The 103,299-nt window shown below is 46.3% G+C and overlaps 2 protein-coding genes across 6 annotated transcripts; both read right to left on the bottom strand.

Annotated features, from left to right (window-relative positions):
• Nucleotides 1–10,858: 10,858 nt before the first annotated feature.
• On the bottom strand, nucleotides 10,859–28,666 carry GBGT1 (globoside alpha-1,3-N-acetylgalactosaminyltransferase 1 (FORS blood group)). Of its 5 annotated transcripts, none has more exons than XM_075015380.1 (8): nucleotides 28,422–28,644; nucleotides 26,864–27,047; nucleotides 21,423–21,495; nucleotides 20,039–20,101; nucleotides 19,362–19,412; nucleotides 19,227–19,262; nucleotides 14,745–14,879; nucleotides 10,860–11,957 (listed from the first exon to the last, which is right to left on the bottom strand). In XM_075015380.1, exons 3-8 carry the CDS (start codon nucleotides 21,488–21,490, stop codon nucleotides 11,273–11,275), a joined length of 1,038 nt encoding a protein of 345 aa, XP_074871481.1. In that variant the 5' UTR covers nucleotides 21,491–21,495; nucleotides 26,864–27,047; nucleotides 28,422–28,644; the 3' UTR covers nucleotides 10,860–11,272. The 5 variants fall into 5 exon arrangements, with proteins under 5 accessions (XP_074871483.1, XP_074871481.1, XP_074871482.1 ...); XM_075015381.1 differs by lacking the exon at nucleotides 28,422–28,644 and adding an exon at nucleotides 28,062–28,250; XM_075015382.1 differs by lacking the exon at nucleotides 26,864–27,047 and having other exon boundaries at nucleotides 10,859–11,957; nucleotides 28,422–28,666.
• Nucleotides 28,667–37,857: 9,191 nt separating this feature from the next.
• Nucleotides 37,858–100,022, bottom strand: CCDC180 (coiled-coil domain containing 180). Its single transcript, XM_075015330.1, has 38 exons — nucleotides 99,979–100,022; nucleotides 99,302–99,438; nucleotides 98,220–98,413; nucleotides 96,051–96,133; nucleotides 93,272–93,381; nucleotides 93,060–93,188; nucleotides 92,783–92,893; nucleotides 90,343–90,438; nucleotides 88,246–88,409; nucleotides 87,875–87,994; nucleotides 86,994–87,073; nucleotides 85,946–86,034; nucleotides 84,975–85,097; nucleotides 82,794–82,967; nucleotides 81,374–81,489; nucleotides 80,322–80,448; nucleotides 79,829–79,868; nucleotides 79,370–79,740; nucleotides 76,851–77,068; nucleotides 75,010–75,185; nucleotides 73,037–73,217; nucleotides 71,058–71,204; nucleotides 70,595–70,739; nucleotides 69,611–69,727; nucleotides 68,977–69,075; nucleotides 66,848–66,934; nucleotides 65,710–65,900; nucleotides 63,764–63,834; nucleotides 57,975–58,116; nucleotides 57,087–57,161; nucleotides 55,706–55,772; nucleotides 53,848–53,989; nucleotides 53,119–53,279; nucleotides 51,511–51,648; nucleotides 50,437–50,548; nucleotides 42,584–42,689; nucleotides 40,379–40,517; nucleotides 37,858–38,062 (listed from the first exon to the last, which is right to left on the bottom strand). The coding sequence occupies exons 2-38, from the start codon at nucleotides 99,368–99,370 to the stop codon at nucleotides 37,931–37,933; spliced, it is 4,842 nt and encodes a 1,613-aa protein (XP_074871431.1). The 5' UTR covers nucleotides 99,371–99,438; nucleotides 99,979–100,022; the 3' UTR covers nucleotides 37,858–37,930.
• Nucleotides 100,023–103,299: the final 3,277 nt, after the last annotated feature.

A 103,299-nucleotide genomic window follows, 5' to 3' on the forward strand; every position in this document is an offset into this window, starting at 1 on the left:
GCGCGTGTGTGCCGCGGGGGTGGAAGGGGCGGGACGGAGTCAGGCAGCGGGTTTAAAGGGAGCTCCGGGCGCGGCTGCGGCTGCTGGAGCCCTCTGCGGGGCAGGAAGTCTCCCAGCCCGAGGAGCAGGAGCAGGAGCAGGAGCAGGAGCAGGAGCAGGAGCAGGAGCAGGAGCAGGAGCAGGAGCAGGAGCAACAACGCGCTGCAAAGGAAGCGGCCAGGAATCCAAGCGCCCAGGGGAGCGGGGGCGGGTGTGGGTGCGGGTGTGGGTGTGGGTGTGTCTAGGCTGGAAGTTGCTGGCTTGTGGCGCAGGGGAAAGGCAGGGGCTGGTTGTCTCTGGCAGCTTGGATCCCTCCCACAGAAAACGGGGCGATAGAAGACTTCCCAGGGGACCAGGGGAAGGGATCGCTCAGTGATTGCAGCTTCGGCCTTGTAACCAGGGCGGGGAGTTCAGGCCTTGAGGGGCCTGGGGGGAAAGAGATCTAACAAGAAAGAGAAAACCTTCCAGGGATGGTGGTGGGGTTTACTGGGGGGAGGGGCCTGGACTCCATGACCTCCCGAGGTCCCTTCCAGTTCTATGACATACGTATATCTCCATATTATTACGAGTGAGATCACCCCCACCCCCGTGACCCACAGCCCCTGGGAGCTGTTGGGTCTTATCCTGCAGGCTCCCAAACAAATGGGTGCATAGGAATTGGGCTAAGCACAGTATTTTAATGAGCCTCTACTCAAGCACCACTGAGCATAAACAAAGACCCCTGGAGTGCAAAGCCACTACCCGAGCCTAGTTCAGTCCCACAATCATGCAGTCACACACACCACCACCACCACCACAGCACATGGTTACACTCAGCACCCAGGTGGAGTCCATCTCAGGTGCACCATCTGACACCTCCAGTCACTCACTGACACCCAGCTGTCACTCAAGCATGCTCCATGCCTTTCTCCTGGCCCTGCGCCCCGACGGCATTGTGCACACCAGCAGAAAGAGGATGAGCATATTATGACACTGCGGTGTCCCCGGCTGTCTCTATCTGTCACAGCTCCAGCGGGGAAAGGGGATGCTCATTGCCAGAGGCCTCCAAGCAAACTGCAAAGGGCTGTAGACCTGGCCTGGCCCTGTACTACCCATTTGCTGGCTGTCACTTTAGCACCGCCCTATAAAATGGCTCTACCTTCCCAGTCCCCTGTGCCTGGCAGATGCCGCTGTTCTGTTAGCTCCATCTGGGGCTCAGCTGAGATCCACAGAGAGGGGCTGATGTCAGAGGGAGGTAGGGCCTGTAACTGGCTGGTGTGTCATCTAGAGTGACCCGCTGGGTACCCCTTCCACGCCTGGGCCAGACCCACGGATCAGCTCTGAATTGGGTTGGTGAGGGAGGTTAGCCCAGTTCTGCTCCACCTGAGAGCAGGGCCTGGATTTTATCTGATCTGGTTTCCATGTCTGGGCTGGAACAGAACGCAGTTGCCACTTGCTGGGGGACCTGCTGTGTTCAGTCGCTGCTCCTCAAATGTGCCAGAGGTGCAGAACTTCTCTGCTCACACACACCAAGCAGCCTGACACAGCTGGGGAGGCCAAACACACGGGTTTGCACAACACGGGGGTGTGTCAGGGTTGTCCCTAGAAAGGGAGCCTTCCAAAGGAGCAGGATGGGCCCTCTGGGACCCCCGTTTTTCTCCCTTTCTGCACCTTTTCCCAAAACGTCTACCTGCAACTGTATCCTCCTCACAGGCAGTTCCCGTCAGAGACGGCTGGCATGGGTTGGCCCAGCATTTCCTCCCTGAGGGCCCAAGCAGGGCTCCCTTGACATTGTGAGGGGCTCCATATAAGAGACGACTCCAAGTGCTCGCTGAGTCCTCCGCTGCCTGTAGCCAGTCCCCTGCCCCACCTGGCTCCCATCTGCCTCCTTCACCACCCTCCTGGCTCGTGCCAATGCTGGGAGCTCAGTGCTAAGCCTGCCACTGGAAGTGGGCGCCCCTGCCCCAGGCCCAGCCCGAGGAGGGGAGACCTTCAGCAGTGACTCCTACAGGGAGCTATTTTATAAGGCCATCGGTGCGGGGAGGGCAGTGGGCGGCTGAGGAGGCAGGAGAAGCCTCCTGAGATGACTACAGCCAGCCACGTCCCAGCAGGCCCCAGCTAATTAGCCAAGTGAGCGCCATGTGGTAGCGTGATGGTGGAGTCGCTGCACAAATGACATCCACCCCCAGCCGTTTCATCTCTATTCCAACCGGCACCTGAAATGGAAGCGCGGGGGGGAACGAGGGAGGGAAAAGCTGCTGGAAATCTCCACGCACGATCAATTTGCTGAAGTGCCGGGCTTCTGAGAGGGAAGAGGGCTGCTTGGCCCGGGGTTGCCGTGGAAACGGAGAGGCTGCTGTTTAAAGGAGACTTGTCGTTCATATTTCTGAAGGCGGTGACGTGTGCCATTTCAGAGTGATGGAGCGGGAGGGGAGAGAGGCAGCCGCCCACACACGTGGGTGGAGTGTGGGACCAGCCAGATTCCCAGGCAGTAGAACTACAGAGCCAGGCTGTCTGGTTTCCCCAGCACCTTTTGGAGCAGTTGCAATGAAGTCCCAAGCAAGGGGCCCCCTAACTGTTTTCATCTGTGTGTGGAACAAATTTTGTTGTGTGCACTGAGGCATGTGCAGACGTGCACCACCAGTAGAAACGTTGCTGGCTGTGGGCACTGTGGGTGCTTTGCAGATCAGCTGGGAAGCATATGAATCTCTCCTCGGTGGCTGCTGAGGCGCTCAGCTTATCGTGAATGCTGGTCTCCATTACTAAGTTCAGTGCTAATAGCACCAGCCTAGCAGCCCTGTAGTCCTCAGAAATACTCACAAGTTTCATCTCCGGTGGTGCAGGAGCTGTTCCTTGACTTGAGATGTCCCCTTCAGTCTCTGGCCAAGAAGAGATCCAATTGGCAGCATGTGGTGAGATGGCGTGGGCTGAGAACTACAAGTCACTGGGCTGCCAGCTTTCTAATTCCTGAAAACCGAACACCAGTGCCCCATGTGCACACCTTTCCCTCCTCCCCACCCCTCACGGTCACTCCTCCCTCTCCCAGGACTCACCCACTGCCTGCAGAGCCAGGCTGGGAGGAGCTGGCATGGCGTGGGCCCAATGGACCACACCACAAGGGGTGATCCCCAAGCAAGGGGGCAAGGCAGGAAGGGATTAGGCCCAAGTCATTTGGGGCAGAAGGAGGAGCGGACTGGATCCCTCCGCCAGGCAGTGGCACCTATGTCTTGCACCCCAGTCCAGAAGCCAGCCGCTGCTCTGGCAGGTGTCTGCAGCTGCGGTTGCTGCAGGTCTCGCACCCCATGACAGAGGCTGGCTCCTGCAGCCAGCTGGACTTTAAGCATCCAGACAACTGTGCTGGCTGTCACTGCCAGGTTCCCTCTTCCACCGGACGGTCCGGTCAGACACCAGACACCTGGCAACCAGCGAGATCCTGGCACAGCTTTGAGAATGGTTCTGGGTTCCTGCCAAGCTAGGCCTCAGACAAGCCAGCAAGCAGGTACGTTGACGGGCAATATTGTTAGCTCACTCAAAAAGGCCAGAGAAGAGTGTGTGATGTCCTGAGGCCCATTATCATGTCTGCGAGATCACTTTCAGCAGGCACCAGAGACTATTAACTGCAGGGGCTTGCAGTGTGAGCAGGAACGCCTGCCTTTTAAATCCAGTGCTGCCACTGACTCCTTCTAGGCAAGTCCCTTAACTTGGTAGCTTCAGTCCTCCAGATGTACCAGGAGGTGATAATCCTGAGCTCCCTGAGGTGCAGCAAGGATGATGTTTGTACATAAAAAGCTCTCGTATTATGATTCCACTTATCACTGCTGAGAACACCCTTCCCTCCAGGCCAGAGTTCTGGCTTTACGTCTTTGACTGGGACTTGGCTCTGTTAATACCCAGAACTCACACTGCTGCCTATGGGTACAACTGGATTGTTTAACTCTGTCTGTACTAGGTGGCTGGCTGCTTGCAAAAGCTGCAAATCCTTCAGATGAGACATACTGATTCTTGGCAGGTGATGCTATGTAGACATAGAAGCTTGATCTTAAGTTTTTAAAACCAATAAGGAGCTTTTTCCTGGTTTCCTGGCTTATAAAATAAACCTTAGCATTTACGTCTTTCCAACATCCAGGTGAGACAAGGAAAGATTATCCCCATAATACAGTTGGGGAAACTGAGGCAGGAAGGTGCAGTGAATTGCCGAAGACCACAGGCAAATCAGCTGCACAGCTAGCAGTGAATTTCAACTATAACCCACTGTGTCGGTGTCTCTCGTATTCTCCTTTGCCTTCAACAGCACAAAGGCATCCTGCCTCAGTGTGAACAGAACAGAACCTCAACAGAAGCTGAGTATCATGGATAAAGAAGGTTGCTCTCACTTACTCTGAGTGGCACTAGATGTCACTACACAGCAAGCCTCTAATTATAGTAACGGCCACAGCTGCACAGTGGAGAAAATATAGGTTTGAAAGAATTTGGACCTTGAAGGTAAAATTTGGTCATGGTAAAAATGTTACTATAAAGCAGGGGTGGCCAACCTACTGCTCTTGAGCCACATGTGGCTCTTTGAGCAATTAAATGCAGCTCCTGCTCGGAGTCGCACGCCAGGAGTGCACGCACGCCCCAACGCTTGATGGGAGAAGCACATGGCAGTGGTGGTGGCAGCAGCTCCGGCGAGTCGCCAGCATTGATGTAGAGTGTGGGCTGGGAGTGCCTGGCTCTGGGGCAGAAGAAGGGGAATTGGATTAGATTGGGGGGCTGGGAGTGCCTACCTCTGGGGGGAGGAGTGGGATTGGGTTAGAGTGGGGGCTGGGGGAAGGGGTGGGTGCATTGGGTTAGAGCAGGGTGGTTGGGGGGGCTGGTTCTGGTGTCGGGGAGGGCATTCAGCCTCATATATATTGACTTTTATTTATCTATATTTATCTCTCTCTGTAGATAGATATATTTATTATGTATTTATTATCATCTATCTAGATAAAATGAATATATGCTACACGGCTCTTTGCACTCTGTCCACAGCTACTTTGGCTTTTGGCCCCTAACTGGTTGGCCATCCCTGCAATAAAGGCTCAGAATAAAATCCGCAAAAAAATGGCTGCTGCAGCGCGATAGGAATTCAGAGATCCCCACACTTGCGGCTGTCTTCTTTCCATATTTGCCACATTGTATAACACTTCATAGAGCCAGGTACTCCCACCCCCCACTCTAAATAAATACCTTCCTCCTCCCCTAGAGCCAGGCACCTCCTGCCCCCAGTTCCAATTCAATGCCGGCGAGTCACCAGGGCCACAGGGGGCCACCGCTGGGACCACCACGTGCTTCTCCCACCAAGTGGCGGGGCACGTATGCTGAGCAGGTGGGTGGCACTCCCTGCGTGCAGCTCTCAGGAGGAGCCGCATTTAAAGGCTCCAAGAGCCACAGACTGGCCAGCCCCGTATTTGCCACAATGCAGCGTCCTAGTCACCACGTGGTGAGTGGCGAACATACTGGAGACACTGGGGCTCCTGGCACTCATGTAACTCTTACTGTATCTCTCTCAAACACAGAGAGAAAAAGGGAAGGGGGGTTTACATTCAGCACTGAGGGGGTTTTACATTCAGAGAGCCGTATGCCCGTTCTGTTGCAAACTATCTCGGGGAAGCTGTTAGTAAGTCTGGGAAAGGTGAACTGAACTATCTATGTAGGGGAGGTAATGGGGGAGACTTCAACCCTCTGCTGTGCGAGTCACAGGGGTGACTGCAGGCCTTTGGTTTGGCTAGAAGGCGCAACGTTGGCAGCAGACTGGGAAGCAAAGCTGCAACCTCCCTCAAACAATTGGTTATGGACCAGGGGCGAAAGTAGCTTAACATTTCTTACAGGTACTCTCCTATAGCAACCTGCATCCCTGCCAGCTCGTTCAATAGCTCCCTGCTGGCTTTTCTGCAGCTCAGCCAGCTCTTACTGTGGCTGCGCACCAGGGCATGCCCACTTCCTTTCAGCTCGGACACAAATACCTTTAACGGAGGCCCCATAAGCCACTGTCATGCAAGCATGTAGTACTTCCTGCCTGGTTCTGGGCCAGTGGCTGCTTCTTGCTGTGTGTGGCAAGGATGCAGAAGTGATATGGTTGTGGTCTATAAACCTATGCTTGGAGGTGTCTGATAATGAAGGGCGTTTTAATGGAACAGACAGAATGAGAGCCGGGGCTAGCAACTGACACTGGACAAACTCAAATGGGCAATAAGATGCATTTTTAACTGATGAAACCACCCGACCTAGGAAAGTGGTGGATTCTCTATCCATCACTAAGTTTTTAAGTCAAAACCAGGTGCCCTGCTAATGAGACACCCTCTAGCTTCACCCCAATTCTTAGGCTTGACATAGGTCTCACCGAGTGAAATGTGATGGCTTGTTGTATTCCCACACAATGCACAGCCAACCCACGGAACTCCTTGCCGGAGGATATTGTGAAGGCCAAGGCTATAGCAGGGTTCTAAAAGAGCAAGATACATTCATGGAGGACAGGTCCATCAATGGCTATTAGCTGGGATGGAGTCCCTAGCCTCTGTCTGAAGCGGGGAATGAGTGACAGGGGAGGCAGCACTTGATGATTACCTGTTCTGTTCACTCCCTCCGGGGCACCTGGCGTTGACATGTTAGAAGACAGGATACTGGGCTAGATGGACATTTGGTCTGACCAAGTGTGGCCGTTTTTATATGCAGAAGATCAGAGTAGTTGAGGCCGGTTGTCCCTTTTGGCCTGGTGACCCATGCATCCACATACATCCAGCACCCAGCACAATGGGGGTGTGGGATCTCCAAGCCCTACTGCAATACAAACAACAGCCATAGCTTTTGAGTGGAGAGGCAGATGGATAAGGTGTGAAATGGGATGGGGCTTTTCCCTTGGCCTCCTGCTCCATGCAGGGCTTGGTTCTATGGAAGGGACAAGGAGCACAGCAGCGCTGTAATGAGGGTGGGGCAGCACAATCAGGGGCGAGGCTCCAGTAAATTTTAAGGGCCCTCCCCCTCTCTCTCCAGATTGTCTGTGCTTGGCCCTGCCCATGCCCCGGCCAGGCAGCTTCCTAGAGCTAAGGCCTTAATCCCCTTTTCCATGCTGCAGGGTTCTGCCCCTGCTCCAGGAGAGGGCACGGCTGGGGCTTCTGGGTCCCACGCTACCACTGCCCCATGTGCATGGGGCCAGCCCCAGCCCTTGGGTAGTTTGGTGTCTATTCTCCCAGGGAAAATACACTCTCTGGCGATTTTTTTAAAGCTCATTATTTTATGAGTTTGCTGCTCTAACTTGCATAAAGTAACTGTGTAATAAGAATTGTTTGGTCATTTATTATATGCTCCTTCATATCATTGTTAAGAATGCTTTTATTTATTACTTGTTATTTTTTAATTATCTACGTAAACTATGTTCCTAATATTATTGGAAATATAGTTTTGTTAAAAACAACAAGCAGCCCCGTGGCATCTTATAGACTAACAGATATTTTGGAGCATAAGCTTTCGTGGGCAGAGGCCCGCTTTGTCATCTGACGAAGCTGGTCTTTGCCCAGAAAAGCCTATGCTCCGAAATATCTGTTAGTCTATAAGGTACCACAGGACTTCTTGTTGTTTTTGAAGGTACAGACTAACACGGCGACCTCTCTCATAGTTTTGTTATTTTATTACCCTAATTAACAATTTTTGGTGGATTTTTCCTGAAGTACAGATAAATACAAATTAGCAAAGTAGAGACATTTTCAAATTTGGAGGAGAGGAGGTGCATAAATAATATTTTGTCCCAGGCACAAAAATACCCAGCAATGCTTCTATTGCACAGGTCCCCAAGATGGACACTTTAATAAAGGCTCCCAATATGTGTCCCAGGTGTCTCCCCTCAGCATCCACGTACTAATGAAGAAAGTGTAACGGGGCAGCCCAGTGTGTCCAGCTAGTGAGGATTTGTGGGCAGGGGGCATTGTTTTCATTGTTATGCACTGCATGGGCATGCCGAGCAGCTTTCTAACAGGAAAACGTCCCCCTGACATAGCTGAGTGTTGGAGCCTGCGGACATGAAACTGGCACAGCCTCGTGAGCCACTCACATTGGGAAAGTCGCTGGCGGCTTGATTCACTGCTATTTAGTGATTATCTGATGCAAGAGCTGCCAGCTGCCTGTTCTTTTCCCCAATGGTTTCCTTGGAAACAGACAGCTTAGCCCTGTCACCTCTGCCCCTCCCCTTCTTGCTTTCTGTGCTCCAGCACTGTCCACCATTCCCTGTGGTCTCTTTTCCGGCTCACCTTACACGAATGTGGCAAAGATGCGCATTGTTCTTTGGTCGCATGCCTCAGGTGCTCTTTGGAAGATGCTTATGGTACATGGGCTTCAGCAGGGTGGGTAGCATCAGAGCCCGAGTTAGGTAGACACAGTTGCATGTGATTGCTGTTTTCCTGTATTTGCATTTCTGGTCTCAAGAAGGAAGAAGAAGAGTCAGATCTGAAGGCTCCATGGTAACAAGATGGGCTTCTCCTTGTTCCCATATCAAACAAATAGGGACCTCAGCCACCTCTCCCCCTGACTGTCCTGGGAAGGTTATACAGCTGGAGGAGGGAGCCTTGCACTTTCATTATAGTATCTCATTAAGAAGATGAAATGAAATCAATCAGCTGGCTACCATAAGAACATAAGAATGGCCATTGCTGGGTCAGACCAAAGGTCCATATAGCTCAGCATCCTGTCTGCCGACAGTGACCAGGGTCTGGTGCCCCAGGTGGGGGGAGCGGGGGAACCGAAGGCAACGATCAAGCAACTTGTCTCCTGCCATCCATCTCCAGCTTCTGACAAACAGAGGCCAGGGACACTATTCCTACCCCCTGGCCCCCTAATTTATACTGATAACAACACATCAGGTGTTAATTGGTTATTTCCAGCAAACTGGCAGGAGCTACTGGCCAGTTTGTTCAAGGAATGCTGGAATGGACTGAACAGTGGGCTATCTGCTTGGACACCTCAATACCATGTTTTTGTGATCAGAAAAGCCTGCATGATCCACAGACACAGAACTGTTGAAACACCCTTGGTTAAGATGTTCAGATGCTGGCCTGAGCTGTATCAGATCTGTTGGGCTCTCTGGGGTCTGCAAAACTGGGCTGGATGTGAGGATGTGAGGAAATGCCAGAGAGGGTAACATCACCTTTCCATCCAGTTGAGTATCCTGTCTCTGACCATGTCTGCAACCAGCTCCATCAGGGGAAGGTGTGATAAAGGCTGTGGCAGGCAGCTAGAGAAAAACCTGCTCCCAGAAAAAGCTTCCTCAGAATCCCAACATTTGAGTTTGGTTTCTGCTCTGCACTACGAGGGTTTATGTTTATTCTTGTACTTTTTTTACCACCATTGCAGATGTTCTCCTTAGCCTGACTAATATCCATATTTTTTGCATCCTGCTTAAGTCTTGCTCTTAACAATGTCTTGCGGCAATGAGTTCTCCAGACGACTTATGAGTTGAGCCTTGATCAGGGCATTAAAATCATGGAATACTAAAACTGGAAGGGACCTCAAGAGGCCACCAAGTCCAGTTCCCACTCTCAAGGAAGCACCAAGCACTGTCTAGACCAGGGTTGTCCAACCTTTTTTCATCAAGGACCTCATGGCAATTTTTTACGTGTTCTAGGGGCCAAACACAAATAGCTCCATACTACCCCCTCACAGGCTCAACCCCAAACTGCCCCCACCCTTAACTACCTCCCCGGCAGCCCCAAAGCCACCTCCCCAATCCCAAGGTTCACTCACCTTGCACAGGAACTCACCCTCTACTGCTCCTTCACTGTCTCCTCTTCACTGCAGCTGTGCGGCTCCCCCAGCCCTCTGGCTCCCCCCACATAGAGCACAGCAGGGATAGCTCTCAGCTCCCTGTGGTGCTGAAACAATGGACTTCATTTAGTTGGTTTAATGGCCATTAAACCAATTAAATCAAGTGCTACTTTCAGCACAGCAGGCAGGAGGGGGCAGCAGTGTGAGCCACAAATGGCTCCTTAAAGAACCACATGTGGCTCAGAGCAGCTCAGCTGCCTTTTAAAAATGGCACCACTGCTGGCTCCGCAGGACAAATAAAAAGGCTCTGAGGGCTGAAATTTGGCCCACAGGCCACATGATGGAAAGCCCTGTGCTACATCATACCTGACAGATGTTTATCCAACTGGTTCTTAAATTATCTCCAATGATGGAGATTCTACAATCACTCCAGGCAATTTATTTCAGTGCTTAACCATCCTGACAGGAAGTTTTTCCTTATGTCCAGTCTGACCCTCCCTTACTGCAATTTAAGCCCATTGCTCTTGTCCTACCCTAAAGGTTAAAGGGAACAATTTTTCTCCCTCTTTCTTGTAACACCCTCTTAGGTACTTGAAAACTTATGTCCCCTCTCAGTCTTCTTTTTACCCAACTAAACAAACTTAATTCTTTCAACCATCTCTCATAGGTTGTGTTCTCTAGACCTTTAATCGTTGTTGGTTTTCTCTGGACCTTCTCCAATTTCTCCACATCTCTCCTGAATGTGATGCCCATAAATGGACACAATATTCCAGGGGAAGCCTAATGAGCGCAGAGTCCAGCAAAAGAATTACATCTCATGTCTTGCTCACCACACTCCTCTTAATACATCCCAGAATGATGTTTGATTTTTTTCTAACAGTGTCACACTATTGACTCATTTCACTTATGGTCCACTATGACCCTAGATCCCTTTCTGCAGAACTCCCTCCTCAACAGCCGTTGTGAGCTGAGCCTGGCTTAGGGCATTAGACACATAGAATGCCGTAAAATCATAGACTGTCATTTGTGGCACGTGAAAAACGCTATGAAAGTTAATTGCATTTTATCATTTAGGGCAGAGACTTCTCAGGGATGGCATTCCTTTTATTATCCAGTCTCAGACCAAATCACAGTTTGGGTATTTTTCTTTTAAACCAGCACACGGTGGATTCTAAGCTTTGGTATCACTTGGCCAGGCAACAGCAGCACTCAGATTTAAAGGGAAAAGCAATCAAGTAGATCTGTTCAAGCAGCCCAAGAAGTCACCATTGCTGTGGCCTCATGACATCATTCTCAAGTACTTTACCTCATCCCTGAGCAGCAAGAACCATCTGTCTGAATCAGGGCCAGCTCCACAATCCATTCACAGAGAGGAGCCAAAAAATACTCACTGGGCCACTTCCTGCGCGAGCAGCAAATCAAGATCCTGGTTGCCTGGTAACACAAAGAGGGCTAGACACCTCCAAGAGGGCCAGACACATCAATCCCGGAGCTCACGGTAGTCCTTATTCACCGTGGAGAAGCGTATCAGGCGCACCTCGGGAGGCTTGGGCTTGGTATCATCCCACAGGTACTCCGGGGAGAGGAGTTTTGAGGGCTTGTGGGTAAAGAAGTGCTTGTTGAGGTGACTCTCCTCCTGCCAGGCTGCCATGATCCCATTGGCCTTGTCTGCTAGGATGGTCATGTGGCAGGCTCTGGTGAACTCGTACACCCGCTTAACCAGCCCTCCGAAGACGGCCCCACCATAGTAGAAGTCCCCCTGGCTGTCAGGGATAAAGGCCGCAGAAGAGCTCCTTCTCTCATATGGGAACTGGCTGCGAGGGACATTGTAGTACCCAGGGTGTATGGCTGCTACCATCTGCCCCAGGGTCTCCACACCCCAGGGGTTGTGGAACACCATGTCAATGTCCAGGCAGAAGAGATAGTTCACCTCCCGGTGGCTCACATCTGCAATGTGCCTGTTTATCGCCTCCATCCTGCGCATGGAAATCTCCTGCCAGTGGGAGTATTTTTTGATGGGGATGATCCTGACACTCCGGCCGGGCTGCAGCTCAGCTGTCGGGATCGCCTGGGGGTCATTGGTGAAGATGTAGTAGTTCACCTGGTAGCCCTTCATGAAGTGCTTCTCTGCCGACTCGATGAAGCGGCCCACGAAGGTGGTGTACCTGTGCAGACACAAAGGCACTGATGGACAGGAGGGGCTGCGTCCCACGTTATGGGGGTCTTTCATATACTGGCGTGGTAGGAAACGTTTTGCCTAGGTACTGTTATAAGGGTGGGTGCATTGCAAGTGCAATGGGTTGGAAAAGCACTTGATTAGATGAGGCTAGAGCGGACATGCCTTGGTCAATTAGCTACCTGAACTGAACTAACAGTCCCACCACATGCCCCAGCCCTGGTGATTCTCACAGCAAACCTGGGGTGGACTTGCAAAATTGCTAACTGTGTTTCTCTGTTCCCCTACAGCTCATGGGGCCATTTAGGTCTTGTCTACGCTGCCATGAGTGTGACTGCAGCATGCACAGAGGTGCTCCAGCAAGCTTTGATCCAGCCAGGTCCTAACAGCAGTGAAGTGGCAATAGCACCAGCTGTGGCACAAACTAGCCAGCCAAGAAGGTGGGCTACTTGGGGGGCCTGCAATCAACCCCTGCTCTCATCCACAGCTTCACCACTACTAGCACTTGGCACGGTGCTGGGAGGGTGATGGTCTGAGAGGCCAGCCAGGACTCTGGGGGAAAGTACCTCCTATCTCTGACCATCCTGTTGCCAGGTCAAGAAGCTTACGTAGCTTCCACCTTTCTGGATTGGACTTAGGAGCATTCAGTATCGCCTTCCACACTGTGTGCTCTCCTCGGTGAGTTTGCCTTGCTGCGATGTGTGGGGAAGCCAAAGGGCCCTGCACCCCGGCTCTGCTGTCAGCAGACTAACTCTCAGCCACCGTGTGGAGCAGAAGGGTGTATTATTCAGCAAGGACACAGTGTAGAAGAGATGTTGTTAACACAGGAAACAGTATTCACGGGAGTCCCTCGAAGGAGGAAGGGAGCCCAGGGCCAAACAGGGGAACCCAGAGCCTGCCCCGAGTCCCAGCCAGCTAAGGCTGACCCACTTGCAGCTGCCTGGTCCTCAGTCCCCTCCTTGCTCCTCCTCCAGCCTCAATCCTGCTACTTGGGCCAAGAGACACTGGTCACATCCCCCTCCTGGAGCTCAAGTTACAAAGGGGCCAGCCAGAGCGTAAGCGGTGGCAGCCGGAGCAGCTCCTGCAGAAGGCGCACACACTTATTCTCACCACCTAGGCAGATTAGTGCGCTACACAGGGAAAGAGGCACGTGGTATTCACGCAACACTGTAAGATTCACACGCAAAATAACCAGGGACAATCCCTACGTTGTCATAGCACCCACGAAGCCAGCCTGATTAAAGCTAGTTCGAGTGTGTCTACACATGCTGCAATTGCACCTCCACTGCACTGTGCCTTGGGGGAGTAACAGTATCACCACTCTGATCTGCATGGATGCCACGGGGCTGAGGTGACTCTCGCTGCTGGCCCCGAGGATGCTCTTCACAGATTGCCTAATGCTCTCCCATGTCCTTCCAGTTTGTCCGATTGCGGAAGTCACTGCAGGCTCACTTGCGATTAAGGCTGATGTAACTTTTAAGCCTAGACCAGACCTGACAGACCTGTGCCGGCCTTCGCTTCTCTCCTGAGGATGCGTGGTACGGGACTAGCACAGGTGTCAGGCAACATCGCAAGGCCGGCAGGCTGCAATAGGACTTTACCACTTGAGGTACTGGGAGGCAGTGTGGTCTGGGGCAACGGGTCTCAACTAAGATCTGGGGTTCAGGGGGCCACAAGCAGGCAGGGCAGACAAGAGCAATCCCGGGTGCCAGGGTAGAACTGTCAATGGGCCCCCTCATGCATGCAAAAGCCAGGCCCACACGCCGCCCTCCACCTGGCATTTGGGGAGAGCTGTGCCTCCCCTGCCTGGTGACCAGTGAGCTGCCAGCTGGGCTGCTGGGCTCACTCTTCCAGCATGGCCAGGGCTTCCCTAGGCCCACCCAGTAGGGTTGTCAATTGTCTAATTAAGATGCTTGTCCTGCCTCCTTTCCCACATCAGCCCTGTGGCCACATCCTGTCCTGCCCCGTCTCTGATGCCCTGCTCCTGCACTCTCCATCCACCCTTCTGCAGTCACTCATTTTCATGGGGCTGGGGCAGGGGTGCAGAAGGGGACCAGGTGGTCAGCACTTACCTCAGCTGGCTCCCAAAAGGGACCAGCATATCCTTCTGGCAGTGGCTCCCAGGCCAGTGGAAGCTGTGGAGTTGGCACTCCGGACAGGGCAGCATGTGGAGATTCCCCTTCCCCTGCAATGGCCACTGGCACTCGCTGACCATTGACAGTGGGTCATGGAGCTTTTACTGGACTTGGGGAGAGGAGGGACAAACCAGGAGTTGAGACCCTTTGGTCAAGTGGCTAGTGCACGGGATGAGTACTCAGAAGACTTCGGTTTTACTCCTGGTTCTGTCACTAGCCTGCTGGGTGACCTTGGACTAGTCATTTCCCCACTCCATGCCTCAATTTACCCATCTTTAAAATGGGGCTAACAGTATGAAAAGCATGAAGTCTGCTGTGCTCTACTGATGACAAAAGCTATAGAAGAGCTAGGTATTATGAAGAGGCTATTTCTGATTCAACCACTGCAATTGCTACCAGGCCCTTACCTTTAACAAAGGGGAAACTTGGGCTTGCGTAAAAGGTTGTGCCTGACCCCAGAGCTCTAGCCTGTGCTCATCCGCTCCCTCTTCCCTGAGCACCTCCTTTAATCCCACCCTCACGGCCACACACCCAAAGGACATTAATCAGTGGCAGGATCATCACTGGGGACAAAGCTGGCTGGGGAGCTATTAGGGGAGGGGGCCTTTTGCCTCACGAACCAGAGCTGCCAGGTGACTCACTTTCCAACGGCAAATGCCGTCACCCCTATGGTAAGGTTCAGTGGCTTGTAGGCCCTGTCCAGCAGTTTGGCGTTGAAAGTTCCTTCCCAAACAATGGGGGCCAGCCATGGAGTGAGCGTCAGCACATCCTGGCGCCTGAAGGAAGATGAAAAGGACGGTGAACAAAACAAAACAGTTCCCTTCAGCCAGAGCCCATTGTCGCTGAGACACGCTGGACGATGCAGGCATGAAGATAATTGTTAACCCTTTAAGTTCCACTGTACATGAAATGTGTCAGTCCCCCCACTCTTAAATTTCCTCTCACAGCAGCCTGGAGACTTCATAACTATCTGATTTTCTCCAGCTACTTCCATCACCTCACTGCATGAGGCTTCAGAGCAAGATACACCAGGTCCGGACTTGCCACGCCTTGGGCCCCTCTGAAAAAATCCAAGCCATTATGTCCTACGTAAGCCCACAGGATCTCTGCACAGGGCCACTGAATTCCACAAAGGGTGGGCGACCACATACACCCTCCTTATATTCCTTGTGGGCCTGATACAGATGGCAGCATATGGATTTCAAATGGATGCAAAACTGCAAGAAAACTGCTCTGTTGCCATGGTTATTAAAAGACACTCTGTCTGAGGGACTGTATTATCCCAGCTCGGAAATGTAGTTTTCATAGGTTGGATCATAATTAGCATTTTTATAGCTAGTCCAGCATTCGGACACATAATAAACCTATGGGAAATCCAGACCCCACCTGGGCAGCATGCAAGCACATGCAGCAGAGAGCTGCTATGCCAGACTGCAGGCGTGCACTTACATTTTGGCCTTCTTCCTATGCTATGGGCTGTCTGCCAGGGCTCGGGAGTGTATTGTGAAATCAGTTTTATGAGGCTTGCTTGGCAGGGGGCTGCCCGGAATCTTCTCCAGACTTCGGCCCACAGCAATTTGGTCCTGAGACCACACAGAACCTTGTCTGGCCAAGTTTTAAGACTCTGCCAGCCTGCAGCTGTCTCCCTGCCTCCATCTTCTAGTCAAGACCGCCTAAGATTTTTGAGGGCCATGTGAGCTATTTTCAAGGAACGCAGAAAAAACTGAGTGGCCGATGCTGTGTACATCGTAGACCAGCTGCAGGAGACACGATGTTTGAGGAGCCTGGAGTGTGACCTTCTTGTATGTTGTGAGAGTCTAATGATACCCAGATAGAATAGATTTTGGAACTGATACGGGAGAAGGAACAGCACTTGGTTTTGTATGTAGAAAACACATTCATTTAAGCAGGGACTTCTCTTTCTAGATCAGATACCTGAGGTCTTGTTTTTGGATGCCCTGGAGCTGTTTATCCCTTTTATCAGATATCGGAGGGGTAGCTGTGTTAGTCTGGATCTGTGACAGCAACGAAGGGTCCTGTGGCACCTTATAGACTAACAGAAAAGTTTTGAGCATGAGCTTTCGTGAAGTGAGTCTGTGCTCACGAAAGCTCATGCTCAAAACTCTTCTGTTAGTCTACAAGGTGCCACAGGACCCTTCGTTGCTTTTATCAGATACTCCTTCATTTCAAAGGGCATTGCTGGATCTCTCTGGGTGACTCACTCCCCATGGTATTTATATGCCAGGGAAACATGTGCAACCGATAAATGCTCCCCCACAACCCCTGGAACCATTTCACACCAAAAGCTGCTATAACATACAACACGATGGGTCTGATTCACCTCTTCCTTATACCAATATAGCTCCATTGCCTTCACTGCAATTACAAAAGACTCTTATGTAAGGCAGCAGTAACACTCCTAGAAAACCACATGCTAAATAAAAACGTGTTATATAAACTGAAGAGTAAATGGAAAAATAGGGTGACAGCCCCAGCATGAGGAAGTTATTCATGCTGGGAGCACAGGAGAGGGTGCAGGGCACACAGTCTCTGGGAGAGAGTTTGGGTGCAGGAGAATGATTAGGACAGGAGGTTCGGGGCATGGGAGGGGCCTCAAGTTGCAGGGCCTGGGGCAGTGTTCTCTGTAAGCTGAGCACTCGAGCCGTCAAGAATGAATACCTCTAAAGGGTTAAACTCAGAGGGGCTGGTGGGAGGGTGGCATATCTCTGAGGGCAGCCAGGGAAGCCAATGGAAGAAAGAGAAATTCTTTTAAACTGAAAACAACTGCAGTCTGAGGAGTCTTTGTCTGTGCGGCCGATGCAGAGAAGACACAGACAAGATGCTTAAGCAAGGTGAATAAATCCAGTAAAGATGCTGGCCATCTCATAATCAGTAAGTAGAAAGGAAATATTTAGTTAAACGCGATCAGGTTATTTTTATTTTGGACTTTCTAGGCTGGTTGATGTATTTTCCCCTGGTACTCTAACTTGTAAACTGTATCCCAGGGAAGTAATTCTCTGGGCTCCAATCAAATTGTTTTGAGTTGTTTTGCTATATCCAACAATGAAGTATGGGTGTTTACTTTCTTGGCATTTTTCCATCTTTTGTTTTGTAAATAAATTACTTTTTTGAAGGCAGTGATTTGATTCCTGCATCCTAGAGGAGTATCTGTGTGTTTTTTTTCCCCATGCCTAGACCAAAGGGTCAGCTATCAGATTACAGCTCTTTGTTTCCAAGTTTATCTCCTAAGGAAAGGGTGAGGCTCGGAAGCTACCCCACAGGAGATATACAAGTGCGTCTTCCTTGGTTTTAAGGACAGACTTTTCCACTTGGTGGTGGCAGCAATTACCTCTCAGGGTCAGGGAATCTGTGACCTTGGGGAGGTTTCTTTTAAGCAGAGCCCATGGAGGCAGGATATTTGTAAAGGTTTTTTCAGGCCTCCACTTTCTGCACTCAGAGTGTCAGAGTGGGGAGGCAGCCCTGACACTCTCTGGGAGGGAGTTTGGGTACAGGAGGTGATTAGGTACGGGGCTGGGGCATGGGACGGGCCTTGGGTTGCAGGGTCCAGGGCAGCGCTCCCTGTAAGCTGAACGCTTGGGCAGCTGCCCATGAGAGATTCAGGTGCCACCCTGCTGCTTAGCAGAGCACCAACAGCCAGCAGTGTGTTTCTATTGGTGGTACCTTATTTGCCTTCGTGCAAATAAAATTTATTTCACCCATGGATGGAAAAGATTAGAGGGAATGCTGGTCTGGGGGTGCTCACCTCAGGGGGTTCCCCTCCCCTGCTGTTCCTAATGGAGGTGTGGCCAGGCAGCTTTGTACACTGCCTTCACCCGCACACAGCATATGAAGCCTCCTAGCTGTGCTCCACCAGGAACAGCAGGCACAAGATGCTGCCTGGCGTGAGTGCCCCCTGGATCCAGCGACCTGAGCCCCCTCCCATGCTCCAACCCCAAGCACCTGCCTGCACCCAACCTCCCTCCTGTGATTGTGGTGCATAAAACCAGTGCGTGCAGTGTAAAAACGGGTCACAGAAGGAAAACAGCATGATGTGAAAGCCCGCTGTATGAACGTGCATCACATAAGGGTTTCCTGGACTCTTGATTTACACCAGTGTCTGCGAGAGGAGACTTATGCCCAGTGTGTCCCAGCAAACAGCCACAGGGACACAGACATGGACACATGCACACCCAGTCTCTGGGCTAAAATGATGCCTAACAACGCACAGCTCATGTTGGGACCACTCCTGCAGAGGCACTGAGCATGCTCAGTGTGCCACTGTAGCCAGGGAAGGATTAGTGGCTGCATTTCTCTCTTGGGTAAGTGATCATGATGGAAAAGCCTTGTAAGGATCCTTCCAAAGCCGCAGGATGTACCCAAGGGAGCTGAAGCTTTCTCTCCTGGGGTTTTAGACTCTTTTCCATCACCAGGCCTGGCAACGGGGGTGGGGGGCGGGCAGCTGCCCGAGGGACTGGTGTTTCCAAGTGGCCCGGAGCTCCATCTGCCACCTCTGCTAATTTGGCAGTAGCAGTGGCCAGAGCTCCAGGCCCCTTTGAAGCGCCAGCAGCGCTGCTCTGGCTGCGCATGGCTATGAAGGAAGTGGTGGTGGGGGCAGTGTTGTGGTCCAGGCAGCACCGAGCGCTAACTGCCCTTGGCTCTGCCCCTCCTGCTCTCGACTCCACCCCTTCCAGGGTACAAAGCTGGGCCCCCCTCCCGCCTTGCCCTGGAGCCCTCAGCGGCTGTAGGCACTATGGCCCATCACTGTAGCCTCTGAGCACCTGACTAGTCATTCCTCTTTGGCTCAGGAGGGAGGATTAAAAGAGAACGAGGTCAAACACACCAACGCCCTGGAAGATGATGCATTAGCCTGGGGATAAGAGACATCCATCCATTCACCACCTGGAGGCTGTAATCTGTCACATTACTCAAGCTGAGCAGTACCTGCTCCATGAGTACTCAGGGGAAGGTACCATGCACTGCAATAAAGGGTATTGCATCCTGACCCTTCATCTTAAAAGATCCTGAGACACACCGGACACCCTGAAGGGAAGTCAGTGGTGCTCGGGGGTAGGGAGAATCACCAAATCAGGCAGGACTGGGACTGGAACTGGGAGGAGACTTACTTCTGATCCAGTGCTCTTGGCTGAGGATAATCCAGCCTGCAAAAGAGAACAAACACCCACTGAATAATAGATGCCCAGGCCCAGGGGAGGGAACAGGGATTTCAAAGGGGAGAAATGAAAACGATGGGCACATACGGAGGAAAAAACTGCACTGTCGTCTCTTTGGCGTACTGGAGCTTCATAGAGCTGCACAAGAAAGAAGAGGGACAGGTCTGTACAAACTCCTTGAAACGAGGTGGGTAAGTCAATTTCAGGATTGATGCTTGCACCGAATACTCCTCAGAGCACAAGCCCTGGTCGCTGCAAGCCCCCACGCTGCATTGCCTGGTCGGGGGCTGTGTGCATTGCCTCCCTAGGTGATGCTTCAAGAGCAGACAGAGATGCAATTCTTTCTAATGGCACCTCCTTATGCAGTGCCATGGGGTGGGAGAGACGTGGGGGGCTTTCAGAGAGCCCTTTACTGCTCTTCCCGGATTATCCAGGGGATTGAGAGGAGACAAGACTCTCCAGGCAATAAGCCCAGGGGATATAAGATGGCCAGGCATGCTAGTGTGCACTGCCTATCAGCTGCAACCCCCTCCCAGCACAACCTGCTCCCCATAGAGGGGCTGGCTAGCCTGGCTCTGGACCCACTGCAAGACTAGGACTCCTGGGCCCCGCAGCAATACAGATAATAATTCGTAAATATTAGTATTATTAATACAGACAGCTGGAAAAGGAACAGAGTCCTCAGAGCTATCCCCACCCTCTGCCAAGACTCTGTCTGACTTCAAGCTAGTCACCATTTCAGCTGTCTCACACTGCATACTTACAAGATTTCTGGGCAAGGGAGGTGGTATGGGAGGTAGTGGACAGGCCTATTCCAGACAGTCATCCTGCAAGCAACAGGAGAAACCATTAAAATTAGGAAGCCATTTTCCAAATTCTTCTTCTGAATCCTGCCCGGAGTTTAAGATCTGCTAGGACTGTGGTTCCCAACCTTTTCACAAGTGCAGACCCCCTATTGCCCCCCAAACCATTCGCAGACCCCCATCAAAGCCAATTCTAGCCACTCAGAACACTTCATTAAATGAAAATGGAACACACACCATAGCCTTTCAGACAGCCATTCATAACATCACTAGAAGATATCCAATCTAAAAATAATAATTGATTGTAACTTTGCAGTTTAGTTAAAACTTATTTTCTATGATCATTTTATTTATTGTTTATTTTTTTCACACACCGCCTGCAGTGCCCCCATGGACCCTCAGGGGTCCACAGAGCCCAGGCTGGGAACTACTGGGCTAGGAGGTTATCCGGCCAACTCACCAGTGGATGAAGAATGCAGCAGTACACCCTTCTGTCAAGGGGTCTGCACTACAATTTACCGCTGTTCAGGTGTAAAAGGGCTTCTGTGAATGGCTGGTGTCCTGCTGGGCCCAGTTTTAAAGTACAGGATAAGTATTATTGTTATTTATATTCAAGTGTTTTACGGAACAGCAAATCATTGGACTATATAAGGATCACTTCATGGCTGGGGCATTACAGCCACCTGCGCTCACTCCAACCTCACTCAGTTTCACCAGGCTGGGGGAGACGACTGGAGTCTGGGGATGGTGAGGGAAGAATCTGGCCAGGTCACATTACAGCCATTATAACAGAGCCAGAACTACATGCAAAGTGTATGATTAATAACATATCTAGTGTGGCAGGGTACCCCCAGATCTTGCCAGGGTCCCACGCCTCTCCCTTCTTGCTGGAGGGATTAGGCTACACCCACCTCTGCCCATCTGGGCCTGCTGGTCAGTCCTTTCCCTCTTTTCAAGTCTTCTTTCATCTTTTGTAAACGCTGCTTACTCTCCTTAGCTCTCCTCTTAGCACAACCTCCTTGCCTTGCCCACTTACTCTGTCTCCCTCTCCCCTGACTAGAATGGCTTTTTAAAATCCCTGCCAGCACGTGGGCAGTGCGATCAGCTGGCCCCCACTGATTACTTGCCACAACGTCATGTTGCCTGCGCCTGCTTCTCTTCTTCCCCTACTCAGGCTGCATCCTGAGCTGCCTTTCACCCTTCCAACTGAGGTCTGCTGGCCTGCCCGTTAGTCGAGTCTTAGTCTCCCTCCAAGGGGTTTGTGATGCATGAATAGCAGCGTTTGTCCCTGAGCGCTGCTAGAGCAGGAGTCAGTCTGAGGAGTAAGGCCAGAGGAGACACTCACCAGATAAACACAGGGAGGAGGATTAGGCAGAGTACGAGGACTGATCTCACCACTGTCCTGCAAGTCATTTCTCCTACAGTGGAGCAAAAACACACACAGATCTCAGTGGGCCATGGAGAAAAGGTGAGGTGCTGCTCTTCAAACCAGGCACAAAGATCCCACAGCCAGGGGCACACTCAGGGAAGCATGAAATGCAGCACAGCTCATTTTGTCTCACGGTCCTAATCCCTCTGTGCCGCCTGGAATCCTGGAGGGGTTGGACTGCATCAGACTGAGGGTCCAAGGTCCTATCACTGCAGCAAACTCCCCAGAGAGGCCACAGAACTATAAACCTTCAATTTAATGAGCTGCGGGGGGGAGGGGTGTCTGTTAATACTGAAAATCCATCAAATCTGCAGGCACCTCGCAAGGTGCGCTGGGGAGTGCGTGGACCAAGACCCCGGAGGAACGCAGCGGGCTTGGGAGAGAGAGGTCAGCAGTGGGCTCTTTGTGCTGATTACAGAGCGGAGCCACTGGACTTGCCTGCCATGAGCCGCTCATCATCCACCCCAGGCCAGGCACTCCCACGGAAACTAAGTGTCCCTGGAGCAGGATACCTCTGCCCAGGGCTCCGGCTGGGCCAGCTGTCTGGTCTGGGCACCCACCCGGCCGGGAGGAACCTGAGTGGCAACTCCAGCAGCGGCGGTGGCTGTGGCAGCCTCAGCAGTGGCTCCTCTCGTGGCCCCAGCTGCTGCGATGACTCCAGTGGCTCTGGTGAGTCACCGGTATTTGTTTGGCAGGGAGGGACTGGCAGACAGCGCCCATTATTTCTGACGTCTGTTAAGTCAGGGTCCATTCAATCAGAGTTTGCTGTACAGCCACAGTACCCTGGCTAGTTATACGTAACCGACGAACTGCAGAGGAATCCTACATCTTCCTGCTCACAGGCTCTGTGTCCCTGACCCAACCCTGAGTCACTCCTGAACCAGCTGGACGGTCTGATCTGGGGGAACACGCTCTGCCACGCTCCTTGGCAGGCCAGCATGCTGCTCCCAGCTGGGGCAGATCACCAGGGGCTTCTCCAGATAACCAATGGGCTCCCAGCCCCCGCCTGAGAATAAGGACAGTTGGACATGCCTCAGCAGGAGGTGTTAGTTGGTCACCTCCCCGTATGGAAAGTGGGGGAAGGTCTGTGAGACTGACAGCCCCCAGGAACAATGGGAAGAGGCCAGCCCTCTAGGTCAGCCGGATTGCCAGGGCGGGCACACCAATGAGGGAGTGAGGAATCTGGGACAGTCCCCTCCTCCACGTCAGCCAAATTTCCTGGGTCAGACTGAGTGGCACATAGCTAAGGAGACAGCTATGCCTGAGCTGGGAGCAGAGCCATGCTGGCGGGAGACAGCCAGAGACACAGCCTAGCAGCAGAGCCATGCAGGGGTGGGGGAGCTGCAGCCAGAGATCCTGAGCCACAGTGCAGAGAACAGAGCCCTGCTGGGAGCAGGGCTGTACCCACAGAGCCAGAGGGGCTAGGGAAGCAGCCCAGGAGCTAGAGGCAGAGCAGCAGACAGAGGAGCTGGAGCTGGGTGTGGTGAGTGGCACAGGCAACCCAGGGTAGAAGCCCAGCACAGAGGGACTCCTCCAGCCAAGAGGCCTTGCAGGCCAGACTGGGGAGGGGGCTGATGCTGGGGAGAAGGGTCCTGGCACCCCAAACAAGTGTCTGACCTGCAGAATCCCTGCAGCACAGCCAGGGCTTGAAAAGGAGCAGATAGAATAGATAGAAAGCTGGCTAGAAGGTCAGGCCCAGCAGGTAGTGATCAACGCTCGATGTCGGGAGGGCGGTCGGTTTCTAGTGGAGTGCCCCAAGCTTCAGTTCTGGGTCCTGTTCTGTTCAACGTATTTATCAATGACCTGGATGAGTGGTTGGATTGCACCCTCAGCAAGTTTGTGGATGACATTAAGCTAGGGGGAGAGGTAGATATGCTCAAGGGTAGGGAGAGGGTTCAGACTGACTTAGACAAATTGGAAGACTGGGCTGCAAGAAATCTGATGAGGTTCAATAAGGACAAGTGCAGAGTCCTGCACTTGGGCCGGAAGAATCCCAAGCATTGTTACAGGCTGGGGTCCAACTGGCTCAGTAGTAGTTCTGCAGAAAAGGACCTGAGAGTTGTAGCGGACGAGAAGCTGGACATGAGTCAGCAGTGTGCCATTGCAGCCAAGAAGGCAAATGGCATATTAGGTTGCATCAAGAGGAGCATTGCCAGTAGGTCCAGAGAAGTGATTATTCCTCTTTATTCGGCTTTGGTGAGGCCACATCTGGAGTACTGTGTCCAGTTCTGGGCCCCCAATTATAGGAAGGATGTGGATACACTGGAGAGGGTCCAGCGGAGGGCAACCAAAATAATTAGGGGGCTGGAGCATATGACCTATGAAGAAAGGTTGAGGGAACTGGGACTGTTTAGTCTGCAGAAGAGAAGACTGAGGGGGGACTTGATAACAGCCTTCAACTTACTGAAGGGAGGTTGCAAAGAGGCTGGAGAGAGGCTGTTCACAGTGCTCATGGATGGCAGAACACGGAACAATGGTCTCAAGTTGCAGTTGGGAAGGTCCAAGTTGAACATTAGGAAAAACTTTTTCACTAGGAGGGTGGTGAAGCATTGGAATGGTCTAACCAGGGAAGCAGTGGAGTCTCCATCCCTGGAGGTGTTTAAGTCTCAACAAAGCCCTGGCTGGGCTGATCTGATGGGTTTGGTTCTGCCTAGGGCAGGGGGCTGGACTTGATGGATTTTTTAGGTCCCTTCCAGCTCTATTGGTCTATGATTCTAGGAGGCCTGGGACCAACAAGGAACAGATGGTGACCTGCCCTGATATTCCAGAGATGCTGTTTGTGAGGTCTCTGACTCAGAGCACAGTAATGTGCTTTCCATTAACTCTTCCCATTTTTTCTTATCCTCTTTTTTTAACTGACTGTTGTTTAATGAATTGTATTTGCTTTGAACCATCTGTAATCATCAGTGGGCCCAGGAAGTGTTCAGTGTGAAGGGAAGACCCCAGAGTGGACACTAGACCCTGCCCTAGGTGATGGCAAGGTTGTGGGGGTCAAACCCCAAGAAATCCTGGGCCCAGCCTTGTTGGGGCCACATGGGCACTGCCGCACAGGAGAGAGGAAGTGGAGCCCTGGGGGTCAGGGAGGCCTCTGGGTAAAGGAAGTGGGAATGGGGACTCAGATCCTTTTGCTGGCCCATTTTCACCGGGGTAGCGTAGAAGCCAGGAAGGTTCCCCACAATAGGGTAACTCTTCCCCCCACTTACATCAGCCTTGCTGCCAGGTTTATAAAATTGTATGGGAAGCCCCTGAGGTCAGGGGATCTAGACCCCAGCAGGGGTGCAAGGGGAAGAGTCCCTGCAAGTCTGGTCCATACAAACTGCATTGAACTGTGGTACTGAACCTGGCTGCAGTCCTGGCCTGGTGGATAAGTGACCCACCTGCCTCCCAACTGGGCTCTGGTAGAAAGGTGGGTGGGGACCTAAGTGAGTCCTTTAGAGCACGCCACCTTCCAGTGAGGCTGCCTCACACACATAGGAATGAATCCTACAGCTCCCTCGCCCTGCCCCACTCACTTCCCTTTCAGGGCTTCCCCAAGAGGATCTTGGCTGGGGCCTCCAAGGAGCCCATAGCCCTGCTCAGTCCAACATAACTGATCTACTCCCAAGAGCACCATGTGCTGGGACTCTCAGCCCTTCGCTCCATCTGCCTCACCCTCTCCAGCTGGCCTCTGGCATCCCCATCGCAGCCCCCAAGACATCCCTCTGCATGTATAGCCAAAAGGCACCCAAAGTGCAGATGAAGTTACACCAAGCCACAGGGTGGGGAGCCCCCAGCACGCAGTTGGAAGTAGCTGGGGATGCAAGACATGGGAACAATGGGGGGAATAATACACAGGGACTAGAATCTGAACATGGTGTACGGCCAGGACTGGGGCAGATGGGGATACAGGGGACAGATGGGGTGGGGTGCAGGATGCAGCAAGGGACAAAGGGAGCAGAGGAATACTAGGACATGGAGGGTAGGAAGACAGGGTACAGGGCAGATGGTGGGTGGGGGGCTAGGACAGAGTGGGTAGCTGGGGCAGGACACTAGAGAAGGTGGCCAGGGGCCTGGAAGGGGCCGAAGGGACCATCTCCAAGTGCCATAATGAATTGTTCAGGAGTGTGCAGACACTTACATGGGTCCTCCTCTCCCAACCTGCCAATGATTCAGACAGCTGCCAAACTTGCCTATGCCGAGAGCAGCCCCTGCTGGGGACGGAGCATGGCACCGCATTGATATCCCCTGCCCCTGCAGCCCTGGAGGATGCACCACGGGGAGCCGTCCTGCACAGGCCCTGGGGACGGCAGGGAAGGCACTAGATCCCTGGTGTCCAACCAGTTCTGAAAAGTAGCCACTCTAGTGGCCACAGCTGGAGCGAACTAGCCAGGTTATTCTGAAAACATGTTCATTGTTCAAGCCACCTGTGGCTAGCATGTTGGACACTGTGGCACTAGGTGGACTCCTTGGTCTTCCCCACTTCTAAGTTCACTCCTACAAGCTGGAGAGCAGCAAGCAGTTGATGTTCCTTTAACATCACATGCACATTTCTACAGGTCCCACCTCATACTCCCTTGGCAACTCATCTAGGAGGGATTAGCTCTTGCCAAAAAAAGGGCCCCAGATCTCAATAAAGAAAAATCAAGGGTTTAAAATCCTAACAGGCTCACACTTGGCAATTCCTGACTCTCACCTGAGCGTGCTGCAGCTCCTCAATAAGAATGAATTTCTAACACCCTTTCTTGCTATTCCCTGTGCTCTGTCTCCGACCTGCCTCTCCAGGTAACAGTGGTAAGTGCTGCTGCACTGAAGCCACGCCTGTTTCAAGGGACTGCACTGCAGCCCAGGTGTCTAATGGGGGAATAACAACTACCTGCCACAGGTAAACACTCAAACCAGGATGAATCTCAGCATATGATGTTTTGTCTCCAGAGCCACAATTTTCATCTTGTCTCATGTTTTAATGCCGAGCTGGGAAGTGATGACAGCCTGACAGCCCTGAAGAATGACATACTATATTTATCCAGGGCTGGCTTGTGTGAGGATTTTTCCATTGCCCATTAAGCTATAATACAATGGGAGCTGAGGTGGGGTGGCAAAGACAGGCAGCAGGCAGTCAGAGAATATATGCAAAGGTGCTGGAGGCACAGAGCTTGAATACACCGCTTTTAACTTGCTACAGCGCTGGGGTTTTGGCTGGCTCTTACACAGCCAGGCAGAGGAGCAACGGGAGCATGGCTGGGTTACAGCTGCATAGATTGTAGCTCCAGGTATGCTGATGGGAAGCTCAGGAGCACAAAGGGAAGCAAGGACTGTGTTCTCTCTCTCTCCCACAAAAAACAGGCAGGTGCGCATGCAGGGGAAGAACAAAACCATACCTGCCCAGGCTGAGTCACAGAGCTATCTGCAATTAGGTGCTGGAGATGTTGGAGCAGAGTTTGTTTCCCAGCCAACCCGGGGATTTGTGCCAAACACAGGTAGCTCTGAAGCTTTGTCCTGAGTAGTACAGCTTGCTTGCTTGCCCTTGCTCAGGCCAGCACGTAATAATAGCCAGGGCCCATCCTGCAACCATGACAGAGTATTGTGTTCAGGAGTCCAATTCAAGTCAAGGGCAGACCTGGCAACACCTGCAATTTTATGACCCATCTTCTAGTCTTCTTAAAGCCCCAGCTTCCCGAGGCCTGTGACGTGAGAAATTCAGCCTTCTTTTTTTTTTTAAAAAAAAGGTAATTTGGCTGTCTTGATTGCAAAGGAAGGTTGAAAACATGACCTGAAGGACACCCATATCAGAAGGCAACTCAGAAGCCCCCCAGGTGTTATTTTTCAGCCACTCTCATGATTTTGAGGGTGTCTCCAAGTCAGGATTTTTGAACACACATGGTGGGGAAGGAAGCCTGTGTACATACTTCTCAGGCTAATCAGGCTCTTTGACAGTACCACTGAATGACTTCCTTTTACTGGAGCTACTCTGCTGAAAACACCCTCCCAAAACTGTGTGCTGCATAAAATCATCCCCCTACATCCCCTGGCTGAACCAGAGATGCCTTTCTGCCCAGCCACTCCAAAGCCCTAAAAGGAGTCCTAAGGAGATGGTGCTTTCGATTAGAAAAAGGATGATAACAAAATAAATGACCTCTCCACCCCCACAGGTGACCCTACAGAAATCAGCTTTCAAGTCGGGGGGGGAGGGGGGGGCAAGGCTGTCCACCTGACCTCAGCAGGTAGCGTCTAGCCAGGTGGCATGAAAGAGGGAGCCCATGCCGGAGCAGGAAGGCACTTTGAGGCTGGTTTTGAGCTCAGGCCCGGATTAACCGGCTGCCTGGGTGCACAGAGATGGCTGGCTGCCGTAGACCCACCCCGCCCAGGCCCTACCTATACAGATACACAGTGCCCTGAACATCACAGCGTGCCCCCGCAACTGCCCAGTACCCCACACAGCCCCTCCCACTGCCCACCACGCACAGATCTCCTACAACGCTCCCCGCCCCATCGCCTCCCTTCCCAGCATCCCCGCACAGACCCCCTCCCCGGCCCTGCTGAGCCGGCAGCGCAGGAATCCCCCTCCCCGTTCCTCACGTCATCACGGGACTCCGGGAGCGGAGGCTTTGAGAAAACACACAAGGCGGCTCCTGCACCCGACCGCTCCCGCGGGAGATCAGCCCGGGGCCGCTGCAGCCCCGCGGGGGGAGCCACCCCCGGCCAGGCGCCTTCGGCCTCTCCCGGGCTGGGGAGCGAGCGGTGCTCCCGCGCCAGGCAGGCCGGGCAGCCGCCGCACAGCCACGCCCGCCAGCACCGGTGCTGCAGACACCGCCCGTCCCACCCTCAGCGCCGCCTGGCGCTGTCCCCGCTCCCGGCCCGGCCCGGCCCGGCCCGGCCGCCCAGCCCCCGCGCCGCTGAGCAGCGGGTAGCCTTTGCGGCGGGGCGGGCGTTGCAAACCTGGGGAGCCCCAGAAGAGCGGGAGGGTGGGGAAGCCCAAGGCTGGGCGCTCGGAGCAGCGGCGGCCGGCGAGCCCCGGCCCGGGCGCAAGCAGCTGTCGGGGGCGGGGAGGAGCCCTGGCCGGCAGGGAGAGGGGAGCCAAGGGGTGGGGAGAAGCAGCGTGGAGAGAACCGGCGGCGGTGATGTCACAGAGGCAGCATCCCGGCCTTAGCGGGCTGCAGCCTCCCCCGCCAGCCTGGGGCTCCGCCCGCTGATTCTTCACTGGGTGGGGGTGGCAAGGCCGGAGGGCTCCAGCAAGGCCCCCCCCCCCCCCCCCCCCCCCCCCGAGGCTGGGCTCTCACTCCTCCAGGCTGCAACTCTGGACAGTCGCCCCCTGGCTCCGCCGCCAGGAGTGACTCAGGGTGCTCAGCTGACTGTGGTGTAAACTAAGCTCCTGAGCCCCCTGAGATCAGTAGCAAAGATCAACATAGTAGGGTTGGCACCTGCCTCCTGTGCGCCTTTCTCTCTGGCTGATAGTGCTTGTGTAGTGGCTACAGGAGGTTTGTGGAGCAGCGCTCAGAGAGCCACACCTGGGCCAATTGCTTTAAACTCGGACATTTCACTTACAGCCCAGACAGGGGTTTCCTCACACAAGGCAAACCAAACCAGTTACAAGGAACTCTGCTGCTGCCTCTAGGGCCAGCCACCGGCTATACGGGCAAATCCCACAGGCTCTCTGGCTGCTCTTGCGTCCCAAACTGATATCCCTCCTCACTCATATGGGAAGTTATGAAAACCAATCTCACCTAAATCTTCACAGGTTCTTCCAGGCCCCAGAGGGACCAGCCACAGCCCCAGGTCAATAGATACTTAGATCTTACCCAAAACAGCATGCTGGGCCAATCCTTTAGAATCTAAAATCTAGAGATTTGTTAAAAAAAAAAAAAAGAAAGAAAAAAAAATAGGGTGACAGAGAAAAAGTTAAAGTGGTTAAATTACATACATCAGTTATCTCAATGCAGACGGCAGCTGGTGGTAAAGGCTGCTATCTTAAAAGTCTCCAAAAATGCAACCTTTATGGGAGGGGTCCCCAGTCCATTCAAGCTTAGTTCATAATAGAGATGTTGCTGTAAACTGCTGACAAGATGGTGACTGTCAGGGTCCTACTTTTATAGACTCTTACCCATGTGGTGGGAAGTTCCTGCTTCTGGTCTCATACTCAGTGGTGAACCACCTGATGACATCACCTGTCCTTCCCTTTTTGGGGGATTCTGCCATTGGCAGACTCCCAGCTGATGCGTCTCAGCCACATGCCTGAGATGCAGATTGGAATCTGAATGGGCCATTCCTTTATTGAGACCATTATCACCTGGCTGGAAGGTGACGACACCTTCTGTGAATCCCAGCAATAAAACATTTCTCATACAAGTGCAGAGTCAATATTCATAACTTAATTCCACGAGCAATAGCACCTGTTCTGAAATAGGGGTGGTTAAGAAAGAGAACATTGTGTGTAGAAAAGATCACTGTACACAGGCTGAGTCCATGGGACTTACCTATTTCAAAATAAGCCAACTGCTATTTCAAAATCATTAGTTGCGTTTTGTAGACACTAGCAAAGTTATTTCAAAATAACAGAAAATAACTTTACTTTGTAGACATACCCTTAGGCTATGTCTAGATTACAGCGATTTGTCGGCAGATGTTTTTGTCAGAAGATACCTTCTGAAAAAACTTCTGTCAACTGATCATGGCCAAATTGCCAAGCGAATCTCAGGAGCGATCTGCTCTGTCGACAGAGAGTGGCTGGGTTGCCTGGCTGCTCTCTTGACAAAGCATCCAACTGGAAGCACAGCAGACAGAGGGCTGTGGTGACAGAATGCCTTAGGAATCTGGATGGTTCCCAGGATTTGTCAACAAAACACCAGTTTTGTCAACAAAACCCTCTGGTATAGACACAGCCTTAGTGTATTAATCTTAGATTGCATGTTTTCTTTCCCATTTTGTTTAGTAGCCTATATTGTTCCATCTTCTACCTCTTATGACAATTTAAATCCTATTTTTATACTTAATAAAATCATTTTTGTTTATTAATAAAACCAGTGTGAATAAGTGTTACTGGGGCAGGGGGAAACAACTGTGCATATTGCTCATTCATTGTTAAAGGGTGTGCACGTTATGAATTTGTTTCTTTATACACTTTACACAGATTAAAGTGGATTTATCTGAGGTTCTGGTCCCACTGAGGCTGTGCACCTGGGTGCTCTGTCAAGTCCTTTTGACTGAGCTTTCCCAAAGCTGATCTGGTCTCAGTGCTGGTATCACTCTGCTATGGGCTGTGACCCCCAAGTCTGTACCCATTCTGGAGGAGATTAGAGGGTCTGGGTTAGCGGGACAGCGTTGTGGGGCACCCTAGAGGGCAGGTGGGCAGGGTCAGTAGTATATCAGCACATCAAGTCACAGTTCCAAGGGGATCTCTGTGACCAAACCTGCCTCAAAGGCATCTCCACCCTCTCCCGGATCATTCTAGGGAAGAGAATTCTGTCTCTGTGGCCCACGCTGCTTTGGCCTCTCTGCTGGGAGAGGGTAGGGCGGTGGGAGGAAGTATTTCACCACAAAATAAGCAAATACAACTTGATGGGGCCAGTATAAGGTGGGTGCATCGGGGCTGGAAAACCCTTCTCAGAGAGTAGTCATTAATGGTTCACAGTCACGCTGGAAGGGCATAACAAGTAGAGTTCTGCAGGGGTCTGTTTTGGGACTGGTTCTATTCAATATCTTCATCAACGATTTAGATATTAGCACAGAGAGTACGCTTATTAAGTTTGCAGATGATACCAAACTGGGAGGGGTTGCACCTGCTTTGAAAGATAGGCTCATAATTCAGAATGATCTGGACAAACTGGAGAAATGGTCTGAGGTAGACAGAAGGAAGTTTAATAACAAATGCAAAGTACTCCACTTAGGAAGAAACAATCAACTTCATACAAATAGAACAGGAAGCGACTGTCTAGGAATGAGTACTGCGAAAAGGGACTTAGGGATCATAGTGGACCACAAGCTTAATATGAGTCAACAGTGCGATGCTGTTGCAAAATAAGTAAACATTCTGGGATGCATTAACAGGAGTGTCATAAGCAAGACATGAGAAGTAATTCTTCTGCTCTACTGAGTGCTCATTAGGCTTCAGTTGGAGTATTGTCTCCAGTTCTGGGCATCACATTTCAAGAAAGATGTGGAGAATTTGGAAAAGGTCCAGAGAAGAGCAACAGGAAGGATTAAAGGTCTAGAGAACATGAGCTATGAGGGAAGACTGAAAGAACTGGGCTTGTTTAGTTTAGATAAGAGAAGACTTAGGGCAGACATGATAGCAGTTTTCATGTACCTCAAAGAGGATTACAAGGAGGAGGGAGAAAAATTGTCCTCCTTGGCCTCTGAAGATAGGACAAGGAGCAATGGGCTTAAACTGCAGCAAAGGAGGTTTAGATTAGACATTAGGAAAAACTTCCTGTCAAGGTGGTTAAACATTGGAATAAGTTACCTAGGGAGGTTGTGGAATCTCCATTGCTGGAGATATTTAAGAGCAGGTTAAATAGACACCTATCAGGTATGTTCTAGATGGTGTTGGGTCCTGCAAGAGGTCCCTTCCAGTTCTATGCTTGTGGTTTTTTTTTCTCAGGTGTCCACTGCCACCTGGGAATTAGATTGACAGCCCTCCAAACTAAACAGCTAACCTGTGGAGGGTCTGAACCAGTAATCTCAAGAGTGAAGTCTCCATAGCACATGCACATTCCACTCAGTCATCCACTTCTTCCCAGCCTCTGTTTAGTTCATTGCCAGACAAGCCTAGGTAGTCTCTGCTCGGGTGACTCAATTGCAATTTTAGGTGGAAAATTTCACTTAGAAAGTAAAGGAATGCTATTTCTACTGTGCCCCTCACCATGGCATCTAGAGGGGAAATAACTGCCGTATGTCTGACTAGCTGAGTTAATGTACTGCAAAAAATACATGTAATTATATGTGCTGTGAATACCACACACCTCTAAAATACCTCTTTACGCAATACCTGACCGTTCTGTTTTCCTTGAAAGGGCATACTACTATATTAGGCAAGAATCAAACGCAGGTCAACTGCTCAGAAAGCAGTTACACTCACCACTATACCACCCATGCTTCTATTACACCCTTGTGACACAATCACATCATCAGACAAGATTACTCAAGATTTGGCATAATTGAGCCAGGTTCTCATTCAGTGGAGTTTGTTCCAATTTACACTAGAGGAAGCAGAGTTTGGAATCTGGCCCACTGGGGCTATGTCTACACTAGCCAAAAACTTTGAAATGGCCATGAAAATGGCCATTTTGAAGTTTACTAATGAAGCACTGAAATGCACATTCAGTGACTCATTAGCATGCGGGTGGCCGCGGCACTTCGAAATTGACGCACCTCGCCGCCATGCAGCTCATCCAGACGGGGCTCCTTTTCGAAAGGACCCTGCTTACTTCGAAGTCCCCTTATTCCTATGAGCAGATAGGAATAAGGGGACTTTGAAGTAGGCAGGGTCCTTTCGAAAAGGAGCCCTGTGTGCACGAGCCGCGCGGCAGCGAGGCGCATCAATTTTGAAGTGCCGCAGCCGCCCGCATGCTAATGAGGCGCTGAATATGTATTTCAGTGCTTCATTAGTAAACTTTGAACTGGCCCATTTGCACGGCAATTTCGAAGTTTTTGGCTAGTGTAGACACGGCCTGGGTGCGAAACATTCACCATCCTTGTAATCTACTCATTCATACTGCTAGGGCAAAAAAGCAGCAAAACTCAGTATCAGAGAAAGTGAAAACAAATTCAGAGAAGTTATAAGTAAAGCACTATTCTATAGCAGCCTCCGAAAAGACAAAAATAGCTATGCTATGGGTCAGCCTGTTTAGTTGTTAACTGAAAGGATGGTGGTTTGAGCCCACCCAGAAACAGTGATGTTAAGACTGTGCTCCTGTGAACTCTTTCATGGTTACTTTGGTTACACAAGTGCCTTGCTTCAAGTGAATACTGCAGTGCTTTACTTTTCTCCTGGTAAATTAACTTGCATGAATATCCAGATCAAAATGATTCCTGCATCCTCCCTGCACCCCCTATCTGGAAAGGATGTTCTGGTCTCAGATAAATACCTGGGTTTGATATTTTTCCATGAAAGCTTTTCTTTGCTGAACAAAGCCTTCAGGCTTCTGAGAGCTGTGAGTAAATAAAGTTCAAGTTACATCATCTGGTAAACAACGAAGATTGGCTATCGTGATCATTTTCACTTAGTTTCCTCACTGGACTCTCTCCTTTAAATAAATTCCCATCGTGGGCAGTGCATGTAAAAGACGAAAGGAGGCAATGCTGCTGCTGGGGTCATAGTGCTCAACCGCTTACCTCTTTCTATTCCTGGTCTGACCACTTCTGAAGGCTCCTACCACAGGCTGTTGCTGCTTACAGATTAGTGATTCTTCCCCAGAAGTGGATCTGTTAACTTAGGCTGTGTCTCGACTGCATACTTTTACAACAATACTTTTTTCGAAATCTCAAGATCGAAATAAGTCGAAAAATCACCAGCCACTACACAAGCAGATCCTAATGCAGTGTGAAATTCACCTGGTGCATAGGGCTAACGTCAGGCAAATTGAACACTAAGGACTCCTTTGAGTCAGTTTTAAATACCATCTAATCCAGGGGCAGACAAGGTATGGTTCTCAGGCCAGATCCAGCTCACCAAACCCTTTAATCCAGCCCACGGCTGGCTCCTAGAGCTGCGAGGGGTAAGAAATTCAGCCAATGGGAGCTAAGAGATTTTGCTGGGGATGAGGGAAATGCAGCACAATTTCTGAGCTCCCATTGGCTGGTTTCCAGCCAATAGGAGCTGAGAGATTTTTGCTGGGGTGGGGGCAGCACCCAAAGCCCCGTCCCACAGTGCAGAGAGCCACATGCAATAGCTAGTGGGCTGGGCAGCTGGCACTCAGGGAGGCTTGCCTCAGAGTGCTGCTGGCCAGGAGCTGCTTTGGTAGGCACCTCTGAGCCTGAGCTTACCTCTGGCTCTGCACCCCAACTCCCTCCCAAACTCTGCAACCACTCCTACACTTCTCCCCAGGTCAGAACCCGCCTGCACACATGCCACCTCCCAGACTCTGCACCCAGTACCCTGCCCCAGCTCACAGCCCACTCCTCCAACCAAACTCTGTCTCATATCCAACACCCTATCCTGCACCCAAGCCCCCTAGCCCAAGCTCCCTTCTGCATGCAACCTCCACCCCCGGACCCTGTACCTCCTCCATAGATAAATGTGGCCCTTCATCACTTATCAAAATTTTGGAGTCACCCCTCCTCTATCAAAAATGATTGGCTACTCCTGTCTAATCGTTGTGCTGGCTCTCAGCACCAGAGTGATTTTCAACCCTAATTCCTGCTATTGGAAAATTGCCCCAAAGGAATAAATTTACTGTACATGATCCTTTGGAAAAGATACCAGCAAAAAGAATGATCTCCAAAGCAACTCTAAACCAATGTTTAAGGACTGTTGGGTCACTAAAAAAATAACTCCTAAAGACTAGAAGTCAATGTTAGATATCATTAAACCCTCTGGGTTATGTCGAAACCAATCTTCCCTCTTAATCGTTTCCATCCATGTGCAGATTTTTTCCATCAATGTGTGGAATACATTTTTTTGTGCACCAAGGCATGTGGGCATGTACAGCACCAACAGAACCAAAACAACTTGTTTGGTTACCTAACAGTGTGGGCAGGCAGAGACTCAGCCTAGCCACCTGAGCTCAGACATAGTGTTTTGGATCAGAGTGTCCGCTCATTTTTAGCACGCTAGCTTGCTGAGTTAGTCCAAATCTGTCTACCCAGGCTGGTTGCCAGCTGCAGTGTATAAATACCATTGGAAAGTATACTTGGGAGTGACCAACCATGAAAAAATGGTCTGCAATTCAAACCTCTCCATTAGCCAAGGTATATATGAGCAACAACCATTGCATGTGATATGCTGAATGTCCCCAGAGGATGAGGAAATCAACAGCATCTGCTACTGCCAGAGAGCCCATTTTATAATAACTTCAGTGCTGCCAGTGTAGCATCTAACAATGGCAGCCTCCTCAATCTTGGATCAAGTGGGGAAAAATCCTCAGAGGGTAGAGTTGTAAAACCAAAGGAATGATGCTCCTGCAAAGTGCAGGCCGAAACTCATTTGCCCGCTTTACAGCCATGAGCACCTAAAAATTCAGGCATAAGGGCTGGCGACACAGGGGCTTTTTGCTGTCAGGGGCAGTCTGCACAGCCTCTTTACTGCTGGCACCCCCCTCTGCCAAGAGCAAGATCTCGTGTGGCTATGCTAATGAGCCACGGAACCATGCTAATGAGCAGCCATTTTCAATGGCAAGGCTGCTCATGGGCATGGAGCTTCCAGGAGAGTGGCTCCATGTAGCCCCAGCTGAACTGAAGGAGAGAGGTGAGGAGTGGGGGATATTAAGGGTCTTGCCTGAGATCATCACGAAAGTCAAAGGAAGGGAAGCAGTCCTTGTAATGCGCCAGATCATTGCCGTCTTTGTTCATACCAAGTGTTAATGTGTCAAATTTGAAGCCCAGTTCACATTCAAATATTCATTTTCAAATTTGACATATTAACACATGGTATGAACAAAGACAGCAGTTATCTCATGCATTACAAGGACTGCTTCCCTTCTTTTGATGTTCACAATGATCTCAGGCAAGACACTGAACATTCCCCACCACTCACCCTCCTGCTTCAGTCCATGTACTCGATTTGTCAGTTTTTACTGCAATTTTTTGGGACCTCTGTGCTATATATCTGGGTCTGGACTGGAGACTCTATAGATGTGAAGTGGGTCTGTCCCATGAAAGCTCACCACCAAATAAATCAATTCGTTAGTCTTTAAAGTACTGCATGGCTGCTGGTCTGTTTTGTTAGAACACAGACTAACATGGTGACCTCTATGTTAATATTTCGCTTGTGGTCCACTACAACCCCTAGATTCCTTTCTGCAGTATTCCTTCCTAGAAAGTCATTTCCCATTTTGTATGCACTAAACTGATGGTTCCTTCCTAAGTGGAGTATGTTGCCCTTTCCTTGTTGACTTTCATCCTATTTACCTCAAACCATTTCTCCAAAGCACTTGCAACCCCTCCCCACCCACAAATTTTTAAGTGAACTCTCTGTGCTATGATCAAATTGTTGAGGATATTGAACAGAACCTGTCTCAAAACTGATCCCTGTGGAACCCTACTTGTTATGTTCCAGAATGTCTGTGAGCCACTGATAACTACAGTAAAAGCCGTTATCCGGGGTGTGGATAACAGGCATGCTAAATTAATTGTCACCCATTCCACCAGTGGCCATGGAGCAGGGGCAGTTGCTGGTGCTAGGATGGCTAGCCACCCAGCTGTGCTCAGTGGCTGGCTGGCCAGTGCTGGTGGCAGCAAAGCTTGGGGCCAGCTGCCCAGATGGGGCCGGAGGCTACGGGGCTGGCTGTTCAGCAGGCACTGGCAGCTGTGGGGCTGTGGTCTGGCAGCATCAGGACTGGGCAGCAGCTGCCTGGCTGGGGCTGCTGTCTAACACATTGTATTATCCAGAACCCACAGTTTCCCAGCAGTTCTGGGTAACAGAACTTCTACTGTACTATCTGGGAACAGTTATCCAACCAGTTATGCATTCACCCAATAGTTCCCCCATCTAGGTTGCATTTCCCTAGCTTATTTATAGGAAGGTTATGCAAGACTATCAAATGCTTTAATAAAGTCTAGGTATACCACATCTATTGCTTCTACCTTACCTACAAGGTTTGTTATCCTATCAAAGAAAGCTATCAGGTTGGTTTGACATGATTTGTTCTTTACAAATCCATGCTTTTACTTATCACCTTATTATCTTCCAGGTGTTTGCAAATGGAATCCTTAATTATTTGCTCCATTATCTTTTCTGGAACAGAAGTTAAGTAAACGGAACTATAGTTTCCAGGGCTGTCCTTATTTCCCTTTTTTATAGATGGGCACTACATGTATTCTTTTACAGTCTTCTGGAATCTCTCCTGTCTTCCGACTTTTCAAAATTATCGACAATGGGTCAGATACCGCCTCAATCACCTCCTTGAGTATTCTAGCATGCATTTCATCTGGCCTTGGTGACTTGAAGACATCTAACTTTTCTAAGTAATCTTTAACTTGTTCTTTTCCTATTTTAACTTGTGAACTTACCTAATTTTCTCCAGAATACACTATAGTAAGGCATCCAATCATCACTAATCTTCATGGTGAAAACCAAAACAAAGATGTCATTAAGGACCGATGTCATTTCCATATTTTCTGTTGCTTTTCCTTCTTCATTGAATAACAGCCCTACCCTGTTCTTGGTCTTCCTCTTCCTTCTAATGTATTTGTAGAATGTAGAATCACTTTTTCCTCCAATAAAGTATAAAGTTTTATTTGCAGAACAAAGACACTGACATATTATTAATACAGATTTACATGTAACAAGAGGTTCATGCATACAGCTGCTTTATCTTCTGAACAGATTGTTTCCACCACCCCTCCCAGCGCTGAGCCTTCATTAGCTGCGCTGTGTTTTCCTCCTTAATCTGGGCAAACTCCGCTTCCAGATTCTGCTTATATTTCTGAACAAAGAAGCAAAAAAGAAAAAACTGATTAAAATCTGATATACCTTTTATCACTGGCCACCTACTTCTCTTGTTTGACAATAGAGCTATACAGACAATTAATTATTCATCCCCTTCTTTCCTTTTCCTTTATTTCCTTTATTGAAATAAAAAAGTAAAACTTAAATGTTTATTTTGTAAGTATAAACTGGATAAAAATGTACAATTTTCTCTCCCACCTCAGTGGGTTCATATAATTAAAGATCTGCCTGTTCTAGAAGGGTGAAAGGTGCTAAGTCTCAAATTTGTTTTTGTCCTAGAAGGCAGAGAGAGACAAATTAAACTGTGTGAGGAAGCTGCTCTGAGTACATCCCGGATGTGGAAATTGTGAACTTTCTACCATCATTACAATCTCTAGACCAATAAATAAGTTCTTGTTCTAAAAAGGAAAAGTGTTGAATTTACACTTCACTATCTCATTTTGCCATAACCAAATACATTTTGGCTACGTCTACACTAGCACACTACGTCGAAGTAGCCTATTTTGAAGTAAGAACATCGAAATAGGCTACTTCGATGCATATCTCCTACACATGCTCCGGGGCTGGTGCCGTCGATGTTCAACATCAAAGTAGTGACAGGGAAAGTCAAAAGGAGCCGCTCCGGAAGGAAATGCGGAGCATCCACACACACAAGTGCTCCCCGTTGAAATAAGGGGCCAGCAAAGCCTGTGGACAGGGTCACAGGCTGGATTAGCCCTTCTGGGGCAACAGCAAGCAGCTCCCGTAAAGCGCCCCTCCCAGACACACTCAGCCTGCACAGCACAAGGTCTGCAGAGCCGACAACAAGTTGCAGACCCTGTGTACACAGCATGGACCCCTCACCTGCAGCAGCAACAGCAGCATCAGAAGCCAGAAGCCCTGGGCTAAGGGCTGCTGCACGCGGCGACCATAGAGTCCCACAGGAGTGGGAGAGAGCGTCTCAACCCCTCAGCTGATGGCCGCCATGGAGGACCCCGCTATTTCGATGTAGCGGGATGTGGATCGTCTACACACGCCCTACTTCAACGTTGAATGGTCGAAGTAGGGCGCTATTCCCATCTTTGGATAGGAATAGCAATTTCGACGTCTCACCACCTAACGTTGATTTCAACGTCGAAATAGTGCATGGTGCGTGTAGATGCGACATGTGCTATTTTGACGTTGTGCCAGCTACTTTGAAGTAGCCGGCTAGTGTAGACGCACTCTTTATGTGTTATGCTCTTGGTACCTCTGTCGTGTGTGTATGTATGTATGCGTGTAGCTAGCTAGCTAGCCAGATAGATTTCTCCATACAAAATGAATTACAATGAATTGCTGAAAATAATCACTTGGGGTAGAGTCCCTTCCGGAACTGGCCCAGCAATGCTTTTATTCCCATGAGGATTTAACAGAGCACCTTTCCCCAGCTGCTGATTTTGCTGTTTTTTTAGCTATAAGAAATGTGAGATGGACGGCTTAGACAGAAGCAGACTAGAGTGGAATGTGTTCGCTTTTTCTACTGGCCAAAGTGATGAGAAGGTGACCTTGATAGTGGGGGAAAGAGAAATCTGAGGCTAGGTCTATACTACTGAGGAAGATCGATCCACTCAGGATGAATCTTCCAGGGTTTTGTTTCACACGTGCAAAATAGTGATTTCTGGGGTCAAGGTCGACCCCAGAACTCCTTGTGATGGTGAGAACTAAGGATGGTCAATGGGAGAAATGCTCCCATCCACCTTCTTCCATATAGACAGCTGTTGAAATCGACCACTGACAAATTGATTTTAGCTATGCAACTGGCGTAACTAAAATTGCATATTGGTGGTCAGCTTCTATGTCTAGTATAGACAGAGCCTGAGATGTTTTAGGATAGAAGTGGGAGTAGATTTTACCACCCATTCCACTCCAAGGGAGAACTAGCCTTGTGATCTGAAACTGAAAGTGCAGAATTTAGGAAGAGAAACAAGTACTGTATTGAAACAGCATGAGGGTAAAATCCTGACATTGCTGTCCTGTACAGACTATGCTGTACTGACATTTATCAGTCATAATTTGTTTTGGCACCATTCATTGTTTTGTTCTATTGAAAAGTGCGGAAATGCCTGATGGAAGACATTCAGTAAAAAATCACTCAAGCACTTTCTACTGTAGTCACCATCACAGAGAAATGGAATGGAAATGAGAGGGGACTTCTAGTCACGCTTATTTCACCTATATTCTCTGAAAAGCCTTGCAGTGTGCCCTTGCTTTATGAGCAAGTGCATTTTCTCTTAAATGATAGCCCTTTGAAATCAAACCCGTCTCCCACACAAACCACATAGGCTGCATCTCTTGCTTCTGCTGCTGAAACATGTCCTAGAGTAGTTTTGGCTGTTGTCACAGAGGCAGTTTCTCTGCAGAAAATACGGTCTGGAACATCGGTGAGTGTGGTCTTGGGTATTCCTGGCCAGGTCCTTAAAACCACAAACAAGAAATTCTTTTAACGAATTTTTGGTGGAGAAGGATGAAGTGGGTAGAAAAATGTTATTGATAGTTATACCTAAACAGGAAATACAGTTTGTTTGCTAGTTTGTTTGTTTAAAAAAAATCACCACAAAAGCAGGATCTGAACCAGGGGTGGGCAATAATTTTTGCTAAGAGGCCACTCCAAGTATTTTGTAAATGGTCAAGGGCTGCACTTTGCTATTATATTAATGGAGGAGATGCGGGGGTCTGGGATGGAGGTTGGGTGCTGAAGGGAGCTCAGGTAGGGGACTGGGATGTAGGAGGGAGTGTGGGGTCTGGGAGGTAGTTTGGGTGAAGGAGGGGTCATGACCTGGGGGGACTGGATTGTACGAGTGGATGGAGGGTCCGGGGAAGGGGTACGGGTGCAGGAGAGGATTCTGACCTACAGAAGGGGTATAGGAGGGGGTGCAGATTCTGAAAGGGGATTGTGACCCAGGGCAGGGATGCAGGTGTGTGTAGAAGGTTTAGTTTGTGACCTGGGGCAGGAAGTTGGGATGTGGGACAAAGTTTCCTCCACTTTTTATCATCCATGTGTGAAATACATTTTGTTATGTGCACCAAGGCAGGTGTGGACGTGCACCACTAGTGAAAACAAATGCTGCCAGCTATGGCCACTGTGGGCACTCTGCAAATCAGCTGGGCAGCATCTGAATCTCTTCAGGTGGCTGCTCAGACACTCAGCTCACATGGAACACTGGACTGGGATGGGGTTGGGAGCCAGGTTCAGGGTCTGACTGGGAGGTACTTGCCTTAAGTTGCTTCCAGCCAGCAGCCCAGCAGGACTCCCAGGCACGTTCTGTCTCTGGCTGCCATGTCCCCACATGCTATTCAAAGCAGCTGGCTGCTGGGGCCATGTGAGTCTCTGCATGCCCACTGAGGGGGACCTCCACATGCTGCCTGTGGCAAAATTATGTCCCATGGAAGCTGCAGATCTGCAGGGGGAGGGACTCCGTGCACGTGTACAGAAAGCACATGGACCCTGCAGCCAGCTGCTTTGAGTGGTACGTGGGGCACAGCAGACAGGGAGCCCGCCCTAGGCTCCCACTAGGCTGTAGGATGGCAGTGGGCCAGATCCAGCCCATGAGCCATATTTTGCCTGACTGTGATCTGGACTAATACTTGCCTTTGATATTCTTAACCAGGAGTGAGGAATTTATCAAAACGAGAACAAGAGTTATTTATCAAAACAAGAACAAAAATACTTTATTTTTTGTTATATGAAAATCCCATTGATTAATATGTGGTCAAAACAGGTAGGGTTTGTTCCAGGAAGGCATTCTCCCCATCTCAGAAGCAGACAAGTTGCTAGAGCAGTTGTGTCCAACAGAAATTTCAAGATTGCTACAACCCCCCGCACTGTAGAGACAGCCCCCACAGCCAGACACCTACCCTGGTGCTCCCCACAGAGTTAACCCCTCCCCACAGGCAGATGCCCTCCCCCCACAGAACCAGGTACCCCCCTCCAATTACAGTCCATATAGTTTTCTATTACACGTCTTCATGTGAAACTCCCTAAATTCTACCCACAACAATTAGGGTGTTGTTTCTCTAGCACAGCGGAATCCAATAAGCTTCCTGGTGGTGAACAGGACAGTGAGATGCGGTGAATGGAGCGCTGCCCTCTGCCCGCTGGCGACACTGGAGCAGCGGCGGGCCCGGTGGCTGGAGCTGCACGAGCTGTGCCAAGCTCCACGGCTGAAACAGCGTTAGCCACTCTGGGCCATGGCTGGAGCCACAGCTGTCGCCAAGTGGCTGTCCCACCAATTGTTGGGGTGCATGCATGGAGCAGGTGCAGGGTGGCATGCCATTTGCCACATCTTGCTGTCCCATTTGTCACATGTGGCAAAGAGGAAGCATATTGGACACCACTGTGCTACAGAAACAACACCCTAATTGTTGTGGGTAGAATTTAGGGAGTTTAACATGAACAAGTGCTATAGAAAACTATATGAACAGCGATTGGAGCATTTTTGACAGAAAATATACACAGAAATGTCATATATACTAATGATACCTGCTGCCACGTTCAGTTAACGGCTTAATGTCATGGATCTCTAAAGACTGCCCAGCTCGTTTGCGACGGATTAAAGTGGAGGTCTTCTCTTTTGGCATTTCAATTTCTGGGACATAGCAAAGAGCAGACTTAGTAACAGCAAGACAAGATCAGTTACGTATAATTTCTCTAAAGCAACTGTGCAAAACTGGATACAGAGAAGTTACTCACGTGTGTAGTAACGATGGTTCTTCGAGATGTGTCTCCATGGGTGCTCCACAGTAGGCGTCGGGCGAGCCCGATGCCGCAGATCGGAAATTTCCAGCAGTCTCCGTTGGGTTGTGCATGTGCCGATGCACGTCGGTCCTTCGCGCACTTTCGGTCCCATGCACAATCCGGTCCCTGCCAGTTCCTTGACCAACCGCCCCGGATGCCTCTGAAAAACACAAAACAGAGCTCCGAAGTGGGGAGGAACGGGTGGGTAGTGGAGCACCCACGGGGACACATCTTGAAGAACCATCGTTACTACACAGGTGAGTAACTTCTCTTTCTTCTTCCAGTGGTCCCCATGGGTGCTCCACAGTAGGTGACTACCCATCAGTGACCCCAAAAAAGGAGGTGGGTACCTGATTTATGTGCAGCTTGCCCTTGAAAGGGCTGCTGTCGACAGGCGCGTATCCTCATCAAACACCCGGTGCATGGCATAAAGCTTGGCGAAGGTGTCGTAAGATGACCACGTCGCCACTCTGCAGATGTCTCTTAGCGCGATTCCCTTGAAGAAGGCCGTCGATGCTGCCATCACTCTGGTGGAGTGAGCCCTGGGCGGAACTAGCAGAGGGGTCTTACGAAGCTCATAACACAGTTTTATGCAGGATACGATGTGGTTTGAAATCCTTTGTGAGGATAGGCCTTCCCCTTTCGACCTGGGTGCGAGGGACACCAGGAGTCTGTCCATTTTCCTGAGGGACTTAGTTCTGTCTATGTAAAAGGCCAACACCCTCCTCACATCAAGTAGGTGCAGCTGCACCTCCTTGCTGGAGTTGTGCGGCTTAGGATAAAATGAGGGCAATACTATTGGTTCATTAATGTGGAACTCCGAGGAAACCTTTGGAAGGAAGGCTGGGTGTAGTCATAAGATCACTGCTTCCTTTGAGAACACTGTGCAGGGCGGCATTGCCATTATTGCTGCAAGTTTGCTCACCCTACGGGCTGACGTAATCGCAAGAAGGAAGGTTGTCTTCATGGTAAGTAACCGGAGGGGTACCGTGGCCAATGGCTCAAAGGGTGGTCCTGACAGTGTGTGGAGGACCAAGTCCAAGCTCCATGACGGTGGTAGTGGCTTCTGAGGGGGGTACAGATTTGCCAGCCCCTTTAGGAACCGAGTGACAATAGGATGGGCGAATATGGTTGGCCCTTCCTCTTTGTGTTGAAACGCTAATATAGCTGCGAGATGGACCTTTAGTGAGGATATGGAGAGCCCGTCTCGTTTTAGCTCCAGCAGGTACTCTAGAATTACAGTTATAGGGATGTCCAAAGGAGCTAACTGCTTAGAAGAGCACCAGGAGATAAAGAGTTTCCACTTCTGCGCGTAAGTCCTTCTAATGGAATCCCTTTGACTGAACTCCAAGACTTGTTTCACTCCTTCCGAACACGTGCTCTCTAAGGCGCTGAGCCATGGATTAGCCACACCTGTAGGTGGAGTCCTTGAGGATGTGGGTGCACTATGGACCCCTGAGCCTGCGTGAGAAGGCCCGGCACTACCAGTAGGGGGAGTGGCGGGCGGCATGACATGCACAGAAGCAGAGGGAACCATGGCTGTCGGTCCCAGGTTGGGACTATGAGAATCATGTGCGCTCTCTCCCTTTTGGCTTTCTCTAAAACCTTGTGGATGAGTGTTGTGTGAGGGAACGCATAGAGTAGAGGGCCCTTCCATGGCACCATGAAGGCGTCCCCCAAGGACCCCTGTCCTATGCCTGCTCTGGAGCAGTACTGAGGGCATTTCTTGTTGTTGTGAGTGGCAAACAAATCGATTTGGGGAAACCTCCATTTGTGAAACACTTCTCGGAGCAGGTTGGAACGGATCTGCCACTCGTGCGTGAGCACAAAGCGTCTGCTGAGTTGGTCCGCCTTTACATTGTGGACACCTGGTAAGTATGAGGCTTTTAGGGTTATATTGTTGACAATGCACCAGTTCCACAACCGGACCACCTCCGCAGAGAGCGCACGAGATCTGGCCCCTCCTTGTCGGTTGATATGAAACATGGTGGAGGTGTTGTCAGTATTTATCCCGACTACCTTGCTGTGCAGGTATTTCCAAAAATGTCTGCCCGCATTGAACACTGCTCTGAGCTCTAGTATGTTTATGTGCAGTGCTTTCTCCACGGGGGACCATAACCCTTAAGTTACTTTGTTGCCGATGTGCGCTCCCCATCCCATGTGGGATGCGTCTGTCATGAGAAAAGTGGTAATTTGTGGTTGGCAGAAGAGCACCCCTCCTAGCAAGTTCTTGGGATCTGCCCACTATGCCAGTGACCTTCGTACCTCCGATGTGGGTGATACTGCCCTGTGGATGGTATGGCTTATTGGTTTGTAGACGCTCGCCAACCAATGCTGCAGGCCTTGCATATCTAGCCTGGCATTCTGTACCACGAACGTGGTAGTTTCCATGTGTCCCAACAGTTGTAGGCATGTTAGGATTGGCACTGTGGGGCTGTACGTCATTACTTGTACCAGGGATTTGATGGAGCGGAAACGGGCATTGGGCAGGTATACTCTTGATGTAACAGAGTCTATGCGTGCCCCTATAAACACTATATTTTGTGTGGGCTCGGTCTTTGATTTCGAAAGGTTGATAACTAGGCCTAACGAGGCAAATGTGTTTGTAGTGATACGTATCATGCATAGGACTTCTGCCTTCGAAGCCCCCTTCAGTAGCCAGTCGTCTAGATATGGAAAAATGAAGACACCCTGCCTGTGTAGGTAAGCTGATACTACCGCCAGCATTTTGGTAAAAACTCTGGGTGCCGAAGAGAGACCGAACGGAAGAATTCTGTATTGGAAATGCTCCCTGCCTACTGTGAACCAGAGAAAACGTCTGTGTGCTGGGTGAATTGTTATATGAAAATACGCGTCCTGTAAGTCGAGGGCTGCAAACCAGTCTCCATCGTCCAGTGCCGTGATTATGGAGGCAATTGTAGTCATCCTGAAACGCTGTTTGTGCAAATGCTGGTTGAGGGCCCGTAAATCCAGGATTGGCCTCCAGGCTCCTGTCTTCTTCTCTGTTAGGAAGTATCATGAGTAGAAGCCTTTCCCTTGGAATTGTTCCGGTACTCTCTCCACTGCCCTTATAAACATAAGATGGTCTACCTCCTGTTTTAACCTTGTCTCGTGAGAGGGGTCCTTGAAAAAGGACCTGGTGGGAGGTTTCGGTGGTGGTAGTGATTGGAAGGGGATGGCGTATCCCGTGGCTATAATCTCCAATACCGTTTTGTCTGTAGTGATGTTTCGCCATTGAGAGTAGAACGGTTTGAGGCGATGGTGAAACGTGCTGAGATTGGCACTGAGAGATGGTCTCCATCTTGCAGTCCTCGACCCACCCGTCAAACTTGCTGTCTCAGGGCTTGCCTGGAGGGTGCATGACCCTGCTGGGGGCGACGTCTAGGGGCCCTATACTGCTGCTGCTGTTGGTGGCGCCCCTGGTCATAACCCCGTTGGTATTGTGTACACTGTGGTTGATAAGCGTAACGCCTTTGCTGAGGGTAAAACTTCTTCCTCCTGTATGTGGGGGTGTATATACCCAGGGTCCTAAGTGTGGCTCTCGAGTCCTTGCTGGAGTGTAGGACCGAGTCGGTTGAATCTGCAAATAACCTTTGTCTATCAAATGGAAGATCTACGATTTTCATTTGCAGATCTCTGGGAATACCGGACGTCTGGAGCCACGATTCCCTATGTGTTACCACTCCTGTGGCTGTGGAACATGCTGCCATGTCCGCCACATCCAGGGCAATCTGAACTCCTGCTCGTGAGGCCACATAGCCCTCCTGGACGATCGCTTTGAGGACCGGTTTCTTGTCCTCTGGGAGGAAGTCCATGAGGGAGGTCAGTCTGGAATAATTGTCGAAGTTGTGGTTCGACAGGTGTGCGGCATAATTTGCCATGCGCAGTAGTAAGGTAGAGGAGGAATTGACCTTCCTGCCGAATAGGTCTAATTTCCTCGCATCTTTATCTGACCCTCCTGACTTATATTGGGGTGTCTTGGCTCTATGCTGTGATGATTCGACCACCAGGGAATTCGGCTGGGGATGGCTAAACAGGAATTCCATGCCTTTGGCTGGAACGAAGTATTTCTTACCTGCCCTCTTATTCGTGGGTGGGATGGATGCCGGAGTCTGCCATATATTGGTGGCTGATTCCATAATCGCTTCATCTAGTGGAATGGCGATCTTGGATGAAGCTGGGGGTCTCAAATTTTTCAGGAGTTTACGATGTTTTTCCTGCACCTCCGCTATTTGAATGTCCTGTGTTTGTGCTACCCTCTTGAACAACTCCTGGAATTGCTTAACGTCGTCCCGGGGAGAGATGTCCCCAGGGACAACCGCCTCATGTGGTGAGGACGAGGAGGCATTGCTATGATATACCTCCTCTAATTCCTCAGGTTCCTGACTCTGCTCGTATGCTTGCTCTTTTGAGGGTTCTGGAGGGGAGTCCAAGGCCTTTTTACCAATTTCCGGACGGGAAAACTGCGATCTTCCCCCAGGATGAGACTGTATGAAGGAGTGTTGGGGAGGTGTGGATGGGGATCTACCCCTGGATCTAGACCCCCTGTGCCGGTGTCCCGTATCGTAAGGACGGCCATAACAGCAAGGGCAAGGGCCCGGTGATGGAGATCTGGACCATGACTGGAATGTGTACATATGGTGCCTTGAACGGCGTGACCTCCGAGATGATGTTGACAGTGGTAGAGATATTCGGTGATAGTATTCATAGGGATCCCTGCTGGAGGCTGGTGAAAGCTGTCTGAGCCAGGGGGATGGTGGTTGAAGGAACGGGGATGGTGGTCTGAAGCAGGCTGTTGGAACTGCTGCCCGGTGTATCGCGGGGGAAGAGCTAGGCGATAACTACAACGCGATGACGTCCGGAGATGGGCTGCAGTGCCAGGTTTTGGCCTTTGCTTTTCCCCATTCCTGAAGAGCAGGTGCCGCCCCCTCCGGTGCCGGGGACCTTGGCACCGCAGTCGGTGCCGTGCTTGGTGCCACTGCGCACGGTGCCGCATGGGTAGTTTCCTCCGGCACCGTTGGGCCCCGTGCCGGGTGCCCTCGTTCCAGTGCCGTCGCTGCCGCGCTGCTTGGTGCCGTGGGAGCTGGTGCCTGCGAAGCCCTCGGTGCCGACTGCTTAATGGTCGGAGGCCCTTGCACAGCTGCGTGTGCGGCGGTCTTTCCGCTATGAACAGCCAACAGGTCAGGGCCCTGTGCTCCGCTCATCCCGCTCGCAGATGTTACTGGCAGGGACTGAGCTGGGGAGAGCTTCTTCTTCTTTTGCACAGAGGAGGTTAGGGAAGCCGCCTTCCTCTTGTGCAACTCCGAGGGCCCTTCTTTGTGGGGCTTCTCTGATGGTCCAGGCTGGAGGGCCTTATCAAATAAAATCATTTTCAGCCTCATTTCCTTGTCCTTTCGGGCTCTAGCTGTAAGCTTAGAGCAATGAGGACATTTTTGTGGAACGTGGGTCTCCCTGAGGCAACGAATACACTTGCTATGCCCATCTGAGGCAGGCATGGCCTCACGGCATGACTCACATTTCTTAAATCCTGGCAAAGACATTGCCCGGGCGTTTAAGTCTTTGAATGTTAATAGAGCACTTAACAGCTACTCAGTCCAAGAACAGATAATGTTTGCGGCCTTAAGAAGCAGACCACCTGAGGCGGCCGCCTCCGTTGTTCTCCCGTTCTTTTTCTTTTTTTTTTTTTTTTAAACTATATACACATCTCAACAAAACAGCTTCAATGGTAATAACTATCAACTAATAACTATTAACAGTAAGTAAACACAATTTTTAATCTTTCTCAGGTGTTGGAGCCGGAGCGGATTCCGTCTGCAGCCGTTGGCAGTTGAGAAGGAACTGGCGGGGACCGGATCGCGCATGTGACCGAAAGCGCGCAAAGGACTGACGTGCATCGGCGCATGCGCGACCCCACGGAGACTGCTGGAAATTTCCATCTGCGGCACCGGGCGAGCCCGACACCTACTATGGAGCAATCACGGGGACCACTCGAAGAAGAATTTTAGTTTTCAAGTGGTAGGTGTGCAAGAAGTCAGTGGATCATCCAAATTCTTCCCTTTCACAGTACTCCAGGATTTCCTATTCCTAAACCTGGTCACCAGAGCACAGAAATCATGCGGTGGGACTGAGGTAGGACACCAGGTATCCGGTATTTGACCAGAGCATCCAGTCAAAAGGGGTTCCTGGTAGCTCCAGTCAGCACTGTTTATATGGCCATTGATGTCCAGTTGCCTTTCTTGTATAGCGAAGCTGGCAAGTTCCCTACTAGTCTCCACACCACACCGCCCTAGAGAAGCAGCCAGCTTGGCCCTCCTCCAGCTTTTACACACAGGGGCAGGCATGTGCTCCACACGCTGTCCCCAAAATTTTGAGGAGTAAAGGGACTTCTAAGTAGCGTGGGCACTTCGAAGTGCCCCACAGCTACACGCATCCCAGCACTTCAAAGTTTGCTTCTTCGAAGTTGCTGCAGGAGAAAATTAGCCTAATGAAGTACTGCATATTTATGGCAGCACTTGATTAGTGATCTCCTGTGGCCCTGATTACCATGCCCCCTTCAAAGTTGGGAGCAAGTGTAGACACAGCCTTAGTGTATTAGGATTGGCTGGCATGTTTTGTTTATTTTGGCTTAATAATTTACTTTGATCTGTTTGTCTTCACTACCGTTTCTTATGTTTGACACTTAATAAAACACTATTGTTTTTTTCAAGCAACTTGTAAATAATGGTTACCTCAAGGGTGCGGGAGAAGAGAGCAACCACTGTGGATATTTCTTTCATTGATAAAAGGGGCTAAACTTCTGAGCTTTTTCTGTGTAAAGCTTTTATATAGATTCAGACAGAGAGTTTTGGCCCTCTTTGGAGCTGTGTTCTTTGTGCTATCAATAGCTTCATAGCTAAAGTCCTCCCAGAGCTGAGATGGTTCAGCGTCTGTATTGCTCTACTAAGGGGCTGTTACCCCAACTCTGTGCCTTAGCTAGAGGAGACCAGAGCTGGGGGCCACTCAAGAGGGCAAGGTGGCAGGCTCAGTGGCATAACTAGCACACTGGGTGACAGCCCCAAGGAGACCTTTGTGATCCAACCTGTCACACAAACCCTGATCTCGTTCCTGCACTCTGAACCCCTCAATCCCACCCTGGAGCACCCTTCTGCACCTCAAACCCTTTACTTCCAGCCCTAACCAAGAGCTTGCACTGCCATCCAGCACTCTCACTCCCCTTGCACCCCAACCTCCTACCCAAGTCCTGATCCCCCTTCCTGGCCTGACTCAGGAAAGAAAAAAGATTAAAATACATCACTCTCAAGAACCTGATATGAAACTACAATCTCTAAATTTTTACTTGTAGTTACGCTGATAAGCAAAGAAAAGGCACCCATCCTTAAATTGCATAAAACTTCCCTCGAAACCTTAAAAAAAAAACAATGGATGACCGCATTTGACTTTACAAGTTATTCAGTACAATGAAATATAGCTAATCTAGACTATAGGCATATAAATTTGTAGAAGGAATGGTGCAGAAGGGACTCCATTTAACAACGCTTTCCTGGAAGCTTCAGGAAAGAAGCTGAGAACTAGGTAAGTTCTCATTTGAGTTGACTTACTTGCTGCTTGTATATCATCAATGGTGATACTTTCATCTAACTCCAGAAGTAGGTTTTCTGTGAGGCTAGCTAGTGCTGAAACAAATTTCTGGGCACACTCAGCTGCACAAGCCTGTAGGGACACAGTTATTATTTAGAACTCATGTGCAGATGGGTGAAATGCTTCCACCAAGGATTCTCATCTCCTTTCAGAGTGGCTCTGAGGAGCTACACAACTCTCTTCCCTTGATTTTGTACAACAGCCTGCAGAGCAGCACTTTATGAAAAGCTCAGAAAGTGGCCTCTTGGGAATGCTCTAATGGAAACATGTCACTGATCAGACTGATGTAAATTATAAAATGGCACAAGAAGATCTGCGTAGTTAGAGAGAATCTGCCCAAATAGTTGCACAATTTGATTCAACAGAAAATTGAAACACCCACAGGAAAAACACCCACAACCTGCTGTGGTTAAGACAGTTAACCAGAAGATGTCACCATTGCTCCATTCTCCACTGCTATCACTGCATTACTAGCTTAAATGTATCAGAGAGGTAGCAGAGTTAGTCTGTATCTTCAAAAACAATAAGTCCTGTGGCACCTTATAGACTAACAGATATGTTGGAGCATAAGCTTTCGTGGGGTTCCTCCTCTGAAACCCCCCCACTCATGTGTCTGACCAAGCAGGTCTTTGCCCGCAAAACCTTATGCTCCAAAATATCTGTTAATCTATAAGGTGTAACAGGACTTCTTGTTTAAATCTGTCAGTTTCAGAAACAAGAATGTTGTTGTTACGGGAACAGACAAATGTAGGTCCTCCTCTTCCCTCAGTCTGCAGTGTGAATAAATACCTTATGTGAATAACAGATAGACTACAAATCTGTATCAATGAACTGTTAGGAACAGGCAAAAACTAGTGGTGACAGCACAGAATTAAGAGTCAAAAGATAATGTCTTTGAGGAGGTTCTCTAAAACTAAAAATAGCTTTCCAGTTCAATTTTAGTGTGGAAGTAAAATGCACCATAAACTCCACCACTGGTCTTATGCAAAAAATCACATGTTCTGACAAACCACAGGTCAGTGTGTCACTCATACCTGAAGTTTCTGGGTGTTATGGAGTATCCCATCAGCTTGGTCCTTTTGTCTTTTTAACTCCTCCTGGCACAAAACCTCCAGCTGTCGTAAGCTGTCTGGGTGCCCCAGAGCTGGACGGAGTTTCTTCTTGTTCTCAGCCTTTAATCAAATAAATACATCACTAGCATTCTCTGTAAGGAATGAGTGACTGGCTAATTAAGAGTAAGAAGGATGAGTAGAAACACCATTCCTACGTCAGTTGTAACAGGGTGGCATGCCCTTTAATGACTAAAGGCCTGGGGCCAGCCAATCCTAGTTACTAAGGAGATACGCCTGAGTGGGGATCAGCTGACTCTATAAAGAACAGCAATAAGCTGCATAAATCCCCAAGCAGACCAGTGTGGGGACAGAGATGTGTCAGAGGGTGAGGCAAGCCAATAGGCTCTAGCAGAGAACCCTGAGACATCAGGGGGCTGTAATGCTTCCCAGGGGTCCCCTGGGTTGTGATGCACTTCACTTCCACCTGCCCTTAGCATGAGGAAGTCTTGTCTGTGGTTGCTGTGGATCAGTTCCTTGACTCCACTAGCCTGTGGCAGCACTAGCACTGTCCTCCAGGTCTCGCTCTCTCTGTACAGATTAGGCATACAACACCTCAGACTTTCCAATCTGGTGTCTGACCTTTGTAACTTTGTTCTCACACACAATTATTTCTGATTTGGGGACAATTTATACCTCCAGATTAGTGGAACTGCTATGGGCACCCGTATGGCCCCACAATATGCTAATATGTTTATGGCTGACCTGGAACAATGAATAATTTGTCCTCCTTGATTACTGTTTTTGGTTCTCTGTGCCTTAAATATTGAGTCTGTTCTGGTCTGGCTATGGGCTGAAGAAGTGGGTCTGTCCCATGAAAGCTCACCTAATAAATTATTTTGCTAGTCTTTAAAGTGCTACTTGACTGCTTTTTGTTTTGATAGTATATAGACTAGCACGGCTTCCTCTCTGTTACTACTCAGACCTTCAGTGTTATTCTGTAGTGCTCAGCCCCGACCCACTGAATACTAACAGAACCTCCAGAGGAGCTCCCAAAGGAGTAACACAGACACATAAGCTACTAGTGTTAACTGAGGATCACCAACAATGTTCTCTCTATTTTTTCCCATCCATGGGCAGAATAAATTTTGTTATGTGCACTCAGACACGTGTGGATATGAACCACCAATAGAAACACATGCTGCCCACTGTGGGTGGCTGTGGGTGCTCTGTTAAGCAGCTGGGTGACAGCAGATCTTTCCTGGAAGGCTGCCCAAGCACTCAGATAACAGGGAACACTGATCACCACTCCAGTTAACAAACAGCACTTAACGAACAATTTTATATGATAGCAAATAAAATCACAGGAAAGAAAACAAAATCATAGCATACTTTTAAAGGCCTGAATTTATCTCCAAGCTTAGCTATCCTAGTTAAAAATATGAGACTGAAGCTAGAAAATGAAATCAGGGGGTGGTTTAGGAGTCAGTGGCATAAGCAAGCAAATAACTTCAATACAATTAACTTTAACATGTTCTATCTCACAGCAGGGATCTTGTGCTGAAGATATTTTACGATGCCCATAAATCATACCTTTGCTCTGTCCCAGTCTTCCAACTGTTCTTTGAAGAGTTGCCGGATCTGATCGGTGGAGCGTCTGAGCTGCTGCTCGTGCTGTTTCAGAAGGCTGCCAATAACCAGATGGGACACATGAGGGAGTTGTTCTTCAAACAACTTCAACTGATCCCAGAACTCTGTTGGAAAAGGCAGCCACAGGAAGGTTTGTGTCACATAATGACATTGACTTTAAGGAAGCAGAAATCAATCACACTAAATATATAATATACATCCCAAAAGTGATTGGAATTTTCTTTGACAGGAACAATATTTTTATCACACACAACCCCACCATTGTCTCCATTGGCTCAGGATCAGTGGCTGGAAACACACACAGGTCCAGAAGCATTTGTACAGGTCTGTTAACTAAATATCTGTACAATGGTCTTTCTCACACCATTTTAGAACTGAAAGCACTCCAGTTGGAGGTTCTTGGCCCAATTCTGGTCCCACAGACTGATCTTAATGAGAGTATTGCCACTGACTGAAGTTGACATAAGTAGGTTTTAAAACTCTGCACGGCTTGAAAGCAGAGAATCCATTCTTGTCAATTATAGGATCTTACATATGTACAGACTATGCTCTTATTCCTTCTTCCATTGACAGGGACCCAAGACTGAAATAAGAAAACTTTGGACTTCCAATAATTTCTGTTTTCAATTCAAGCTGATACGCATGACAAAGTACCAGGGCCTAGGATTTTACCTAGTAGGCAGGAATTATGGTAATCATCCGTTTGGCTCTGATAAGACAGGAGCTTCTGCCCAAACACTTCTGCACAGTGTTCAAATGTTTCTTGCAGATATTCAGGCCTTGTGATTTGATGCTTATCTTTTCGGTAAAACTCCTTTAGAAGGTAAAGACGCAGTTAACAAAAGGACCTGACAAACCCATCCAGTGTAACCCACTCAAAACATATCAGTAGTTGGGCTTTATGGACTTTCACCCTCCTCTTTGTTCGAGAGGTCCCAGAGCTCCAGCCACCACTGCTGCCAAACTAGCAGCAGTTGGAGCCCTGGGCCCCTTTGAATTGCTGCAACAGCACAGCTCTGGCTGTGTGCAGCTGGGAGAGAGTTTAGGGTGAGGGGGGCGCGCAGCACCATGGTCCTAATGGTGTTGAGGGCCACACAGCCTAGCCGCCATCCTTTTCATCATTGATCCCACCCCTTCCAGGGCATGGAGCTGGGTCCTCTTCCCACCTTACACTGGGGCCTGTGGCAGCTCTTGGCAGCACAGGGGATGGTATAAATTTTAGTTATAAGCTGTGTCTACACGTGCACGCTACTTCGAAGTAGTGGCACTAACTTCGAAATAGCACCCGTCGCACCTACACGCGCCGGGCGCTATTTCGAAGTTAACTTCGACGTTAGGCGGCGAGACGTCGAAGTCGCTAACCTCATGAGGGGATCGGAATAGCGCCCTACTTCGACGTTGAACGTCGAAGTAGGGACCGTGTAGACGATCCGCGTCCCGCAACGTCGAAATTGCCGGGTCCTCCATGGCGGCCATCAGCTGGGGGGTTGAGAGATGCTCTCTCTCCAGCCCCTGCGGGGCTCTATGGTCACCGTGGGCAGCAGCCCTTAGCCCAGGGCTTCTGGCTGCTGCTGCGGCAGCTGGGGGTCCATGCTGCAGGCACAGGGTCTGCAACCAGTTGTCGGCTCTGTGGATCTTGTGTTGTTTAGTGCAACTGTGTCTGGGAGGGGCCCTTTAAGGGAGCGGCTTGCTGTTGAGTCCGCCCTGTGACCCTGTCTGCAGCTGTGCCTGGCATCCCTATTTCTATGTGTGCTACTTTGGCGTGTAGACGTACCCTTGCAGCGCCTATTTCGATGTGGTGCCGCGCAACGTCGAAGTTGAACATCGACATTGCCAGCCCTGGAGGACGTGTAGACGTTATTCATCGAAATAGCCTATTTTGATGTTGCTACATCGAAATAAGCTACTTCGATGTTGGCTTCACGTGTAGACGTAGCCATAGTGTATAAAGAACTTCAAGATATAAAGGCCAATACATGTATTAAGTATTATTATTACTACACACTGGGTGAACTAATAAAGTAAGAAAAATTATTGTGATGCTCCAAGGCAAATACTGTATAACCAAAATGCTAAGCTACTAAAGGTGGAACCTCCCTGGTCCAGCACCCTTAGGACCTAACCAATCCTGAATCAGGGAATTTTCTGGATCAGGGAGGTCAACATTTGCCCCTCCGTTCCCTGCCACCGGCCCCCTTGAGGCTCCAGCCCCCACAGGGCATCATGGCTCCTTCCCCTGGGGTGCTATGGCTCTGGCTCTTGGGGTACCATGGCTCTGCTGCTCCAGTCTGCCAGGGCACCACAGGGCTGCTGCACCACCTCTGCCCCACCCAGGGGCCACTGCTCTGATCTCAGCCCACCAGTTTACCCCCAGGAGTGCTCCATCCAAGGGGTTACCAGTGATGCTGGACTGGGGTGTTGCTGGACTGGGGTGTTGCCATCCTAGAGAAGTCCAGATTAGAGAGGTTCAGCCTGTACACGAGTAAATCTCCAATAGCAGGAATTACTGAAAAAAATTAAGCTTTCTTACCTCAGCAAGATACAGCAAGGTGTTGTTGCCCTCCCAGAGAATGCAGTTGATAATCCCCTTAAAATGACTGAAACCAAAACACGGTGACAATTCAAAAAGTTCTTATACTTGGACATTTAAAAACATTTTCTCTCATTGAATATGAGATGTAAATATATTAAAATAATCATAAATACAATGTAAATACACTTTCAAACAGCTAGAAGACATTGATTTTGCTGATGATGTCTCCCTCTCTTCACGTTGACATGAAAGCATGGAAGAAAAGGTCGCAACACTAGAGAAAAGTGCCTCAGTGATTGAACTGAGCATCAAGGAGGGAAAGACCAAGACAATGAGAATAAACCAGTCCAAAACCACCACCATCACACTGGGAGGGGATAATCTGGAAGATGTGGAGCAGTTCACCTACTTGGGGAATATTAAGGGCAGACAGAGAGGAACAGACAATGATAGCAATGGCAGAATAGGGAAAGCAACAGCTGCATTCAAGACTCTTTACCTCATATGGAAATCACAAATAGTATCTGCAAAGATGAAACTGCAGATCTTCAATACAAATGTGAAGAGTGTGCTTTTGTGTGCATGTGAGACTTGGCGTACTAAAAAGTATTCAAAATCACAAGTTACAGACATTCATAAACAGATGCCTTAGGTACGTCCTTCACCTGAAATGGCAAGGCTTTTTCACAAATGAGGAGCTTTGGAACAGAGCAGGACAAGAACCACTTGACATTCAAATCAAGAGAAGACAGTGGGGATGACTGGACTACACTCTCAAAAAAACAACATCATTCAGCACAGTCTGTCAAGAAAAAGAGGAAGACCTTGGACAATGTGTTGAAGATCTACCGAGATTAATGGAAACAACTGGGGTACTCCTGGGGTCACCTAGCAGTACTGTCCCAAGACAGAGTGAAGTGGAGGAGACTTATAGATGACCTATGCTCCAACCAGAATACAAGGGTTTAAATAAAATAAATAAATAAATAAATAAATAAATCATATTTGTACAATTTGATGTCAGAATGCCCAATACCATGATTAATATGCATACACAAAAACCCATACGGAAAATATCAGGTGTAGCGCAAAAAAAAAAAAAAAGGCAAAACCAGATAAATTTCCATGCTAAAGGGCATATATAATGATATAAATCTATAGCATCTATCACTATACTTTTTGGCAGGGTTTCTACCCCTTCTCTTTCTGTGTCCCACCCCTTTTAGTTCAAGACATTGAGCCACCAACCAAACTTACATGTAATACTTCAATTTCTGATTTGTCATTAGGTCGGTATAATTATCTAATCTAGCATTATCAAGATAGCAATTTAATGATGTACTGGATCCATACTTCAGGAAATACAGAACACACTTACTCAGAGTGTTTAGGCCTCTCTCCAAAGATGTGAAACCTCTTGTCAATTCGAGCTGATTTGGTGTATTTTTGTATGCTGAAGAGGCAAAATTTTTCTATTTTATTCAGAATAATTCAGGCTTTTAATACATAATCTCTCCTCCCCCTCTAGTCAGATGTTTGTGATAATATGGCCATATGAGCTTTATCAAATTGAAAACAAACTGGGAAGATTTTCATGCCCCACATTTATATTACATGAAAATTTTCACCTGACAGAGTAGTTCTCAGGATTTTCCTCCCTTTGGGCACTCCAGGTTCCCCTTTTCCTGACCTTCTTTGAGAACAGATGATCCAATACAAGATATTATCTCACCCACCTTGCCTCTCTATTATCTGGATACTGACATAGCTACAATCACACTGCATTCAGGTTAGCACCTAGCCCCATAAATGCCCATTTAATGTGTCTAATAGTCTACACAAGTTTCCAAAATCAGACATCTTTTTTAGGCACCCGCATCTGAAAATGATGATATCTGTGCTATCTCTCATATAAATGTACATGACTACATTTGAAAACACTTCAATGTTTTATACGGCACACACACAACTTTGTATAGCATCAACCTGCATCCTCATACACTTTGTATTTACTAAAATAGAAGAGAGGGAGAGCAAAATCAATAGATACAGGTGAGGTAAGTTTTCAGATGAGATTCGAAATGAAAGTGAGCTGATAAGGCATAAATACACAGCACAGTTATTCCAGATTGGAGGCACTGCTTAGGAAAAGGTTCACACCAACACTACTGAGAATGTGCTGGCACACGAAAAGCAGACTCGTGTTAGACAATCAGAAAGGAAGTAGACACACATATGCTAGAGTTTGTCTTTCCATAGTTCTTACCTCCCCACTGAGAATTTTTTGCTTACAGAGTCAGACCTCTTGGGTCCTAGATACAAATTGCCATAAGGAACAGAGTTCTGGGGACTTTCAGCATGCACATTTAAAACAGAACCTCTTGGTGCCGTGGGAAGCGGATAAGTTGCTTGATAAATGGGTTGACAAAAGGAAAGAAGGAAATTCTGTAAGTTCAACTTGAAGTGATTTCTCCACATTTATACAGCATATGGTTTCATGTCCATGCTGAATATTCCTCATGTTAATTGACTCCAGTAAACAGAAAACATCAAAATGTTTGAAAATTGGATTCAGCACCCGGAAGTCTAGACTAATCTATGATGTAAGCAGGTGTGCTGGTACATCTAGACTCCAGGGAAGATCAACCTCGGCAATCAGAAGCCAGAATCCCTGCCTGCCCCAGAGCAGTGGGTACTGGGAGGCTGCTGTGGGGCCAGGACCCAGAGCCCCCGCCCGCCTCATGGCAGCAAGGGCTGGGAGGCTGTTGTAGACCTGTGCTCAAGCTCCTGCCTGCCCTGTGGCAGCTGGGGCTCACAGGCTGCTGCAGGGCTGGGAGCTAGTGCCTCCCTCTCATTCCACAAGGCTGGAAGTTGGCAGCAGGGACTGGGAGGCTGCTACAGGGCCAGGATATGGAGCCACTGCTTGTCCTGCAGCAGTGGAGGTGGGACGCTGCTGTGGGTTTGGGGGCCAGAGGTCCTGCTTGCCCCTCAGCAACCTTCCAGCCCCCACTACTGTGAGGCCAGAATGTGAAATCCCGACCTGCCCTGGATTCTGCCATGGACCTGTGCTGGACCCCCCACCTGCCATGTGGCATTTTGTGTGTGTGTGTGTGTGTGTGTGTGTGTGTGTGTGTGTGTGTGTGTGTGTGTGTGTGTGTGTGTGTGTGTGTGTGTGTGTGTGTGTGTGTGTGTGTGTGTGTTTAGCTGTCCACCACCCTTTGTCCAGCAAATTCTCTTGTTTGGGACATATCAGGTCCTGAGCATGCTGGATAACGGAGGTGCAACCTGTATTTTATCAGGCCTAGGATGAAGGCAAGGACAAGGGAATGGGGCTTACTTGATCACTGGATCTCCATTAGGGGTACATTTTCAAAGTGCTCCATCGGTTTTAGCTGTAAAAGAGGTTGCTCACGTGTGCAGTAATTGATGTTCTTTGAGATGTGTCCACTCAGGTGAAGGTGCAGCCCAGCGCTTCTGATCAGACATTTCTAAGGCATTACAGCCCCCCCACTCCCGCACGTGCATGCACTCTGCCTGCCTCACATGCTGTGAGTGCAAGGTTGAGGTCCTCAGCTCCTCTACCACAGAAGAGCGTAGAGGGGAGGAGGGCAAGTAGTGGAGCACTCACAGGGACACTCATCTTGAAGAATGTCAGTTACTGCACAGGTGAGCAACCTCCTTTTCTCCTTCAAGAGATATCCCTGTGGGTGCTCCACTCCGGTGACTGTATGGAGCGTCCCTCAGGATGGTAGGGGCTTCGGACTGGGCACAAGTGTTGCACGGAAAACAGCTCTGCACATTCTAGTGTCAGTTGGTGTGTCCTGTAGAAGGGTGCAGTGTTGAGCAAAGGGGAGACTGTCTTACATATGTTGAGGGGAATATTGTGTAGGAAGGAAGTAAACATGGAGGTAGGCCATGAAGAGTATTCTTTGATGGAGTCCAGAGGTTGGACTTCATTAAGTTGGCAGAAGAGGCATATGCATTTGGCTATCAATTTAGACAGTCTTTGCTTAGAGATCACATTTCCCTGGGATTGTGGAGCAGTGGAGATGAAGAGGTTAGGTGTCTTTCGGAATGGTTTGGTTCTATTTAGATAGAATGACTGCTCTGTGTACAGCAGACTCGAAACCTTTGGTGTGTGGTTTTGGGAAGAATGTCGACAGGTGAAAGGGTTTGTTTAGATGGAAGGAGGAAGAGGAATGTACTTTTGGGTAGAAATTTGGAGCAATGTGTGAAGTGTGACTTTGTCTTCGAAGAAAGCAATATGTGACTTGACCGATGTGTGCTCCTCATCTCGCGCGGGACGCATCTGTAGTGATGGTGATGTCAGGGGTAGAGTGTTTCTTGTTTGAATGGAACCCCTTTGGCTATGGTCTGAAGAAGTGGGTCTATCCCACGAAAGCTCACCTAATAAATTATTTTGTTAGTCATTAAAGTGCTACTGGACTGCTTTTTTGTTTTTCCCTTTGAATGTGTCTAGGAGAGACGTCCAACACAGAAGAGAGTCTGACTGTAGAGGGCATGGTGAGGTGTTTGTAGAGTGTGTGCAGTTTGGTTTGTACATGGAAGCTAGTCAGGTTTGAACATCTCATGTGCAAGTGGGACGACAAAGGTGGAGGCTGTCATGCGCTCCAATAATGGAGGCAACCTGTGGGCTGAGGTGAATGGTATGTATAAGAGTGCAGATTGCTCTGAATCTGTCCCTTGGTAGGGAGGCTCAAGTAGTGGTGGAATCTAGGAAGGCGTCTATAAGGGTGATTTGTTTAATAAGTCTTAATATGGAGTTCTCGCTGTTTATTAGTAGGCCCAAGTTGCAGAAGCACTGCATTGTTGTTCAGGTTGCACAGAGGGCGAAACTATAAGTTGGGGACTTCAGCAGACAACTGTCTAGGTATGGGGAGATTATAAGACGTTGTTTCTTTAAATGTGCTGTTACCTCTGCCAGAAGCTTTGAAAACACTTGTGGCACTGTAAAGAGAACAAAGGAAAGGACACTGTGGTGATAATGGTCTTACTCAAGAGTAAATCTGAGGCAATACCTATATACTAGGTGAATAGTAACATGAAAATACGCATCTTGGAGATAGAGAGCACAGAACCAATCTCCCTGTGTCAGTGCTGAGATTGCTGTGAAGAAAGCTGCCCTCCTGAATGTTTGCTTTTATACATATTTGTTCGAACCTCAAAGCTCCAGAATGAATCACCATCCCCTGGTTTTCTTTTCCTTCAAGAATAAAACGCTCTCCCTCTATACTTAGTAGGTACTGGTTGTATTGCTCCATGGTGGATGGAGCGTTGTACCTCTGGGTGGAGCAACTGCACGTGAGGGGGTCCCTGAATGGTGACAGGAGGGAGGGTGGCGGTGGGCGGGATGTGAATGGGATGGTATACCCTGACTGAATGATCTCCAGGACCCAACAGTCCCATGTAACAGTTTCCTAGTTGTGGAGGAATGGTTCTAAATAGAAAGTGATGGAAGTGGTCGTCACGATAAGCCGTGGGTGAGGTAGGTTGTTTTTAATGCTCTCAACCAATGCTTCAATGTGTTTACTGGAGGCTGTCAGCTGGGGTGATCCAGATGGGGGGGATAGCATCTTTGGGCTCTGGGTCTATGGCACTGTTGGTAATGAGTATCATACTGTTGATGTGCTTGATGTCAGTAATAAGGGTCTCATTGTCTTTGGTATGATTGATACCTGTATTGTTTTTTCTTTCCCACAGGTGTTTGGATCCCCAAGTGGCTCGAGAGTCCTTACTGGACTGAAGGACGGTGTTGACTGCAGAGAGTTTGTGGCCATCAAAACGAAGATCCTCTATACTGTCATCTGCACTTCCCTTAGGAAGGAGGAAGATGAAAGCCAGGATGCCTGGCATACGATGACTACTATGACAGTGGACCTGGTGGCCATGTCTGCAACATCCAGTGCAGCTTGGGGCACTGTGCAGGACATTAGCTGTCCTTCAGAGAGCAGCACATGCAATTGTTGATTTTTGTCTTGTAGCATGTCATCATTAAAATTTTGAATTCTGGAGTAGTTTCTGTGGTTGTATTTCACTAATAGTATTGGCCACCCTAAATTGCATGGTAGAAGATTATACTTTATTCCCACATGCATCTATCCTTTTATTATTCTTTCAATTGTGGCTGTTGCTTGGTATTTTGGTTAGCTGCTTCCAGTAATAGAGAGTCAGGAGTAGCATATGTAAAATGTAATTTGATGTCTGTGGAGGGGACGAAATATTTCTAGTCCATCCTCTTACTTGTGGGTGCGATGGGGGGAGATATATGCCATACTGTTTGCACAGGTTGAAGAACAGCAGCATTAATGCAGAGTGCTATTTTGATAGGGAGGGTGATAGTGGCTGGCAATATGTCCATGAGCTCATGTTGGGTGTCCAAAACTTCCATCAAATTGATTTTAAGGTTATCTGCCACTCTCTCAATGAGGTCCCGAAAGTGGATAAGTTCATCTGTTGATGTAGATGCAGTCAACAGTTTTTGATGTAGACGTAGACACAGTCAGCAGTTTTTTGCTGGGGTGAAGAAGGTGCCCTGGTGGCTGTGGGTGAGGTGTTCCCTGAAATCTCTGTTAGTATGTCCCATGTATGATGGTCTGCCTCCACTTGAGGGGCTGATGGGGGAGATTTGTGAACTCGCCTCTGTGGATTGGACACTTAGCATGCTCTTTTCTGTAGTTGTCCAATGAGCCCCAGTATGGCCAGCATGCAAGGAATGGCCTGGGCCATGATATCTATGGGGTGGGGGCATACCATGGGTGCTGTCAGGTGTATTTTGCCTGTGTGGTTCTCCATAGTGTGATAGTGTGAAGAAAAGTCTCTGTCTTCCCAGTCCTTTTCCTCCCCACTGAAAAGGTGGGGAGAGGTCATGGTGGACTAGCAATATTGTGCTTGTTGCTCTGGTGACAAATCTCCCTCTAGGACAGGAGATCCTGGACAGCAGCAGGGAAGCAGGACTGAGGAATTGTTGCTGGGCAGAGTCAGACTGCACTGTTTGCTCTGGTGCAGGGGTGGGCCGCGGGGCAGTGCTGAGGCGGGGTGGCTGAGAAGAGTGCCAGTGCTGTGTGAGTTAGCACTGAGTCTTGCTGTAGCGCTGAACGGGTGGGAGGCGTCAGCAGCATCAAAAGCTGAAGCAGAGCTGCAGAATCAAAGGCAAGTGCCGCTCCTGCTGGTTGAATAGACTGGAGTGAGCCTGCATTCGGCACCAGGTCCCTTAAAATGACTATAATTGAAACTAATTAACTAAATAACCGTGTATTTACAAGAAACTATGTTGCTGAGGTGGGCAGTGTAACTGCTGTACTCCGTCTCCGGTCAGGGACAGTGGAGAAGGAACTGAGGAGCCCCACTGTGCATCTACTATTGCTATACTCACACCTCACGAGGCAGGCAGAGCTCATGCCCACCTGGGAGGGAGAGTTCTACCGTGGACATCTCCAATCCAAGGTGCTGGGATGCAGCTTGATGAGAGTGGAGCACTCACAGAGACATCTCTCGAAGGAGAACTCCAATTAACCTCAATAGGAGTTATATTCAGGACTGCCACTTTCGAAACCTCAACCAAATTACAAGGGAAGCTGTCACCCACACTTCACCTAAGCCAACATAATCCTTCATTTAAAACAAGATGAAAGCAAAAACGAGATAGTAGCACTGATTTCTCCTAATAAGAATATATATGCACTCACTTAAAGATACAGGGATAAGTCCTGTTCACTGGCACATAAGGTTGGGGACATAGAAAGAGTATGCAGGGAGCCTCTTTCCTTCTCATAAGCAGCAGGACAGGACTCACCCAAAACTCTTAAGACAATACTAGAAGATATGGCTATCCAGTATGCTTCCCTGCACACCATACCCAAAGCATGTCTGGTGCACACACTCCCTCCACCAGTCAATTGGCATGTATAATTCAAGCAGTAAAAAGCAGGCTGTAGTATACTTAATTCCTGCTCAAAAGTATAAATAGAGTCACATATTAAGATCTGCCAATCAATAAGAGAGAGAACTTCAGCAGTGAAAAGATTGCTCACATACCTACTGGTACTGACTGTGAGTGATCATCTCTCTCATGTCGCAAGTCAGGAGATTTCTTGGATTGCTGAATTCTGAAAGAAAAATTAGTAGCCATGTGGCTTCTAAATACCCAGCTACCTCTTCTGTCTCCTTGTCATGGTCTGAAAGCACTTTAATCTCTAAATTATAGTCTAATGTTAGGGCTATATTTACAAATGCATTTCTAACTGCAATAATTTGCATGACAGCAATTCAAATAATCTTTCATAGATTTTCTGCAAACAGAATTGTGCACTCAGATGTGCACTCAAACAGGTTTGAAGCTTGTCATTTCACACCAATCACCATCTCCTTATTCATTAATATTTATACATTTTCCTCATAATTTTGTCTATATGTAACATTTTATACCCCCCCCCTTAATTCAAACAATGCCCTTGAGGCTAAAAAATTAGTAGCCAGTAAACATCTGTTCTTACAGCACTTTAGTTGAACTACTGAAAATCTATCACTACTAAGCCGTGTCTACACGTGCACGCTACTTCGAAGTAGCGGCACTAACTTCGAAATAGCGCCCGTCACGGCTACACGTGTTGGGCGCTATTTCGATGTTAACATCGACGTTAGGCAGCGAGACGTCGAAGCCGCTAACCCCATGAGGGGATGGGAATAGCGCCCTACTTCGACGTTCAACGTCGAAGTAGGGACCGTGTAGTCGTTGTGCGTCCCGCAACATCGAAATTGTGGGGTCCTCCATGGCAGCCATCAGCTGCGGGGTTGAGAGATGCTGTCTCTCCAGCCCGTGCGGGGCTCTATGGTCACCGTGTGCAGCAGCCCTTAGCCCAGGGCTTCTGGCTGCTGCTGCTGCAGCAGGGGATTCATGCTGCATGCACAGGGTCTGCAACTTGTTGTCGGCTCTGTGTATCTTGTGCTATTTAGTGCAAGTGTGTCTGGGAGGGGCCCTTTAAGGGAGCGGCTGGCTGTTGAGTCCGCCCTGTGACCCTGTCTGCAGCTGCGCCTGGCACCCTTATTTCGATGTGTGCTACTGTGGCGTGTAGACGTTCCCTCGCTGCGCCTATTTCGATGTGGTGCTGCGCAACGTCGATGTTGAACATCGACGTTGCCAGCCCTGGAGGACGTGTAGACGTTATTCATCGAAATAGGCTACTTCGAAGTAGGGTTCACGTGTAGACGTAGCCCTATTGTGATAGTAAATTAGCTTAAGTTGTGAAATGATTCCCTTAAGAAGAGGCAAAAATCCCATTGTTTGTGACTTTTATAAAACATATGAAAAAGTACTACATAGAAACTTCTCTACCCTGCACTGGCACAGAAATGCTGCAATGATTTAAATTCAGAGGGATCTTTTTTGAAATATGGAGATACACCTATCTCACAGAATTGGAAGGGACCTTCAGAGGTCATTGAATCCAGTCCCCTGCCTTCAGAGCAAGACCTATCACCATCCAACACAAATTTTTTTTTTTTAAATCTATTTGGCTGTGTCTACAGTAGCTCCCTACTTCGAAGGGAGCATGGTAAGTAGGGTGTCGGGAGATTATTAATCAAGTGCTGCGCTGCACATGCAGCACTTCATTAAGCTAATTCTTCCCATGGCAACTTGGAAGTGCCAGCTCGTGTGTAACTGCAGCTAGCCCGCTGGTACTTGAAGTGTCTGGGCAACTTCAAAGTCCCTTTACTCCTCAAAATTTTGTGTTCCAGATCCTGCAATGGCCCTCTCAAGGGCTGAGCTCACAACCCCAAGTTTAGCAGGATAACGCTCCAACTACTGAGCTATCCCTCCCCTCCCCGATGTGCTATGACAACACATATCATCAATATATAGTTGAATTGCTTCGACTTGTGATTCCCGTGCACGACATGACAGTAAGATGTACATACAGTGAACAAAAAATTAAATGCGTTAAAGGAATAACATCTCAAGGCACAGAAAAGCATTTACTTACTGGAGTAAGTTTTTGATAACGCTTACTGCTACATCATCAATTACTGACTTTCCAATTTTGCTTGGATTCAATATTGGAGTATTATCTGGCGCCATTACCACCATCCTACTTTCCTCGTTCAGACACTCTGATTGAACTGAAGCTGCAATGGAACCCTGTAATGCAGATTCTGCATGAGCTGGGATGAGGTCCTGGAAGTGAAGGAAAACCAAATCAGATATTACTAAAAGCAGTTAGCTATACTATTGTATGGAGGCATCAGATGCCAACCATGTTGCCTCACAGCTAAATGAAAGAGTTTTATAACTTAGAAGTATTTCTAGTAGATCTCCCCTGCAGCTGTGAGAGGTTGAGAGATAAGTATTACAAGTGATCTTCAAATAAATACAATTAAAATAATTATTCTTTCTAGTTTACAAAACCCATTGTAAAGAAGATTTACTAACCAATAAGGAAGATTAATCACTTGATACGAAACCTGCTTCTCAGTCAAAGCCTTCAGCAAGTGATTCTGAATTTCTCAAGGAAACTTTTAAAACACATTCTTACACATACATAAGCAACCACTCATTAAGGATCACCTTGTCCGAAGTGCTGAGCATCTCCCAAATAGTCCTGAGCACCAACAACACTTGGTAGCCTCATTGGTGTATGAGGGCACTCAGTATCTTGCAATATTGGACCTTATGTCACCACCTCTTGGACACCTTGTGATCATTTGAAATTCAATAGCATGCACATGCTTTCCACTGAGATTCAAATTATGGATCCTGTAAATCTTTTTTAAGGATAGCCCAGGTCCATCAACCTCTCAAATGTAACCCACAAGGAAAATGCAAAAGAGGAAGACCTCGGACAACATGGAGAAGATCTACTGAGACTGAAGGACAACAACTGGGGTACTCCTAGTGTCAGCTGTAAGTATTGTCCTGAGACAGAGTTAAGTGGAGGAGACTTGTAGATGACCTATGCTCCATTAGGAGTACAAGGATTTAAGAAAAAGAAAAAGAAACCTTTTTACCTACATGAGTAATCAAAATAATTCACATTTGAATAATGAAATTCATTCAAAGACTACATAAAATGCAGAATGCAGCCAATATCATCTTACAGTACAGTAGGTGGTAACTATATTTACCAGCAGGCAATTGAGATACTTGCTTCGTTTTTTCAGTTCTTTCATCACAGTTTTGGAAAAATCATACAGATCTTCTGAAGTCACAGCCTGGTTAAAAAGAAAGAATAACATGGGTAGTATTTCACACCAATGATAGAAAATTTAGAATGTATCAAATATGTTGACAGATCAATCTTTCTCTCAAAGAGTTTCTAATGTGTTTCATCACTTTTGTATTGAGGTATGCGTGGAAACCAGAAGATCAGTTCAATGGTATAGAAGCATATTTAATTTTTTGAAAATGGTTTTGTGTGTGAATATACTGTTCAGAAAAATAAAGTACAAGTGATTTTAGAGTCTTTACTGATGTAACTGCTTATGACTCTTATCAGCTGTGATACAGTAGGGGGAGGAAGCAGGGAGGAAGAACTTTGTTGTGTTATTATCAATAGAATAAATGGATCCTGCAAATCAAAGATGCTGGCCTGACCCTGTCACTGAAAATACACTAAACAGCTTAACGTGATTCAGGGTTTTGAGTACCGAGACCTCAGCCTGCTTAGCCTTATGACAGCAAAGGTCATTACACAAATCCTTTTAATGTTTTACTAAAAATATAGAAAAAGGAAGGATAGACAGTTAAATCGTTTAAAATGTAAACTATTAAGAAAAGTGTTTGCTTTAAAAATTGGTCCATATTCTCGTTTTAGCTGAAGAGAGAGTTTTTTGTAGTAGAAACCTCCTTTGACAGCCTTTTAGATGGCAATAACTGTCCTTTTGAGGAAATGAGAAAACACTAGCTGAGATGGTCTGGAATTCATGTTGCTATTGATGAAATCCAGTCCTGCTTCCTTTAAGACCACACAAAACATATACAAAAGAGGGAAGTAAAGAATAGCAAAGACAGATAATGCAGTGTCTGTCTCTGGTGATGACTTTCACTACCACTACCCTCACTACCACTCTGAGACCTGGCAAACTTGTTGTTTAGCGCATTGGTTTTATCTGCCTCACTGGTCATGGGCTCATGGCCAGTGTGTTGCAACACAGACAATCTTGGTCAGATAAGCCAAACTCCTATTAAAAAGAAGGCAAAAAAGACAGTTAGGAAAGAGAAGAAATAAGGTGTGAAAGGGAAAGGACATATGATGCATTCCAGGTATTGGTGGGTGTGTCTGTTTCTGGCCAAGTCTAGCCAGGACATTTCGCAGAATCAACCTGATGAAATCTCAATGGTATCATAGTGGAGCCAGCATCAGGGGTATAATATGAGTGTCAGCCATAATGATAAAGCTCATTCCTGATGGCCTACTTCTCCTTGATCCTGGTTTTTTGATTTCCTCTTCCACCTCTTTCTAAAAATTTCAGAAAGGAGTAATGGGTGGAACAGCCATCCTCTCATTATTTTGTTCACCAGCTAAGACTACCTTCCAACACACCATTTCCGTTCATTCATATGTGATTCTATTCTTCCTTTTTCACCCAGCATGATCTTAACATAGGACTTGGGTAGTGGCAGTACACTTTTGTGCTTGGGCTAACTCAAATCTATATTCATGTTGCGCTGGTTTTTTATAAACAATTTTATGTAACAGGCTGAGTTGGGCTTTTGTTACCTTGGACAACTTAGAGTAAGGTCTCTGAAAAACTGCTCCTTCAGTAAAGAATGTCATGTCAAATTGTTTGGTACTTTTTTGATGTGCACAAATGGAGATTCGTTTTAGGATGAACTAACTTTCACTTAAGAGCAAGGTCAAAATTTAGATTTGAACTCAGTGCTCCCCAAGTAAATTGTCTACGCATAACCTACCGCATGTTCCTTTTTGGATGTAGCTATTTATTATGATGTATTACAAATTCTTCCTTTGTTAAACGGTAGGCTGCCTCAAGAATCTGATTATTCCCTGTTCCAAAATCAGATAAGATGCTTTTCTGATCATTTAAAGAGGATTTATTGACATTTCCAGTTTTGCAGCTTGGTTCCCAAAATCCATGTTTCTCAAAATGCTTTATTTATGTTCTCTGGTATTTTTCATACATATACACATCATACATCATGTCAGTGTGACTACAATGAACTGTGGTGGAAACTAACAGACATGCACAAACTTGAACATCATACAGTTCACTGATGTCTCTTTGGAACTTACTTCTTTATCCACAGTAGGGTGAGCACAAGCATCTATTTTCTTAAGGAACATCCCCATATAGGAGTTCAGTGTCTGTGCCTGCAAATTGGAATTTGCCACCTAGAGCAGAAGATATTCATGAAATGAAAACTCACTTGAGATAAAGGAACACTCAAGCATTTATAGAACTATTAAAAGATTTCTCCATGACAGATCAAATAAAGAGGTTTCAGAGCCCCATGCAAAAACACTTTATTTATTTTCAAAGAACAAGAACACTGAAGTACTGGTACTCAAAAAAAAAGGCCAAATTCAGCGATTCACAAAGCAACACTCTTGTTTTCATAACCTATATTGCATCAAACAGATGGTTGCCCTACTTAGTTGAAGATGATTAGAGGGAAGTGCTGCAAACCCAGGGTGCGATCCTACTTGACTACAACAGGAGCACGATGGGGTCCCAGACCCCAAAATTCAGGGCTGGCAATGGCAGAGGACAACACAGTCCTTAAATAATAAATAAAAACAATGTACCTATGTCTGATCAGCATGTTTGCCTCTCCAAATCAAGCCCAAAACTCTTTGTATAAACTAAGTGAGCTATGTAAATGATTGAGATTGAGCCAAACTAAAGTTCTGCAATTTTTATTTGTACCTCTGACTTGATTTTCACTTGTAGATTTGTTAGAAACCGCTGAATTTTCTCCATGAAGAGACGATCCACTGCAAGATTATGGAATTTAGTTTCGCACTTGTTGATAACCTCAGTAGCCTTGGAAACAAATGCCAAAAATCAGGAGATATGTCAGGAAATAAACCTGTTCCTCTAAGGCTTTGGCTGCGTCTACACGTGCACGCTACTTCGAAGTAGCGGCACCAACTTCGACGTTAGGCGGCGAGACGTCGAAGTCGCTAACCTCATGAGGAGATAGGAATAGCGCCCTACTTCGACGTTCAACGTCGAAGTAGGGACCGTGTAGACAATCCGCGTCCCGCAACGTCGAAATTGCCGGGTCCTCCATGGCGGCCATCAGCTGGGGGGTTGAGAGATGCTCTCTCTCCAGCCCCTGCGGGGCTCTATGGTCACCGTGGGCAGCAGCCCTTAGCCCAGGGCTTCTGGCTGCTTCTGCGGCAGCTGGGGATCTATGCTGCAGGCACAGGGTCTGCAACCAGTTGTCAGCTCTGTGTATCTTGTGTTGTTTAGTGCAACTGTGTCTGGGAGGGGCCCTTTAAGGGAGCGGCTGGCTGTTGAGTCCGCCCTGTGACCCTGTCTGCAGCTGTGCCTGGCATCCCTATTTCGATGTGTGCTACTTTGACGTGTAGACGTTCCCTCGCTGCGCCTATTTCGATGTTGGGCTGAGCAACGTCGAAGTTGAACATCGACGTTGCCGGCCCTGGAGGACGTGTAGACGTTATTCATCGAAATAGACTATTTCGATGTTGGCTGCACTTGTAGACGTAGCCTTTAATAATAGCACTTAACATGTACATTATGATTTTCATCAATAACATGTCACACCAACTTTAACTAAATTGAATAAAGTCTCACAACCAAAATCTAGGAACATAGGGGATTAGAATAGTTACTCTGGCTGCAGCCAGAATTTTGAACAACAGAAAGGAATGAAGATTTGCTCACTTGCTCTAAGTAGTTTGATTCCATTTTCTCCATATCAATCATGATTAAGCCTTCAACAAAATCAATACGTCCCGTTTCTTTCTCCAGACGCTTACAGAAGAACTCCACCTCTTCTGGAGAAAAGTTACCTCCTTCTGAAAATAATCTGGAAAAAAATAGCTGAAAAATTAAAGTAATTGTCTAGGTTTTTTCCATCTAGCCAAAAGAATCCTTAGCTGAACAGTGCCTATTATACATATTTACACAGGGTGCAAATACTGTTATAATAGACACAGTATACATTTTCAAAGGAAGACCTTTAGTTTTATTGCACTGACTTATCAGCAAATTACAGAATGGAGTTAAGGAAACAAGATGTGCATGAGAGAGAAATAACATTATGTTTCTACAGTAATCTCTGTTAATCAGGCATGCGCGCATGTGCGCGCGCGCACACACACACACACCCCCTTCCCTCTTATACCTGCAGGCTTTAAGGAAGTCCACATTTGAATCTCGTAGTTTCCCCAAAGCTTCTTCTAAGTAGTTCCGATAACTCCGTAGTGATATTTGGATAACTTCTACGTGATTAAGCAGTTCTGAGTGCAGAGAGTTGCTTAGTGCAACCAACCTAAGAGCAAATAATCAAAGACAGATTTTTCAGGGAACACCACACACTCCTTTTCAAAGGCTGCTCGCTTTTGGAGTTTTCATCAGTGTCCTTCTGTTTCCCTTCCATTATAAATGTTTTTATGCGGCAGCATACAAACCAGACTACTAGCAAAGAGTCAACCTTACTGAAGAGGACTTTCATACAGATGTTATTATAACTGAACTAGTCAACTGCTATGAGTGTACAGGATAGGTAGCCTGGATAAAATCTGGATACATGACACAAGCTTTTTGCATTTATTCTAAAATTATTATAAATTTTGCCACTAACTTTAGTTTTTTAGCAGGGAGATAAAGAAACCCATGAGATGCTTTATTTTCACCTATTTATTTTTATGATGTAACGCAGTAAACAGTAATGGCACAGAAGGTGTTGTTGGTCTTCAGATATTAACTTCCACTTCTGCCAAAGGAGCTCGAGTAACTGGCTTGACAGTACCTGGAGTTTCTACGTTTTACACTACGCTGAGAGGAAACAGAGTCTAACGGCATTAACCCAAGGCTTTCTTTGTAACAAAGACTCTCTCAAAGGAATGAAAATTAAAGTGAGAAAAGTATTCTATGTATTTCACTTGCAAAGGATATCATGGAAAAAAGAACTCACCATAGTCTGACCATTAAGTATATTCCATAGTTTGGGCACCATTACTAGTATGAGAAATAGTTGTGTGAACTAAGTTAGTATGTATGTATATGGGCACTCACAAGCACACAAATTCATGTAAATACATTTTTCCTCATTTTAACTTACACTTTATCACTTCCATTTGTTATTTCATTTTTGCCAAGACATTATTGGACAGGATTTCTAGTATCCTTGGGAATGATAGTAAGTGTTTGTATTTAATTTTATTTTTCACACCATTTCCTCCTCATTGTTATAACTGCTCTAAAACATGGCTGATAAGCCTAATAATAGCAGAAGAGTAGGAGAGCAAAGCAATGTGCCCTAAATACTGTACTAAGTTTGGATAATGATAAATGTCTCAGATATGTGAGTTTTTTGATCTCGATGTGTTAAAGTATCTGCTACTCTATGGCTACGTCTACACTGCAGTGATCCATCGACAGAACTTACTGTTGGAAGACAAAACTTCTGTTGACAGATTGTGGCCATACATGAAAGCACATTTCTCTGTTGATCAGCTCTGTTGACAGAGTGGCCAGACTGCCTGGCTGCTCTGCTCTCTTGACAGAGCAGCCAACTGGAAGCAGAGCAGATAGGGCTGCCCAGTGACACGGAAGCCCTGTCTGTTGATAGAGGTCCCCCCCTCCCCCCGGGAGCATCCACATGGCTTTTTGTTGAAAATTTCTGTTGAGAAAGGCGTTCTGCCTCATGGGGGAGAGGCAGAAGGCTTTTGACAAAAGTGCTGAGTTTTGTTGACAGTATGTCAACAGAATGGATTTTTAGGGCGGATGCTCTGCAAGTTTTGTCGTCAAAACTCTCTAGTGTAGACGTAGCTTATGCTGAAGCTTTTCTGTTTCAGATTATAAGGTCATGTGACTGTACATTAGACAAAAGAGCCTGGTAAAGAGAGCGTTCCATGCAGAATTTATTGACCAGCTGAAGGTAGACAGGAAAATAATTAAAAAGATTATTAGGTCAAATGATCCTACCTCAATCAAAGGAGCTTTCTGGCAATGAAATAGTAAGATAAATGTTTCAAACTAACCCAGTGGTAGAATGACAATGATACATGGTGCTGATCAGAAAATCTGGTATAAGGCAGACTCAGGATGCAGTCCACACGTGGGAAACTACACACATCATGAGACTCACAATGTGCTTACTTTTCAGCCTTAGCTGAACCGAGTAAGATGGTCTCCATGTCCTGGATCCTTCTGCGGAAGTTCTTGCTGACATCATTCTGATCCTCTCGGATTTTCATAAACTCATTTTTCTCCTTGTCCAGAGCTTCCACCACCCCTGTACAGTGACGCTCCAGACGCTCTTGGTGAAGTAGCAGCTCCGCTGTGAGGAGAGAAGTTCTCTTATATGGCCATCACCTCTAGTCTGGATTGAAACCAAGCAAGACAACATGATCTATCCTGAGTTCCAACACCAGTGACTGTGGCTTATCTTAACAACTAGCCGCAATGCTCAGTAGATGACTGGTAATGTGAAAAATTGCCGATTTCATGAGGGAACAAGGAAGGGGTGAAAACAAACTTGTCAAGTTCTCATATCAGCCATGAAATTAGCACTTAAAGAGGTAAATTTGCCTCTGTATCCGACTTCTCTTCTACTTCTGAAAGTCTCTCTGATATCTCCTATATTCATTTTAAACAGTTTTGTCAACAAAACTGGTGGAAGTTCCACATACAAAACCCGTTTTTAGTCCACACACAAAATGCATATGTTGACAAAGTCAGTGTTTCCACCATCAACCTTCTGCCTCTCCCAGATGAGGAAAAGTGCCTTTTGTCAACAGATTCTGTCAGTGAAGAAAGCTATGTGGACACTCTGGGAGGCTTTCTCTCAACAGACAGTGTATCCAGAACAATGGGCAGCCCTTTCTGCTGTGCTTCTGGGTGTCTGTTTTGTTGAGAGTGCAGATGAGCAGTCCGGACTCTCTGTTGACAGAGTGGAGTGCTCTTCCAGTTGGCTTCCGTGTGTGGCTGCACTCTGTCAACAGAAGTTTTGTTGGGAAATCTCTTCTAATGGTGACTTCTGTCAACAGATCGCTGTAGTGTAACTGTAGCCAATATGTTAAAATATGAATTTCTCCTCTTTGCTCCTGTGTTCTTTCTCCCATTCCCCTCTTGGTCATTGCTGACATCTCAACTATCTTTCCCATCACCCAGACTTGCAACCGCAGTAAAGATGGATGAGAAATTTCTCTTCTGAATGATTTTTCCAGTGGATATATATATATTTTTTTTTTGCAAAGCCAAATTTTTCTGTGGGAAAATGTCAGTTTTTGGGGGAAAAAAAGGCTTTCATTTTGGAAAATCATTCCCAGCTGTCCGCCTAAGAGAGCTGCAGCCCAGGTTGTGGGGGAAGCAGGGAGGTTGAACATACTGGTTCTCCATATGCTCAGTTCTCCCACAGTATAGCTGCCTCTTTGAGGGAAAGAAGGGAGGCTGAAAGATGCAGAGAGGTGGAGTGCTGGATATAAGAGTGAAAGAGACAGTGAAAAGAGTCTTCTGGACAGCCTGACAGCAAGGTGATTTAAAAAGAATTTGCTTTGAATGTCCAAACTACAAAAAATGTAAAGGTTTTTATTTTTTATTACAAATTTTTTTCCTACGCCATAAAATTTTCCACTAGAAATTTCATTTTCCAACCTGCCCTAAACCTCAGTTCTTCTCCTCCTACATACAGGCTCTTGTTATGCTTTGTCACTTCTTTCTCTAAAATAATTCTAAAATCCCCTTTTTCTTTTGTCTGCCATGCCAAAACCATATTAACTAAATTTCAAAGGTACTGAACAACCACTACACCTACTGACTTCAGTGGGACTTATGGATACTCAATAACAATCAACTCAGAGGGACATTGATGAATCTCTTCTTGGTATGAACCAGAAGGAAACAAATTTGTGCTATGAAATAGGAAAGCTTAAAAAAACAAAACAAAACCCTGACATTATGTATGAAACTAGCATCTTTAGGCTACAAGCTAGAAAAGTCCCTTTGAACCCATATTATCCTACACTATTGACTCAGTTAATGCCGTTCACTGCTGTACCAGGTTATGACTCACACCTGGAAAGTTCTAAAAATAAAGAAAAAGATGTGATTCCCAAAGTAAATATAGGTACCGGCTCTGACATTATGGATATCCTTTTCTATGTGCTTGCGCCTTGGTTGATGCATATGAAGGCGCAGCTGCAGTTCCGAATTCAGCTCCTCTTTCTTCGCACTTACAATGATGCAGGAATTGGACAAGGATTGGTTAAACCACTTCTCCAGGTGCTCAAAAAAGCAGAGGCGTATCCTATGGTTGAAAAGCAAACATATTAGTTTGGGACAAAGTACATGCATGTGTTGCTCTGGACAACGTGCCTCATCTCCAATCCATACAGCAGTACTGATTTCACATTGGAAGTGAAAATACATAGCTTGGTTGTTGTTGAAATGCAATATGGCAAAGGCTTGTCCAGAGGAACACTAAGAAAATTCTGACATTTGTCAATAAGTGCCTTAGACACATTCTCCAGCTGAAGTGGTATGATAAAATGCCAAATGAAACCTTGGGGAGCAAAACAAACCAGAAGCCAGTGGACGTCCAGATCAAGAAGAGAAAATGGTGATGGACACGCTGTATGCTGCATGAAGACTGTGAGAAATGTATCATGAGACAAGCATTAGAATGGAATCCAAAGGGAAAGAGGAAAAGGGAACACACCAGAAAAACATGGTGACAAAGCTTCCTGGATGAAGTAAAAGCAGCTGGCTTAATGTGCGATTACACCAAGGCTGTTTCTACACAGGCCACTTCCTTCAGAAGTGGCGTGCTAATACATGGAGCAAAAGATGCTAATAAGGCACAGATGCAAATTTCCCGCATCTCTTTAGCATAATGTCATGTGATTTGGAGACCAGAAGACTGTTCTTCTGGACTCCAAAATGCCGTGTAGAAGTGTGGCCCCCGGGGGGGGCTTCTGGAAGGATGTGCTTCTTCTGGAGGCCCCTTCTCCCCAAAAATTTTCGGGAAGAAGGGGCCTCTGGAAGCCCCACCGGGGCCGCGTTTCTACATGGTGTTTTGGAGTCTGGAAGAAGGGTCTTCCAGACTCCAAATCACGTGACGTTATGCTAATGAGGCACGGGCAATTTGCATCTGAACCTCATTTGCATCTTTCATCCCATGTATTAGCATGCCACTTCCGAAGAAAGTGGCCTATGTAGAAATGGCCCAAGACTATTGCTAAGGATCACAAGAGATGGAGAATGACTGTGGAGGCCCTATGCTCCACTAGGAACTTAAAGGGTTAAAAAAAAAAAGGCATGTGTGAGAGAGACAAAGGACTTCATTTTGCAGACAGACTCTTCAAAAATCTCAGTAAAAAGCCCAAGCCCTGAGGAGTCTGACTCCTCTGAGATAAGGCTTTTTACCAATTGCACTGAAGTGCCATTACTATTTAGATCAAACACAAATAATGTTAACCTGCTCAATTTGTTCTTTTCTCCTTCTTACAGCATCTCTTGTCAATCATCTAACCATGGATTTCTCAGATATAGCCAATCCACTGCTTTGAATAGAAATACAACTGCTGAAATGCAGAAAAGCTGGTGAGCCATCAAAATGAAGGGTAAGGAAAGGGACTTAGTGGGATGGAACTTAGAGCAAGAACTGGAAGCCAATAGCTTTGGGATCTTGGCTCTGCCAGTGCTTTGTTTTGTGACTAGACAAGCCTGAAACCTTTTTTGTTCCTCAGTTTGTCTTTAAAATAAATATAACCCCTCCTTTACAGATGGGCCTTGAGGCTTAAATGTTTGATGGAATGCAATATAAAATATTTCTTAATATTCTTTTGGAAAGGCCACAGAAGGGGGAACATTCAAATAACTTTTGGATGTTTATTTAAACTACCTCCAAACTTTCTGAGCCTTGCCAGTTACTTAGGGGAAAGGAAAAAAGGACAAACTATATTCTACTGACCGTTTTTTAAGCTCCGTAAACAAGCTGTCTGGTACAAACACATTCTCCAGGTGCACAGGAAGTGACTTTTCTGTAAATTCAGCATAATAAATCTCAGAGGTCTTGGTCTTGCCCATCTCCTCATGTTTAAGGACCGAGTAAGTGTTTCCACTAGCAGTTGTGAAGACCTCCTCTATTACTTCACAGCTTTCAGCTTCACTATAATCATGGAACAGAACCTAGGAAGGTAATGGGAAGTCATCATCTGGTATCTTTGCTACTGGCAAGTTTTTATAAGCAAAGACCTACTAACATGGGTCGTATACAGATTAATGTTGAGAACCGATGGATTTCAGAACCATGAGCCATTTTCTGATTCCTAATTTGGAAATCAAAGATATAATAAACAAGCAAGTTTCTGTATCTCAGCATGCTACTATTTTGCTGTTAGCCTAGCAGAGTTTGTACATGGTAAAAAGTAGCAGGTGGCCATTACATTTTCTGCAGACTCATGGAGAATATGCTACTACTTCAGGGTGATCACTAGCCTGAGCTCAGTAGCTCTGGCAGTGCCTTCAGGGACAATAAAAATAAACCTTTACAGCATAGCCAGCAAATGGTCTGCATGGCTTGGATTTTTTTAAGAACTTTGTTAAGACCCTCTGGATACAGACATGTCCTCTTCACTGAATTTTTATTATTAATTATTATTATCATCTCAAATCCCTTGAAATATGATCTTCAAGCGTTCAGAAAGAATTGGGGAGCTCAGCCACACATACACACGACAGTGGAGAGTCAAGAGGGTAAATCACCTCTGAGTCCGTCCTACAAGGACAGTTGGAATCTCCTGGCCCCTTTGAATTATTGCATAAAACCTCTGCTCTGTCCAGTACAATGCAGATATAAGTTCTGTAACTTTCATTCATTGTGGGTTTTAAGTCCTGTAATTTTCTGTAAGGTTTTTAAAAGTAACTTTGTTTATAGACTTAGCTTTGTTCTATGTAGTTATATTTGTTTCATAAGATTTGTTTTGTAGCAGCTGCTAGGTTTATATAAAGCATTATGTTAGTAAGATAGATTTATAGATACAATAAGTCTAAAAAAATCCTGACTGTTCCTTTGTAAAAGAATTTTCTTTCTCTGAAGTGAGCTTTCATTTGTGTGAGGAAAGTGTGAATGTGTGTGTGTGTGTGTGTGTGTGCGCGTGTGTGTGCGCACACACACACATATATATATAAAATGGAATCAGCTCCTGAAACCAAAAACTGTCTGGACAACCAGCTGCCAGCAACTCCTTGAGGGGCAGAGAATAATAGGAGCTGAGCCCCTCAAGAACCCACCTAAGAAAGAGAAAGAGGCCTGCCCCATCAAGAGAAGATAAAAGTCCCATCTGCTGTTAGTTGACAACTCGTGGTCATACAGCTTCCTGGGGTAGTAGGACAGGACAATTGCTATTGGACTGAAACATATAAAAAGATGGGTGCAAAGCTATATGAGTGTTTTTTCTTGCCATCAGCACTCCGCAGGAGTTAGTCTCAGCCCTGGGCCCCTCCCTGTCTCCCCAGGATGGATGGTACTGACTGCTCCTGAATACTACATTAACAAGAGAGCAAGCTGACAAGGGGGTCATACAATTAGCTTGCTGTCCTGGATTCATGATTGCAGCCAGACACACTGGACCTGCTATGCTTGTTTAAGTATATGAATACAGGAGAGTATGAGTGTGTGTGAGTGTGTGCTTGAAAACCAGTTCCCCCCTTTCCTCTAATCCAACAGTGGCATTTAATTAAATATATAAGAGTGTAACCTTGGGGTGGTCTCTAGTGTAAATTAAGGTAACATGAACTGCCATGCAGAGCAGTTCACAGGGGCTGGAGCAGCATTGTGCCTCTATGCCACTCTGCCAGCTTAGGAGGGACCTCAGGGCTGACTGCCCTTAGCCCTGCCCCTTTTATGGGATGGAGCTGGGCTTCCTCCCACCTTGAACTGGGGACCAGAGTGGCTGTCAGCCCCAACAAAACCTGAAATGACACCCCTGATAGAGAGATTTTCAGCTGAGAAAGCCATTGCAAAAAGTCTGCTCTTTGGATTGATCTAATAAAGCCATTAATGCCAAGAAAGGATTCTGGTTCAGGACTTTGTGGCCGAAAAGTGCAGAACACACACAGCAAGGCCAGACATAGCATAAGGGACTAGGACAATGCTAATTAATTAATTTTCTTCTAATGTCTTGCCACAACTGGCAACTAAACAGAGGCACCTCACTGACATAAAAGACTTCTTTACACTGAGGCACTGACCCTTCAGGTTCTCCACTATGTACAGACCTGAAAACAAAACATTTACCTATAGAGATAGTGTTATATCATCACCTTGGCCTGACAATAATAAATGCAGGAAGGAAATATAATGGGACATGTTACAGAACATCACTAAACTAATGAAGTAAACATCCATGCACGTTTGGCTGTAAAAACATCAAAAAGGTCTGTACTTGCACTGCAGCTGATTTACCTTTATGAAAAAATTAGACCTACCTCACACTCAGGAAGAATATCTTTCAAATAATTGGTTTCTTCATACTCTTGTGCAGGACTGTCCCCATCCTCAAACCTATTGATTTTACTTTCTTCACTGTCATCTAACTGTTCAGTTTCGTCACTTTCTGGATCTGTGCTTATCACATCTCCTGGTTTCTCTGCTTCCTCAGTTTCTTGTACAACGTTCTCCTCATTCTCGAATGCATTTGTTTCTTCAGTTTTGTTTGTGAGGCTCTCAGCCTGCTGCACTGCTCCTGTACTACTTTGTGAAAGGCTCTCAGACTGTTTCGCTGTTTCTTCAGAGTCTTGTAAAAGGCTATCCCTGGATGTCTCTGTCATATTTTCAACTTCTGAGTCTTCAACAAGTACTTCCCAATTAAAATAAGACAGAAATGTCAGCACGCATATTCCAAAGAAACACATCTGAAAAATAAGACTTGTATTCTTGGATATTACCTTGCTCTTCAAATGCAGAGCCCACCTCCCCTGGTAAGGCCTAGAAGGAAAACAAAAATGACAATATTATTTGTTTAGATTAACATCAAGTACACTTCACTTTCCAAATTTAATCTACTGCATCAACATTTGAAAATGCAAAAGTAATAATTTATCATTAAACGAAACTCATTTCTAAATTGTAATCCAGAGTTGGATGATTTTAATTACAATTTTTCTGTTTTAAAATACAGGTGAAGTTGTTGAAACACAGACCATAAAAATGACTGATCTGAGAACATGACAGAGGTAGGTTTAGTGTGGGCAGATGATGCAAAAAGTCTCCCTCATTCAGCTCTGCCAGGGAATCTCAGTCCTATGGTGGCCAAACTCTTTTTCATTTGATCTGATCTTTGATAGAATAAATCTAATGGATTTGAATGCAAATTTTCCAACTATTAAACAATAATGCATCAGCCAGATTTTAAATTATAAAAAGTTTGTTTTTATATACCTGCTTATAGACTTCCTTCACGCCAAAATACTGGCCTATGGATGCACTGTATGAAATCAATTCCATCAATATAGTTTCTGGGTAGGATGTTACTATCTTCACTAGGTCTTGGTGGAAGGCCTCATACCTGTCAAATACCAACTCATTATTTAAATTAATTAATTCATTAATAAGTAATAGCTAATTATTAAACTAATGAAACTAAATTAATTAATTCAAATAATTAAAATGATTAACAATTGATTAATAACTTATAATTAAATGTGAACATCATACACATTTGCACCTAATATGTGAGCTAGAAATGAAGTAATCAGAATAAAGAACTTTCTTGAAGTATGCAGTCCTTTTTTCCAAGATCTTGAATTTCCAGAACCACTGCAACTTCCTTGTGAGTAAATCATTAATTTATTATGCTTGCATAACTTGGATTATCTTAGTACAATACCGAAAATTAAAGATGTCAGTCAATTAATGGTATCAGTCATCATTGATTTTAAAATCACATATTTATTTGCTTTCTCCTCCCCAACCCTTTAAAAAGGTGGAGTTTTGCATCAATAGTTTTTTGCCCACTCTGAACAAATGTACTGTGATAGGGGTGTACAATATTTGACAGCAGTCTTCCTGAAGGTGAAGTAGCTAGTGTGATTTTGGCTTTTCTACAAACATATTCAAAATGTAACAAAAATGTGATTGGAATGATCTTATCAAGCTTTGGATATCCTTTTCTCAGACTTTGTCTATGCAGCTGAGTTTAAAGCAGTGCTATGGCAGACCTTTAACGTGGCAGTGCAGTCAGCCATGGTACCAGTGCTGGGAGCGAGCTCTCCCAGCACTCTAAGTAAACCACTGCCATGAGGGAAGTAGCTAACAGCATTGGGAGGACCACTTGGAGCTTGTTTACATTAGCACTTCACTGTGTTGTGACTTGCTGTGGACAAGGGGATGATTTTTCATCCCCATGAGTGAGAAAATTACAGTGCAGTAAGTGACAATATAGACATGCCTTCAGAAATGTTATTACATTTTCTACAATCCAGAATACATACCCAGATTTAATGAAATCCAGAGAAGTAAAGGCCTTTTCCAAAAAATTCCTCAACTTCTTCTCAGAGCTTTGTGTTCTCAGTTTGTCCAAAACTATATCCAGATTAGTTTCCCTTATCTAGGTCCATATGAAAACCAAACAATAAGCATAAAGCTGTAAAAAGCCCAAATGTTTCATATCTATTTAGGAATCAGTAATTAGTTTCATGTACACAGCTATTACATAGTAATTTAAAGAAGCATTATTAAGGTTAATACATCAAATTTTGAACCTATCTTGTCTCCATTTCCTCATTTCTATTTACAAACAATAAGGTTTTCCCCCAAATCAGAAGCATTAATGCCCTTTAAAAAGAATCAGTAATAACAGCATTGTGTTTGCCCATATACGCAAGAAAGGGAATAAAGGAAACAGGATTTCAGTTTCAAGCTTTCAAGAACTGATTATAAATAGCTAGCATGTGCCTTGTAAGTGTTATGTGCATTTACTCTAAGACTACTGCTCTTCTGTAAACATGTTATTTGTCATTGGCCAAGGCAAGTGATTTGAATCCCAGCTGACCAAAACAACTCACTGCCGTCAGGCACTCCAGGGAACCACAGGAAGAGACAGGCTCACCTCTGCTGCTGGAGGAAATCGATACCTCAACTACCGCAAGTCTGACTGATAGCCAGACTTGTCATGTGGCCCCTAATTTCAAGACCAAAATAGTTACTGAAGATTCTAATGGGTAGAATCTGTGCAGGCAAAAGGACAACGAAGAACAGATAACATGTCAGAACACCTGTCATAGTTCCCTTAGGCATCAAGCAGTATTAACACATCCACTTCTTTGAGACTCTCTCAAGTCAGGTAGAAATGGGATTGTGAATAATGAATATCAGACATCCAGGCTAGGCTTCTATATCTAATAATTCAGTGTTCATTGTAACTAACTGCTACCTGCTTTCCCTGCCAAAGGCACAAGGAGATTTAAGACACCGTACAAGATATTCCCAAAGGATCCTAGACAGAGAGGGTAGGCCAGGCTGATAATATTCTTTTATCAAGCAACTGGGCACAAATATGATGCGACAACTCAATACACATGCATGGTTGTGTAACTGTACAAGATTTTCCATGTGAATGTGCATGCAACTGTGTATGAGTAATAACAGGGTTACAGTTGTTTAAGCTGGAAAATACCAATTTAGATAACTGAGATCATTCCCCTGTCAACTATAAAATGCAGTACCCCGAAAGGATTATCATTTATTAGAGTAATACATTTAGCAGTATGCAGCCACTTTGAAACACAGAAACCACTAAAAACATCCCCACTTGCACTTGCTACAGAAAGACATTCTTTAAATGCCAAAATTATCTTTCTGTTAAGAAGTGCTTCCTTTTACACCCAACCAATGTTTTAGACATAACTGTACCTGATTTAGGTTTTCATGTTTCCGCCGGCACTCATTCAGTTTCACATGAAGTTCATTTTCTTGCTGAGACAGTTTGAGTTGATGTTCATCCCAGAGGACAATAACTTGCTGGAAATATTTGTATAAGTCTTTGCAATCCTGTTCAACACATTTAGCCAAATCTTCAAAGTCTCTCTAAAACAACCAATTGGATAGAACAAACTTTATTAAATTATTATTCAACTGTTATCTGGGAGTAGAGAGGCATGAGTAGTAAGGGGTAGTGGACTTGCCAAGACTGCCTGGAATCAGACAGTTCCCGATAATACAGAAGGTAAATGAAGAATCAGAGAACACTACCATTCATTTGCTTCTTGCAACTGCAATGAGGGAATTACATTTCTGTCTACATTGCCCAACCTAACAATATAATTCCTCGCTTTACCACTTTCGGTGAAATATAATGGTTAGAAGATAGCATCACAATGCTGTTTGGAAATTGGAAGCCCTAGGATACCATGACAAAGAGCAAGGTATAAGAACCTGGAAAGATATAGGCTATGTCTACACTAGAGCATAAAGTCGATTTTAAAGGAGTTAGCTCTATTTTATAATATGTCTGTCTTCACTACAAATATCAGTAGGTCACTTTTAAGAGTTCCTAAGGTCAGCTTTTCTACCTAGCTTTTTCATGAGGAGTTATGCCATATTCAAGTTTACAAGGTTGACTTAATGCTAGTGTAGACACAGCATTATCTAATTCAATTTTATTTGCCTCCTGAAGCATCCCCCATTGTGTCTGTTCTGACTATCGCTTTCACCTCCGCTGCTCTGCAGGTGAGCAGGAATCAGCCTGGACTCTCTGGCTGCAATCCCACATGGCTTCAAATAGAAATTTTTCAGATTTTTATTTCTGCACTTTACATTTCTCAGGACTGGCTAGCCTTGTAATGGAGTGTGCCAGGGCAGGCTGTGGAAAAGTGGAGTGAAAATGCATTTGGCAATTTGTTTTCAATGGGAGCAGGGAGTGAGGGCAATGCACTCTGGCAGGATGACTTCAGACATCCACAACTACTTGCAGAGTATGTTTTTCCTATAATAAGCTGGCACATAAACAGAATTCAATGTGGGTGCAGGAGCTGTGGGATAGGTATCCACAATGAACTGCTGACACCGTTGAACTTAGCAAAGGTAATGGGGACACACTATGTTGACTTTCTAAACATGTGTGGCCATTCACCATAGACTTTATAAAATATAGTGGTATAAAGTCAACTTTAATAAATTCAACTATATTTCCTAGTGTAGATACAGCTATATAGAACTTAGAATGTGAAAGAACAATTGCATAACCTATAAATTTGGACTACTCATTTTTCCTTTCAAGTCCTGTAAATTCAGTGAACATTTTCTTATCCCTGGCAAAATCTAAAACAAAGCACCAAAGCAGATGAGCCTGGCACATCACTTTATGGATTATGGTCTTTATAACTGATATCAGCATATGTACTATAATATTTGGTTAGCCCAACACAATGGATGTAAAAATAGATTTCTAACATTTAATTTTCAAATGAAATACGTACGTATGGCTAAAGCTCAGATCATTTGTCAAACCTCAAAATGGTCATGTCATCTAACACTGGTAGATAATACAAAAAACTCACTTATTTTCCCACACAAACGAGCAGAGAATCAGTACAGGTTAAAAAAAAAACAGCTAGTGTACACAAATAAAAAGAGACCAAACAAAATAATACTTTGCATTTATTTATCATATTCCATCTTTTGATCTCAAATGTCACACAACAAATCAGTGACAGAGTGAGGTATAAGACCAGATTGTCCAGTTGGCAGCCAGTACTCCAGCTAAAAAAAACATCCATCCCTCTCAAGAATAGCAACCACAAAGCATAAGCCCTGAATTATTTAGCCATCTAGAACCTTGAGCACAATAGGCCAGTTGTTTCCACACATAGTCATTGTAAAAGTAAAAACTAAAGTTATGAACTATCAGTCAATCTCTTCAAGCTTCCCTATTTACAGGATACGTGTAAGTGATACAGTAATATGCATACTAACAGGGCATCAATAGAATAATGAAATGAAATGTGACATTTTAAACCAGCATAGACTGCAGGATAGATGCTGAATTTGACCATTCACAGGATGTAATAAAAAGAATGGAAGTTGTGAACATACATCCATCTGCTCCAGCTCCTGTTCAACCCGACTCTGGAGCTTCCCAACCATTTTGAAGAAGTCAGGATTTACCACCTTTTCCGCCTCTTTCTCTGTGCAAATGTTTAAACTCAGCAGTTTATTCTAAAGGAAAGAAATATTAAGTTATTGACATGGTATGCAGTATTATGGTAGCTGTGTTGGTCTCAGGTTACTAGAATTACCAGGTATATATGGTAGTATCTTGTATTAGACCAACTTCTACTGGCGAGACAGACAAGGTTTCAAGTTATACAGAGATCTTCTTCAGGTCTAGACCAGGAGCTCTATGTAAGCTCATACAAAGGAACACACAGTAGTCCAACAAAAGATGCATTACAGAGAAAAGGTTAGGTAGTACCTGGCAATTCCAGTTAATATATTGCATGGTTCAACAGAATGTATGTAACATCAACACGCATTCTTTTCTTTTAAACTGGCAGTTTTCAGAATAAATATGCAATCTCAAGCCTCTTTTCCTGAAGAAACATTAAGTGGAGGAAAAATGAAGCTAGATATAGGCAAGGTGAGGAGTTGTGTGCCCCCTCCAATAATAAAAGCACTAAGTCTTTAATGACATGCTGTTTATAACAATCAATGACAGTTTCAGAAAATATCTGTGATATTTGAGTCCTGTGACTGAACTGTAAATGCTAAGCTCCTGACTTTCAAACTCCAAAAAGCAGGTGACTATCTTCCCTCCATTAAATTATTATTTGTTGGTACTATTCTACACATTCCAAGTACAAATACCACATATTATTATATAGAAAAATACATAATATATTTTTGACTAACTGGATTAAAATAAAAAGAGAGAACTTTGTGAGTAATTTGGATTTTCATGTCAATACAGTGGTTCTCAAACCAGATATTATACTAGATGATCTGCTGCTACCAAACTCCTTCACTGGGTCTGAAAATAGAGTAACTTTCACTTTTGTGATGCCAACCTTGCAGAGCTGCACATTGGCCAAACATTCCTGGCAAACTCTCTCATACTGGATGCGAATTACCATCATATGCTGCACATTGTGGGTATCTGTAGAAAAGAAAGAAAGGAAATAAAGAGTACAAAGTGAAGACTTCATCATCTCACATTTAATGTGTGGATATGAAGTTATTGCCTAAGCTCACGCTACTCTGGTGACATGCTTGCTTGATTCACATATATGGGGCCTTTGCAGTCAACATCACTATCCTGTCCCTACCCAAACCTTTTTGCCATTATGTTTAGCAATGGTAAATTATTATTTTTATTACATTCCAACACTTTGTGACGCTATACCAGCTACTAATATCAAGACACTTCCTGCCTGGGAAGTTTACAGTCTTAGGCTGTGTCTACATGTGCCCCAAACTTCGAAATGGCCACGCAAATGGCCATTTCGAAGTTTACTAATGAAGAGCTGAAATGCATATTCAGCGCTTCATTAGCATGCGGGTGGCAGCGGCACTTCGAAATTGACGCGGCTTGCCGCTGCACGTCTCGTCCCGACGGGGCTCCTTTTTGAAAGGACCCCGCCTACTTTGAAGTCCCCTTATTCCCATCAGCTCATGGGAATAAGGGGACTTCGAAGTAGGCGGGGTCCTTTTGAAAAAGAGCCCCGTCTGGATGAGACGCACGGCGGCAAGCCATGTCAATTTCGAAGTGCCGCTGCCGCCCGCATGCTAATGAAGCGCTGAATATGCATTTCAGCTCTTCATTAGTAAACTTCGAAATGGCCATTTGCGTGGCCATTTCGAAGTTTGGGGCACGTGTAGACGTAGCCTTAGAGACACAGTTTATATATAGAAAGACAAAGTATACTGTAAAACTGAGGAAGGAATCACTTTAGATAATTTTTTTTTTTTATCATTCTAAAACAAAAAAAATCCCTGAGAGACCAAGAGCAGAGCAGCATATTTATGGGCAGACACATGGTACAGTTCAATCATGGTCTTAGAAATAAAATGATTGCTTCAATACCAAGTCATTGTCATGATGAATTTCTTGCTTACCTATATATTTGTTTAAAGCCACAAGAGATTCATACCATTCATTTATCTCAGCTTTTGAATGCATCGGAGGCAACAGGTCACTATCAAAATAGTAAACAAGAGAAATATAATTTCACGCAAAATCCATTCCAGTTCTCAGTAGGTTAAAAATGTTAAGTAGTATAACAACACTATTTCTTTTCCACATGTTGTTTGTTAGAAGATACCTTTTCAGCCAAATCAGCAAGGCAAAACCACAGAGATGGCTGCAATACCTGCAAAAAAGTCGCATTCTGGAAAATGGATGAATTGTGATCTGTTTAGATGCTTTATTACCGGTAACTTTTAAATGAAAGGGAATCATTATTTTAAAATAACAATACTTCAATATGTTATACACACAGCAATTTTTCCTTTTTAGAATGGAGGGAATGCCAGATACACAGTATGGCTGTGTCCACAAAGCCAGGTTATCTTGAAATAAAAGCAGTTATTTCAAAATAACTTTGGCAGTGTCTAAATGAAGCACATGCTATTTTAAAATAAATTTGAAATAGCAGGTACATTATTTTGAGTCCTGTAAACCTCATTTCTTGAGGAATAGCACCTCTTCCAAAATAGGCCATAGGCTTCAATGTGATTATTTCAAAACAGTGCTATGGACCCGGAAATGCTTAATGTAGCTAATAATGCTTATCATAGCTGATAATGAAGCGCTTAATAGCCCTTTCATTCAACACAACTTGTCTACTGAAAAAACAAGAGCATCATCCCACCCATAAAAAATTAAAAAGAAGTCTAGAGGCTCACTGAGTAATGTGTTAGTCCATTTTACAATGGTAAATCATTCTGATTATTCACTATAGCAAGAAACACTATTTTTATTGTCTCTTGCTTCATACCAAAGAACGTGCAGAAGCTCCGTTCTCTTTTTACTTAGTGAAATTTGCTCCTTTCTCATATTCTCCAACTCTCTTATTACAGCGGGGGGTTCCTGTACTTCCTTGCTTGCCATGAATTCTCTGCGGAAAACAAGAAACCATTTAATAAAGATATGTTTGGGACAATCTGTATCTTGACATCTCAAACTTATTTTGAACCATATAGATTTAACCCCAATGTCTTAAAAGGAGAATAAATGCCAGCATAATTACCAGAACATTAGTTTACAAAAGGAACAAAATCAAAGATAATGTTCTAACAGAAAAACAAATGGGGTCTGGTCAGTTAGTTTTTATCGCACTGAAATATAATCTGTTGCAAAATTACAGACCTGAAACTGCGAACTACATGGTCCTTTTGAATAATTTTCCAGTCTTTCACCCTCTCTTGCCACTTGAGCCTTTGAGACAGCTCCCTTTTCAGGTCTGCCTCCATCAGATTAGCAGACAGCTTGGCTATTGCTCTCTGATTGGCTAGTAGTGCTTGGTTTATCATCTGTGCATGGGAAGATACAAACAGGAAGAAAGGGCATCACTAACTATACAATGTTTTCCAGCTCTACGTTTTAATCCAGCACAATGTGCTGAACTAAAAGAGATGTTAGAGAGAAGTGGGAAAATGGGGAGTATTTTATACAATAAAGAACAATACTCCTAAAGTGGGATGACTGATATGTTTGAAAAACAGCACTGAATAAATACAGAAGTCAGACGCAGACATAGCATAATAGCCATATTATGAAACTTGGGAGGACATTAGACTTCTTCTGAAACACAAGGTATTACACAGTGATGACCCTGTCTACAGTCAGGAATTCTCCCATAATTGTGGCGCTGCAACTGTGGGAGATTTCTTGAAAATCTAGTTTAGGCACAGCATTATAGGCAAGATACTAGACATAATGGCCCAGCTGTATGATCTCTTAAGGTAAATGCTATAAATATAAACATATGTTGAAAGAAAAGCCTTCTCACAATATGTCCAGTGAATACTTGAGTGAGCAAATGCTCTGATTTTGATCATGTTGCTATCAGCACTTACTTTGAGGTAACTGTACATATTAAAAGTGAAGGATGTATGTAACGAGGTGCAGGAAATGGACCTATATGTTGGAATAATATGTTGAGTACTGGAAAAAGCTAAGGCTAAGGTGCGAGAAGTCCTCATCAGAGACATGCTGTTTGCAGATGATGCTGCTGTAGTGTCTCACACAGAAGACCAGCTTCAAAAACTGCTGCATCAGTTCTCCAAAGCGTGCAAGGACTTTGGGCTTACCATCAGCCTAAAGAAGACAAACGTACTCGGTCAGGATGTTGCTGAATCCCCATCAATCAGCACTGACAACTATACGTTAGAGGTCATCCACGAGTTCCTTTACCTTGGGTCCACCATCACTGACACCCTGTCATTGGACACTGAGCTAAATAGGAGGATCGCAAAAGCAGCTACAACTCTGTCCAGACTCAGCAAGAGAGTGTGGAATAACAACAAGCTGTACACTCACATCAAAATGCAAGTCTACAGAGCCTGCATCCTCAGCACCCTCCTTTATGGCAGCGAGACTTGGACCCTGTATGCCCGCCAGGAAAAGAGGCTGAACGTCTTCCACTTGCGCTGCCTCAGGCGCATCCTTGGACTATCATGGAAGGACAGAGTGACCAACACCGCTGTCCTCGAGCAAGCTGGAATCCCAACCATGCACACCCTCCTCAGGCAGCGTCGACTCCGCTGGCTTGGCCATGTCCACAGGATGAATGATGGAAGGACTCCAAAGACATCCTGAATGGTGAGCTAGCCTCGGGCAAAAGACCTCCCAGATGCCCCCAGTTGCGCTACAAAGATGTCTGCAAGAGAGACCTCAGAGAGGTAGACATCGAGCTGGACAACTGGGAAGAACTAGCAGATGACCGCAGCAGATGGAGGCAGGGGTTACACAAGGGTCTTCAGAAGGGCGAGATGAAGATCAGACAGCTGGCAGAGGAGAAGTGAGCGCACAGAAAGCACAATAAGGACTTGCCAGACACCCACTACATCTGCAAGGGATGCAGCAAGGACTGTCACTCTTGTGTGGGTCTTCATAGTCACAACAGACACTGTAAATGAAGTCCTCAATTGAAACTTTAAAGGGCGTGATCCATAGTCTATGCAGACTGAAGGATGCCTACCATGCCAAAGATATTACAGCACCTGCATGGAGGGAACTACAGGTGGAGAAAGTTATGAGAAATGATGATCTAGCTCTTGTATCTTCTTATTGTTAATGAGGTGTGATAAGCTTGAAAGAGATAAAAGAGTGAATAACACTTCCAGACAGAAAGAGGAAGAAAATTTATCACTCATTACAGTACACAGGGAATAGTCTACGTTGCTACTTTCTCTATATCTTCTCAGACAAATGAATGATGACATAACAGGATGCAAGACTTACCATGGCTTCAGTATGTATTAATCTATGAACATCAGAGTGTGACAGATAAGCAATATCCTCCAGAATCTTGGTATATTTCTTCAATAAATCTTTTATCTGGAAAACCAAAGGAAAGAGAAGAAAGGAAAAGCCATAAAAGTCAATATTTTTTTAAATAAGTGATCTGAAATACAACATAGATGTTCTGTTTCCTTAAAAAAAAGTCAGTTTACCAAAATAACCTTTCTTAGTATAGATTCAAGAGTGGATGTATGATTTAAAAAAATTATGGTATTTGTATTTTTCTTCTAAAATGTTATGTCTTTAACAAAAACATAGCAACTAAAATGTTTGATACAACCATTATGCAAAATCAACTGCTTCTTAACATACTTCACACTTGGATCAGTTGTTCTCTACCAGAACTGTGTGTAAATCTATGGGTACACAGGGATCTTTCAGGAGGTATACCACTTCATCTAGATATTTGCCTAGTTTTACAACAGACTACATAAGAAGCATAATCAAAGTCAGTATTAACTAAAATTTTATACAATAATTTGTTTATACCATTCTATATGCTATACACTGAAAGCAAGAACAATATTTATATCCAAATTGATTTATTTTATAATCATATGGTAAAAATGAGAAAGTGAGCAATCTTTTTGCAATAGTGTGCTGTGACACTTTTGTATTTTATGCCTGATTTTGTAAGCAAGTAATTTTTAAGTGATGTGAAACATGGAGAGTATATAGGACTATTCTTATTCCTGAAAGGGATATGGTAGTCTGTAAAGGTTGAGAGCCACGGGCTAAGATAACCACAGACATATTGCAAGCCTAGCCAAACATCTGAATCAACTTCCTATTCAAAATTTATTGTCAAATCCTAACTAATTTGAAAATAAGAGCACTGGACAACAAGCCTCTTTCTGCCCTATGTGTGTCATTAAGGCACAGGACTGACAGTCAAACAATCTGAGCTCTATTTCTAGCACTATCATGATTTCCTGAATGGATTTGGACAATTCATCTAACTCACTGAGCCTCAGTTTACCCATTTGTAAAATGGGATATTATTCTCCCTACATCACAGAGGTATTTGCAAGAAGATCCTTAAATAAGGGGTACAAAAATAAGGCACTTGTTTATCCATTTGTATAGCACTTGAGCACCTATAAGGTGTATTTATCCTCACAACCCCTCTACAACGTAGGAAAATACTAGTATCTCCATTTTACAGATAGGAACCTAGGGCCCAGAGAAATCAAGCGACTCACTCAAGAGCAGACAGAAAGTCTTTTGCAAAGCGGAAACTGAAACTGTCTCCCAAATGCCTGGTTATCACCTGAAGCACAGAACCACCTTTTCTCTCTACACTCTGTATCATATTCTTTATCTGGAAAAGCTACTATTGTATCTTTTAAAAAAGCTTTGAAAAGAGGGGCAATATCATTATCTCCTTTTCCAGATGAAAAAATTGAGGCACAGAGCAATTTCATGGCTCATCTGTAAGGAGCTATTGGGTTAATCCTGATACACATAATGACTTTTTCTTATGCCAGGTATTGTATTTCATACTTTGATGTAGTTTGTATGAACGACTGGCAAAACAAAGTTGCATACTATCATACGAAAACAAATAGCAGATTAAGAAACTTGTTCACTAGCAATGCTTCAGAAGATCTAACAGATTTCAGAAGGTGGGTAGTTAAGTACCAGCGATGATTTTGTTTACTTGTTTCCTTCACGTATACAATTATTTAGTGAATGGCTCATTACAGACAGGCTTATATTCTTCTCAAATTTCTCACGAATAAGGGAATTAAGAACCATGTAGCATGGGTGAAAGAAATATAGAAGCCCTGATGAGTTGAGAAGATTCTGTTCTGGACATTGGTTCAGACTGTAAACAGGCATGCGTTTTTGTATGCAATGGTTGGCAGAGGTGCCCAGAGTGATGCATTTTATTAATCCAAATAACTAAATGATGAGCAATATTTTCTTCTACAGTGGTTTTTATTGCTTAAAGTGCTAGAAATGTTACCCTGATCCTCACAATGGCGAATCAGATAGCACACAGAAGTTACAAGTGGTGATGTTTGATTTGTATACTAACACTTTAGGATGTGCTCTTGGTTTTACCTTAACCAACCAACCAGAGGTGTAAGGAAGAATCAGACACCTCATATACAACTGTATGGTCTCTTATGTCTCTGCTACAGGTGCCAAGAGAGGGAGGAAGGAGAGACTATGAATGTGGTGCACATCTCTCCCCTGTGCAGGTGAATAGAAAATGACAAAATAATCTAGTAAAGGAAGGCAGTAATCTGCTTTGGTTGGGGCCTGTAGCAGAATAATACCCTGTGGGAGCAAGTTGGTTCCTGCTCCTCACCCACAGTTGGGAACAAATTCTTAATCTAGCAAGTAATTAATAACCATTCAAACTTTAGCTCACTTTCTCAGCTCGAGCCACTTCAACCTTGATTAAGGTTTCATCCATCTCTTTAACCCACTGTCTTCTGTACAAGGACTCCTGGGAGATGGCAGTCCATAACTCCCCAAAGCTCTGTAAGAAGAAATTTTATTTCAGTCCCATTGCAAAACTAAAAATTAAAGACATGACTGCAGCAGGAGGTAAAAATAGATATTATATATGCAGACAACAGGCACAGAAAAATGAGAGACAAGGGCTTGAGCTACAGAACTAGATGAAATCAAATATGCCCCCTTACTTCAACTGAAAAGGCTTCCAGATCAGTGTCACTTTCAATCTTTTTGAACAAAAGTTCAATTGTTCTATCAGAGTCTGCCAGTTTTGTCAAAAGCAACTTTCCAGGCTCCAGAATGAATGGTTCCATTTCCTAAATCAGAGATGTTTATCAGTCAGATATTGAATATTAGGCCTTGATGCTTACATAGCACTCCAGACTTCCTATAGTCTCACCCTCCCAATAGAGGCTAACTCCTGATGTAAAGCAGCCATGGCTTTATTATGACGGCATCGTCTGCGCTCTGAGATGCGTTCAATGATATTGCTCTTTGTCTTCTCCGAAGCTGTCAAGGAAGAAAACAGAGATGATGGAGACTGGATGTGTTGCTGCAAAAAGTCTAAGGTAGCCATCAACACATTACCAAATCAACACTAAGATCTCTGGGCTTTGGGCAGCAGGAAAGATCCATAGTCTGAGACAACACAAAATGGCACACATAATAACAGCACTCTACAATTATACTGCATTTTTAGCCTCTCATGCCAAAACACTTAGCACACACTTAGTATGTCTCATATTCCCTTTGTAAGGTGGGCAAATATTATCTCTGATTTCACAGGTGGGGAAAATTAGGCCAAAGAGATGTTAAGTGACTTGCCAAATTGTAAAAGACACAGAATAGAAACCAGGAAACACTGATTCCCATTCCCCTGCTCCAGACACAAGAAAACATTGTGTTTAATTTTCACGCAAGAACAAGTTATAAGCTACATCTACACGGCTATGCTACATGGAACTAGCTTATTTCGATGTAGCGAAATCGAAATAAGCTATTTCGATGAATATCGTCTACACATCCTCCAGGGCTGGCGCCGTCGACGTTGAACATCGACATTGGGCAGCACTACATCGAAGTAGGCGCTGCAGGGGAGCGTCTACACACCAAAGCAGCCCAAATGGAAATAAGGGTGTCAGGAACAGCTGCAGAAAGGGTCACAGGGCAGACTAGCACTTCCCGGGCAACAGCAAGCCACTCCCTTAAAGGGCCCCTCCCAAACACACACAGCCTGCACAGCACGCGGTCTGCAGAGCCACAAGCCCACACACCCGTGGAAGCACCATGGACCCCCAGCAGCAGCAGCAGCAGCCAGAAGCCCTGGGCTAAGGGCTGCTGCACACGGCAACCACAGAGCCCTGCAGGGGCTGGGCAGAGCGTCTCTCAACCCCTCAGCTGATGGCCGCCATGGAGGACCCCGCTATTTCGATGTTGCGGGACGTGGATCGTCTACACGTGCCCTACTTCAACGTTCAACATCGAAGTAGGGCGCTATTCCCATCTCCTGTTGGGGATAGCGACTTCGACATCTCGCCACCTTATGTCGATGTCAACTCTGAAATAGCGCTTGCCACGTGTAGATGTGGCGGGTGCTATTTCGAAGTTGGCACGGCTACTTCGAAGTAGCTGGCTCGTATAGACGCGGCTATGGAGTGAAAAACCCAGAGGGAACCTTGAACCAATATCAATGCACAATCACATAATTCTTTGGAGAATATCTGCAGTGGGGAAAGGGCAGAGATCCACAGTATAGACTGGGAGGACAAAAAAGAATTTAATAGGTGGCACATAAAATGGGCACGTCTACACTAGGAACTAACTTCAAAGTTAACTCTGAAGTTAGGCACTACACCAAAGTAGCCAGCAGAGAGTCTACACGCATTTTCCCTCACTTCGAAATTAACTTCAAAGCAGGGAGCCCCACTTTGAAGTCCTTATTCCATCCCTGGGAATGGATTAGTGCCCTACTTCAAAGCTTAACTTCGAAGTAGGGTGCGTGTAGATGCTCTACTTCGAAGCTGCTTACTTCGAGGTTCTACTTCAAAGTAAGCAACTTCAAAGTTATTTTTGTAGTGTAGACACAGCCAATATGCGTCCACAGTAAATAGGGAGCTCTATGATAAATATTTGCCCTTTATATTGTTATAGAGCAGTGGTATAATGCTTTTCAAATCACAGAAAGTCTGTAAGAGTAAAGGTTAATATATACTGTATTGTCAAGAAAGGTTCTCTAAAAGCCAAATACTGATTTTTAAGTTATTTGCATTTTATTAATCTTTGTGCCAGTAATGGACAAAAGCACATGAACTATTAAATTCAGACCTGGTACAAACAGGAGAAAAAACACTGATATCAAAGGACTTGTGCTCATTTATACCAGGGCTGAAATTGACTCCATATCTTTACATTCTCAGAAATCAAACAAGTACAGTAAAACCCTATTCACACGATTTCAACTTGTGCGTTATTTGGATTAATGCGAGTCAAAATTGTGACTGGTGGGGAGCTGGGAGCCAGGCAGTAGCCTGACTCCCAACTCCCCTCTGCTCCCGGCTCCCACAACAAGGGGAGCCGAGAGCCAGGAGCCAGGCTGCTGCCTGGTTTGCAGCTCCCCATCAGTCCCAGGAGCTGGGAAACTGACCAGGGCAGCAGCACTGGTCAGTTTCCCAGCTCCCTGACTTTCATGAAATTCAACTTACAAGTGGTTGCCTAGAATGCGATCTATGTGTAAGTCAGGGGTTTACTGTATAATAATACAGGTTGAACCTCTGTAATCTGGTACTCTCTCATCCAGTAGCATCAGTAATCCAGCATGATTTTAGTTTGCTGGACGATTATTTATCATAGGTACAGTCAAGTTTCCCACAGTCCCATAATCTTTGTTTACAGCCACCATTCCAGGCTCCCAGTATTCTCTGATGTTATTTAGCTGTAATTTACCCTTAAATGTCTTCTAAGAGCCTATAAACAGTGGAAGTGTTTATAATATGCTCGACAATATTGACCACCCATTGCCTGGCAAATTCTCTTGTTTGGTACTGGTTAGGTCCCAAGGGTGCTGGACTAGAGAGGTTTGACTTGTACAATAAATGCTTCTGTGATTGCTCCTTTCATTCCATATGGGAAATTCCTAAAGAATCATAAAAAATAACTTAAGATTAAATAGTAAAATTTACTAATCAAATCACTGAGGCCTCTGACTTCCCGGGCAGCAATCCCATCTTCACTTTCTTGAGCTTTTCGAAATGTTGTAATTTCCCTGAAATAGAAACAGCAATGAAAGCCTTGACCTGTAGTACAGAAGAAAAAGTAGGGACCACCAAAAGGCATTGTCCCCCATTTTGTAAATTAAATTAATTTGTAAAAAACCTAAATGACTGTAAGTGCTGTTATAATATGTGGTGAATGTGAGATGCTGACCCCTGTAGCCCGCCACAACAACCCTGCCTCAGGTCACTTCCCTTGGGGGAGGAAAGGGGAGGAGGCTTGGGGAAGGAATGGAATGGCAGGAGAGGGCAGAAGAGGCAGGGCCTGAGAGACAGGGACAGATACATACACACCAGACCACAGGAACTCCCAGGACAGATTGTGTAACTGCTCAGATGGTAGCTGGCCCATAGGCTATGCATCTTAAGACTCTTACACGTTGACTGTTAATAGATAACTTAACAGACACTTCGTTCAGGATGCATGAAGCAGAATAGACTCCTGGGGGCAGTGATTTTGTAGAAAGTTTGGTGGTAGCCAGAACACATCCAAGCCCCTCCCACCAACCCACCTGCCTAAGGCTCAGAGAGGGAATTTAGGAGGGGGAACAGGTCTTGGTGCAGACTGTGGGATGGAGTCTGGTTGCTGCATTCAGGCTCAGGGCTGGGGCAGGGTGTGAGGGTACAGGAGGGGGTACGGAGTGAATGCTATGGGAGGGATTTTGGGGGTGGGAGGAGGGTGCTGGCGGGAGTGTTGGGGAAGAGGATGAGGGGTAGGACCCTTACCTTTGACAGCAGTTCCTAGGCAGGGAGACTGGGCAAGGTCTCTGTGCACTGCTATCTGCAGGCACTACCCCTGCAGCTCCCATTGGCCACAGGGCACTTGCGGTGGGAGTAGTGCATGGAGAGACATACCCCTCACCCAGGGGCAGCATGGATGTACCAGCAGCCCTCTGCAGAGTGAGCAGGCATAACCCACACACCTGCTGCCCCATCTGCATAGTTAACTGCCTCACGTAGGGATACCTAGACCACTTCACAGAGAGTGAATAAGTGTCCTCTACAGCCTAAGCTGAGAGCTGGCTGGCCTTTAGCTCAAGCTGTAGGGGTGTCTCCACTAAGCTCCAAAGGTCCCATGTTTGAGTCTACCTGGGGGCAGTTACACAGGCCGGAAATAACCTCTGCACTGGCAGGGGCTCCCAGGCCCCTTTAAATAGCCCAGGGATAGCAGACAGGGCTGGGGGATTCACTGGAGAAGGTGTGTAGGGACAGTAGATGGGATCAAGGGAGAGAGCTGGTCCCAAACTTTGCTGGAGTTGTTTCCTCCAGGCCAGTAATATTCCTGGAGCCCAGCCCCCATGGGCCAATATAACTCATTGCCCTTGCAGACACCACTTGCAGTAGGCGGCCAGACCAATACTGCTTTACTTTACAGCTAAGAAAATTGAGTCACATGGAGGTTGAGTAACTGGCCCAATAAAGTGAATTATCGCCAGAACCACAATTAAAATTCAAAGCGTTCCTAGCTTCCAGTCCCATGCCCAAACCTTTCTTCCTGTAGTCATAATGCATGTGGTTACCCCTTTTTGATACAAGTAGATGGGCCAAAATTTGGCATATAGTGGGTTGTTTTGGTTAGGAGATAAAACTGATGTTGAAGTCAGGTCTTTCTTTGATGCAATTCTGTTGAATTACAAATGTACAACATCCTTTTCCCTTCAACACATAATTCCAAACCCCTTTCCAGGTAGCACTTAAACCAAAAGTTTTCTCTCAAGGCCTTTCTCAGATCCACTTTCCCTGTGCTTGCTTTGGCTGCATCCTTGACTTTCTGCTCTTTCTCTCCCAGCTTCTCTGTTGTTACTTTTTCTTCTCCTCTAACAAAGACTGACACATGCTTCCACCAACCTAGTGACTGCCCTCCACCCACAGGTGCCTCATATGTGCCTTTGCTTTGGGTTGGGACACATGCTTTAGTTCTCTGTGGAAGCTGCTACTATTTCAGCTGGTTCCATAGAGGACCTTAGCTCTTTCTTACATTTATCAGTAACGAAGGTTGGCTGTTATGGCCTGTAGTTTAAGAGGTTTAACCCAATACATACCAATATCTAATTACACATGTGTACTTCCAATCTATACCTGTACAACACTGGGTTTTCAGTGAAGTCATCATTGGGCATTCCCTCAATCCATTTCTGCTGGCGATGAGATAACAGTCCTTTACCAGCACACATTTCCAAGTCCCTAACCACAGGAATCCTTCCACTGTTCGTAGGAAACTTAGGTTTCACGGCCTTGTTTCTCGTTTCCCCCAGAGACCGTACTAAGTGAACCTTCACAGAAATATAACCAAGGTGTTAGAATTCTCACTAATCTATGGATGGCAAAGAAGATCAAAAAAGGTACACTGAAAAAAGTGCTGTAAAATAGCTGAACAGGAGATAAAGTAATAAACAATTCCTTGTCCCTAAATAATGTTTTTCCATCCATGGTTTTTAACAATATTAGCTAGAATTTACAGATGGGGAAACTGAGGAACAGAAAGGCTATATGACTTGCTTAAGGTCGCACAACAAGTCATTGGCAGACTTAAGAACAGAAATTAGGTCATCTTGTTTTCAAGTCCCATGATCCACCCACTAAACCGCGGAGATTTTCCTTTTAAAAATTAAACCAGATGTGTACACCTTCTGAGTCTGGCAAACTAAACTTCTGAACAAAAAAGCAGTCCTGTAGCACTTTAAAGACTAACAATATAATTTATTAGGTGATCAGCTTTTGTGATCACTTCTTCAAATCTGGAAAATCCCGATGAATGATGAGACTATTCCTCTGAACTTACCCATTATAGCCATATCATTAACATAGCAAATTTTGGCTTTGGTAACATATTCTGAGCTTCAAGGTACATGTAGTAGGACATTAAAAGGTTTGTTGAAGAAGGCACCATGGAGATATTAACATTATTGTCTGCTAACACAAACCAAACATACACAGGTCGAAATTAATCTCTGCTCTAACTGCTGAATTCACAACTGCAGGAACAAAGAGTAAATCAGTCTCTGATATTTCTGATATGTTGCATCTGACAAAGCGGGTCTTTGCCCACAAAAGTTTATGTGCCAAAATATCTGTTAAATCTCTAAGGTGCCACAGGACGTGTTCTTTTTGAAGATACAGACTAATTCGGCTACCTCTCTGATACTCTGATATTTCTGTACCTCATCATCGAAGACTGGCCTGTAGACTTTCCCACTGGGGACAACCCGCGCTGCTCCCACCAGCACCATATTGCAAAGTGCTCAGTTCTTGTTTGCAGAACAATTTCCATTTAGCAACTTGGCAGGGGGTTGGGAGGCTGAACGAGGGAAAGAAGAGAATTAAACATTTACAAGGACAACATCAGCTTTAAACTTAGACATCAGTTTGAACATTTTGCACCTTTACATACACATATAGGACAGGACATGCTGGTCACCCAGCTATTCTGCCAGTACCTCACAGGGGCTATTCCTGCAGGCAAGCAAATAGGGGCTACTTCCATGGCTCTCTAATCTGCGCCAGGCACCAGAGCAATCCCAGGCAGCACACCAGGACGGGAAAAGCACCTGCCCCTCAGTGCTCCCCTTAACTTAAGCCCGGCATTTGCACAGGGCTGGACTGGGGTTTTCTAGCTTTGCCCCGGAAAGGCTGTTAATAAGCCAGGGAACAGAGCAGCTGGCACGTTTTCATTGTGTTTTTAAAAAAAACGAGGCAAACTTTTAAAAACGCACCAAAAACTGACCCTCTGCCCAGCACCCTCCCATAGCACAAGGCGGATCACTCTCCCCACAGCAGGACGTGCGGTTCACTAGCCCGAGCGCTCCTCCTGCAGGACGGGGCGGGCGAAATCTCTCACCCCCACTACCTGAACAGCCCCCAACTCTCCGCGCAGCTTCCCAGCTCGGCCAAGAGTCCCCGGGTCTCCATGGTAACCCCGCACGCACGCGAAAGCCCGACAACGAGCGCCAGAGCTCACGTTCGCGCGAGAACATGTAAACGCCGCGGCGAGTTCTCAAGCGTCTTCCCGTTGCCATGGCAACGGAGAGGAGGCGGGAGGGGCTTAGACTTGCGCAGCTTCCTGGGGCCGGCCCCTCCCCCAACGCCATTGCCTGATGAGGTGCTATGAGTTCTGCCAGTTCTCAGAGGGGGCCGCCACTGGCCTTGGGCCAGGGGCAGTCCTTGCTACGGGGAGGGGGCAAGGCTGGGGCAGATCTCCCAGTGGTGGCTGGGGCACTGGCGAGCACCCTGTTCTCAATGTGTGCATGGGGAGGAGTTGAGATGGGCTGGGGCAATTAATCGCCACTGGGGAGAACCCCAGCCCAGGAGATGGGGCCAGGTCTGCCTAGGGCAGGGAGAGAGCAGAGGCATGTTCTCCAGTACTGCGGTGGCCCTTTGTTTCTCATGAGTTTACTGGGTGAATAGGAAGGAGTCTTCATTTTTCAAGGCTGCCAAGCCAGCCCCTTCCACCAGTATGAAATCCTCTTCTAAAAAGTTCCTCATTAAAAATAACATTTTGTTTGCCATTTGCAGTGTGCCTTTTATTTGGTAGATTAATAATATTCATAGTGTTAAAGTCCTAGGTGACAGGAAAAATGAAAGACCCAGGATTAGAATTCAGAAGTTTTAATTTATCATTTATTTCAATAACACATATACATTTTTCCCCTCCCCTAAATAAAGGGAGAATGGGGAGGCAGAAAACAGAAAAAAGAAAAGGAATGGACTGAGAGAGGAAGGAGAAGGAAGTGGGTCTGGGAGAGGACAGCAGAGCGACATCTTGCTTGTCATTCACTTGGAATTAATCTAAGGTTTCTATAAAGTTAGAATAAATCTTTCCAAATTTGTCTGAGGTCCCTCTTCTCCAAAACATGATAAGCTTTTTACCTGCTAGGTCCCCTAATCTCTGTACCAAGCTTCTAACCCCAGAAGCAATTTGCTTTTCCATGGAAGCATGAAAGCTGTTTGGCTACAGTCACTCAGGATGGTCGACAGTAATGCTGAGTCCTGGGACAGCACAATCAATGGGATCTCTAGGCATCAAATCAAGTTGCCTTCACTCGTGGCAGGACCAAGCCCAGTCTTCCTTGACAAGATTTTATCTAGCCTGCTCTTGAAAATTGCTGGTGATGGAGATTCCACAACCTCCCGAGATTTTTTTTTTTCAATTTTCAAGAAAAAGACTTTATTGTTTTAGGATTCCTACCAAGGCTTCAAGCTGAAACAACGCAGTAGTGGGGGGCAATATGAAAGCCAGCACAACAATAAGCAATCAAACTGCTGGACCTCAGCATGAAACAAAAATCCACAGTGGTGACTCACACATGGCTCATGGGAAGCTTTTACACTTTATTTAGGAACACGTTTTCTGTCTCTCTCTCGCTTTTGTTTTTTTAAGAGTTATGCCAGGTTTCCCCATCACCATTTGCTACTCAAATGCCCATTTTCCCCAGAGCAGGAAGGATGTGAGAGAGAGATGGGAGGCGCAGCTGTGGCCAGCCCTGGGCTCCTCTGGCTTGAGAGAGGACACTTGGGGTTTCTCCATGCAGGAAGAGCAGCTTGTGGCTCTGGCCAGTGAAGGGGACAGGGGACATTTCGTGGTTTCAGCCACAGAGGGAGGGTGTGGAGGGAAGGGGTGGTGCCAGGGGCTAGCCTCCCGCAAGACAGGCTCCATCAGCTGCCCATGCCTCTGGCCTGCCTGGATGATTTAAAAGGGCCTGGCAGGGTTCCCAGCTGCTGCTACCTCAGCAGAGTTCGGACTCCCAGGCCCCTGGGCAATTGCCCCTTTGTCCCTCCCCTTTGTCAAGCCAAAAGGATTGGGTCCTGGGATAGTCCAAAACATGCTGGCCAGTGTGGCTTCAGGAATCTCCAGCAGAAGTCTGCTTTGGCAAGGCCCATGCACTAAAAACTGTGTGGGAGCCCGGCTGAAGGAAATAGTTTTCTGACGGATCAGCCTTAATCATAGATTAGTACAAGTTGAACCTCTCTAGTCTGGCACTCCCTCATTCGGCAACATCTATAATCCTGCATGATTTTCGTTAGCTGGACAACCACTTATCGTGGGTGTGTCCAAATTTCCTGCAGTTCCAAAAAGTCTTATTAAGTCCTGTCTCTCAGTGTTCTGTGCTGTTATTTACCTCTGATTTACCCCTAAATGTCTTCTAAGAGCCCAGTAAGCAGTGAAAATGTTGATAATCTGCTAGACAATTTTGACCTCTCCTGGTCCAGCAAACTCTCTCATCCAACAATGGTAGGGTCCCCAGGGTGCTGGACAAGAGAAGTTCGACCTGTAGCATCAATAGAGATTGTAATGTTTTGCAAGACACTTCATTATTCACTAGGAGTCAAAAATATACAGAAATTTCAGTTAGGAAGGTTTTCAGGGGGCCAAAAAGTCCTAGAAGGCTATAGCCATTCAGGTGAATGCAGAAACGTTTGGCGTCTAGGTCTGTATGTCCATTACTAAATGCTCCTGCCTGTCTCATTTATTTTACTTTAATTACTTGCTTTTGCCCCCTCCCTCAACAAACTCCATGTTGAAATTCACTGGCAAAGACATACCTTAACAAAACACCCACTACTGGGATATACATGCAAAATTCAATAGAACCTGATCATGAGAGAGAAAATCCACCAACATTTCTGTTCAAGCCACTTCAGTTCCCTTCTACATGAAGAAAAGGGTCTTCCTCATTTACAATCTGCAAACCCAACTGCGTAGATATCATGGTGATCAGTACAATTAAAAATCCATGACAAACTGACAGACCATAACTGGAAGCAGAATTTAGCCTAGAAGATGATGCTCACAGTCATCTTACACTGCACATACTGTTAACCAGGTGAGACTAATTATAGCCTAATTTGGGCTCTTTTCCTGAGGTTTATTGAGACATCTTTGATAGAGAGAAGAAGAGCCTGTAACTTTGACATATTTTATAGAATCTCCTTTGGAAGTTCAAAGGTTTGCAATGTATTAGGAACTCTGTCAATGGGGTTGCCTTGTATTGTGACACTTCTCCTGCCATCTCTCCCCAAGATGCTCATTTAAGGTCATTTAGTTGTAGTTGTGTGTCCCTCAGGAGAAAAATATAAATTGAAAATAAATCAGATAACCCTGAGTTTTTTTCATCATAAATTGAAAACCTAATGATTTGATATCATTCTGAGCCAGCTGAGA

Source organism: Carettochelys insculpta, chromosome 21 (assembly GCF_033958435.1).
Source record: "Carettochelys insculpta isolate YL-2023 chromosome 21, ASM3395843v1, whole genome shotgun sequence".
Lineage (NCBI taxonomy): Eukaryota > Metazoa > Chordata > Testudines > Carettochelyidae > Carettochelys > Carettochelys insculpta.

Excerpts from the sequence above, each read along its gene's own strand:
- GBGT1 (XM_075015382.1), bottom strand. The coding sequence starts at position 21,490 with ATGACTTGCAGGACAGTGGTGAGATCAGTCCTCGTACTCTGCCTAATC. Across the intron at positions 19,413-20,038 it reads CTCCCTTGCCCAGAAATCTT|CTCTATGAAGCTCCAGTACG; the intron begins GTAAGTATGCAG and ends TTTCTTGTGCAG. Across the intron at positions 11,958-14,744 it reads ACGGCATTTGCCGTTGGAAA|GTACACCACCTTCGTGGGCC; the intron begins GTGAGTCACCTG and ends GTGTCTGCACAG.
- CCDC180 (XM_075015330.1), bottom strand. The coding sequence starts at position 99,370 with ATGGTGCTGGTGGGAGCAGCGCGGGTTGTCCCCAGTGGGAAAGTCTAC. Across the intron at positions 88,410-90,342 it reads TAATACATACTGAAGCCATG|ATGATAAACCAAGCACTACT; the intron begins GTAAGTCTTGCA and ends TCCCATGCACAG. Across the intron at positions 50,549-51,510 it reads ATAACACCCAGAAACTTCAG|GCTTGTGCAGCTGAGTGTGC; the intron begins GTATGAGTGACA and ends GTGTCCCTACAG.